Raw genomic sequence first — 144,179 nt, forward strand, 5'->3', positions numbered from 1 at the left:
CTTCACGGAACGCACAGTTTAACGATGACATTCTTATGCCCCCTAAAAAATAAATCGACGTCATTAACCAGATCACTGCGACTACCGGTGCACGTGCGTTCAAGTCACCCGAGAGGTGTTGCTGTTTCAAACTCAATCGGTCTGAGGACGTGAAAACGAGCTCTCACTACGCCGTCTCTTACAACGAGCATCTCGGGAGCGCTGCAGTGACCAAATAATTTCAAAATTAACGTCTTCAGTGCCGGCGACACCTTTTTCGGTACGTACTGGCCTTTTAATAAAAAGAAATTCAATCCTGCCTGCATTTTATACACTTGCTGGGCAAGAATTCAGAATTGCCAATCCTTGCCTAAGGGTCTCATTGGAGGGGCCGTAACTATTAGTCCACAACATTATCCAACATGTCTTCAATGATTGGGAAACCTGATATGGAAGAGAATAAGTGGTCAAAGATTAAGAAATTTAAAAAATGTTTTTTTTAATTGTCGTCAGAAGTTTCCATTGTTCGGTGTTTTCTTGAACTTAGCCCGATCATATCTCTTTACTGAAACGTTATATAATTTAAGATTCGGCAGATTGGTAGATAAGCATGCGAAGAACGTAATGCGGAATTTTCGTCGCTCTGTTACAATGCTTTTTTGAGATAAAGACCTTCAAATTAAAGAAAATAATGTTTCTTGAGCCAATTTTGAGGTTTTTTATAGAAGCATCTGCACTACACATAAAAATTAAAAATACCTGAGCAGAAGCAAAAACATGCATATAGTTAGTCAAAGAAATTTCAGCTACACTCTAAGGCAAAAGGGTGTTAAAAGGGTGTGTGGTTCGTCCTTTTGGGGACTAATGGGGCTGCCACAACCATTAATCCCTTTAAGGACTAACGGCACCGGGTCTAACAGTTAGTCCCCACAATAGACTAACATTTAGTCCTCACATTTACACCTTACCGGGCAACTGTTAGTACCCACAGATCACCTCAATGGACTAACATTTGGTCCTCACATTTACACCTTACCGGGCAACCGTTAGTCCTCGCAGTTGCACCTCGCAAGGACCAACGGTCGGTCCACTCAAACGCTCCATTCGGATGAACTTTTTATCCCAGGGATGATTTTCTACAGTTACTCTCCGCAAGACCTAATACTTTTTTCGCGTGTTTCTTTCCGCGGTGACCAACAAATGCCGCGGAAAAGAACACGCAAAAGAATATTTAGTCATGCGTATGTCACTGCTTTCGCATTCAATGCGACAACGAAAGACTAAAGTGAGACAATGAAACGTTTTATTTTTTCTATACATATGAAGTTTCTGCTTTCTTCCATTGAATTCCCTACAAAATGTCCAATACAGGTTCAGCCGCGTTGTCATATCTCGTACAGTCCTTTCTGTGAAGCTGCTCCAACGGAAGCGATAGATGGCAGGCGTTGTACGCGCCAGGGCACACAGCATTCTGCTCGTTGTGGGCAACGGCTGCATCCTGCAAAGCACAAAAATATTGCAAATATTTAGTCACGTGACAGCGAGGGTGAAGACGCACGAACTGTGCAAATACGTGCAATGTGAACGAAAACACGTCTAAAACATGGCATGCAAATAATTTCACCCCTGCGAAGCACAAAAATATTGCAAATATTCTGCGACACGTCACAGAAGGGATGAAGACGCACGTACATGACAAATATGTGCAAGGTGAAATCAGAATCAGAAATCGTTTTATTTAGTTATCGAATCAGTCACAAAATTTGTGTATACAGAAGCAGGTCCCATAGTCAGAGACTGAATCGGGACCTCCTACAGTAGTGAATATAGAAACAATTAATTGGTGCAGCAAACAGTGGTGCAGAAAACAGGTAATAAAATACATCGCAGGTAAAAAAGAAAAAGAGGAGTTCTACTGAAGAAAATCATTAGCAGAAAGTAGCAACAAAAACTGAAATTAGACAACATCAAAAATAGAGGCAATTCAACTCTCCTAAACAGTTTTCAGATAATTACCATGGTGAAAAATGTTAAAAAATAAACTACGAAAAAGAAAACTAAACAGATACATCTGATATCAGCAATGTAGGATGATGATGCGATGCTGCGTTAACATTAGGTTGTGAGAAGGCACGAAAGGGAGCGGGAGTAATAGAAGTGACCAAAACTATCTAGATAATGGAATGGATGAGAGGAAAGTTTTCATATCTTTTTTGAATATGCCGATTGATTCCGAGGTTTTTATTCCTGAAGGTATCGTATTACAGAAATAGATTCCAGTGAAGTGGGCTGTTTGTTTGCCATAGTTAGTATTAACTATAGGTAAGATAAAATTGTGATTTTGTGCAAACCTTGTCAAGTTTGTATTCTCTAGACTTGATGGTGGGATTATAAACAAAGGAAGCTGATTTACTATTTGCTTGAAAAATAGTATTCCTAGATTATATTTGAAAGTGTTCTCGATTGTTAGGATGTTGTTGGCATGCAGGAGTGCTTTAGCATCACTGCGATAATGACTGTGGGTAAGTATTCTAATAGAGTGATTTTGCATAGTTTGAAGGGAGACGAGATGACTGCTGTAGGTATTGCCCCAAGATGTACGTGTTACAGTAATTAATATGAGAATGAATAAAAGCGTAGTACAATGAAAGTAATGTGGGTTTGGAAAATATATCGCGGGATTTAATTAGAACACGTATGCCGTAAGCCATTTTTTTTTCGCAGGTATGCAACATACGAATGAAATTTCAAATGACGGTCCAGTTCAATTCCCAAGAAGCTCGCCTCATCGTCTGCTTCAATTGCGAATTGATTTAGAAATACTGGCGGGATATAATTATGTTCACGTTGGTGAGAGTGGAAAACAACGAATTTCGTTTTAGTGGGATTTATTTGTAATTTATTATGGATACACCAAGCAGCCAAGCCTGAAAGGTCATCATTTAGTTTCTGTGTCAGAGAATGGAGGCATTTATCAGTGTTAACAATTGTTGTGTCGTCTGCATACAGTAAGCATTCTGAACTGGTAAGGCAAGATAGCAAACCATTTATGTAAATAATGAAAAGAAGTGGGCCGAGAATAGAACCTTGAGGTGCTCCTATATTTGTTACTTTAAGTGTAGATTTATGACCTAGCAGACTGACAATTTGGCTTCTATTGAGTAGGTAGTTTTTTATTAATAATAGTGCAGGACCAGTTACGCCTATTGCTTGAAGCTGCATAAAAAGAATGTGGTGGTTGATAGTGTCGAATGCTTAAATAAAAACACACGCCTAACATATGGCATGTAAATAATTTCACCGTGATGTCATACGTCATCAAAGACCAGGGGCGTAGCCAGAAATTTTTTTCGGGGGGGGGGGTTCAACCATACTTTATGTATGTTCGTGCGTGCGTTTGTATGTGTGCGTGCCTATATACGCAAGCAAAACTGAAAAATTTCGGGGGGGGGGGTTGAACCCCCCCAACCCCCCCCTTGCCTACGCCCCTGTCAAAGACGCATTTCAAGCCACACAGCGCAACAAACACTTCAAGTGCGGCGGCCGCAGCCATCACGCCGAGGCGCCGCCAACCACCGTGCCCCAACGAGCCGGCGAGTTTTTTGCGAGCGGCGTCGTACAACTCGAGCAAGCCCGTCAGCCGCAACGCGAAGCCGACGCCACGAAAGGCGCCAGGCTGCTAGCGAGCGAGCGAAGGCGACGCCGACGATAACGGCGTCCAATTTCCACCAAATTCTTCGAGCGCGCACTAGTACAGTGCAGCGAGCGAAAGCGGGGTCGACGCCTCGAACGGCGGCGAACTGCTTACGAGCGAGCGTCGAGGAAGCCGAAGGTCACGGCGACCAATTTCCGCAGAGTTCCGAATCGCAGCTAATGTCGGCTAGCTGAAGCACCCGCCAACCCATGCCGGTGCATTTCAAGGGCGCGGCATACAATCGAGCTCGTTGCTACCGCACAGCGTTTCGGACGAGTCGCAAAACAGCGGCGAGGCCTCTGCCTAATATTGCTAATATCGCGAGCTTGCAGCTCATCACCACGGTGAATCATCGGTGAGCGAACATCCGGCCAGGCGACGACAACGGCGGCCAATATCCAGGCGGTCACAAAGCACAGGCGAGCTCACGCCCAAGCCGGCCCTCGCGGTACATTTCGTGCGCGCGATATACAACACGATCGAGTCCGTTACCGATAATCGCGATCAGTTTCGCGCACGCGATAGGTACGGCAGAATAAAAAGCGATCACTTACTTGTGAAAGAATCCAGCGCCGATTTGTGCCCCGAGTCAGATTGAAGTCCGATAGGCCTACAGTCTTCTCGGCCGCCATTCCTAGCCGGTGGCGACGCAGTGCCGTGACTGCGCCGGAGATATACAGCGCGGCGTCGCGACGTGTCGAGAGCAGCTCCAGACTTCGTGGGTGTGGCGAAACGTAAAAGCAGCACGACACACTCATCCACGCATACGTCTGTATCATAGGCAGCGAGCTGTAGGTCCTAGATCGGCGAACTCCGAGCGCGACTTAACCGGCAACACGCCAGCTCAAACACAAGATGGAAGACTGACCCGAGCGAGGAGGACGATTAGCTCCCTTGACAACGGTTTGCACACGGAACGTATCCGTGCACACGGCCTGCATCTCCCGCGCCGTTCATCCCTTTGCAGACTAACTGAATTGCACACGGCACGCATCCCTCTCCGCTTGCTCCTACGACGGTCTAACCGTTCATCTGCGGGCCTATTGGGCTCCGTTACTCCTCGTTCGGGGTAATTTTGCCTTAGAGTGTACCTAGCTTAAATATATTTTGTGCAATTCGTAACGAAAGTTGGCCAAAACAGCAGAGCGGATGAGCGCTCCACTCCACCTCTCCGTCATTATTGACTTCCTGTGCTTCGAAAAAATTTTTGGCGGCAACACTAATTGCGGATCTCTTCTTTCCACTCATCAGGCAATAATATATAAAATTTTGAAATAAATTTAAGAGGTCGACCAGCCATCGTTTGTTCGATCTTACGTGGAATCACCCTGTTACTGCATGTACAGATGGAAAAACATCGGTGGCTGTTACGCTCTGTGAAGGTGTGTTACCAGCGAAGCTTGATAAAATAATCTACGTCAGTCTCTTTTTAATTAATCGTGAGCTCTGTTTAAATCTAAACCTAATTCAGCGGCATCATGGTACTTTCGTTCCGTATTTATTCGAATGCAATGCGAGATTTTTCTCCAAATTTTTGCTCCTAAAGTCGCCCCTCGCGTCGCAATCGAGCAAACACCGTATTCAGGCTGCGGTGCGCGCTTGGCGGCGTTCACCATATTGCCATGTGTCTTATATTGTTGTGTTCAGGTTTCACTCGCAAAGACTGTTTGGAATGCTCCGGCAGACCACGATGCGATGTTCCAGAAGCGTCACGATTGTTTTAGATCTTTCCGTTAAGATTGCGTGCGGCACGCGAATAGTCTAGAGATTACATGGCCACCAGCGATAACGCTGGAACATTTGATAGAACATGTATAAAAGCCGACACGCTTTACCACTTGTCAGAATTATTGACAGAGGACGCTCTGACTCACTCGTTTCCCGGCCACAAGTTCGGCCAAAGAGTTTCATCTTCGACACGCCAACGGCTGCCTTCGTCAACGTAACAACACCGTGGCAATATACAGTGGAGTAGGTACATGCATGTACGCACACTGACCACAATTTCACGGTGGTCCCATTCTGCATGAATACGTAGTGCTAAACGTTCAAGCGATACGAGCAAACGAAACCGAAACTGGAACTGAAATGGGCTGCAAGATGCCGAACTCTTTGCGTAGTAACACAAATGTGCGGATGCCCCGCCTCCGTAGCCTTCGCTCCAATGCCAAGATAAGTTGTCGCCGAGTATAGAACCGTTTGAGTGGGACGACCGAGGGGGTTCAAAGTGAGGCGCCGACTGTGGACAGAACAGGGCGCTGTGATCGAGGCTCGGTGCACGCGCAGCGCACCTCACCTATCGAGGAACGCGGGACTCTACGGAACTTGCGAGTGGGCCGCAAGGGACTCGGCATCTCTGCCATACGTGGTCTTATTCCACAGGAACGTTTGGTGAGAGGCGCGTGCCTCGCAGCCCGCGCAACACAACCCTTCGGTTGTAGCGCCACCATAGTATTATCCACACCGCGCCTCACCCCGAAGCAGGCGCGGAAGCGCTGTTCGGCCCCTCAGAACGCTTCTAGTACACTCCACCCGCAGGATGGCTTGAGTTGGGTCCACCGTAAAAGCGGTTCATCTGTCAGTGATGAGGAAATCTGGAGCACCGTGTCGCAGAACGATGTTGCCTACACTGTAAACGAGAATGTACCAAGCTGGGAGGTTTTGGGGATTGATGCTCCCGCCTAAATCCGGTGACCTTTCCCCAACTCGAACACTTCGGAATGTACCGGAGTATATACGTTCAATCACCGCCGTTTTCCTCCCGCGTGCGATGGAGGGAGGAAAAGGGCGCCCATTCCATGATTATACTCCGGTGCTCATGCCGCAAATACTCCGGCGCATCGCTCAGCGGCTTTCACTGGCTGCTGGAGGAGTGACGTAGGCAGCCTCGCCGGGCGGCCGGTCCCCAGAAACCATTGATAAAGACCTTCCCTTTCGCCCGAACCGTGACGGGTCTCTGACCGACACTTGCCTTCCCACGGTAGAGGCTGGGTTATTGGGACCCCTGCGTATGTGTTCTGGGAACGGGATGATAAGCCCCTTTGCTGGACCGGACGGTGCAGCTAACAAGAAGGAGACAGGGAGAGAAGATGGCCGGCGCGGGGGGAGTCGGCAAACGAGGAGTGAAAAAAAAGAGAGTGAAGGATCCTTTTTTAGCTTTCTGACAGTTGTAAATATGTGAATAACCCTTTTGTATCATTCGGAAACCTAGCGTCATCGCGTTATTGAAATCGAACCCTTTTCTAACAACCAACATGGCACAGGCCAAGCCACCCGAATCGAAGTGCAGCGAGGATTGTGCGGAGCCTTCGACCGCGTTCAGAAAAAGGAAATCGTTCCGTGCACCTTGTGGACATTACAATCGACTACAAGCGTCACCGAAAGTTGTCATCGACGGCAGCAAGTTGCGGGAACCTTAATCGTGTGATGGTGCCGTGCAGCAAACGACACATTGTGATCTCGCGAGTGGCGAACAAGCGGACGGTCGTGGGTACGGCGCAAAACTGGTAAGTGAGCACTTTTAGATGCAAAGCAGCTTATTGTCGGGGCTATGTCACTCCCTCCCTCCGCCATGCGACGTGCACACTCCCACTGGGCATGCGCGTCCCCTCCTCACCTGCCTCCTCTCCTACGCTTCCACCTTTCGCACGCCTCGTTATCTCCTGCGCAACGCCACGATCAGCGCCAGTGAATCAGCGCCAGTGAATGCGCGTCCTCTCCCTCTCTCCTCTCCTACGCTCCCCCCTCTCGCGCGCCTCATTATCTCCTGCGCAACGCCGTGATGAGCGCCAGCGCATGCGCGTCCCCTCCCCTCTTTCCCCTCTCCTACGCTTCTCCCCTCTCGCGCGCCTCATTCTCTCCTTCGTAACGCCGCGATTAGCGCCAGCACATGCACGTCCCCCCCCCCCCCCCTCGTCGCCTACGCTCCCCCCTATCGCGCGCCTCATTCTGTCCTGCGACGAGTAGGCAGCAGCGACGCCTCCGTCATCTTGACGTGGCACGAGCGGCCGATGGCCGCCTCTGCTTCTGTGGCTCTAGACGCGGAGCGCTCGTGCTCTCCTTCCCTTGCTGAAGAATCCCACGACGACACCAATGGCATGGACTGCAGAGAGGCAGACGCACATGATCTTGCGACTTTGCCGGAGTCGAATACTTTGGACGCCGGCAGTTCCACGCAGCGGGAGCTGGATGGAGACTGGAAGACAGTGCTGATTCTACGCCAGAGGAAGGCACAGGCTCGAGAACGCAAGAAAAAAAATTACACCGTCTCCCGCTCATGCGAACGATCTCCCCGCTGCTTCGCATCCACACGTCGTTCCCTTTAGCGGGAGATGGCGTAATATTTTTAACTATCAGCGTCATCTCTGAAAAAAGTGCTAAAATAGGGTACTATTATCTTGACAACCAAACAGGTTACCGAGACTAGGCTAGCATTACACAATGGCAGTAAAAAATCGAGCAGAAATTTCGAAAACGGGTTGTTTGGACCACGTGTTTTGAAAAAAGATGGTTGATCCCTCCGTCATAGGAATCGGAATAACACGAAAGGAAAGCGTGCCCTTACCGAAGTAACTGAATGTTTACTGTACATTGATATAAGAGAGTTTGCACAATGTATATTGATGTCTGGCAGCTATAGCACCGTTTAACGTGTATGTGCCCACTTTGATGATTGGCGGTACATCTCCATCCCGGCAACTAACGTCCATGTTAAATGATTACACAAAACCTTGTGGTAGCTGTAGTATTTAACGGTGAAAGCGTAATCAGAGAACGAGGTGTGACAGCCAGAAGAGCGTCGCATATTGGACGCAGAACTTGGTCGCCAAGCCGCGGCACGTTAAAATGTGATTGAACACCACGGCCGATCTAGAGGGAAAACAAAAGCGCGTCGCGCCGCCCTGCAGCCGCGATTGTTCTCGGGGCGAGCGCGTGAGCGGGGACGACGGTGTAATAGCCAGGTTAGGCAGGCGCGCGTCACAGAGCTAGTTTTGGTTTGGATTAGCGTGATGCTATGAGCGAGGCCGACGCTTTTACGACGCTAGGGCTAAGGTCGCCACCTCGCGGTGTCTTAAGGCGTTGACAAAATCGAGCTTCTATTGAAAACGCGCCGAATTGGACGCACGTGTAACGCGTTGTAGGTGTTAATCGCGGAGGCCACAGTAATGACGAATTACTTTACCTTACCGCTCCCAGAGGGCAACACCACCGCGCCAAACAAGGAGAGTGGTAGATATAAAAGGCGCGTTTTAAACCCTCTAGAGTCTGCGACCGTGGCGCTGTGGATAGCGTGCCCGGCATCTGTTGTCATTTCCGTGACGGAAATACGTCACTGAAGTCTTGGTGGACCCCGGCATAAAACACTTTCGCGTTAAAAATATTGTCACGTGGTCGTGATATCCACGAAGGTCGCAGTCAGCACGTCAGAGATGAAACCCTTTACTTGGCCGAACGTGTGGCCGGGAAACTGAAAGTCAAACTGCAGCAATACACTGACAGCCGCGAACAGAGCGTCGACCGTCGATGAACTGACAAGCGGTGAAGCGCGTCGGTATTTATACATGTGCCGTCGAATATTCCAGCGTTATCGCTAGTTGTCGCCCAAGTTCTAGAATAAGCTCGAATGTTCGCGTCTTGCGCGCAATCTTAACAAACGATCTACAGTAATCGCTAAGCATCTCGAACAATGAGGCGCGGTTTACGCTGAGCGTTGCTGCCCGTGTTTGGGGGCAAAAACCGAATACAACAAAAGCGATAATAAGAAACGCACGTTGCAGTGCCCGCCTCTGAAAAGGCATCGTCCCGACGCTTAAAACCAAACACGGAGATAGGGGGGGGGTGGCCAATACATGCAACAATAAATAACAAGAATGAATCAAAAAAGTACAATAAACAATAAGCCCAAGCAAGAAAGTACAATATTAAAGCAAAATTGCAGTCCTCAGATTCGCTAACGCAAGTAATATGGCTTGAGGCGCACGACATGGACGACTTCAGGTTGCGCACGGCGCTGCTGAGAGTTCGTAATGCGGTCAGGGAAAACCTCGAAGTCGAGTGCGCCGAGGCGTCGAAGTACCCTGTACGGTCCGAAGTATCATCCAAGAAGCTTCTCACTGAGTCCCCGTCGGCGTATTGGCGCCATACCCATACACGGTCACCGGGTTGGTATTCCATGTGGCGTCGTCGAAGGTTGTAGCGGCGGCTGTCAGTCGTCTGCTGGTTCTTGATCCGTAGGCGGGCGAGCTGTCGTGCTTCTTCAGCGCGCTGTAGGTAGGTGGTCACGTCGATGTTTTCCTCGTCGGTCACGTTTCGTAACATGGCGTCGAGCGTCGTTGCCGGGCTCCGTCCGTAGACGAACTTGTATGGCGTCATCTGCGTCGTTTCTGGGACGGCCATGTTATACGCGAAGGTCACGTACGGAAGGATGGCGTCTCATATCTTGTGTTCGACGTTGAGGCCAGCATGTCGGCGATTGTCTTGTTTAGACGGTCGGTCAGGCCATTGGCGTGTGGGTGGTACGCGGTGGTCCGGCGGTGGCTTGTGTGGCTGTGTTCCAAGATCGCCTGAGTTAGGTCAGCAGCAAAGGCCGTACCTCTATCGGGGATAAGTACCTCTGGGGCGCCATGACGAAGGACGATATTCTTACCGAAAAACTTTGCTACCTCGGCGGCGCTGCCTTTGGGCAGGGCCCTTGTTTCGGCATACCGCGTGAGGTGGTCAGTAGCTACGACGATCCATTTATTTCCAGAAGTCGACGTTGGGAACGACCCCAGTTGGTCCGTCCCGATTTGCTGGAAGTGTCGGCGAGGAGGTTCGATTGGCTGAAGAAAGCCTGCTGGTCTTGTGGGCGGTGTCCTCCGTCGCTGACAGTCTCGGCATGTCCTTACGTAGCGAGCGACGTCGACGGCAAGGCGCGGCCAATAGTACCTCTCTTGTATTCTTGCGAGCGTGCGGGAAACGCCGAGGTGTCCAGCCGTCAGGTCATCGTGTAGGGCCTGGAGGACTTCTGGTCGTAATGCTGAGGGCACCACGAGAATGTAGTTGGCTCGAAGTGGCCAGAAGTTCTTCAGAATAACGCCATGTCGCAGGATAAACGACGCCAGTCTTCGCTTGAATACCTTCGGAACAACGGCGGTCTTGCCCCTGAGGTATTCCACAAGACCCCTGAGTTCTGGGGTCTTGTGGTCGACAGGGGCCTTGGCGACAAGACCCCTGTCGATCGGCAAAGTCGTCGACACTTATGGTTCCCGAGAAACAGTCATCCTCCAGGTCGTCCTGCGGCGGTGGGTCGACGGGGGCGCGAGACAGGCAGTCAGTGTCGGAGTGTTTGTTTCCGGACTTGTAAGCGACGGTTATGTCGAATTCTTGAAGTCTTAGGCTCCACCGTGCGAGGCGACCTAAAGGGTCTTTCAAGTTAGCTAGCCAACACAAGGCGTGGTGGTCGCTCACAGCCTTGAAGGGTCTGCCGTAGATGTAGGGGCGAAACTTGGATGCAGCCCAGATGATGGCAATGCACTCCTTTTCTGTTGTGGAATAGTTGGCTTCTGCCTTGGACAGCGACCGGCTAGCATAGCTGATAACCCTTTCCAATCCGTCAGTCCTCTGCACAAGGACGGCGCCGAGTGCTACGCTGCTTGCGTCGGTGTGGATTTCGGTATCGGCGTATTCGTCGAAATGTGCGAGTATTGGAGGCGTCTGCAGGCGCCGTTTCAGTTCTTGAAATGCCTCTACTTGCGCTGTTCCCCACTTGAATTCCACGTCGCTCTTCGTCAGGCTCGGCGATCCGTGAAAATTCCTTTAAGAAGCGTCTGTAATGGGCGCACAAGCCGAGAAATCGGCGTACGGTCTTCTTGTCGGTGGGTGGCGGGAAGGCAGTGATGACAGCTGTTTTCCGCGGGTCTGGGCGAACACCACCCCTGCTGATCACGTGATCCAAAAACAAGAGCACCTAGTACGCGAAGCGGCACTTTTCAGGCTTCAAGGTGAGCCCGGAGGTCTTGATCGCTTGAAGTACAGCGTAAAGGCGCCCGAGGTGTTCGTCGAAGCTTGAGGCAAACACAGCGAAGTCGTCCAAGTACACAAGGCACATCTGCCACTTTAAGCCTGCCAGCACTGTGTCCATCACACGTTGGAAAGTCGTAGGTGCCGAGCAAAGACCGAAGGGCATGACCTTGAACTCGAACAGGCCGTTCGGTGTTATAAAGGCAGCCTCTTCTCAGTCTCTCTTGTCGACTTCAATTTGCCAGTAGCCGGTCTTGAGGTCTATCGACAAAAAGTACTTCGCGTTGTGGAGTCGATCCAGGGCGTCGTCTATCCGTGGAAGAGGGTACACGCCCATCTTCGTGATTTTGCTCAAGCGACGATAATCGACGCAGAAACGTAGGGATCCATCCTTCTTCTTCACTAGCACCACGGGGGATGCCCACGGACTCTTCGACGGCTGGATGATGTCGTCGCGTAGCATTTTATCGACCTGTTTCTTCACGGCCTCCCGTTCCCGCGTCGAAACCCGGTAGGGACTCTAGCGGAGTGGTCGAGCATTTTATTCTGTTATGATGCGGTGCTTAGCAAGGGGCGTTTGTCGGACCGGCGATGACGACGAAAAAGAGTCCTTGTATTTCTGCAGAAGGCATCGAAGCTGCTGCTGTTGGCGAGCGGGAAGACTTGAGTTTACGTCGAAGGATGGCTCCGGTATTGGGGTATTCGTCGTAGCGTCGTCAGAATCTAAAAAAGGCAAACACATCGCTGACGGCCAAGATTTCTTCGACGTATGCAATTGTCGTGCCCCTGCTTAGGTGCCGGTATTCTTGACTGAAGTTCGTTAGCATCACGCTTCCTTTTCCTTGATGCAACCGAGCAATGCCCCTTGCGACGTAAATGTCACTGTCTAGTAGCAAACGCTGATCGCTCTAGATGACACCTTCGATGTCTTCAGCTTTTTCGGTGCTAACGGGAATTATGATGCTGGAGCCAGGCGCGATGGTAACTTGATCCTCGAGCACGTTCAGGGCATGGTGACATGGATTCGTATCCGGCGGTGTCGTTTTGTCCGACGATAGGGTTACCGACTTGGTTCTTAAGTCGATGACGGCGCCGTGATGGTTTAAGAAATCCATGCCAAGTATGACGTCCCTGGAGCAGTGTTGGAAGATTACGAAACTCGCAGGATACGTGCGATTATTGATTGTGACTCTTGCTGAGCAGACTCCCAAGCAGTCTTAACTTTCTTCAACTTCGTGGCGAAAGGCCCACTGATGACGCAATAGTCGGCTCCAGTGTCGACGAGAGCGGTGACGTTGTGACCGTCAGTGAGAACGTCGAGGTCGCTAGTTCGTCGTCTTGCGTTGCGGTTGGGTCGCGGCGTCGGGTCACGGCTGCTTCGGTTTGTTCCGCTGCTTCGACGTTGCGTCGTCAGGTCTTCCTCGGGCCGTGAAATTTCGACGTCAGGGCTTCGTTCGGCTTGCGGCGTGTTCTTTAGATTACGTTGCGGCGTTGTCGTAGGCGGCGGAGGATCTTCGGTAGTTCGTCCTACAGCAACCGCACCTCCATCGGTTGCTGCCCTTAGTTTTCCGGATATGGGCTAGGCGACCGGCCCCGGTTTGGGCCAGTGTATTGCCGACGGTGCGGTGACATGTAGCGGCCGGGCGACGGCGAGCGGGAAGGTCATCGTTCTTGCCACTGTGTTCCGGTGAGGTAGTCGTCGGTGTCGCGAGGCCGTTCACCTGGCTGCGGGTGCGGCGCGTTAACGGCGAATCCGCGTAGCCCCATCTGTCGGTACTGGCATCGGCGGTACGTGTGGCCGGCCTCCCCGCAGTGGCAGCAGAGGGGTTGGTTGTCAGGGGCGCGCCAAACGTCGGTCTTCCTCGGCGTGTATCGCTGGCCGGCTGGCGGGCGGTATGACGTCGGTGGTGGCGGCGGTGGTGCTTCGCGGCGGAACTGCTGGGGCGGCGCGGCGTCTTGACGTGGTTGAGGAGGGGGCGGGGGCGTTGCGTCGGGCTGCAGCAGCATAGCACATTGTTTGCAGCTGCGGCTGCGCTGACTCAGGGACGCCCAGGGACTGCTGGATTTACTGTCGGGCGATGTCTGCGATCGAGGCATCTTGAACCTGGCACGACGGGAACATTCGACGAAGTTCTTCGCGCACTACGGCCCTTAGGGTCTCGCGCAGATCGTCGGAGCCGATAGCTTGAGCCACTACGCTGTCTTGGATCGAGCGGCGGTTGTATTGCCGGGTGCGCATTTCCAACGTGCTCTCGATTGTTGTGGCCTCGGAGACAAATTCCTGGACTGTCTTGGGTGGGTTCTGCATGAGCCCTGCGAAGAGCTCTTGCCTTACTCCTCGCATGAGGAAACGGACCTTCTTCTCCTCGGTTATGTTAGGGTCGGTGTAGCGGAAGAGTCTGGCCATTTCTTCCGCGAAGATTGTCACTTTTTCGTTCGGAAGCTGGACTCTTGTCTCCAGTAAAGCGGCGGCCCTTTCTTTTCGCACGACGCTTGTGAACGCTGCGAGGAAGCTGGTCCGGAAGATGTCCCACGTTGTCAGCGTAGACTCCCTGTTCTCGAACCACGTCCTGGCGCTGTCTTCCACCGCGTAGTACACGTATCGTAACTTGTCGCTGAGGTCCCAGTTGTTGAAGGCCGCAGTCCTCTTGTACGACTCGAGCCACGTTTCTGGGTCCTCACATGATGATCCCCAAAAGATCGGCGGCTCCCTTGGCTGCTGCATAACGATCGCGGGCAGTGGCGCAGTGTCTGCCATCGTTGCCGCAGTCGCGGTCCTGGCCTTTGTGTTCCGAGTCTGTCGGGTAGAGGCCCGTATCCGGTGCTCGACCTTGCTGCCTACGGCTAGCTCGCTGGTCGTGGTTAGCATCGATGTCTTCACTGCGCTGTGGGCTGGGTTCACGGCTTGACGGGGGCGTCCGGAACATGAACGAACAGCACCTCCACCAGATGTCACGTAATCGTGACATCGACGAAGGCAGCAGTCAGCACGTCCGAGATGAAACTCGTTATTAGGCCGAAGTTGTGGCCGGAAAACTGAAAGTCAAGCTAAAGCAATACACTGACAGCGGCGAACAGAGCGTCGACCGTCGACCACCTGACAAGCGGTGAAGCGCGGCGGCATGTATACATGTGCCGTCGAATATTCCAGCGTTATCGCTGGTTGTCGCGCAAGTTCTAGAATAAGCTCGAGTGTTCGCGTCTTGCGCGCAATCTTAACAAAACGATCAACAATAATCGCGAAGTATCTCGAACATTGAGGCGCGGTTGAACGCTGTTGAACATTGAACGCTCAGCGCAATCCTTCCTTTTGACTCATCTCATACTAAACTAGTAAAAAGAGGGATTGCTTCATCTTACCTCCACTCGGCTCTGACAAAATCATGTTCTCATAGAGCCAGCCTTAGCTATAACCACCAGATTTCGCGTCTTCTTACGTCGGGTTTTCCTTCCGCTTTGCTCATTGCCGTTGTTTCCACCCGTTTTAGACAGATTGGTGCCTCACGCAGCGTTACAACACGACAGAGGCCCAACAAGTTTGTTGTCATGGCCTACATACACAAGATTTCACATAACCTTAAGAGGATAGGATCAAAGCATGGGGTAGACCTCATCTTCACGGCACCCCTTAAGCTTTCCCGTTTATGCAATCTTGCCGGTGAAAAAACAGAGAAAACAGTCTGCGGTAAGAAGCATAAGGAGCCATTTGTTCCCTGTGTTGCGGAAGTCGTACATAAGATACCATTCAGTTGTGGAAAATCTTACATAGGGGAAACGGGCCGCTGTCTTAACGACAGAATAAGGGAGCATGCAAACACGGTGAAAGCTCAGAATGATGGGGCGCACCTTCCTGCGCATTGCAGGAACTGCGGATGCAGAGCACTTTTCGAGTAGACTGACGTCATGAGCAGAGTAAAAGGCAGGCGAGACAGGGAGATCGTAGAGGCTGACCAGATAAATGCTGCCGTAGACACGTGCATCAGTGCACCTTCGGTGCATCTGAAAATGAAAGAAATTGAGTTCCTTCAAAGCGGATAAGTGTAAAAGCTGATCAAACGCAACCCTTCTGCGTTATCGTAGTTTGTAAACGCGATTTTTCCCAGGAACTTGTTATCGGGTGTGCGACAATCCGCAGTGACGCGCATGCGCATACGTTTTCGAGTTAGATGTCTTTCAAAATAAACGCAGTTGCATGTTGAGCGTCTGCATCTGTGTCTTCCTGTCCTTCCTTCCAAGCCTTCGCTCTCCCAATCCAGATATGTTGAACCAACTAGCCCAACAATTAATTATTTTGAAGACTTAATGAGTATCTGTGGCGCCAGTGTCCTTAGTTTTCGTATTTGTGGTATTATTTACAGTTCTCATGTACTACTTTTTTTCTAAATTATGCAGGAAGAATGCACGTGATCTGACTTCTGCTTTGTTTTTTGCTGGTTTTTTACAACTTTGTTTCTTCTTGTGTTGCTTTCCGAAATGCTGGATTATGAACCGAAAACTGCGGCTTATTGTGAAGAAACGAAATATTGAGAACTCAAATGTTCTCTTGAATTTCATCTGCTAGAGCTCTCTGGGCAAGAATACACAGTGACTCTGCAGTGTTTGCATGAGAACTCCTTCATGTAACGAACGCGTTACACGATCAGCATAGAGTAAAGAAACTGTAACAGCGGAGCAAAGAGAAAAGTAGTCCCGATATTCATCGCATTCATCGAATCACTGTTCATTCACTTGTGTTACGCGTCCTTCTCCTCGTCTGGTCTGTTGTTTTCGCCGGCGCTGTTCTACTACGATTATGAACCAACTAGCCCAAAAGTACATTTTGACTAGTCCCGATGCATGTCACTGAAATTCCGTCCGGACGGAGTAAGGAAATTCGTAAAATACTCCGGAGGTGCCACAAAAAACTCCGGATAGCCGGAGTGAAATAACAGCAAAAAATACTTCGAAGGTGCCACTCAGTCACTCCGGGCAGCCGGAGTAAAGAACAGTAAAAAAATACTGCGGAGGTGCCGCGAAAAAACTCCGGCCAGCCGGAGTCAAAGAACAGCGAAAATTACTCCGGAGGCGCCACGCAATAACTCCGACCAGCCGGAGCAAAAGCTTCACTCCAGAAGTCTGGACTAAAGAAAAACACCATCTCCCACTAAAGGGAACCATGTCCGGATGCGAAACAGCGGATGGGTCGACTTAAAGTTCCGTTCATCACGGGCACCTTGCCGATGTTAACGCGTCCTTGAAGTGGAGCACACCATGAATTCACTGTAGCTGCTCTTGCGCATTCTAAAAAGACAGGGCGCGCAAACAGGGACACAAGAAAGAAGTTAGGACACAACAAACGCCGACTAACAACTGAAGAGACGCACAATGGCGGAAAAGAACGAAGGCACGAAAACTTATCTGCGCATGCCCATGCAACAGGCGAACCTATCAATCCGGCACGCGTGGGGGTCTACGTGGAAGATAACTGTTAAGGCATTTGATTTCACCTTTATGCAAGTTAATCGACGGTTGGCTCACCCACTATTATCGATATGCCATGCTTCAATGATCAGGCGCGTTTCTTCATTTCTATGCCGGTACAACACTACGCATTCATCGAATCACTGTTCATTCATCGAATTGCTGTTGCTGTTATTCGTCCCGAACTCTTCTTGGAACACGCCATGCGGCTTCATCGCCACGCCACGCAGGAACATGTGGGTTCATCGCGCGTCTGCAGAATATCGTTCCCCGACGCCATCACGTGATTGCTGAGAGAGTGTAAGGGGGAGAGGCCACAGCGCCTTACCCAGCCCCTTACACAGGCTCGAACGCTCTAGCGCGTGCTACCACACGTGGTTCCCGAGCGGACGGTCGCCGATGGAAGGACGGACACAGCCTCGAGCAAAAGCTGCTTCGCGCCTAAAACTCCCAATGGGGGCGTCGCCAGAGGACAAGCATTTTACTCCCACCTGGGAGTTTGTTTTTTAGTGTACAAATAACTCGGCTACCTCCGCCGCACTACCTTTAGGCAGGGCCCTGGTTTCGGCGGAACGGTTTAGTCCGTAGCTACTTATTGCCGGACGTTGACGTCGGAAGTGGCCCTAGCAAGTCCATCATCCCGATCTGGTGGAACAGTCGGCGGAGGAAATCATGCTTGCCTTGTCGACGGTGTCTCGCGTCGCTCCCAATCTCGGCATATCCTCAATTAGCGAGCAACGTGGGCGGTAAGGCGTCGCCAGAATACTTTCTGTATCTTCGCGAGCGTACTGGAAAACCCGAGGTGTCCAGCCGTCGGTTCTTCGTGTAGGCCCTGGAGAACTTCTGACCACAGCGCCGAAGGTACAACGAGATCTTAGTTGGCTCGGGCCGGAGAGAAGTTCTTCCTTAGGAGGACGTCAGTTCGCAAGAAAGAAGTGCGGCCAGCTCTGCTACGCGAACACTGTCGAAACAGCGAAACCCCCCGAATAAAGAACCAGAAGGCAAACTGAAGCTTTGACCAACGCTTAGAGAACAGCCAACCGGCAGCTTCCGGTTTGGTGGCTCTGGCGGCGCAACAAGCTTCGGCCAGCTGACGAAAACGCGTAGTCTGCGTGGACCGGGGCGGCCGTTCGGAAAGGCTCGGTTGTTTACATCGCTGACTGTATGTTATCGAGATCTTTCGTTAACTATGTCGCGCATTCCCGTAGCGTAATTCTCTAGCTAGAGTGGATACTTCGGCGTGTTGGCACTTCTTTCTTTTCGTTTTCGACAGTGCAAGTATTCCGCGTTAAATCTCTGTTGCAAGTCAGCGCTGATTGTATCTTCCTTTTTCTGGTGCTCCCTCTTTTTCGCGCTGTTTTCTTTCCGATAATTTGTCACTTTCACTTTTTTGAAGTAAGGAGTTTCCACTCTGTAGCGCGGCCGTCGTTACTTGCAATTATTGAGTGGTAAAACCGTCGTGTGTGTACTGCGCACCACAATTTCAGTCCTGCTAAAGGAAGAAAAATGTTATTTATTTTACGCACGAAGTGCGTTGAAACAAGTTTTCCGATATTTTATGTATAGTTTGATGCACACAAACGGCACAATTTATTTACAGTCACGAGCGTTAAACCTTATCAAGACTGCTATAATTAATAGTAAAGAAATTATTTACAGCACAATTTTTAGAATCACGCAAATCAAGGCAAGCTCGGGAATGTCTTTGGGACGCATCCTTCGACGAGGCTAATTCCCGCTGGTGATTTCAACCTTAATTCTTATCATTGACCGTGTGAGAGAAAGTCTTCAGGATGTCTTCCTCACGAGAGTGCATAACACATACACGTGATGTGTCGGACGGTTTCTTGTCCTGACGAGGAATGGCGCGATCACACGCCGCTCGCTGGTCAGGGTCACGCGGGGCACACACGGAGTGGTCACCAACCGTCTCGGATTTCGCGGGACTGTCCCGCATTTTCATACAGCGTCCCGAGCCGTCCCTGTCGGGACAGCTATATGTCCCGGATTTATCCGCACCGTCCTGTTAAAAATCTTTATGTGATCCAACGCACGCCAGACAACGCACGTCACGCTCCAGAACACAAAGTTCACAGGAATAGCACGCACGAAGCAACGTTGCGGTGGCTATAGCGCTGGGTGCGAAGGGTTTTTAGCTACTTTTGCTGAACTGCGGCGTGAAGCGCGACAACTTTTACGAGTACATTCTCCAGCTAGAGGAAGTGTTCCGAGCAGCACGTAGCCAGCGGAAGTACCAGTTCTCTAAGAGTTCGAAACATTAAAGAAACAATGGATTTGCCTGGAAGATACCGCAATATTCCTTCCATGTGGACCAATCGAGAGCCTCTCTCTTCGTGACGTCACGCGAACAGTCTGCTGGCGTCACGAATAGTGCCAGAAAGACGGGAAACGCCAGGAGGGAATAACGCGATCGTTCAGTGTATTTTCAGAGGTTGCTTGGGGGCCATTTAACCGTGCTACCACATTTCCGTGGGAACGATCAGAATACGTTATCCACAGGAACTTCCCTTGGCTGCAAATATAGAATGCCGTCTTCACTTATAGATATACGTAGCAGTTATTCAATCTTCAATGAAATGATGCTCTAATAATATTCTGTATATTCTTCCCCTCAGATTATATAGTTGTCGTCGATGAGCGGTTGTCACCACTTAGTTGCACTGAAATTGTGCGACCATCCTATACCGTTTAGAGACGACCGCGGAAAAGCCAAGGTATATGTAAACTGGTAGCGTAACTTCCGTAGAAGCTCACGTGTCAAGCCGGTGGCTAGTTGTTGCAACAGTCGCCATCTATGTGAGGAGGGGACAAACAGAATTTAAAAAAAAGAAAAAGATGACGTCACAACCGGAAGCGGAAATTACGTCACGTTTTACCGCGATGGGCGCGAAATTATGAAATTTTTTGAGAGCGCGCCGCTTCTTACTTTTTTTGTATAGCTGCACGTTCTTTTTCTTATCACTATGACGGCTCCATAATGGAACCCTGCAAGATAACGGGAAGACGAAAAAGACAGATTTGATAAATAAGGTGTGTTTTATTGGAGAAATATTGCAGTTGAACAGGATATTACCCCAAAATATATAACACAGAAATCGGAAGTAGCATAACAATTCAACGTGCACACAAACCTTGCACACGTGTTGCTCTTGCATCCGTAGACAGCGCAGCGTTTCTTCGCGTAGCGTGGCGGACTCATCGTCCCGAAGGGCGACAGCACGCCGGCCGTGCGCTGGCAAAACACAGTCACTGAAACGGTTCCCGATGGGTGCGATGGGCTATATTACCTTCTGCCAAGTACCACGACTAGAAAACAGCGCTTATGCGAGGAAATCACCTACGGACGACAGGCGCAAACCTACTGCGCAAAAACGAGCGACGCCATTTGCATCTGAAAATGCGCAAAACCGTTGGCCCATGTTACCAGACTGCCTGCATGTGCCCGCTGTTTCTGAAAATAAACGAAAAAAATTGGCCACTCAACCACATACCCAAGACTAAAGTTTGATTAAAGTAATCTACTAATTTAATTCGTGAGAAATAAAATTAAAAGTAATGAAACTAAACGTTTAATTAATTTTTTGTTTTCATTATTTGTCCCCCCCCTCACCTAGTAGCGCTTTAATCGTCACGCGGGTGTTGATGTTTGTCGCAATAGGTTTCCGACCACTTTTCGTTCCGACTTTCGCGACCTATTTAGATTGACCTTGGAAAAGCTGTGTCCACATTCCAAAGACAAATACGTGGACGGACGATGCTCTCGCAACAAATTCCTTAGAATAAGGCAGACTTAATACATGTCTGCGCGTGCCTGCTAGCGCAGGCACGCACAGACAAAAAAAAGAAAACACGGATGCACCAAGAGCTGTACTGGATCAGATACACGAGATAAAGAGCCTCATTATTCAAAGAGTTCAATTTTGGGCGAGCTCCTATTTTGACAATAATATTGTCACGTGGTCGTGACGTCGACGAAGACAACAGTCAGGACGTCCGAGATGAAACTTTATTTGGCCGAACTTGTGACCGAGAAACTGAAAGTCAAACTACATCAATACACTGATAGCGGCGAACAGAGCGTCGACCGTCGATCAACTGAGCAGCGGTCAAGCGCGTCGGCTTTTATACAGGCGCTATCGAACTTTCCAGTGTAGCGACGCGTTCCGACTCAGTAATGGGTCGTCCTCTCGAGCGCCTTCCAGTGGGTCGTTCTCTTCTCTGAGAGCACGCCCCTCGTGCAGAGAGTCACCTCGCTTTGACTGTCGCTGCCGTGCGCCGTCGCTCAGTGCCCGTTAATAAACGTCTTGACAATTTGGTGGAGAGTGCTGTGCCCTTTAAACAACTACGGTCCGCATTCGATGCCCTTGGAGCTACGATCCCGTACTGTGCCTGCTACCATGACTCAAGACGCCGCCCAGCAAACGCCTCCTCTTGCACCGACGCCATGTCCGGGTGTCCCCCGCATCCGCGACCCTCCTATCTTCACCGGCGCGGATGGCACCGACGTCGAGGACTGGCTCGCAATGTACGAGCGTGTGAGCGTCCCCAATAAATGGGACGAGGCAGGCAAACTGAGCAATCTCGTTTTCTACCTCGCGGGTGTGGCAAGTCTATGGTACAACAACCACGCATCCGATTTCGCTACGTGGTCCGCTTTCAAGACCGCCATCATCGACGTGTTTGGCCGCCCTGCCGTTCGCAAGCTGCAAGCCGAACAGCGTTTACGTGAACGAGCCCAGCAGTCCGGCGAGTCTTTCACGAGCTACATTGAAGACGTGCTCGACTTGTGCAAGAAAGCCAACGCAACCATGACTGAAGCCGACAAGATCCGCAACGTCATGAAAGGCATCGACGACGATGCCTTCACCATGCTACTCGCCAAAAACCCACGCACTGTGGCAGAGATCATCACGCTGTGCCAAAGCTACGAGGAGCTACGCCGGCAGCGGCTTATGACGCGTCGACCTCCATCACGCGACGCCGATCTCGCTGGCTTGTCGGCCGTGTCGGACCACTCCGGCTTACTCGCCGAAATCAAGTCATTCGTGCGGGAGGAAACTGCCCGCCAGTTCTCCTTACTGGCCTTCTCTCACCCGCAGGATGTTGTACAGTCGTCGACCACACTGCTGCCTCCCCTACGCCGGGCTATTGAGCAAGAAACCGCGGAGGTTATGCCAGAATACCACCAGCCCCCTCCGGCGTCTGCGCTGCTCAGTTACGCACAAGTTGCAGCCAGGCCGCCCCCAGCGCTCCCTGTGGTGCCCCCGCTGACATACGCTGGAGCCGTCGCCAGGCCTCAGGCCTTCGAAGCGAGTGTGCCGGCTGCGTACGCCGACATCATCCATACGCCCCGACTGCAGCCCACCATGCAGTCGTCATATCAGCAGCCGCCCCGTCCCTCGCGTCCTGCCACGTGGATTAGGACCTAGCCCGGCAAACCGTTGGCGCACTGCCGACAACCGCCCGATCTGCTTTGCGTGCGGTTGCGCCGGTCACGTCGCCCGCTATTGCAGCCGCGTGCAGCCGCCTCGAGTCGGATCAGCCGTCACCAACCAGTCCAGCCGCCCGTATTATGACCCGCTGCTGCCTATGTCACCGACGTCACGCCCAGGTCCATCTACCCGTCGTTCACCTTCCCCACGACGCCGCTCACTGTCACCCATGCGGCCTCGTCCGGTCGCACGAGACCAGGAAAACAAGTCGTCGCAGTCCAAGAGGCAAGGGCTGCGACGCTATCGAACAGCCAAAGCCCTCAGCAAAGCCCATCAAACGTAGTAGACGTGTTTGTAGATGGTGTGCGCACATCAGCCCTTGTAGACACTGGAGCTGCCGTTTCCGTTATGGACGCTAAATTTAGCCGACTACTACGAAAAGTGACGACGCCACTTTCCGGGCTTTCCCTCCGTACAGCCAGCGCTCACAGTATTCACCCGACAGCGGTGTGCACAGCCCGTGTCATGATTCAGGACGCTCTGTACGCCGTCGAATTCATCATAATTTCCTCATGCTCTCACGACATCATCCTGGGATGGGATTTTCTCGCCCGTCACGCCGCCGTAATTCGTTGCGCACCAGCCGACATAGACCTCTCACAATTCTCAGATTTGACGCCGGCGGACAGTCCACCGGCTGCGACCAAGGTACTCGTCAAAGACGACACCACACTTCCTGCAAACTCGTGAACGGCTGTGTCAGTCTGCTGCACCGGTCTCGCCGACGCCGTTGCACTCCTCTCTCCATCTGACCGCGTATTCACTAGAAAAGGCTTATTGGTGCCATTTGCGACCGTGCAAGTCATTCAGGGCGACACCGATATTTTTGTTACGAACCCATCCCCGTACATTGTTAGGTTGGTGCGAGGAGAATGTCTCGGCAGAGCTGAAGCCCTCGAAGACGCACAAGTTATGGACGCACCGAGTGACACGCACTGCGCCAGCTCCCATTCGCTCAGTGCTCTTTCCACATCTGATTCGTCACCCGCTGATTTATTTGGTTCCTCGATTGCTGAACACCTTACGTCGGTCGAGCGTTCCCAGCTTCTATGCCTGTTGGAAGAATTTCGTTCTTCGTTCGATGTAGCGCAAACTTCTCTCGGCCGCACGTCTGCTGTCACGCATCGCATCGACACTGGCGCCCAACCACCACTGCGGCAACGTCCATATCGCGTGTCGCCAACAGAGCGTCGTGTAATTACCGAGCAAGTCGAAGACATGCTTCGCCGCGATGTTATTCGACCCTCAAACAGCCCGTGGGCGTCTCCTGTCGTTCTCGTTGCGAAGAAGGACGGCTCTGTGCGGTTCTGTGTGGACTACCGACGACTCAATAAGATCACCCGTAAGGACGTTTATCCCCTACCTCGAATGGACGATGCCATTGACAGCCTGCAAGGAGCAGAGTTCTTTTCATCGCTCGATTTGCGCTCAGGGTACTGGCAAGTCCCCATGGCGGATGACGCTCGACCGAAGACAGCGTTTGTCACACCCGACGGCTTGTACGAATTCAACGTCATGCCGTTTGGGCTGTGCAATGCGCCCGCGACCTTTGAGCGCATGATGGATACCGTTCTGCGCAACTTGAAATGGCACACGTGTCTATGCTACCTCGACGACGTCGTCGTTTTTGCCCCGGACTTCTCAACACACCTTCAACGCCTGCGGCAGGTTTTGACACGCTTGAGCGACGCCGGGCTACAACTGAATCTCAAGAAGTGCCGATTTGCAGCACGGCAGCTGACGATACTAGGATAAGTGGTGTCCAAGGACGGCATCCTCCCAGATCCAGCCAAGCTTCGGGCCGTGACAGAGTTCCCCAAACCTACGTCCGTAAAAGAACTGCGCAGTTTTGTAGGACTATGCTCCTACTTTCGGCGCTTCATCCGAAACTTCGCGACTATCATATCACTGCTGACGAAGCTCCTTGGAAGTAACGGGCCCCTCAATTCGTGGTCGTCAGAGTGCGACGACGCTTTCGGAAAGCTCCGTCGTTTGTTGACGTCTCCTCCCATTCTACGCCACTACGACCCTACGGCCCCTACAGAGGTACACACGGACGCCAGCGGTGTTGGCCTCGGCGCTGTCCTTGCACAGCGCAAACCTGGGTTCCCGGAATGTGTCGTCGCATATGCAAGTCGTACGCTTACTAAAGCCGAGACCAACTACACCGTCACGGAGAAAGAATGCCTGGCAATCATTTGGGCCCTTACAAAGTTCCGACCTTATTTGTAGGGTCGCTCATTTGATGTCGTCACCGACCATCATGCACTGTGCTGGTTGTCGTCATTGAAGGATCCCTCAGGCCGTCTTGCCCGTTGGGCACTTCGCCTGCAAGACTACGACATCCGCGTGCTGTACCGCAACGGACGTCAGCATGCTGACGCCCTGTCGCGCTCTCCCTTGCCTGACGACAATGCCCACAACTCAGCGTCTCACTTTGTCGTTTCTTCCATCGATATTCACACCATCGCTACCGAGCAGCGCAAGGATCAATGGATTGCCTCACTGATAGACTTGCTGACTGATCCATCGACCACACCATCCATACGCTTGTTGCGTCGTCAAGCCCCCCATTTCGCCGTTCGCGACGACCTGCTCCACCGACGCAATTACAACGGCGACGGCCGCCAGTGGCTACTAGTAATACCCCGCAGTCTGCGTTATGACATATGCGAGTCGTTCCACTCTGATCCGCAGTGTGCACACCCTGGGATATCGAAAACCTACCACCGCATTCGCCAACGTTACTTTTGGCGAGGGATGTACCGCTACGTGGAGAAGTTCGTTCGCTCCTGCATCGATTGTCAGCGCCGCAAAACTTCAACGCACCTGTCACCAGCAGGTCTGCAACCTCTACCTTACCCTGACCGACCGTTTGGGCGCGTTGGCATCGATTTATATGGGCCACTTCCCTTGACGTCCGCTGGTAACCGCTGGGCCATCGTCGCTGTAGACCACCTCACGCGATACGCTGAAACTGCTGCCCTCCCTGCGGCCACAGCGAGCGATGTGGCCTCCTTCCTGCTCCACCGATTCATGCTGCGTCACGGTCCACCCCAGGAGCTGCTCAGTGATCGAGGCCGTGTCTTCTTGTCGGAAGTCGTCGAAGCCATTCTCAAAGAGTGCAACGTTGTTCACCGCAAAACTACTGCTTACCACCCGCACACGAATGGCCTCACCGAACGCTTCAACCGCACGCTAGGCGACATGCTCTCGATGTACGTCGCCGCCGACCACACGAATTGGGATGTCATTCTGCCCTTCGTCACGTACGCCTACAATACCGCTCCTCAGAGCACTACTGGTTTCTCACCATTTTTCTTATTGTATGGCAGGCACCCGTCGCACACCATCGGCACAATCCTTCCCTACAAGCCGGATCGATCTGAATGTGCGCCTATTTCTACCACAGCCAGACTTGCTGAAGAGTGTCGCGAGCTCTCCAAGACCTTTACTACGCATAGCCAAGAGCAGCAGAAAAGCATTCGCGGTGACACCACCAGTTCTGCGCCCACGTTCCTTCCTGGAGCGTTCGTATGGCTCTCGGTCCCTACCACTGCACCTGGCCTCTCTTCCAAACTACTGCCCAAATACGAAGGTCCCTACCGTGTCGTCGAACGCACATCCCCGGTGAACTACCTGATCGAACCCATCGATCCATCTTCGGACATGCGCCGTCGAGGGCGCGACATTGTCAACGTGGCGCGCCTGAAGCCCTACCATGACCCGCTCATAGTGACAAGTTGCTAGGTCGCCAGGCGGCTCCCTTTTCGTAGCCGGGGTAATTGTAGCGACGCGTTCCGACTCAGTAATGGGTCGTCCTCTCGAGCGCCTTCCAGTGGGTCGTTCTCTTGTCTGAGAGCACGCCCCTCGTGCAGAGAGTCACCCCGATTTGACTGTCGCTGCCGTGCGCCGTCGCTGAGTGCCCGTTAATAAACGTCTTGACACCAGCAATATCGCTGTAGGCGGCGTTGTCTCTAGACAAAGCTGGAACATTCGCGTGCGGGACACAATCTTAACAAAGCGATCTACTACCATCGCCAAGCTTACCGAACACTGCTTCGCGGACAGCGTCGAGCGTTGATAACCATCCCTGCCGGTCAAATCCGAATACATCAAAACAAGACAAGAAGTGGGCGTGGCATTGCGCCCCTCTGAAAAAGCATCGTCCCGATGCTTGCGAAAGAACATAGAAGAGAAAAAAAACAAGTGCATACACAAATAACTTACAATAACAAAGGAAAAATTACAGTCCCTAGGTTCGCTAACGCGCAAAAAACGGCTTAAGGCGCACGACATGGACGACTTCAGGTCGTGCGCGGCGTCGCTGGGAGTTCGTAATGCCGTCCGGGATGACCTCGTAGTCAAGACCGCCGAGGCGTCGAAGAACCTTGTATGGCCCGAAGTATCACCGAAGGAGTTTTTCGCTAAGCCCACGTCGGCGTATCGGCGTCCAGACCCAAACACGGTCGCCGGGCTGGTATTCCACGAAGCGTCGCCGAAGATTGTAGCGACGGCTGTCGGTGTGCTGCTGGGTCTTCATGCGCAGGCGGGCGAGCTGTCGAGCTTCTTCGGCACGTTGTAAGTAAGCGACGGCATCGAGATTTTCTTCGTCGGTGACGTTGGGTAGCATGTCGTCGAGCGTTGTCGCCGGGCTCCTTCCGTAGACCAACTTGTACGGCGTCATCTGCGTCATTTCTTCGACGGCCGTGTTGTATGCGAAGGTCACATACGGAAGGATGGCATCCCACGTCTTGTGTTCGACGTCGACATACATGGCCTACATGTCGGCGATGGTCTTTTAGCCGCTCGGTGAGGCCATTTGTCTGTGGGTGGTACGCTGTGGTCCGGCGGTGGCTTGTTTGGCTGTATCTCAGTATTGCCTGAGTTAGGTCAGCAGTAAACGCCGTACCTCTGGTCGGTGATGAGGACCTCTGGGGCGCCATGACGCAGGAGGATGTTCTCAACGAAGAACTTCGCTACCTCGGCGGCACTGCCTCTGGGCAGGGCCCTTGTCTCGGCGTAGCGGGTGAGGTAGTCGGTAGGTACGATGATCCATTTGTTTTTGGTACTGGACGTCGCGAACGGCCCCAGTAAGTCCATCCCGATTTGCTGGAACGGCCGTCGAGGTGGCTCTATAGGCTGCAGAAGTCCGGCTGGCCTAGTGGGCGGTGTCTTGCGTCGCTGACAGTCACGGTAGGTCTTTACGTAACGAGTGACGTCGGCGGAAAGGCGCGGCCAGTAGTACTTCTCCTGTATTCTTGCTAGCGTGCGAGAAACACCAAGGTGTCCAGACGTCGGGTCGTCGTGCAGAGGCTGGAGGACCTCTGGCCGCAATGTCCAGGGTACCACGAGAAGGCAGTCGGCTCGAAGCGGTGAGAAGTTTTTCTTTAGGAGAACCCCGTGGTGTAAGAAAAACGACGTCAGTCCCCGCGTGAATACCTTCGGAACAACGGTGGTCCTGCCCTCGAGGTATTCCACAAGGCCCCTGAGTTCTAGATCCGCTCGCTGTTGTTTGGCGAAGTCGTCAGCACTTATGGTTCCCAAGAAGGAGTCGTCCTCCTTGTCGTCCTGCGGCGGTGGGTCGACGGGGGCGCGAGACAGGCAGTCAGCGTCGGAGTGTTTTCTTCCGGACTTGTAAGCGACGGTAATGTCGAATTCTTGAAGTCGTAGGCTCCATCGTGCGAGGCGACCTGAAGGGTCCTTCAAGTTAGCTAGCCAACACAATGCGTGGTGGTCGCTCACAAGTTTGAACGGCCTGCCGTAGAGGTAGGGCGAAACTTGGATGCAGCCCAGATGACCGCTAGGCACTCCTTTTCTGTTGTGGAATAGTTCGTTTCTGCCTTTGATAGCGACCGGCTAGCATACCTGATGACCCTTTCCTGCCCGTCAGTCTTCTGCACAAGGACGGCGCCGAGTCCTACGCTGCTTGCGTCGGTGTGAATTTCCGTATCGGCGTATTCGTCGAAATGCGCTAATATCGGAGGCATCTGAAGGCGTCGTTTCAATTCTTCAAATGCTTCGATTTACGCCGTTTCCCACTTTAATGGCACGTCTGTCTTCGTGGGGTGAGTTAGCGGTTCGGCGATTCGTGAAAATTCCTTGACGAAGCGCCTGTAGTAGGCGCACAAGCCGAGAAAACGGCGCACGGCTGTCGTGTCGGTGGGTGGCGGGAAGGCAGCGATGGCAGCTGTTTTCCGCGGGTCTGGGCGAACACCACCCTTGCTGATCACGTGACCCAAAAACAGTAGCTCCTCGTATGCAAAGCGGCACTTTTCAGGCTTCAAGGTGAGGCCAGAAGTCTTGACTGCTTGTAGTACAGCGTCAAGGCGCCGGAGGTGTTCGTCGAAGCTTGAGGCAAACACAATGACGTGGTCCAAGTACACAAGGCAAGTCTGCCACTTCAATCGAGCCAGCACGGTGTCCATAACGCGCCGGAACGTCGCAGGTGCCGAGCAAAGACCAAAGGGCATGACCTTGAACTCGAAGAGGCCGTCTGGTGATATAAAGGCAGTCTTCTCTCGGTCTCTCTCGTCGACTTTGATTTGCCAATAGCCGGTCTTGAGGTCCATCGACGAAAAGTACCTCGCGTTGTAGAGTCGATCCAGGGTGTCGTCTATCCGTGGGAGAGGGTAGACGTCCTTCTTCGTGCTTTTGTTCAGGCGGCGATAATCGACGCAGAAGCGTATGGTTCCGTCCTTCTTCACTATCACCACGGGTGACGCCCATGGACTCTTCGACGGCTGGATGATGTCGTCGCGTAGCATTTCGTCAACTTGTTTCTTTATGGATTCGCATTCTCGCGTCAAAACTCTATACGGGCTCTGCCGGAGTGGCCTGGCATTTTCCTCTGTTATGATGCGATGTTTTGCGACTGGCGTCTGGCGGATTCTTGACGATGACGAAAAGCAGTCCCTGTATTTCAAGAGCAGGGTTTTGAGCTGTTCTTGTTTATGCTTCGGAAGGCTAGGATGGACGTCGAAAGCTGGTTGAGGAGCTTCGTTCGCATTGTGGGCTCGGAAGAATCGGCGATGGCGAAAGCACTGGTGGCTGCCACAATTTCTTCGATGTAGGCGACTGTCGTGCCTTTGTTTACGTGCTTATACTCGTTGCTAAAATTTGTGAGCATCACTGTTGCTTTGCCTCCCCGCAACTCTGCTATTCCTCTTGCGACGCAAATCTCGCGGTTAATCAACTGGTGCCGGTCGCCTTCAACGACGCCTTCCAGGTCTGCTACTTTCTGAGGGCCCACGGAAATGACGACGCTGGAGCGAGGGGGAATGGTGACCTCGTCTTCCAGCACATTCAAGGTATGCTTCCCTGGCGGCGTGTACCGCGGTAATGCTTTTTCTGTAGATAGTGTTATCGCCTTGGATCTGAGGTCGATGACTGCACCATGAAGGCCTAAGAAGTCCATACCAAGGATGACATCTCGGGAGCAATGCTGAAGGACTACGAAGCTTGCGGGATAAATCCGGTTGTTGATGGAGACCCTCGCTGTGCAGATTCCTGCCGGCGTTACTAGGTGACCTCCAGCTGTCCGGATTTCGGGGCCTTCCCAGGCGGTCTTGACTTTCTTCAGCTTCGTCACGAACGGTCCACTGATGACAGAATAGTCGGCTCCAGTATCGACGAGAGCGGTGACGTTGTGGCTGTCGATGAGAACGTCGAGGTCACTCGTTCGTCGCCTACCGTTTCGATTTGGTCGCGGCGTCGGATCACGGCTACGTCGGTTTGTCCCGCTGCTTCGACGCTGCGTCGTCAGGTCTTCTTCGCGCCGTGAAGTTTCGACGTCAGGGCTTCGTTCGTCTTGCGGCGTGTTCTTTAGATTTCGTTGCGGCGTTGTCGTCGGCGGCGGAGGATCTTCGGTATTTCGCCGTTCAGCAACCGCACATTCATCGGTTGCTGCCCTTAGTTTTCCGGATACGGGCTGGGTGACCGGCCTCGCGTTGGGACAGTGTATGGTCGGCGTTGGGGGGCGACGTAGTGGCCTGGCGATGGCGATCGGGAAGGTCCTCGGGGGGTCCATTGCGCTCCTGCCAGATAGTCGGCGATGTCACATGGTCGTTCACCCTGCTCATCGTTCAATATCATCGTAAGTAGCCCGACGAAACAGCACGAACGCAGGCGCAAACTGACAACTTATCTGATTCAATACAGATCCACAGATTTGTATATCAACAAGCTGCGCAGGCGCACCGTCACAACAACCAATAGAGGTTATAAAACAAAGCTGTGGAACCAAGCGCGACAGAGATTTCATTTCAGCATTGTACAGCATTGTGCACACAAAAATGCGGGCTGTAAAAAGAACAACGAAAAATGTGTTCAGTGTGCCAACAACGTCATGTACGAGATTCCCGTCTCCTGCGGCAAAGTTCGCATCGGCCAGACGCTGCTTCAATGAACGACTCAGGCAACGCGCAAAAAAGTAACCACTAAAGGGAAAAGCCGTCTTCTTGGCTTCAATTGCGCAAAGATCCTTGGCCGAAGTAAGCAAAAAAATAAAAAGTTGCCACAACTTGACGCAAGTGGTGCGAAGCCTGAAGCCTTTCTTCTGCCTTTCTTTCTTCTCTTTCTTTTTCGTATCTGTTTTTTTGTACCTGTTGCGTTCCATTTCTTTCTCGGTCTCTCTAGCTATTTCTTTGTTTCTCTCCGTTCTTTCTCTCTGCGCATTTGTCGGTCGTTGCAACTTTCTTTCTTTCGGTATTGCCCTATCTCCTTCTGTTTTGCTATTTCGTTGCGCTATATACTGAAGATGGTACGAACGACTCGTCGTGTGGCAGAAGAATACAACTCTCGCGAAGGCTCATTTTGCATCGGTACAACCTATCCACGTGGTCTCAAGAAAGAAAGAAAAAAACAATCTCCTCATACACGTTACTTTCAGTACTGTCGATGCTGTTGTCACCATTTCTCGAAATCTTTTGCGCCTCTGGGGCTTGTGACGAGCAGATAATCACGCTCCTCCAACAAGTTCCGAGGCGCGGGAGCTGTGCTGAGAGGTGCGTGCGGGGTTGTAGACACGGACGGAAAGCGCAAAATAATTTATGTGAGTCTTTTACAGCTCAGCTATAATTCGAGCAAAAATATTTGTTGTACAAACAAGTTATCATAGACTGCGATGCACTGACAATGAGACGCGATGATCTCTTTGGTGCACCACGCGGACACGTTTCCCGTCATCACAGACTTATCGCTCGTGTCACCGTGTAGCGTTCGAGTGCAAGTACTAACAAACGCCGTCGTTCGTTAGAAGCTCGTCGAAAAGACCCGCAAGTCAATCCCGTGCGCGCAGACAAAAGCGGTTATTTCAATAATTACGAATAATGCAACCAAATGAATAAAACACACGGACTGCACGCTTGCGTAAGCCATGCCGTCTCAAAATGTCAAAATCGGTCGGTCGACGCTGCCATAACACTAAGTAGTGGGGGAGTACTCGCCGTATTCCAGGCTTGCGACGGCTGCCGTTGAGTGCGTTCAGCGCCGCCTTCTCGTTGTTGCGCAGCTGGATGTCCGCGTACTCCGAGCAGCTGCTCAGCGACCCCAGCTGCGCCATGGACGGGCATCATTAGCGCGTCTGCTCAACACTCGGGGCTCATCATGCACGCCAGAAGCTCGGTCGCACATTCTATCGCATCCAGGCTGCCAAACGAGAAACAAGTCCTGACTCGCTGCTGATCTTCACACTGCACATTTTAGCAGCGAGCGGCTGATACAGAACAGTCTTTGTCGCTCCAGTGACATGCGCAAGTGAGCGCTCACCGTGTCTCATTTGCTGCGACACTCCGGCTTTATCGTCAACATCGGTTGCATTCGTTTCAGGTATGCGAAAAGAGAGGCTGCGGATATCCCGATCTGCCGTGTGTGTTACATTGCTGAAGCAGTGATCGAGACGCTATCACAGCGCACTTGAGCGAATGAGCGCGCGCTATTATTCACGCCCAGATCATCATTTATTCACCTTTAAGGACCCTAAACAGGGCATTACATAAGGGAGGGGGGTGTTGGTTACAAGGTTGAAATGAGGCATGGTTCAGCAAATGCCTAGAAGAAAAACCAATCAGCGCTACACAAAGTACAAGGCACGCAAGAGAAAATATTTCATGATCATTGTTCGCTGAAAAAGAGGCGTATAACGCATTAATGGGAGGGAGGTAAAATTAAAATTAACAAAAACACAGCAGACGAAGAGAAGTCAAAACAAAGTGGACTTCATGATACAAGCCTTAGTGGTCACAAAACTTATTAAGTACAATATCTGTAGTATACAACTGCGAAATAGTGCAAAATAATACATGAATACAACAAATGCATAATTAAAATCATTTAACAAAGAGCGTATTTAAGGACTCCTTGAATTTTTGTGAATTTTTTTCAATGGCAATAGATTCTGGAAGCCAATTCCAATCCTCGATGGCTGCGGGAAGGAATGATTTATTAAACTTAAGGGTCAAACCGTGAAGGCGTTGGACGCTGTTAGAGTTGAACAGGCGGCGAGAAGTTCAAGCAGGTGGAATTAACGGTGTACCATGCAGGTGGGAAAAGTTGTGATATAGTTTATGGAACAGGGCGAGTCGGCCAATTTTGCGTCTTACTATTAAAGGAGGAAGTTCAAGAGATGATTTAATGTGGGCTACGCTGGTGTAGTTTGATGAATTGTAGTTTGATGAAATAAATCGGGCAGCACGATTTTGGACCCCCTCAAGAGATGTGATTAAGTATTCTTGGTAGGGGCTCCAAATGGCGGAAGCATATTCCTGTTTGCTTCTAACAAAAGTTTCGTATGCCATTTTCCTAATTTCTGGAGGGGACAGACGTAGGGTTCTTTTCAAATAACCTAAGGTCCTGGATGTGTCACGATATTTGAGATATGCTCCGACCACGACAGTTTACTGGTAATGAGGACGCCTAGGTATCGGTAAGAGGAATTATGTGCCACAGCTGTAGAATTAAGAGTGTATTGATATACAAGGATAGTTGTTTTGCGTGAAACAACCAGGCATTTGCACTTTGAAACACTAGGTTCCATGAGCCAGCGCGAACGCCATGATTCGGTTAGGTTTAAATCGCGTTGTAGTAAGGATTGGTCATTACTGTTCGAGATTCGACGGTAGGCAACGCATTCATCCGCAAAGAGGCGAATAGATGACGTTATTTCGGATGGCAAGTCGTTGGTGAAGATAAGAAAGAGAAGCGGACCAAGAACTGATCCCTGAGGAACACCGGATATTACGTATGTGGGTGCAGAAAGATTACCACCGATGAATGTGAACTGTGATCGTACTGTTAGAAAATGTTTGATCCATGATAAAGTAAGCGGGTCAATATTTAGACAACCGAGTTTAGACATGAGTCGACAATGAACCACGCGATCAAATCCCTTTGAAAAATCAATGTAAATGACGTCGGTCTGAAAAGAAGAGTCCAAGTTCAAGTTGAGGTCTGTAGTGAATTCGAACAATTGCGTTTCACATGATAGTCCGGGACGAAAGCCATGTTCCTTGCGGAAAAAGAAAGAATTATTATCGAGATGACTGGCAACGTGAGTATAAATTATGTGTTCCATTAGTTTGCATGCGACGCAAGCCAGCGATATAGGCCGATTATTTGATGGGCCAGAGCGGTTACCTTTTTTTGAAAACCGGGGGTACAGTCGCAGTCTTCCAATCCTCAGGAATTTGGCCTTCTAAGAGAGACTGCGCAACGATTATCTGCAAGATTCTACTCGTGACGTCCCTGGTACTTTTAAGAAATTTCGCAGGAATATTGTCAGGTCCCGGAGCACTAGAAGTTCCTATTTTATGATCACACGCGAGATTCCTTCGGCCGTAACAACGACCGGCGGCATTACACTAAAGTTTAGGTCGAGAGGCGTCGGTACATCATCAACAGGTTCGGAGGTGAAAACAGACGAGAAGTAGGTGTTCATAACATTTGCTCGTTGATGAAGTGGAACGTCAGAGCCATCTGGATATACAAGCGTAATGCTGTGGGACCGATTCTTTGGCTTTAAAATGCTCCAAAATTTTTTGGGATGAGTACTAATGATTTTTTCAGAGCCTCATGATGAAATTTGCGTTTTGAGCGCCTAAAAAGACTGGCATATTCGCGCAAACAATCTGAGTATTTCTTCCATTTAGAGGCTGATGACGATTTCTGAGCAACCCGATACAAACTTTTTTCTCACTTGATAGCTTTCTTAGCGAGTTAGAGTACCAAGGCTTCCCTGCGTCGCCTCGAATACATATTAGCGGGACATGTGTATCAATCAGATTTTGAACTTACTGCTTGAACAGCAACCAGTTATCGTTAACTGATCGTGAGGAAGCAGATCGATGAAAACATTCGTAGAAAGATTGTAATTTTGCGTTAACAGCAGAAAAGTTGGCCTTGCTGTAGCTCCTAATATATTTTCTTATTGGCTGTTTTTTTTTTGGAATGGGAATGGATAGGTTGAATGGTATGGCTTTGTGATCACTTAGTTCCATGCCAACGGACACCGATGAAACTAAGTCAGGATTTGAGACTACAACGAGATCGAGAATGTTACTGCCCCGAGTGGGAAAATCTATGGTCTGAGTAAAGTTGTACAAGAGTGCGAGCTGAAGGAAGTCTTTCGGTACCGAATCGTGAGGATGCAATTAAGTTATTCCACTCTATTTCAGGAAAGTTGAAATTTCTACAAAGTATATAATTGGCATTAGGGAAACGGGAAGACAAATTGAGTAGAACCGAGTGCAGTTCGCTAGTGAAGGAGTGCTCACTGTCTGGAGGGCGGTAACATGCTATAAGTATGTTCGTACAAGATTTGAGGGACAACTTAACGCAGATAATTTCTAGGTTGCAGTTTAATGTGAAGCAACATGAGGCTATATTTGAACGAACAAAGACCAATACACCACCGCCCTTGCGTGTGGTCATATCGTACCTATAAGTAACAAAGGGGGTGGTATGCTGCAAAAGTTCGTCGTTCTCAATGTCCGGGGTTAACCACGATTCAGTTAAGAGAGCAATGTCAGTATCGTTGTCCTGAAGAAGAGCCTCCACGATATCCTTTTTTAAGTGCCAACTGGCCCGACTACAATCTGTGTTGCACTATTATAAACTCATTGCATTATTTTAGGTTCACGACGGTCGAGACGAAAAAGTATGCAGGCGACCGACGACCAAATTTCACCGGCTCTTGTCACTTTACAAGGATTGCATTTTCTTGTCACCGTTGCGTCTGAACTGACAATTGTGCGTCGACCCTCATTCACTAAATCATTAGCGTCAATGTTATGTTTAGAAGCTGCGCGTACCTGGTCCTGCTACAGATCGGCACTTGACCCGTTCAATGAAAGGTCTGCCCCATTGCTCTCCATATGCCGCCATTACAATAACTCTGGCGCGAGCAGAACGGCCCCGTTGCTGCGGACCTGCCACCGCTGCACCAGAAAGCCCGGGAGCTCACCGCGCAGCTCTATCTCGCCCATGAGAAATACAGCGCTCGCTACCATTCAATGCAGTCGGCACGCCGTCCTGCAGTATTATAGATCCAAAAGAAAGGAAGCGGAAGATGGAAGCTCGCGATATGAGCAATTCGTACGCAGGGTGTGTGTGTGCTGGAGCCGACGTTTCGGCAAGTGGACTCGTCTTTTTCAAGGCTGCAACTGATTTCCTTAGCGCTTGTGTGTATATGCTTCGTACCCTCTCCTCCAATCCAAACAAAACAGGAGGAGAGGGCAACTGCGAAAGCAGAGATGGGGAGAGGCCAGCGTGACAAATTGGATGAGTGAAGAAGAAAAGGTATACCTTGAAAACAAAAGAAGGGTGGGGGTGCACGTTTCGCTTAATTATGGTTGTCAGAAGATAGCACCACTTACAATTCCTAGAAGAAGGACTTAACACTCATCGGTTTCCGTTGTGTATGTACCATATCACATGGGCGCCCCCTTTGCTGGCTGGGGTGTATCAGACTTGTGAATAAGGTATATGACTATATTTTCTGTTTCTTGGGGACCGGAAGTTTGACTGAAGTATGAAACGTTTGAGCTCGTCAATGTTGTGACCTGATACATTAAAATGTTGTGCCGCTGCTTTGGGTAATTTCTTCGCCGTGTCCGCGCGATGCCCGTTTAATGTAGCATTACCAGGCTGTCTTGTTTCGACAATGTATCGTTTGTGACAATATGAACACTGGATCATGTAGATAAAGTTTGAACTAGTGCAGGTAAAGGTATATTTTATATGATGCACATAATAATTCCTGCGCTTTTAACTATGACGTCATCTTGAAGGTGTGTGCAAAGTCTTACATCTTGGATACTTTCTAGTCTTACGCATTGGATGTAAGACTTGCAAACACCTTCAAAGTGTTTGCAAATCTGCAAGGGAAGAACGCGTACAAAAATAAAGTGATTGAAAGGAAGAGAAAGAAAGGAAGGGAATAGATAGATGGCGAGAGAACGGCTACAGAGAGAGAGAAGGAGAAAATAGAGAAAAGGGAAGAACGAGAGCAAAAGCAGTAGACAGAGAAACAGAGATAGCAAAAAGAGCAAAGCGTAGCCATGTACAACAACAGGTGGGAAAGAAAGAGCCGAGCCAAGCCATGACCAGCTAGGTGCCAACCAGCTCGGCTGTGACAACGCCTTGCCCGGCTAAGTTCAAGCTGTGCTAATTTTTTAGTGGAACCACTGTCATGGCGGTTCCCCCTTTGCTGAATTCTTCAATGTTTGTGGCTCTACGGACCAGTCCGCTTGCTTTCCCATCTCCTCGACCGTGCGTAGCTTCCTCTTTTTCAAATATATTGCTAACGTATTGCTGCACCGGCTGAGGAATTGCTCACCAGGTATTCTCTCGCAGGCTTATGTTTTTTCTGTCGCTGCTAATTCTATCCACCTATTAAAATAGTTGGCCAGGCGGCATACAAGTTGTTTGCCCGTTTCTGAGTCTTCGGGCTTACAAGTCCGAAACTTGTCGCGGAACACTTCGGCAGTCAGCCGGAATCGTCCTCACAAAGTTTTCTTCGCCATGCCGCAGTCGAGTGACTTGTGTTCTGGCATGTGGCCAAACACACCCAATGCCTCCCGTACTCAGGGCATCAGACTGAGGGCATTGGCGAATTGGCTCCTTTCCCAGCCTTGCCCCACGGCTATCCTCTCGAATCGGTGCAAATACGCATCGAGGCTTTCTCTTAGTTCACCGAAGGGCGCCTTAAGCGTCCTTGGGCAAGCAAGTTCCGGTCTGGGAGAAGGCGAGCCGGAAGACGCCGTCGGTGTAACGCTAATGTCGCTTACGTCATTCTACGCTATCGCATACGCCTGCGCTAAATGCAACTTCAACTCTAAAGTCTCCTTGTCGACCTTGCGGTTCGTGCGAGCTTCGCCCCATCGGTCAACTTCACGTTCGTACTCACGCTCGCGCTCCCGCTTAGCGCTCTCCCAAAACTTTACCATTTCCTCTTTTGGCATGCTTATGCCCCTGGCCAACGTCGCCAAGTTCTTCCAATGCATCCGTAACAAGCCCGACTGGGCCGAAATATGGTAAAATTCAGGCAGGCTCGCCACTTATTGTGTCGCGGATCTCGAGAGTGCTTGCAATGGATGGAATGAGAGACGCAAGAGACATCGGTGGCACATCAAACAACTTTATGCCCCCACACTGCAAACCAAGCAGAAACGTAAAATTTCCACAAATAAAAACAATTAACCAATTAAAACTATTAACGAACAAATGTCTAAAACATATTAAGAAACAATGTCTAAGCCAAATTTTTTCGTGAGCAAACAATCCATCAAATCTAAGTTAGGTGCAACTCTTTTAAGTCACCATGGCTTAGCACTCGCTGCCTTAAGCGAACCTTCTCACTGTTCGTACGATCGGCTCGATACCAAAGTCGACTCCCTGCCACGCCATCCACATTTTCGACGTTGTCGATGAGTGTGGTGAGTAGGGGGGAAAAAGCGCACTCGCAAGCCACTGCAGAAGAAAGACTGTGGGGTACGCGGCGCCGCTCCCGGAGAGCGCGAGGCAAAGGGTTTCGATTCTGGAGCAACAAGGCGCAGCGAGGCAGCAGGCCAGAAAAGCTTTCAGCGAACCTGCCGTGGCGGCACCGGCTCTTTGCGGTGCCCGTGCTGTTCTTGGTTGGGCCCTCCGATGAGTTCGGACGACTACCGGCTGCGCAAAGACACGACCGTGCCTGTGGTCAAAGTCGGGGCTTGTGGGCGAGCCGGCGGCAGCGCGGTCCGCTGGTTCTCTTTCCCTGAGGCCTGGGAACCTGCGAAAAGCTGAGCCAGTCTGCGGGGATTCTCGGTCGCCGCCAAACACGTGGTCTGTGTGTCCGCGCAGGTAGTGAAGCGGCTGTGACATCGACGGACCATGATCGCCACGGCGACCAATGAAGCATCGTAGCGCAGTGAGGCATATCGATGCGTCGAGCCACCATGGCGACAGTGACGTGTCAGTGACCACCGTCGAGCGGTGCGCGAATCAAGTGCACTTCGCTCAACGACAATGCCGCTAAAATCGCTGCCTGTACTATGTGAGCACTATAGAGCCGATTATTTCACCGCTGCATACAAGTGTAGCTATATATGCGTACCTGTTCGCGTTTGTTATATATACGTCCTGTCCGTGTGTACGCATCATCCCTGTTATGAGTGACAGTGGCGACGCGTTGTCCTTGAGAATGTACTGGCGATGCGTTCCCACACGACTCGGGACACTATGACTCTTCCCAGAAACAGGCTCTCCGCAGCGGGAAGCGCCCCGCAAAGCGAAGATAATCGTGCGAACCCGTTCCTGCACTGTGGAAACGGGGAGCAACTCGCCCGACATTCTGTTTTCCCGGCTGACCCCACGGGAGTGTCATTGACCTCAGGAACTTTGCTGCATCAACGAGTGCAATGACCCGTCTGCGACAGTGTAATTGGCTGGCGCCTTGGTGGGCAATGTCATGTGTGTGATTGGCTACAGTCAAGAAGGAGGAGCCATCCTGAGGTGCTAAAACGACGGTGCCGAGTGAGACAAGACGCTCTGATCCCCGGGTTAATGCCTCATCCACTTCCCTCGTCGCTGAACTCTTAGCTTTTCGCTGTGTAAATAGGTGTACAAAAATCCCCGTAAACCTGCTTGTTTTCGTGTTCCCAACTTTCGAGCATCAGTTCCTCAACTCGGAGACTCAGTCACGCTATCAAATGGAGTCTGGGTACGACGCAACCCTAACGTCGCAACATCCTTTATTGTATGAGCGCCTTGTCCCACACGAACCTCCACAATCAAGACCTACAGTCGTCGTCGCTCAGTGGCAACCGTCTCCATTTCCGACATCCGGTCGTCGTAAGACCGTCGCCGAGGAAGAGGTGCTGGGCCTAGCTACATTCTCGGTCACTGCTGCTCTATGAAGTCTCGTCCAATTTCGACACGGCGCCCCGGCGATTGTTCCGCAGGGTGATGGCGAAGGCGGAGCGTCGCAAGTGTTCCGGGAACCGCTGGAACGAGGCTGCTTTGAGTCCTATGAGCGACACCCGATTGTTCGCGTCACCCAATGAGCGACAAAGCTCATTGCTACGCGACATTCCTTTGGTACCACTGCCAGGGGGACTCGCTTCAACTCTTGGGTGGATGTGTCAGGCTGTTTGCCGGGCACCAGTATAAACCTAGCACCCTTTATTTCACGCAGCATGTGCACTGAACCCTCGTACAGTGAACTTACCAGGTCGGCAACCGACAGTTTCCCGCCGAGGCCCGAGAAGCGCCGCATGGTGTCCAGCGAGATGCACTGCCGTGTCATTAGGAGACCAGCACCTGCGGGAACGCATGCGTTTTACCATATAGCCTGTGCTCGAAAAGCTGCCGAGGTCTTAACGAAAGACGTAACAATTCCTCAGCACTGTGCTTGTCAAAACGCTAGGTTCTCAGCGCTAATTCATTCTTCTGCGTAGAAACGACGATTGAGCACTCACCTTTTGATGAGAAAATAAATCTGCAGCTTCTCTCACTGCAGCTCCTACCTAGCGTATGAATGGACCATCGCACCAAATGCGGGCGCTCGGGCGCGAAGACATTACGGGGCAGAGATTTCGACAGAGCGTTGTGCAGATGGCTCAGAAAAGTAAAACAAAATCTGCCAGACCCCACACACTGTGGGAATCTGTGTACTGCGAAGCAGCCAGCAAAGAACATGTATACATCGCCTTGCTTGTCTTTGAGGTAAATGAAGTCATTCATGTCATGACATCTCATATCCATCTTTTGTGGACGCATAACAGCCAGCGCCCCTGGCGGCCGCGGCGCGAAGCTGGCGCGTTTTCAATGGAACTAGCGAGTTTTTAACACGAAAGTGTTTTATGCCGGGGTCCACCAAGTACATCCGTCACGGATATGACGTTGATAAAATGGACGCCAACGGGTGAGAAAGAAAAAAAAACCAAGAAAAAGATACCCCGCTGGGAATCGAACACACGACGTTGTGGCCGCGACGGAAAGCGCCCGACTTCCTACCGACCGAGCTAACTCGGGAGATGCTAGACGCGGCGCGAACACGCCTTATATCTTTCACACATTCTCTTCCGCGGCGGGCGGAGCGCGGCGGTGCCGCCGTCTGTGAGATGTGAAAAGAAGTAATGCTTCACGATCGAAACTTACTCGCGCTTACTCCGAGATTGCATACGATATCGGAGGTCATGGTTAAAGCGTCTCGGTACCAGAGAGGTAGACTGGCCGCGCTGGCGTCGCAGAGGCACCATTGACGCAGTTACGTTCTTTGCCTTTGGCTTCGTGTTAGCGTGCGTCGGCTCATCGGAGTAGTGCAGCTTCCACGTGCACCAACGGGATTTCTCTGCCGCCGACTGCTTCAATTGCGAGAGCACCGACTAACAAAACTGCTGCTATATGCGTTGCAGAAAGGACGCGATTTCTACGGGCGAATGTCGTGCCTTGGTGGAGCGAGAGCAGCACCTGCGAGACAGAGGCCAGCGGGACGCACGCGTTTGCGGCTCAGGCTACGAACCTCTACCTCCTCTGTTGCTGAAGCGCAGTCTGTGTTTTGTATGCATGACCACATGCGTCGGCTACCCATTACTAGAAAGCGCACACCATGCTGTTTCTCTCCTTAATTGACGACGCTTTGAACAAGTGCATACCGGGTACCAGTGTTGATTATGAGCTTGTTGATATCATCCTTACGCGGGATTCGCGAATCGCTGTGTCCAAATATATGTTCACACCGTCAGCTACCACAACGATTTAATCATGATCATGGGCGTTGTCGTCGCGATAGAGACATGCTGTCAACATGGGTGCATCCACGTCAAACGGTGCTATAGTTGCCAAACAAGAAGACATTGTACAAGCTCTCATATATTACTACACAATAAGCACTACTTCTGTGAAGACACGTTTCACTTTCGTGTTATACCGATTCCTATGACGGAGGGATCAGCCATGTTTTTTCTCAAATAATTAAGTGTAGAGGGTGTATGTTGAAAAACGCAGACCACAGAGCGCTTCTGGGAATCTAAACGCACGAGACGACTGCAGCGATCATCTTGCAGTAAGCGTCAATTTTGTTCCCAGAGCAGTTAAAGATTGTACAACGCGAGTCTATGGAAACGGCGAAAAATGTGGCCTGTTTTTCGAGACAAAAACGGTCACTGTCGTAAAACTAAGCAAGTTATGTTATGGTCAGGAAATCACATGTAGTCCTGACATTCAGCTTTCGTTTGAAGCCATTCTCAACTTGCCGCAATTGGCATAACGTTTTTCCCTAACACATTTTTTGAAACGCGGTTCTTCAGATGCTTGTGGTAAATTCATAAACCCTTGCTTACCACCAGCCACAAGGCCTCGACTGTGGCCGAGCGAGCTAATCGCTCAAGTTCAGAGCGCGGCATCACCGCGCCATCATCGGTTCGATTCCTGGCGACGGATCAGCATTTTTTTTCAGCCCGTGACTTAAAGCCCAACCGCATGCACGCGATTTTCAAGCGACGGCGACAAGCGACAGCGACAAACGGGCTCCGTCGCGCTGTCGCGTCGCGACGGGAGCACCCACATGTTCGCGACACAGTGTCACGGTTGCTAGATTAAAAGCTATTGCGTCCACGCAGGTAAATTGCGCATAAAGAACTACACAGTAGATGAATGACAATATTCCAAATTTATTATTGTCTTGTGTGAGATAAGGAAGGCAGGAAAGCGTTTCGTGACTCTTTTTTCGCAATCATATGTTTAACCGCGACAGTGGTATCTGCTGTGATCTCCATGGGGCGCCCGGAAGCGTACGCTGCCTACGCTACTACGTGCACTTTGCAAACTGCGTTATGTTAGGGTTAGTCCAAGAGGCGCATCTCTACAACGTTTCCTCTTGCAGTCGTGCAACATTTAAGAAAAGCAGCAGGGACTCGCATCGCTGCCTCGCAAGGAGAAGGGCCACCTCACACGACGACGATGTTGACATTGCAGCAAGCAACTACCGAAACATCAAAACGAGCGGTCGATCAAAATTAACGACAAAATACGGCCGCTGCCTCGCTCTCCGCGTGAGATGAGGTTGTAAAGAAGGTAGGCTATAACTTGCATTCCTTGAAGTACGCGTCGATTGGAAGCATCAAGAGCAAATTGCAACCGAAGCGAGGTTCAGTGATGCTGCCATGTTGCCGGAAATCGTCACGCTCACTTCCGGGCGACACGGGATTATTTCTGGTTTTCCAGAAACCCGCGACGCGACAAGCGACGGCGGTGGATGGCCCTCCGCGACAGCAAATCATGTCGCTCGTCACTGTCGCCCGTCGCCGTCGCTCGAAAATCGCGTGCATGCGGTTGGCCCTTTAGTTCCACAGCTTCGTACAGGATGTCGCCGCCGAAACAAAAAAGAGCTTTCGTTTCGATTTCGGTGCTTCACTGCAATCTTCAGCTGCCGTTTCTTTTTGTTTTTATTTTATGACGTTTTTTAGTGCATGTTTAAACACTCTACGCGTATCAGATCGTTGATATCTACGTTTGTAATTCTTACTTTATTCTTTTATAAACGTCTAAGGAACAGAACGTCCGCTCAAGTTATGGTGAACAAAGCTCTTTCGAACTCCCGTACGCGTGTTGTGGTGGAAACTTATTTCTCCGTTCTCATGATTTCGTTACGATCTTCTCAGGTACCTACAATGGAGCAACGCAAAGGAAACGAACTAAGCTTAGAAAAGCGAGGCATATAGTAATGAAATGATAAAGTTAAGCGTTTTTGCAGTTGCTTTTTACCTTAGGGCTAACGCAAGTGTCTGTCGTAATCTTAACGAAAGAAAGGGTTCGAGGGGTTGTTTTCTTTGTTTGACACAACTAATGAAACCAACAGATAATTAAGCCAAGCAAAGAATAGAAAACCTCATTTGTAGTTTTTTTTTTCAACAGCAGTGCAATAATTTCGCCCTTCAAAGAAATCAAAATCGCTATCTCGACAGACATCAGCGGACGGCTCGTATACCCTTCTACATGCTGCGCTCTCAACGCGAGGAGACTGCAAAATTTCCTTTCCGGCCCGGAGTGGCTGTGTTCTATTACAGCAACATTTTGTAGAGTTACGCGAGACTGCACGATCTAGAAGGGTTAGCTGCCAGCCTTACTTCATTTGTTGTTATCGCACTCATTGCATCGCCCTGCGGTGGAGCTGGGATTTTTATTCATCTCTTGTCATATCTATTGTCCTACGTGAACAGAAAAAGACCAGCATGCCTTCTCCTTTAACATCAGAAAGCACTGTGCGCTGCATCGCATAGGTCCGTGTGATATGACGTACGTGTGTGGATCAAAGCTTTGGGGAAGTCCAGGGACTGGTGCTGCCAGTTACAAAACGAAAATCATGTGATTCAGCAGCTTTTCGCACGCATTCACAGCTCACCTCGACGTACCGTAGTAAGAGAGAGAAACAACATTTATTGAAAAAAAAAATGTGGTTAATTGCGGGTGGGGCCCTTCTTCCAAGGCTCCATTGGCTATAGCGGCTCGGCGGGCCCGACTTAGGGTTGCCAGTTGGCTTCCCAGAGTCCTTTCAGCGAGTCGCGCCTCCCACGACCACGTGTGTATTGGGTGCGTATGTCCTGTGTCGACTGTAGCCGGTCGCTCCGGACAGCGGTAGGTAATGTTTGTGAGTGTTGGAAAGCGCCGCACCACGGGCATGCGTTGGGATATCGTTCTGGGTACATGACGTGAAGCCTATGCAGATTCGGAAAGGTAATGGTCTGCAGGCGGCGCCAGTCCCACGCTTGGTGTCTGTCGAGGTTCTTGTGAGAAGGTGCCCCGATGCGGCGATCTAATCTTTGTTTGTCTAGGATGCCACGCCGTGTAACCCCGTCATCTGTGTCCTCTTCAGTGGCGGGTGACCCTAGGGCTCGGCCGCTGAGTACTGGAGCTTGGCAATGAACTAGTTCATTGCCATCCTAGCGCGTATGGTCCGGACACCAGACTATCCCGTTATAAAAGAGGAGTTCGCTTCCCAGTAGCTGGATGGCAGTTCTTGGTAATATGCCCTTGAGGTATATTCGACAAGCTGCCTGCGAGTCTGAGACCACGTAGGCAGAGATACCTTGTTGGTCTGCCATTCGAATGGCGAGAGCGATAGCAGTTGCCTCGGCTGCCGCGGAGGATGAAGTATGGTCGCGGAGTTGGCAAGTTTGCCCCGGTTGACTACAGCGAGAGCGTAGGCAGCAAGGGCAAGCTACCGCAGTAAGATGCCATTTTAAACATCTATAAATAAAAATGTGCACAGGATGTACTAGTTGCGCAAGGCTGGAACCGACAGCGGAGCTAGTGTTCGACCTAGCTTCTTCTAAGGTTTTGCTAGTAATAAGCTATTGATAGAGGTGCAAAGTTTTTGCTAGTATAGTACTACACTAACAGAATAGATGGAGCAAAAGGGGCGTCTTTTTGTCCCACAACAATGATCCTCATTTATTTTGCCTTCCTTTCCTTGCGTTATCGCCGCGCGCCCTGCACTTTCTGCTCACGAACGGGGTGTGCGCTATCAGCGTGACATAGCATTCTTGGCAGCCGCTCTGAGAACTGGCTAACCTCCCTGTCTTTCTGTTTTTTTTTCTCCTCCTCCTCCTCCATTCTTGGTAGGAAAGTGGCCAGCGCCGAGTTTTCAAGAAAGGAAACGCAAGCAAGCCAGATGACGATTATTGTTGTGGGACACGGAGGAAGGAAAGAACAGAGGAGAGGGCATGCCCAGCCGGCGCGCTGACAAAAAAGTGTGGAGGAAATGACGTCATGGCGGCCATATCTACAGGGCACAATGGCGGCGTTGCTATGGTTACGTGGCGCGACGTGTGGTGCAAGGTAGCTGGCTTAACGGCGGCGGCTTGAGCGCTTTCATGTATCGCGTACCGAACCGTGGCGGATATCCCTTTTTTTGTGCCGAGTTGTCCGCTACGCCGTGTTCAACCGGTGGTTATTGTACCGAGCAACGTTTACAAATCCTGTTGGTAGCCACGGGGCCTCAACAGTGCGTGGAACGAGCACATTTCCCCGGTGCGTGGCGGCCTTGTTCAGTAAGTTAAAGCAATTCCTCAAGCAATGATGAAAATACGTGTTTGTGCTCGTAAACTTCCGTTGGTTTGGCCATGGGTCTGTATGCCGGAATGTATGTAGTACGTACGTACGTACGTCAAGTACGAGCTCTGTCGGTCATCAACGATTCTTAGGTGCCGTGAGAAAACGCGGATTTTATTCGTACTCTATCGCCGCGTCAAGCTCGCATTGTGGCTGATAGCTCGAACAAAGAAAAACAAAGCATCAGCATAAAACTAAAGCGTTTAAAATAATGGTTGCGGCTTAGCTAGGCTAGGTTCGGTTATGCAAGCGAACGCTTGTGCACTTGGTTCTGCTTCTTTACCTTCGTAGCCGAAGCACAGTTTGACAACCGAACGATATGGCTAGTCGAACGTTCCGTACTGCGTGCACTCACTGCAGTCCTTTAGTCACTTACGGACGCCGTCGCCGCAGTCGACGCGAGAAACGCCAGGCCCCTAAAGCACCAACAGACGCTCGCACGTTCCTCTGCTAGCAGATGCGCGCGCTCCTTGCGTTCTCACCTCGGACGCTGAGGAAAGGCATTCGGAGGGTAGACAGACGAGCCGGCGAACGCGTAGGCTCGTGCGCAACTGCAGCGCATGAAATGATTTCGCCAGTGGTATCGCGCTGGCCCAGCGTGTTGAAATCCGTTCAGTTGGTTTCGGATCGCCACGGCACGAGCGCCGTGCGGCCCACGTGCTTTTCGAGCGGGAGAGAGCGACGTACCTTCCACTGCGCTGTGCGAATGTAAACAAGAGAGGAGGATCTGCCCGGTCAATATGGCCGACTTCCGGCTTCACCGAGAGTGACGTCAGGGCCCCTCCTCTGTTCTTTCCTTCCTCCGTGTTGTGGGACAAAAAGGCGCCCTTTTTAGATGCGAAGTATCTTAAGCCCGAACCGCACGTACGCTCCCAAACGCTCACGGGGCGCGCGTCATCGCGCGCAGCCCGGGCGTCTCCTGCGAGTTATGGCGGTTTCCACCCACACACTACGCGCGAAGGCGCACGCGAAGCGCGCGCTTCCTCATACGTGCAAGACATCGTTTCGTACAAAATTACTGATAGTTCATCAGAATACTTACAAAACCTCCTTCTATTACCTTTTTTATTGTTAGATGCATGCAAAAGTAAATAAGAACTAAAATTTTTCACATGATGTGTATCATCATCCGTCGGTCAAGCCGGTGCTGGTAACAGCCATGCCACAGTGGCGTATTTGCAAGGCTCCAGGCGCTTCCGAGCGCGCGCCGTCTCAAGGTCGATATCAGTCGCCGCGAACACTCGCGTACCGCGCGCGTTTTGCCGCGCTTGCTTCGTCTGCGCATGCGCGGCCTCCGGAGCGCGTACAGCCAACGTACAGCGCGCGCTCGGCCAGCGTACGTGTGGTTCGGGCTTTATGGCGGAGTTCAATCCTGTGGTGGTGGTGGTGGTGGTGTGCGGCGTGACCACCCTTACTGCGCATGCGCATACCCTCTCCCTTTCCCTTACCCCTCCCTCTCTCCACTTCCCCTTTCCACTCCCCCATTCCCTCTCCCCTTTCCCTCTCTCTACTTTCCCTCTCCCCTCCCCACTCCACTTCTCCTTTCCCCCTTTCCACTCTTCCTCTGAAACGCGGGCTAGACATGCCGAAATTCTCTCCTGCACAACGCCGCGATGAGCACCAGCGCATGCGCGTCCCCTCCCCCTCTCTCTCCTCTCCTAAGCTGCCCACTCTCGCACGCCTGCCGACTGCGCTCCCCGCTCGCCCTGTGAGAATTAACGGCCAGGCCAGGAAGACAAGACGCGCGTAGCGTTCCTCTTCGCGTTCCACGACGCTAGGTCGGTAGCATGCCCAAAGAACGCCAACGGAACGCGATCGTGCAACTGCTCCGGCTTCGCATCGCCTCATGGTCCCCTTTAGCGGGAAATGGTGTAATTTTACTCGATCTTTTTTGTGGGTGTAGGATATGCCTAGACTTGGATATTTATTCTTCTCAGGTTTCGGTCGGTGCCCCACACTACGCACTTGTTACGTGGTTCTGAAGGGGACATGTCGCGTCACTAGTAGTTACGTGATAGGATTTTAGTCACCTAGAGGGAAAGTAGAACTTTAAACTCCAGTGCAGACACGCTGAGGTTGCCCCGCGCCACCCGGTTGTTCCGAAGTTTTTGGCGGAAACATGTCACATAAGTAGTTACGTGACGTTACGGGATTTTGCCCGCATGACTAATTAGATGATCTTACATGATTTTTAGTCACTAGTTGTTACTGGTTGTAACGTGGTTATAGTCACGTAAGTAGATGTTGTGCGATGTTCCGTGATTTTAGTCAGGCGACAATTGCAGGCCTGGCGTACAAAAAATTGCAGTCACAGGAAACAACAACCCATCATCGAAATCACATATATTTTACGATCAGGAGAAATTCACTTTCGTTGCTCGAAAGAGCAAGCGAAGTTGCACTCATGCAGCTTTTTATGACGTTTAAAAATTTCTTGGGCTTCTACGATTTTTGTATGCTTCATTTGCTCTATTGTTTTTTCTTTCCAGGTGAAAAGCGCGTATATGTTGCTGTAAGCTTGAAAGTATAGCCAGTTGTAAGTTCAGTGCTGTCTTCCGATATCGTCCTCGTTCCTTACGCTGTCAAACATGGAATTATGATCTACAGCGCATTTTTGCAAACAGAAAGGAGCTGTTTTCAATTCTGCATTTCGTTCCTGCTATTTGGAAGGTGGGGACACTTGGAAGGAGCGTTGCAAGGAGCGTTTGTCTGTAGTATCCTTACCTATCGTATCACGTGCCAGCCGCCGCGCGCTGTGGCTGAATCTGTTGATCGGCCGTGCTGACTGTTCGCGCATAATCGCGGGTTCGAATACCAATGCGTTGTTTTCTTCTTTTTTTTGTCTCTTTCAGAAGTGCTTATGTTTGCCGCGGTGGTACAGCGGCTGCGGTGCTCGGCTGCTGACCCAAAGGGCACAGGTTTGACGGCGGCTCCAGTATTTTGTCGAATGAGACAAAAATGCTCGAGGCTCGTGTACTTCGTTTTAGATGCACGTTAACGAAGCCGAAGCGGTCGAAATCTCCGCAGCCCTCTTTTCACGGCACACATCATAAACATATTGTGGTTCTGACACATAGAACTCCAGCAAATATTATTACTAGTGCAACACTACTGAAGATTTAGTTGCTTGTTTTGTCGTTGGAGCATTGCACCCGAGATATTTGCTGCAGTTTCGGTTTTGCTTCTGGAAATGGAGCAAGTGAAGTTCTCATGTTTTATTATTTATAACCAGGCAACTCATTATTAATAACGAAGAAAAGGAACCACCGGGCACCATTTTAGTTAACCTCAACCATAAGAAGGCAATACACAATGAAACCAAGGCAAGCATGAGGGCAGCCATTGATAATATAATGAAGCGTTTTAAAGAAGTACTCTACTATTAGAGAAAGACGCAGAAACGTAACCAGTAATTGCAGAACCAACGCAAGGCTTGTATTGTCGAATCGTCGCCTTATTTATACGCAGGGTTGGGCGAAGATACTTTGAAATTGTATCGCGATACGATACAATATACTCAGACAAGAAGTGTTTGAGATACAGATAAAAGATACTGCAACACTGATTGTATCCGATACGATACATTTCAATTGTATCTTAAGATACTTCGATACATTCTCAAATTTGTTAATATATATATATATATATATATATATATATATATATATATATATATATATATATATATATATATATATATATATATATATATATATATAACGCTGCATTAAACGCCATGCACATATATCTTCGCTTGCAAATTTACTAACTGCGACCAATTGTGTTTCATTTGAATGAAAACTCTGTTATTATCTCAAAAGTTTTGTACTTCTTGTTCAAGGTATATCTGTTTCATTCTGAAACAACTTACTGGCGTTGTTTTAACTGCTTAACATGACAGCTGTTTACAAATTTTGCTGATAGAGGTTCTTGCTTTTAGCTTTTTGTAATTGATGAGAGCTAGTCGATGATCTGCTTGCTGACCAGCAAGCGGGTTGTCAACTAACCATATGAACTTCAATAAGAAGCCTCCGCACGATGGTGCAAATACGGTTGTCGAGTTCTACCTTGCCGGTAAACATATTACGGTTTTCGCAGTAACGGATCACCGGACAGGTGTATGTCACCAAGAACATGCGCAGCCCAGAAACGTTGAAGACGTATTGTACAGTTGTGAAAAGCGCTGCAGGACACCGCCGCTATTCACACTATTGCCACTTATAGATCCGATTACCTGATGATCAGCAACAGTAAAGGAATTCAGGGAAGCCTAAACAACGAAATGAAATATATCTAAGTGAAATATAAAAAGGGTTCCGTATCCAACACAGCGAATAAGTATAGAACCACCATACAGGCGGCACCCCTAAGAGCTCATAATAATTGTTGCATTTTACGTCCAAAACCACGATATGATTCTGAAAGACGCTATATGGAGGGCTCCGGAAATTTGGCCACTTGGGCTTCTAAAACCTACATATAAGCACACGGGCCTCTACCACTTTCCCTTCATCGAAACCCGGCTACCGCGACTTTCGGGACAGCATTCAAGCGCCATAACCACTGGACCACCGCGGCAGGTAACCCATATTAGCTACGATGATTAAATTCAGTGCCTATGGAACATGGCGTAAAACGACTCTTTGGAACGCTTATGAGAAAAAAGGAGCATTTGGTATAGCAGTATTTCTCGAATATCTTCGCGAACGTACTTAAGATGGCACCTAATAGTTTATGTTATTATAATGAAAACTCAATTTTGCTATTTCACTCAGAAGTTAGCAGAATTATCGTTACTGTATACTCCAGGAGCGCGCTGATTACTGTATATCTGTTCACAACATAACCTTCACGTAACAGTAAATTCAAGTGGAATGTAAGTATGTAACCTAATATTCCACATCAAGAAGAACAGCAGCAGAAATGACGCAGACAGTCGAAAGTAAGAATAAAGCATAGAGTTTACCATGGCAGCACGTTAAAGGCATATTGCAGTAAGCAGACAAGACAGTATAGAGGCATAGCCAATGTATGGGATGGAAAAGAAGGACACCTAAGAAAGAACTTCCGCTAACAATCAAATTATGATTTTAAGAACTCTTTGAATCTGCCGCCAGTTTATGCGCGCTGCCTGCGTGACGTATTCAAGCGTACATAAGGCGAACTGCTTGACGCATGTTTCATTTCACTTGTGAACAAGGCTCCCGTGTGGGAGCCGAAACGTCTTTGCTGTGTGTTTTAACTTTCATTTTGGTCGGCGCAGTGCCTCGAGGTTTTTACCTTCACCATGTATCATCCCGACCAGACGGGCTTCCGTCAAACATAAAACTTCAACTCTTTGAATAAGAGAAAAGCAGGCGTACGCCAAGATAGCATCTGTTAGGTGAATGCTTATTCTGTTAAATCCAGCATCGGTACCATGGGTGCTATAGCTGTTAGAATTTTACTTGCATATAAGTCAATCTCATTGCGTGTAAGTCAAACTTACATCCACGAGATCCTTCAAATCACCGATGGGTGAAAGTCACGAGAGGCAAAGCAACCCGCCATTCTTGCATTCTTCAGACTTCGTAACGAAGCACCATACAAGAGGAACTTCGATAATGATTTTACAGCGGCAGGAGCATGTGTGCGAAAGACTCACCACGCATTGTAGTACGCGGCACAGGAGAGTGGCTAAGTGCCAAGTGTCATGGAGCTGACAAAATTAAAAAAAAAACGATTAAACAAAAATTCGGCTGGGCGCAGACGTTCGCGAGCTTGTCTGTTGAGACGACGCGAGCGCCACCTCGTAACTCTGCTCAACCAATATATAGGGACGCTCAGAGCTTATCACCTATCCTCGCTCGAAAACTCTTGCGGAAAGATAAAACAACGTCACTGCCTTTATTTTTGTCTGGTGACTTAGAGGCAGCAGTATCAGCTTGAGAAGCGGAGCTCAGCCAACGTTTATTGCTTCGCACGGTGGTGGTGCGATCGCAGTATCTTGTATCTTAAGATACACGATACATTCTTCAATGTATCGGAAATACAGATACAGATACTTGTTTTGCAAGACGTATCGCGACACAGATACAAGATACCCAAAGAGTATCTAAGATAGTATCGAAGATACATGTATCTTCGATACTGCCCAGCACTGTTCCTACGGGAGCAGCGTTCTCTGCTTCTGCAATTAGTGCTACTGTTTTGCATTACATTTACATCCACTCCAAAAAAGAGCCACCCTGGCTAATTACGGACAGATGCACAGAGACAGTAAGGCTTTAGCAGGTCCATATGCATAATCTCATGCCACGACATTGTTTGATTGCAATAAGTCTCAAGCGACTTGACGGCTTAGACCAAGTACGAGGCTTGCTAGACCGGACGGTACGGGCCGTGGTACTTCGGAAGAAGTTTCGTAGACCGACCGGGGCCACCTAGGAGTCCAGAGCGCAGGCCCGAATCCAGGGGGTATGCCGCAGGGGCATAACCCTTAGCTCCCCTCACAAAAGTTTGATGGAGGGGGTTTTTACCGGCATGAATGATGAGCATAGGTGTTTTTCTCAAACTGTCAAGGCCTTCAGCAAGTCGCAAGCGCACCCTCCCCCCCCACTCCCTTCTGCTGAGTGGCGCAGGTCGCCGGCAACGGTGGCGGGGCCGGTGTGCGCCGAACAGACGGCGAAACGGTAGGCAAGCAGACGCGGAAACACGACAAAGCGCGGCCGCGAGCCGTTGCGATAGAAACGACAGAGTGATCTTCCACCGGCTACTTTGCTGCTGGCTTGCGTTTCCTTTATTGAATTCTCGGCGTTCGCCATTTTCCTACGAAGAGTGCTGTCTCACGCTGATAACGTACATGCCATTCGTGACCTGGGAGAGCTGGGCGCGCGGTAATAATGCAATCGAGAGGCATAAAAGATATCAGGACTATTTACGTGAGGCGAAACGACAGCCTTTTATCACGTTCCTAAGTGTACGCTGCTTTCCTGATCAGCATAGGTAATTTTATCGGGAATATCAGCCGATGACACAATGGCTTTGTTGCCGCAGCGCCACTTCACTCCGTTGAAAGAGTAATCACTTAGAGGGAACCTCAGGCATGGACACAGGCGTGTTGTCTTTACTCCTGAATTTCCCGGAACAGGTACCCATGTAAGCAGCAATGTACAATAGAGCAAATGAAAAGAGCGAGGAAGAAGACTTCAAAACTAAAAAGCGCTTTTCGCATTACAGTTCTGCTTAACGATTCAATTAGCCAAGTATTCGATGCTCACTAGATTGCCCTCCGCACTGTTAGCGAGCCAAGCCCTATAAGCCCAATATTGATTCATCAAACTATACGGACAGATCGAGCTCCCTTGCTTGTTCGCCTCAGGTTTATGACTAACGTGTCGCTGATGCAATATATATATTGTAAGGGAAGAGAACAGGGACAACGCCCGTACACTAGGCCGGCTGGTCTTATTCTGCCCTTCGTCCTTTTCTTCCTCGTGCTTGACCAGCACGAGGGCCCAAGCTAGGCTGCCGCTCATCGTCATGACACTCGGTCATGACTGCGAAAGAGCGAAGCCACCGACAATGTCTCTGGTGGCCGATGCTGGCTGTGTCGCTGTGGTCATTCGCTACAGTGCTGAGGCTTGGCTTGGAGTTTTGCAGATGACGCTTCTGGTGTGCGGCATTGACTGCATCTCGGTGGTGTGTCCCGGCAACACCGTGGTCCCGGCCACGCTGCGATTTCGTTCGGCGATCTGCCAGAAGAGTATCAGGAGGACGAGACTGGCGACATTGTTGTGGTCAGTTTCGGCCACGCAGGGGTTTTTTGCGGACAGCTGCCATAGATAGATTTGGGGGCGGCCTTTGGCTGTGTCGTGGCGAAAGCGGCAGACGCGGCACCGCCAAAGAAGCTTGCCGGAACAGCATCCGAGTAGACACACCGGGTGATTTGGCTGGGGGTTCTACAGCAGGCTTCTGGATAAATGATAGTACTTCAATGGGCTCTGGGATTATAGACAAGGCAACATTCTTGAGTTTGTGCCGGAGAACCTTGTCACTCAGCATGAGGTGACCGAGTGCGCATTCAGTCAAGGAATGCTCTCGAAGCAGCAGAAGCGGCTCCGGTGGGTCTGTGAGCGCAGCGATGTCACTTGTGTGTGTCATGGGCTCTTCCGGTACCTTCGCGAAAGGCGGACCAGACACCAGACATTATATATATATATATATATAAATGAAGTGCTAACAAAGGACCCGGAAGTAAAAAGTTCAAAAAAATCAAGCACTTAGGAAAAATTGTTCTGTAAAGGACTGACGTTCCGGCCGCGGGACCGGCCTTCGTCGAAGTGATGCGAACAAGCGACGGTACCGCAATATAAAATGCGCAGTAACGTATCATAGCGCTGTTAATGGCTGACAAGCGATTGTTAAAAGCACGTGGGGAAACAGTGCGCGTGGTAGGAGAAGAAAAAACGAGAATACACGCGTGCGCACTTGCGCAAGACAAAACGAATAAAAGAGTAAAAAATGATTAAGAATGAGTAAAAAATGATGAAGCCACATAACGTGTGTGTCACCGGTACCAACATATACCGGTACCAACAACCGGTACCAACAATAGCACGTCATAGGTACAACTGCGAGCAAGTTATCGATAAACATAAACGCGGGTGTAACATGGCACGAAGGCGCGATGGAAGGAACAACCAAAGGCTTACGTACTGTCGACCGCAAAAGTTTGCGGGATGTGCAACGCGTGGCGGAGCGACGGAAAACTGCATTTCTGCGTCACCTAGCTACCGTGATGCGGCGGGTGTTGAGGCTATCGGCCTCGGCGATTAGCGACGGCGCGTTTAGACAACGTGCCGTTGCCAGATCTAATCGCGGAGGCTGCGGCCGATAGCCTCAACACCCGCCGCATCACGGTAGGTGACGCAGCAATGCAGTTTTTCGTCGCTCCGCCACGCGCTGCACATCCCGCAAACTTTTGCGGTCGACAGTACCTGTTTTTTCGTCCTACAGTACGCCGCTGTTTTCGCGGCCGGCATATCGGCGGCTGGCCTCCGGGACAGCCTTGCGCTCTCGGACGGAATTCGCGAGGCCGCCCCCATCCTGAACCTTCCATTATCGGACGGAATCTGTGCTGCCCCTACTCTGGATCCAGACCTGCTAGCAACAGCTTGCTGGACCTGACTATAATCAAGCGCCACCTGCAGCACCACCAATGCGCAGCTGCGACATCAACGTCATCTCGCCCGGAACGGATAAGACCCAGCATTGATCGGCATCACGGCAGTGGGCACGGAGGCGCGATGGAAGGAACAACCAAAGGCTTACGTATCTGTTTTTTCGTCCTATAGGTTAGTTACCTCTCTAGACTGCCTTGTCGAACTTTCAGATCGGATGGACCCTGTATATTGTGCTTCCGTGCCCTGAAGCCGTTATATTGCCTTTTTGTTCTTTGTTACTACTTCTTTGTGGGGATGTAGAAACCAACCCGGGCCCCGATAATTTGGCAGAATTGGTAAAGACGATAAAGGATTTGAACGAGCGCACAAAGAGAATGGGATCGGCACAAACAACAATATTGAACACAGTATCTGTGTTAAAGGAAGGACAACGGTCTGTTTCAGAATCAATGAATGAAATAAAGGACAGGCTAGTGAAAGTTGAAAACCAAACCTCCGTTTTCGAGCATTGGCAACAAGAAATGAAAGAACTGCGCACCACTATAGAGCGCCTCGAAAAAGACACCGGTATTCTTCATTCGCGTCTTGATGACGCAGAAGATCGATCTAGGCGAAATAATCTTGTTTTTTATGGACGTCCGGACACCGCAGATGAAACTACTTCCGAATCAGAAAAAAAGATAATCAGTCTCTTGACTAATACTCTTAAAATTGACGTCACAGGTTCTGATATATGCCGAGCCCACAGAATAGGGCCCGACGACTCAACGAAAGCTCGACGACTTATAGCAAAGTTTGAAAGCTTTAAAACCAGGGAGCTGGTTTCTTCAAAACGAGGTTTGCTAAAGAGCACAGACATAGCAATGAGCGAAGATTTCTGCCAAACAACGCGGAACATAAGAAAAAAATTAATAGAATATGGTAAATCGAAGTCCACGTCATTCAAACTGCGATATAAAACACTGATTTTCGATGGCAAATCCTACGGGTACGACGAAACCAAGGACTGCGTTTTTGAAATACGTAGAGGAGAGCACACACGTGAGCCCGAACGTAGCCGAACTCTTCGCTCAGGTCGTAGGGTATTGCCAAGTTAGGGCCATCCGAGGGGAGGTGTCATAAACGAGTACAAGTGTTCGGTACTATTTACTAACATTCGTAGTTATTTTCCCAAGAAAGATGAATTCTGTGCTATTATTGATGACTATAACGCTGACATTATTGTGCTGACGGAAACATGGCTAAATAGCAAAATAACGAACTCCGAACTCTTTGAGTGTGAAAACCATTATACTGTTTACCGAAGTGATTGAACCGGCAGAATTGGTGGTGGCGTCTTGCTCGCTGTTAAAGAATCAATTAATTGTTCTCTTGTGCCAATCAACACGAATTTAGAACTTATCTGGTGTTGCCTTACAATAAGTTTTAAGAAAATAATATTGGGTGTCTGCTACAGATCCCCATCAAGTGACTTATCTTTTTGCGATGACCTTCACGATAGTTTAAATCTAATCACCATGCGTTTCCCTGGAGTTCAAATTATACTCTTAGGTGATTTTAATATTCGCAACATCGTCCGGTCTCACTCGCTCCCCTTTTCTAACCCCACAACGGGCGAAGCCAATCGGTTCGTTTCAGTTTGCTCTGATTTCGGCTTATCCCAGATAGTCAAACTTCCAACGCGTGTAACACAAAAGAAATCGTCACTCCTCGATCTCATTCTAACATCATCAACTGATAATATTTCTACAGCATCACACATGCCCGGGCTGAGCGATCACGACGTCTTGCTCTTCACGATTACAACGCCTCATCAAAAGATCAAGCGAGAGCGGAAAAAGTTTCGAGATTATAAAAAAGCTAAATACGAAGCCATCAACAATGAACTCTGCTTGTTTCTGGACACTTTTTTACCTAATTATCTAGAACGCTCCGTCGAAACTAACTGGGTCATTTCTAAAAATAAAATCGGTGAGCTAACCACCAAATACGTTCCCCTTCGGACTGTCTACGCTAACAATAAATCGCCATGGTATAGCACATATTTGAATCGATTATCCAATAAGAAAAAACGCCTATACCGCACAGCAAAGCTTTACGCAACACCCTCTCACTGGCTAGCATACAAAAACGCTGCAGGTTCGTATCTCAGAGCCCTAAAATCAGCCAGATCCTCCTTCCTTAATTGCACGCTTCCACACTTACTGAAGGCTAACCCAAAACGCTTTTGGGAAATTGTTCGGGGAAATGCTCATAAAAATAGAATATCACTGCTGACAAGTTCTGGGGACCCTGTAGCTGAGCATTTGTGTTCTACTCTGCTCAACGTAACTTTCACCTCGTCATTCTCAGCACCTAGCCTTCCTGATTTGATGCCTCAGATAAGTCCTACTGACTACCATTTAATGGATCCTATTGCTTTCAGCTCCACCGGTATCAAAGCCATCATTCACAAGCTAAAATCTAAAGCGTCATTTGGTGTAGACGAAATCAATACTATATTCTTAAAAAACACTGCCGAATACTGCTCAATCATACTAGAGCACATTTACTCACAATCGTACAATTCTATCACCTTACCGTACGACTGGAAAACCGGTAGAGTAATTCCTATTCACAAATCAGGACCGTCCCACGACCCACAGAATTACAGACTGATTTCCCTTACATCAGTGCCTTGCAAAGTTATAGAACATATAATTTACACACATCTGGTTAATTTTAAACACTATCATTCTAAACAACTATCAAAGAACTGCGAGTGTTACTAACATGAAAGACATCCTACACCTTCCACCGCTATCACGCCGCAGGAAACTCTCTCGTCTCTGTCTTTTCCATAAAATCTATTACCACAACTCATATTTACATTCCATATTCATTCAACCGCCGTCGTACATTTCATCACGCATCGATCACCGTCAAAAAGTAAACATTCCGCACAGCAACAGCGTCGGTTTTTCACATTCATTTCTCCCCTCAACGACCAGAGATTGGAACACTCTACCTGCATCACTCACAGGCATAGCTAACACCAATAAGTTCAAAATCGCACTACAGAGGTTCTTTTCAAGTTAGCATCGCTCAGTGCTTGTTTTACAGCTTTGATTGTTCTGTATGTTCTCGCTACGCTGCTCGAAATTTAGTTCTTTACGAATTGCTACTTTTTTTGCGCATTATGTTTTCCATTGTAACTCTCTTAGCAGTGTAGTCAACGACCTCATCTTCTAACACTTTTGTGCCAATTAAATTAAGTGTCTCGGCTCATGTGTTATTCACCAGGCGTACTTTTAAGTGCGAATGCACTTTATAAGCGACCCTGAATCCGCCGTCCCATAGCAACGGCGCGAGGAAAGGAGAGGAGCGTCTGTAGCAACGGCGCAGCGACGTCACACCCCACGTGACTGCGCGCGCTCCGCCTCCTCACCGCGGTTCGCGCGGGCGCGCGCCGGCTCCGCACCGCTCTTCTAGGTGGCATTGGGTGCAGTGCTTCGCCGCTCCTTCTCTCGCCGTTCGCTCTCTCTTCTCCCTGCGCCCCACTCTCCCGTCCGCTGGCTGGGCGCCTCTCGAAATGTGTGCTCGAGACGCCGCTGTGAAACGCCAACGGCGACCACAAGGCTGAGATTATGGCCGTCAGGTACAATGACAACACAAACAGGTGCTGATGAATGTGTAAATAAATGGTTACGGTACAAATCCTCGTCTCGTCATTAATTTACGCCATTAAAATTACTGCGCCGTGTACTCTCGGCGCTAGAAATGCATTCGCATTTCCTCACGATTCCCTTCGGGGAGGTGGGGGCATTTTTTTACTTTTGCCTTTGTTATTGTAACCGAAATTTGTTAAAAGTGCCATCGTGATAGTTTTATTTCTCTTTTGTACCTATAACCAAGTAGTCATTATGTGTTAACCTTTGCCCCTCCCCTCTTCAATGTACATTTGTACGCTGAGGGTATTTGAAATAAATAAAACAAATAAATAAATAAATAAAACATCTTGTCATGATCCGACAAAGCTCAAACAGGGAACTAATCTATCTGCGTGAAAGCATAGCGGCAATAATAGCGGCGGTAGTCGAGAGTATTTAGGAAGCTAAATGGGTAAAAATGAAAGTTTGCCAGCGCTTTCATTCATACCACAAGTGACGGCTTTAAACTTATAGATTAAATACGATTCTCGAAGCTCTCTTTCGTGGTGGGAACGGAAACCAGATTGAAGGATTGTAGCTGTAATATTATCAAATGAGTGGCCGTTGTTATTATGAGTGCCGTTGTTATGAGTGCCGTTGTTATTATGAATAAAACGGATTATATAAGCGAAGCCCATAGACAGCTTAACAATCCGACTTTTTATAAGCACTTAGACTATGATCCCACTGAAGAGTTTAAAGCAGTTGTCCAAGATACCGTCAACGATCTCGTAAAAGATAATCAATTAGGCGACAAGGCAGTACGCTCCCTCGTCCCGCTCAGTCCCGTCCCTGGCAGGTTCTACTTGCTGCCCAAAATACATAAAGAATACTGTCCTGGACGCCCCATTGTTTCGGGCATTGGCACTGTTACGGAGCAACTTTCCCGCTACGTTGATGTAATAATCAGTAGCCTTCCATGTAAATTCTCGTACTATCTCAAAGACACAAATCATTTTTTGTTGGACATTGATGAACTCGTGATACCCGATAATTCCGTGCTCGTGACATTAGATGTGGTTTCACTGTATACCAATATACCCCATAGCGATGGCATCAAGGCAGTAATTCAAGCGTACGAAGAACTGTCTGATGAAAAGCCTATTGGAAGTGATACATTAGCTACCTTATTGAAATTAATCTTACAGCTTAATAATTTTGAATTTGATGGCTCCCACTACCTTCAAGTAAGTGGAACAGCAATGGGCACTCGCACTGGAACTAATTACGCTAGCCTTTTCATGTCTGTTCTGGAAAATGACTCTTTAAGAAATCGTGCGTTAAAGCCTCTTTATTATAAGCGATTTATAGATGACATTTTTTTGATCTGGCCTCATGGTGAAAATGAACTTTTATCTCTTATAGCTGATTTCAACATTGTTCACCAATCTATTTCGTTTTCGCATGAATACTCTCGTTCTACCGTTAACTTTCTGGACGTCACAGTTTGCATGTCTGACAAAAAACTAACCACTAGGCTTTACAGAAAACCTACAGACAGGCACCGTTATCTTCACTTTAAAAGTTCACATGTAAAACATTGGAAAACCAGTATACAGTACAGTCAGGCGCTCCGCTTTAAGAGAATTTGCTCTGAGCAGCTCAGACTTTATGCAAACTGCGTACAACTCCGCGAATCTTTGATCCAGCAGCAATACCCACCCCGCATTGTTGAGGATGCCGTCAAAACAGCCGATGCGCTGAATCGCAAGGATTTGTTTAGCGTGTAGCGAAGCGATCGAACCTGGTAATGGGTCGTCCTCTCGAACACCTCCTAGTGGGTCGCCCTCTTCGGCTCTTTTCGAAGAGAACGCAACTCGCGCTGAGAGTCGGCCCCGCCTTGACTGTCGCTGTTGAGTATCGTCGCCGCTAATAAACTCTTTATAATTTGGTGGAGAGTGCTGAGCCTTCACAACAACTTCGGCCCTCATTCGATGCCCCCGGCTCTTCGATCCCTTACCCTGCCGCCTACCATGTCTCAAGACGCCTCCCAGCAAACGACCCCGCCAGCACCGACATGTCCCGGTGTCCCTCGTATTCGCGACCCTCCACTCTTCACTGGCGCCGATGGTACTGACGTGGAGGACTGGCTCGCCATTTACGAGCGCGTGAGTGTCCCCAATAATGGGACGAGGCCGGAAAATTGACTAACCTGGTTTTCTACGTCGCGGGTGTGGCGGGCCTGTGGTACAACAACCACGCATCCGATTTTACGACGTGGTCCGACTTCAAGACCGCAATTATCAACGTGTTCGGCCGACCTGCCGTTCCTAAGCTCCAGGCCGAACAGCGCTTACGTGAACGCGCTCAGCAGACCAGTGAATCATTCACCAGTTACATTGAAGACGTCCTCGACTTCTGTAAGAAAGCCGACGCCACCATGTCCGATTCTGACAAGATCAGGCACATCATGAAAGGCATCGACGACGACGCCTTCACCATGCTGCTCGCCAAGAACCCCAGCACAGTAGCAGAGGTCATAACGCTCTGCCAAAGCTATGAGGAGCTGCGCCGGCAGCGATCGATGACCCGTCGCTCTCCATCACGCGACGCCGAGCTTGCTGGCTTGTCGACCATACCCGACCACTCCGCGTTGCTCGCAGAGATCAAGACCTTCGTACGCGAGGAAATCGCGCGCCAGTTCTCTCTGCTGGACTTTGCTCGCCCTCGGTACGCTCAACAGCCGTCGACCACCCTTCTGCCTCCCCTCCGTCGAGCAATTGAGCAGGAAATCGCGGAGGTCATGCCCGAGTACCACCAGCACCATCCGTCTCCTGCCACCTTCGAGTTACGCCCAAGTTGTCGCAAAACCGGCCCATCAATCGCTACGGCTGCCCCACACATTTACACCGAAGCCTCCACTCGACCTCACTCTTTCGAAGCTGATGTACCGATAGCCTACGCCGACGTCACGCACAGGCCACGACTGCAGCCCACCATGCAGTCCTATCAGTTGCCGCCCCGTCAATCCCGTCCTGCACCATGGGCGGGCCCTGCCCCCAGCGAACCGATGGCGCACACCAGACAACCGCCCCATATGCTTCGCATGCGGTTACGCCGGCCACGTGGCGCGCTATCGCAATCGCGTGCAGCCGCCTAGAGACGTGTACGCCTGCCTCCATCCAGTCGAACAGGCCGTTATTTCGACGCACCTACGCCTCCGTCGCCGCCGTCTCGCCCAGCTGCACCTACACCGCCGTTCCCCGTCACCACGACGCCGCTCGTCTGTCACCGATGCGGCCATGTTCGGTCCCACCCGACCAGGAAAACTAGTCGTCGCGGTCCCACGAGGCAAGGGCTGCGACGCTATCGAACTGCGAAGCCCTCAGCGAAGACCATCGAACGTGATAGACGTTTTTGTGGACGGTGTTCGCGCATCTGCCCCTTATGGATACTGGAGCCGCCGTATCTGTTATGGACGCTAAACTAAGCCGCCTGCTACGAATGTGACGACGCCGCTTTCCGGGCTTCTACGTCTACGCCCCCGTTCCTCCCTGGAGCGCTCGTTTGGCTCTCTGTCCCTACCACTGTCAACTGGCCTCTCTTCCAAACTACTGCCCAATACGCAGCCCCTACCGTATCGTCGAACGCACATCCCCGGTCAACTACCTGATCGAACCCATAGAACCATCTTCGACATGCGCCGTCGAGGGCGCGACATTGTCAACGTGGAGCGCCTGAAGCCCTACACGTACCCCCTCATAGTGACAAGTTGCTAGGTCGCGAGGCGGCTCCCTTTTCGTACCCGGGGTAAATGTAGCAAAGCGATCGAACCTGGTAATGGGTCGTCCTCTCGAACACCTCCTAGTGGGTCGCCCTCTTCGGCTCTTTTCGAAGAGAACGCAACTCGCGCTGAGAGTCGGCCCCGCCTTGACTGTCGCTGTGTGATTATCGTCGCCGCTAATAAACCTCTTTATAAGCGCTAAAACGCAACCATCCGCTCAGGCACAAAAGTAATCTAGTTCTAACACACTCAGCATCGGTGCCAAACGTTTCCTCAATTCTCAAAAAACTTTTCAACATACTAGCGCAGAGTGCTCATCTTCAGTAATATTTCCATTGCCACCTCGGGTAGTCTTCAGACGCCTCTCGCAATCTGCATGACATCCTAACTTCATCTAAAACAAGGGTTCCCGATAATGTCGGTTGTCGACCTTGCAAAAAACCACGATGCAAGGTTTGCGCGCATACGACGACGTCCCACATTGCTAAAAGCACTGCTTCTGATTTCTTCTACAAAATTAAAGGAAATTTTACGTGTGACACTCACAATTGCATCTATTTGCACGAATGTTCCGTCTGCAAATTACAGTACATTGGACAAACCGAAACGCCCTTCAGATATCGGTTCAACAACCACAAGTGTCATGCTGCCACCATTCCTAACCTTCCGCTATCAAAACACGTGCACATTCCGGGCCACTCATTTGATAATATTACAGCTACAATCCTTCAATCTGGTTTCCGTTCCCACCACGAAAGAGAGCTTCGAGAATCGTATTTAATCTATAAGTTTAAAGCCGTCACTTGTGGTATGAATGAAAGCGCAGGCAAACTTTCATTTTTACCCATTTAGCTTCCTAAACACTCTCGACTACCGCCGCTATTATTGACGCTATGCTTTCACGCAGATAGATTAGTTCCCTGTTTGAGCTTTGTCGGATCATGACAAGATGTTACACCCGCGTTTATGTTTATCAATAACTTGCTCGCAGTTGTACCTATGACGTGCTATTGATGTTTGTACCGGCGACACACACGTTATGTGGCTTCATCATTTTTTACTCATTGTTAATCATTTTTTACTCTTTTATTCGTTTTGTCTTGCGCAAGTGCGCACGCGTCTATTCTCGTTTTTTCTTGTTCTATCATGCGCACTGTTTCCCAACGTGCTTTTAACAATCCCTTGTCAGCCATTAACAGCACTATGATACGTTACTGCGCATTTTATATTGCGGTACCGTCGCATGTTCGCATCACTTCGTAGAAGGCCGGTCCCGCGGCCGAAACGTCAGTCATTTACAGAACCATTTTTCCTACGTGCGTAATTTTTTTGAACTATATATATATATATACATATATATATATATATATATATATATATATATATATATATATATATATATATATGTATATATATATCATCAGCCTGTCTACGCCCACTGCAGGGCAAAGGCCTCTCCCATGTTCCACCGATCAACCCGGTCCTGTGCTTTCTGTTTGCACGTTATACCTACAAACTTCTTCATCTCATCTACCCACCTAATTTTCTGTCTCCCGCTCACGCGTTTGCCATCTCTTGAATCCAGTCGGTTACCCTTAATGACAACCGGTTATCCTGCCGACGTGCTACGGGCCGTCCCATATCCATTTCTTCGTCTTGATTTCAACTACGATATCCTTAACCTCCGTTTGTTCCCTGACCCCACGCTGCTCTCTTCCTGTCCTCTTAAGTCACCTTAACTATCATTCGCCCTTTCCATCGCTCGCTGTCGTCATCGAACCCGCTTGGTAAGTCTCCAGTTTCTGCTCCGTAGGTAAGTAACATGCTAGGTGCAGCAGTTACATACCTTCTTCTGGAGGGATAGTGGTAGGGCTACCATTCATGATTTGATATGCTTGCCGAATGAGCCCACCTCATCCTTTTCTTCTAGTTATTTCACTCTCATGGGTCGGCTCCGCGGTTACTGCCTGGCCTAAGTAGACGTACTCCTTTACAACTTTAGTGTCTCGCCCCCCAACGCAAAGTGCTGTTCTCTGCCAAGATTGTTCCACATTACTTTAGTTTTATGCATATGAATTTTCAGACCTACTCTTCTGCTTTCCTTATCCAGTTCAGTAATCATGAGCTGTAATTCGTCCTCCCGCGTTACTCATCAACGCAATGTCATCAGCGAATCGCAGGTTACTGAGATCTCTCCATTAACTCTTATCCCTAATTCTTCCCATCAAGGCCCTCAAAACCTCCTGTAAACACGCGTTGAATAGCATTGGAGAGATCGTGTCTCCCTGCCGTACGCCCTTCTTTATTGGGATTCTGTCGCTTTCTTTGAGGAGGACTAAGGTGGCTGTGGATCCGCTGTAGATTTCTTCTATTATCTTTGCATAGGCTTCGTCGATGCTCTGATTCCGCAGTGCCTGCATGACTGCTGATGTCTCAACCGAATCAAATGCCTTCTCGTAATCTATGAAGGCTATGTATAGGGGTTCCTTGTATTCCGCGCTTTTCTCTATCACCTGATTGATAGTATGAATATGGTCTATTGTTGAGAAGCCTGTAAGAAATCCTGCCTGGTCCTTCGGTTGATTGAACTCTAATGTCTTAATAATTCTGTTAGCAATTACTTTTGTAAATAGTTTGTAGACAACGGACAGTAAGCTGATGGGCCTGTAATTTTTCAGGTCCTTGACGTCGCCTTTCTTATGGATCAAGATGATGTTGGCATTCTTGCAAGATTCTGGTATCCTCGCCGTCAAGAGACACTTCGTATACAGGGTGGCCAGTTTTTCTAACATAATCTCTCCACCGTCTTTCAACAGGTCTGATGTTACCTGATCCTCACCAGCGGCTTTGCCTCTTTGCATTCCCTTTAGGGCTTTCTTTACTTCTCCTGTCAATACTGGTGGGATGTCAGATTCCTCTGGGATATTACTGCTTCTTACGTTATCATCCTGAATGTCTCGGCTGCTGTACAGATCTTTGTAGAACTCTTCCGCTACCTCAACTATTCTATCCCTATTGGTTGTGACCTTGCCTTCCTTGTCCCTTAATGCATACATCTGATTTTTGCCTATGCACAATTTTGTCGTCATAGCTTGATGCTTCTTCCGTTCTTTAGGCATGCTCAATTCTCTCCATATTATACTTTCTTATGACGGCTACATTACGCCTATTGATTACTTCGAAAGCTCCTCCAGCTCTATTTTGTCTGTTGCATTTGAGGCTTGCATTGCTTGACGTTTCTTAATGACGTTTTTCGTCTCTTGGGATAGCTTACCAGTGTCCCGTCTAACGACTCTACCCTCGACTTCCACAGCACACTCCTTAAGGATACTAGTCAGATTATCAGTCATTGCGTCAACGCTAAGGTCGGTTTCCTCGTTTAAAGTCGCGTACCTATCTGAAGTGAAACTCTGAATTCCTGTACTTTCCCACTCAGAGCTATATCATTAATCGGCTTCTTGCGTATCAGTTTCTACCGTTCCTTCCTCAAGTCTAGTTGAATTCTAGATCTTACCTTTCTATGGTCACTGCATCGGATCTTGTTAACTACTTCCACATCCTGTACAATGTCCGGGGGGAGACACATTATGAAGTCTATTTCATTTTTAGTTTCGCCATTAGGACTCCTCCACGTCCACTTACGAGTAGCTCGTTTTCTGTAGAAGGTATTCAGGATCCGTAAATTGTTCTGTTCTGCGAAGTCTACTAGTAACTCCCCTGTGGCGTTTCTTGAGCCGATGCCACATTCCCCAGCTGCATGATCTCCAGCCTGCTTCTTGCCTACCTTTGCATAAGTCGCCAATCAGTACAGTATGCTGTGTCTTTACGTTACTCAATTGCTGATTCTACGCCTTCGTAGAATAGTTCAAACCAGTTGATCATCATGGCTGGATGTAGGCGCGTATGCCTGTACCACCTTCATCTTGTAGCTCTTATTAAACTTAATTACGATACATATCACCTTCTCATTAATGCTATAGTATTCTTCTATATTGCCAGCTATATTTTATGAATAAGGAACCCCACTCCTAGTTCTCTTCTGTCAGGTAGCCACGATAGCATAGGACGTGTCCGTTCTTCAGCCACTGTATAAGCCTCCTGTCGCCTCCTAACCTGACTGAGCCCCTATTACGTCCCGTTAAACAACCCTCTAATTCCTCGAATAGTATATCCCTTCAGTCACGGATTATGATGCACTGTATGCAAATGCATCAAATTGCCATGGCACGATTTCAAGGCACTCAGTATAACATTCCAAGAAATAAAATAAGGAATGTGTTGTTTTGTGTGAGTTACAGTAATTAATGCGAAATAGCGGGTAATTAATATCTAGTTATTCTGCAATCAGTCAGCTTCAATCCTTGCATAAAAGGAATCAACTATTAGGCCCAAAATGCATGCACAGTTTGTTTTTTGGTTGTATGCTTTTCGAGCGAAGAAAAAAAATGCTCTTGACGTTGGTCCTGGAACGTCGCACGTCGAACGATCGTCGACATGGTAGTGGTCTGTAGCAAAGTGGATCATCTGCAGCATCATACAGCATATTGAAGTTCAATAAGCGCTAGGTTGTCCCCTCAGGAAGCCTGCACGAATGTGCACACTAAGTTTCATGTCATTTGAAGAAACACGCGGTGTGTGATGCGACTTCGAAGTTGATGTGTACAATTGGTACACACCGTGAGGTAAAACTGTAATGACGCAAAGAAGACGGGGACGAAGCGAAGACACGAACAGACAGACAACGGGCGCCGTTCGTGGTCCTTCGCTTCGTCCCCGTCTCTTTGCGTCATTACAGTTTTACCTCAAGTTATGAACCAACTAGCTCAGCAACAAGCCCTGTTGTACACACCGTGACTGAAAGGCATATATATATATATATATATATATATATATATATATATATATATATATATATATATATATATATATATATATATATATATATATATAAAAGCTTCTTGTCTACTGCTTCGACAAGGTCCTATACAGCTGCGAGGAGAGACCTTTTCCAATTGCGTTTAACCTCCATGCTTTCAGTGTCAGTATAGTTGCTCATATTAAAGGATATGGTGCAGTTTATTTCATTTCCAGCTTCTTAAAAACTCAGCGTTGCCCGTCTTTCTGTATGCCTCAGGCTTTTGAAACGCACATCGAGCGCCTAACAGATTTCTTCGAGAACCAAGTTTTCCTGTTTTATTGCAAGCAAATGATCACGCTTTTGCACCGTTTTGAATGAACGATTCTCCGCAGATAGAACGTGAAGGTAGGATATCTATTGTCTTACGGTCCATTAGTTGTCAGGCTAGGGCATAGATTTTTCCTACGGCATCGGAAGGTGTTTCGACCCAAGCAAGGCTTGTCGAACGTGCTGTCCATGAAGTACCACTCTGGCATAGAAAAGTAACCCTGACTTTCTTTCAATGGCCTGTGTCCGTTGCCCAATGTGAGCATCGATCTTTGCGTGAAGGAGCATCCTTGCAATTCTGTTCCCGAATTTAAGCATCCTTTCACCATCTTCCTCTTTTTGTTCCATTATTCAACACCATTCCATTATGTTTGTTTCAGAAATAAACAGTAAAATTGGAGAATTTACGCAAGGAAAAGTCGTGTACAAATTTCAAAACTTCATTTTCATGCTTAAGCTGGTTTCTGCAATGATGCCGTAACATTCAAATAAACTTCTCCATAAAATCAGTCTTACCACCAGCTCTGCTCCAGATTACGACAGCCGCATGTATGTTTGCATTTCGGAGCATCTCAAAAAGTTACCTATATATATATATATATATATATATATATATATATATATATATATATATATATATATATATATATATATATATATATATATATATATATATATATATATATATATATATATATATATATATATATATATATATATATATATATATATATATATCCATTGATGGAAGAGGAAGCTAGACACTCTGTGAGGCGTTCGTAGGGCCGGATGGAAGGGTGTGATCAATCGTCACGTAGTGCGACAACTGTTAGGCAGCGGAGACGACATGTTAACCTTATTTAAGATGGCGGGCGATGCTCAAGAATGTACCTCAAGCCAATGCCAACTGGTCAAAGACAGGAAAAGCACCTCAATGGTCTCGACGGTGCATTACCCTTACGCGCCTATAGTCTCGACGGTGGCGCCGTGGAGCTATTTCGACGAGGCCGTTCATCGATTGACAACGTCAGACGATCTGGTGTCATCAGTAGAGCAGCAGAAATGCAGGAAACGACTAGCAGTTGCGCTCTTTCTCATGTGAAAGGTGCTTATGACAACGTTTCCCATCAAGCTGTATTAGACACGCTTCTGTTAATTGAACTTGGAGGGCGAATATTTCGTTGGATCCGAAGTTACCTGACACGAAGGTCCTTTTTTGTAGATAGTGAAGATGGCCCGACCTCCGACCACTACACGTGCCGTGGCGTCCCACAAGGCGGTGTTTTAAGCCCGGTGCTATTCAACCTTGCTCTGCTTGGCCTGGCGGAGGCGCTCCCGGAACAGTCAGTGTTTCACTATACGCTGATGACATCTGCGTCTGGGCATCATCAGTGACACGCCTGCAGGTTGGTGCAAGGCCACAGAGGGCAGCGTCACAAGCATCTGACTACCTTCGCACGCAAGGCTTAACAATCTCAACAGAGAAATGTGCGATGGTGGCCTTCACGCGAAAAGGAATGACCAGTTACCCGATATGTATTAATGGCCAGTCTATCTCCTACAAGCGAAGTCACCGTTTTTGGGTGTCATTGTTGACCGAGACCTCTTCTGGAGCCCTCACGTCTCGTACTTGAAAGCGAAACTCGTATCTATTATCCACGTCCTGAAATTCATCGCCAGAAAAAGATGGGGTCCATCAATGAGTCCCATGCTACAGCTATACCAAGCACTTTTTATTGAACTACTGCGCTAAAGCTCTCCCCTGCTTTCTAAAACTTCCATGTCGAATATGCGAGTACTTCAGAGCGTGCAAGCACAGACACTACGTGTTTGCCTCGGTCTACCACGAAGCACCTCAACAGCCAGAACAGTTATATTGGCTCGGGACCATCCGGTTACGACCTACGTCACAACCGACGCGCTGAGAGCGCATGTTCGACATATTTCACGGATGGTGTCGAGCCATCTGCCCTACCTGCCAGAACAACGACCACAGGCGTCGTTCTCCACACGTCGTCAGCTCTCACCGCACTTTGCTACCATCGGGTTTCACACCCTCGGCGCGTTCGCCATCCGCCTTGTGGTGCTTACGTCAACCCGAAGTGCGCCTTTCCGTTCCAGAAAGAAAGTTATGATTCCAGAATCATAAACAAGAAAGACCATTCTACCTTGGCCTTGAAACAAGCACTCTGGACTGTTTGCATACTTTTTATGCTGACAGAATTCACGTATTCACGGATGGCTCTACCACCCAGGCCAGCTCCACCGGCGCCACCGTCATCCCATCACGACACATCAACCTCGCTTACAAACCTTGTCACGTGAGCACATCGACTGGTTCGGAGCTTGTTGCCTTGCGAGGTGCCGTCGATTATATCAAGCAACAACCGGCTGAGCGATGGGCAATATTCTGCGACTCAAAGGCGGCTCTACAATGTGTTTCGTCGGCACTTCGTCGCGGATCGTACGAACAACTTGTTTGGGAGATACGAGAAATGCTGCACTATGCGATTGAAAGAGGACACACCGTTGTGTTTCAGTGGATGCCAAGTCATTGCGGTTTCTCCGGCAACGACCTCGCCGATGAAACTGCCAGAAAGCACATGTAGAGACGAACCTTGTTTCCTATACCGTTATCTAGGATTGATGCGGCTCGATACCTAAATAAGCTGGCGCAGAACATGGACACTGCAACCCATCTCTCTCTCTCGTCTATATATATATATATATATATATATATATTTATACATATATATATATAGATATATATATATATTTATACTATATATAATATATATTGTAAAGGCGATTATTGACGGCTGGTTGACGGCGACGATGCACGACAGTCACGACGAAGCGCAGACTCTCACGAGCACGAGCACGAGGGGCGTGCTCTCCGAGAAGAAGCGAAGAGGGCGACCCACTAGAAGGCGCTGAAGAGGACGGCCCATTACAACGTTCCAATGCTTCTCTACAATTACCCCGGGTACGAAAAGGGAGCCGTCTGGCGACCTAGCAGCTGGTCACTATGAGCGGGTCATGGTAGGGCTTGAGGCGCTCCACGTTGACGATGTCGCGCCCCCGACGGCGCATGTCGGAAGATGGGTCGATGGGTTCAATCAGGTAGTTGACCGGGGATGTGCATTCGACGACACGGTAGGGCCTTCGTATTTGGGCAGCAGTTTCGAAGAGAGGCCAGTTGCAGTGGTAGGTACCGAGAGCCACACGAGTGCTCCAGGTAGGAACGTGGGTGCAGAAGTGTTGGTCTCACCGCGGATGCTTTTCTGCCGCTCTTGGTCTTGCGTAGTAAGGTCTTCGCAGCTCGCGACACTCCTCAGCAAGTCTGGCTGTGGCAGAAATAGGCGCACACTCAGATCGATCCGGCTTGTATGGAAGGATTGTGGTCGATTGTGTGCGACGGGTGCCTGCCGTACAATAGGAAAAAGTGGTGAGAAACCAGTGGTGCTTTGAGGGGCGGTATTGTAGGCGTAGGTGACGAAAGGTAGAATGGAATCCCAATTTGTGTGATCGGCGGACGACATACATCGAGAGCATGTCTCCGAGCGTGCGGTTAAAGCGTTCCGTGAGCCCATTCGTCTGCGGGTGGTAAGCAGTAGTTTTGCGGTGAACAACGTTGCACTCTTGAGGATGGCTTCGACGACTTCCGACAGGAAGACACGGCCTCGATCGCTGAGCAGCTCCTGGGTGGACCGTGGCGGCAGCATGAACCGGCGGAGCAGAAAGGAGGCTACATCGCGCGCTGTAGCCGCTGGGAGGGCGGCAGTTTCGGCGTATCGCGTAAGGTGGTCTACAGCGACGATGGCCCAGCGGTTACCAGCCGAAGTCAGAGGGAGTGGTCCATACAATCGATGCCAACGCGCCAAAATGGCCGGTCAGGGCAAGGTAAAGGTTGCAGACCTGCTGGTGACTGGTGCGTTGAAGTTTTGCGGCGCTGACAATCGATACAGGAGCGAACGAACTTCTGCACTAGCGGTACATGCCTCGCCAAAAGTACCGTTGGCGAATGCGGTGGTATGTTTTCAATACCCCAGAGTGCGCACACTGCGGATCAGCGTGGAACGATTCGCATATTTCAGAACGCAGACTGCGGGTATTACTAGTAGCCACTGGCGGCCGTCGGCGTTGTAATTGCGTCGGTGGAGGAGGTCGTCGCGAATGGCGAAATGGTGGGCCTGACGACGCAACGCGCGAGTGGATGGTGTTGCCGAAGGATCAGTGAGCAAGTCTAGCAGTGAAGCGATCCATTGATCCTTGCGCTGTTCGGTAGCGACAGTGTGAACGTCGATGGAACAAACGGCATTGTGAGACATTGAGCTGTGGGTATTGTCGTCAGGCAAGGGGGAGCGCGAGAGTGCGTCGGCGTCAGCATGCTGGCGTCCGTTGCGGTACAGCACGCGGATATCGTAGTCCTGCAGGCGAAGTGCCCAGCGGGCGAGGCGGCCTGATGGATCCTTCAATGATGACAACCAGCAGAGTGCATGGTGGTCGGTGATGACATCAAATGGGCGACCATACAAATAAGGTCGGAACTTCGTAAGGGCCCAGATGATCGCCAGGCATTCCTTTTCGGTGACGGTGTAATTGGTCTCGGCTTTGGTGAGCGTACGACTTGCATATGCCACGACATATTCAGGGAACCCTGGTTTGCGCTGCGCAAGGACAGCGCCAAGGCCAACACCGCTGGCGTCTGTGTGCACCTCTGTAGGGGCCGTAGGGTCGTAGTGGCGTAGTATGGGAGGCGACGTCAACAGACGACGGAGCTTCGCGAAAGCGTCGTCGCACTCTGACGACCATGAATTGAGGGACCCATTACTTCCGAGGAGCTTCGTCAGCGGCGATATGACGGTCGCGAAGTTTCGAATGAAGCGCCGAAAGTAGGAACACAGTCCTACGAAACTGCGCAGTTCTTTGACGGACGTAGGTTTGGGGAACTCGGTCACGGCCCGAAGCTTGGCTGGATCGGGAAGAATACCGTCCTTGGACACGACGTAACCGAGTATTGTCAGCTGCCGTGCTGCAAATCGGCACTTCTTTAGATTCAGTTGTAGACCGGCGTCGCTCAAACGCATCAAAACATGCCGCAGGCGTTGAAGATGCGTGGAGAAGTCCGGAGCGAAAACAACGACGTCGTCGAGGTAGCACAAGCATGTGTGCCATTTCAGGTTGCGCAGAACGGTATCCATCATGCGCTCAAAGGTGGCGGGCGCATTACACAAACGAAACAGCATGACGTTGAATTCGTACAAGCCGTCGGGCGTGACAAAGGCGGTCTTCGGTCGAGCGTCATCAGCCATGGGTACTTGCCAGTACCCTGAGCGCAAATCGAGAGATGAAAAGAACTCTGCTCCTTGCAGGCTGTCAATCGCGTCGTCTATTCGCGGTAGTGGATACACGTCCTTACGAGTGATCTTGTTGAGTCGTCGGTAGTCCACACAGAACCGCACAGAACCGTCCTTCTTCGCAACAAGAACGACAGGAGACGCCCAGGGGCTGTTAGAGGGTCGAATAACATCTCGTCGAAGCATGTCGTCGACTTGCTCGTTGATTACACGGCGTTCTGTGGGAGATACGCGATATGGACGTTGCCGCAGTGGCGGCTGGGCGCCAGTGTCGATGCGATGCGTAACGGCGGAAGTGCGGCCGAGAGAAGTTTGAGCGACATCGAAAGAAGAGCGAAATTCGTCCAATAGGCCCAGAAGCTGGGAGCACTGGACCGGTGTAAGGTCGTCAGCAATAGAGGAACCAAAGACATCAGCGGGTGATGAACCTGACGTCGAAAGAGCGCCGAGCGTACTGGAACTGTGGCAGTGCATTTCATCTGGTTCGTCCATAACTTGTGCGTCTTCGAGGGGTTCCACGCTGCCGAGACATTCCCCTCGGACCAACGTAACACTGTACGGAGATGGGTTGATAACAAAAATTGACGTACTGCCCTGAGTGACTTGCACGGTCGCGAAAGGCACCAGCATGCCTTTCCTCGTGCAAACACGGTCAGATGGCGAGAGAAGTGCAACGGTGTCGGAGAGACTGGCGCAGTACACTGACACCGCCGTCGACGAGTTTGCAGGCACCTTGGTGTCGCCTTTGACAAGTACCTTGCCCGCAGCCGATGGACTGTCTGCCGGCGCCAATTCAGAGAATCGTGAGAGCTCTATATCGGCTGGTGCGCAATGAATGACGGCGTCATGGCGGGAGAGAAAATCCCATCCTAGGATGACGTCGTGAGAGCAGGCAGGAATTATGATCAATTCGACGGCGTACAGATCATCCTGAATAATGACGCGAGCTGTGCACACCGCTGTTGGGTGAATACTTTGGGCGCTGGCTGTACGGAGGGAGCGCCCGGAAAGCGGCGTCGTCACTTTTCGCAGTAGTCGGCTAAACTTGGCGTCCATAACGGATACGGCGGCTCCAGTGTCGATAAGGGCAGATGCGCGAACACTGTTCACAAATACGTCAATCACGTTCGAGGGGCTTCGCTGAGGGCTTTCGCAGTTCGATAGCGTCGCAGCCCTTGCCTCGGGGACTGCGACGACTAGTTTTCCTGGTCGCGTGAGCCCGAACGTGGCCGCATCGGCGACAGTGAGCGACGTCGTGGAGACGGTGAGCGGCGGGTAGATGGTGCGGGGCGGGACGTCGGTGACATAGGCGGCGCTTGGTCATAATAAGGGCTGCTTGATGAGCTGGTCAGGGTTGATGCGACCCGAGGCGGCTGCACGCGATTGCAGTAACGTGCGACGTGACCGGCGCAACCGCACGCAAAGCAAATGGGGCGGTTGTCGGAAGTGCGCCAGCGGTTCGCGGGTCCCATCCATGTCGCAGAACGGGATGGACGAGGCGGCTGCTGATATTAGTGCGTTGTGGGCAGCAATCGGGGCCTGGGGACGACGTCGACGTATGTAGGCGGCACAGCCGCGTCGAAGGCCTGTGGCCCGACGACGGGCCACAGGCCTTCGCGGGCCAGTCACAGGAATCGCTGGGGGCGGCCTGGCTACAGCTTGCGCGTAGCTTAGTGGTGCAGGCACTAGAGGCGGCTGGTGGTATTCGGGAATGACCTCCGCGATTTCTTGCTGAATCGCTCGGCGGAGAGGAGGCAGAAGTGTAGTTGGCGGCTGGTCAACATGCTGCGGCGGAGTGAAAGCCAGTAGAGAGACCTGGGGGGCAATTTCCTCACGCACGAACGACTTGATTTCGGCGAGCAAGGTGGAGTGGTCAGGAATTTCCGACAATCCTGCGAGATCAGCATCGCGTGATGGCGCTCGACGGGTCATCAAGCGCTGCCGGCGCAGCTCGTCGTAGCTTTGGCACAGTGTAATGACCTCTGCCACTGTGCGAGGGTTTTTGGCCAACAGCATGGTGAAGGCATCGTCGTCGATGCCTTTCAGAACATTCCTGATTCTGTCAGACTCCGACATGTTCGCGTCGGCTTTCTTGCACAGGTCAAGGATGTCCTCGATGTAGCTCGTGAACGATTCCCCTGCCTGCTGAGCTCGTTCACGTAAGCGCTGTTCGGCTTGAAGCTTACGAACGGCAGGACGGCCAAACACGTTGACGATGGCGGTCTTGAAATCGGACCACGTCGGGAAATCGGATGCATGGTTGTTGTACCACATGCCTGCCACACCCGCGAGGTAGAAAACCAAGTTGGTCAGCTTGCCTGCTTCGTCCCATTTATTGGGGACACTCACACGTTCGTAGATCGCGAGCCAGTCCTCGACGTCGGTGCCATCCGCGCCGGTGAAGACAGGAGGGTCGCGGATACGGGGGACACCGGGACAAGCGGTCGGGGCAGGGGGCGGCGTTTGCAGAGCAGCGTCTTGCGGCATGGTAGATGGCACGGTACGGGATCGGAGCTCCAGGGGCATCGAATGGAGACCGAAGTTGTGGTGACGGTACAGCACTCTCCACCACTTTGTAAAGGCGTTTATTGACGGCTGGTTTGACGGCGACGATGCACGACAGTCACGACGAAGCGCAGACTGTCACGAGCACGAGCACGAGAAGCGTGCTCTCCGAGAAGAAGCGAAGAGGGCGACCCACTAGAAGGCGCTGAAGAGGACGGCCCATTACAACGTTCCAATGCTTCTCTACAATATATATATTGTGCGAATTCCGGCGCGACGTGTAGAAAGGCGCTCTTTACGCAGCTCATCAAAGCTTTGGCATAGTTCAATGACTTGCGTTACTGTCTGAGGGCACTTGGCTACTAGCATATGGAACGCATCGTCATCTATGCCTTGCAGGATGTGCCTTATTTTGTCAGATTCTGCCATTGACACATTCACCCGCTTACAGAGGTCGATGACGTCCTCAGTATAGCTTGTGAAGGTCTCACCGTTTTTTTTGGGCTCTGGCACGCAGGCGGTGTTCGGCGCGAAGCTTTCGCACGCCTGGCCTACCGAAGAACGAAGTGAGTTTCTCTTTGAAAGCCGACCAGGTGGTGAAATCGGCTTCATGGTTGAAGTACCATAGCTTGGCCACATCAGTCAGGTAAAAGCTGACGTGCATCAACTTTCCATTTTCATCCCATTTGTTCGGACCGCTCACGCGCTCAAACTCTACCAGCCAGTCTTCGACATCCATTTCGTCTGTGCCGCTGAACATCGGAGGGTGACGTTGACGAAACACCCCAGCACACATGACCAACGTGGGTGTAGGTGGGGCTGGAGAGGGAACGGTGTCCTCGGTCATTGCGGAGGCAGATGGTAAAGTGCTGTTGCGGAGCTCCAGGACGAGGAGGGAACTACCCAGCAACTCCACCAAAAGCAACAGGTGGGTTCTTCTAAAGAGGTTCGACACGGCGCCTGGCACAAGGGTCACGAATGCGAGACAGCGTCAGCACAGACAACAGACCGAGCGCGCAACACACGAACGCAACGGGTATGAGCCAATTTGTGGTCGTATCCCTACGAGCGCGTTGATCGGGAAAGGAAAGGAACGTCGGTGCTGTCGCTGCTCATCGACTCCACAGTCTGCAACGCCGGACATGGCCGAGAGCGAGGATACAGCGGATGCAGGTTCATGAGGTCGGTTGTGGGCGCTATAATCGCAACCGAGCTGTTCGGCGTTCACTGATTTGTTGTGTCGTTGGAGTTCTTTGCGGACGATCTGCCATACTGTTGCCGTAAGTTCAAACTGAAAAGTGTAGCTGTCTTCGACGCTCGTAATCATTGCCACGTTAGCTAACCGGCCGAACTTTGGCGTGATACGGCGTAGCTTCAAGGTCTCAAATGTGCGGCAATGCTTGGTGACGTCAGCGACCAAAGCGAGACTGTCCTTGCCGATGAAGTAGTTGTGCACATCCTCGGCAACGCCTCTCAGAAGGTGGCCAACTTTGTCCTCTTCGGACATTTGATGATTCACCGACTTGCACAACTTGAGGATCACCTCTATGTACGTAGTGCAGGTCTTATCTAGCATTTGAGCACGCTGAAGCAATGTCTGCTCTGCCCGCTTTCTTTTCGTGGTCGAATCTCCGAAGCATTCTATGATTACAGAAGCGAAGGGATCTCAGTTCATTAGACATTTTTCGCGGTTTTCGAACAACAACAGCGCATTGTCTGTGAGGAAGGTAGACATACTCTAGCTGAGCCGTGGGATTGCAGCTGTTCCAATCGCTCACACGCTTGTAGTGGGTGAGCCATTCCTCCACGTTCTCGCCGGGTTTTCTTGAGAAAGGCCATGGCTACATCTGACACATCCATGCGCCGGTTGTCCGTGACGGAGGAGTCGAAGATGACTGTGGGTCGCCGTTGTTGGACATCGGGATCGCCGGTAGTGTTGGAGGCTATCGAACAAGGGGTCGGCTTCGGCTTACACCTAGCGGTAGCGGCTCCGTCGTCTTGGTCGTACTACCCAGCACTGCCACCAGAAAACTGTTACGGTTAAGGTTTAAGGTTTAAGTATGGTTATTTACAGGAGAGGTTGATGGCGTCGGCAGACTGCACCAACTCACGTCTTCTTCCTGTCCTCCTTGCCTGGCTTATACCCGCATATATATATATATATATATATATATATATATATATATATATATATATATATATATATAGTGTGAGTGTGTGCGTGAGTAGTGAAGTTCGAATGGCGTACACTTTTCTACGTGCACTGCGAAGTTATTTCCTTTCCGCCGGCCTTGTCCAGAGCTTGGATCCAAGATGCTACGCGCCAGATCCTAGGTACGCGGTGATTGTGTTAGGAAGAGTCCCCCGAACTTCACTACTGCTCACGCAAATATTTTTTCGCCGAATGGCGAGGAAGACGTGGACAGGCGCAAACTTCAGCTGAACTCTTAGCAAGCATATATATATATATATATATATATATATATATATATATATATATATATATATATATATATATATATATATATATATATATATATTGTTAAGCGGTTTATTGGACGGCACTCGGCGACAATGCACCATGGCGACAGTCAAGGCAGAAGCACGGGCTCCGAGCGCGAGCGGCGTTTAGAAGAGGACGACCCACTAGGAGCCGCTGGAGAGCGCAACCGTTAAGCAGTACCAATTGCTTCACCACAATTACCCCGGGTACGAAAAGGGAGCCGTCCGGCGACCTAACAGCTCGTTACTATGAGTGGGTCATAGTAGGCCTTTAGGCGCTCCACGTTGACTATGTCGCGCCCTCGACGGCGCATGTCCGAAGCTGGTTCGATGGGTTCAATCAGGTAGTTGACCGGGGATGTGCGCTCGACGACCCGGTAGGGGCCTTCGTATTTCGGCAGTAGTTTTGAAGAGAGGCCGGTTGCAGTGGTAGGGACCGAGAGCCATACGAGCGCTCCGGGGAGGCAACGTGGACTCAGAAGTGGTGGTGCCACCGCGAAGGCTCTTCTGCCGCTCTTGTTCGTGCGTTGTAAAGGCCTTTGCAAGCTCGCGACACTCTTCAGCAAGCCTGGCTGTGTCAGAAATAGGCGCACAATTAGATGGATCCGGCTTGCAGGGTAGTATCGTGTCAATGGTGTGCAACGGGTGCCTTCCGTACAACAGGAAGAAGGGTGAAAAACCAGTAGTGTTCTGAGGGGCGGTATTATAGGCGTAGGTGACGAAGGGCAGAATGGCATCCCAATTTGTGTGATCGGCGGCGACGTACATTGAGAGCATGTCGCCGAGCGTGCGGTTGAAGCGTTCGGTTAGGCCATTCGTCTGCGAGTGGTAAGCAGTAGTTTTGCGATGAACAGCATGGCACTCTTTGAGAATGGCTTCGACGACTTCCGACAAGAAGACACGGCCTCGATCGCTGAGAAGCTCCTGGGGTGGACCGTGACGCAGCATGAATCGGTGTAGCAGGAAGGAGGCAACATCACGCGCTGTAGCCGCTGGGAGGGCAGCGGTTTCGGCGTATCGCGTTAGATGGTCAACGGCGACGATGGCCCAACGGTTACCAGCCGACGTCAGAGGAAGTGGGCCATACAAATCGATGCCCACGCGCCCAAACGGACGGTTAGGGCAAGGTAATGGTTGTAGACCGACTGGTGACACGTGCGTTGAAAGTTTTCGGCGTTGGCAATCGAGGCAGGAGCGGACGAACTTCTGCACGTAGCGGTACATCTCTCGCCAGAAGTATTGTTGTCGAATGCGGTGGTAAGTTTTGAATACCCCAAAGTGCGCGCATTGCGGATCAGAGTGGAAGGACTCGCATATTTCAGCACGCAGACTTCGGGGTATAACTAGTAGCCACTGGCGGCCGTCGGCGTTGTAATCGCGTCGGTGCAGTAGGTCGTCACGAATGGCGAAATGGTGGGCTTGACGACGCAACGCGCGAGTGGTTGGTGTTGTCGACGGATCAGTGAGCAAGTCTATTAGCGAAGCGATCCATTTATCCTTGCGCTGCTCGGTAGCGATGGTGTGAACATCGATAGAAGAAACAGCAGTGTGAGACACTGAGCAGGAGGCATTGTCGTCAGGCAAGGGGGAGCGCGAGAGGGCGTCGGCGTCAGCATGCTGACGTCCGTTGCGGTACAGCACGCGGATGTCGTAGTCTTGCAGGCGAAGTGCCCAACGGGCGAGACGGCCCGAGGGATCCTTCAATGACGACAGCCAGCATAGTGCGTGGTGATCGGTGACGACATCAAATGGGCGACCATACAAATAAGGTCGGAATTTTGTAAGGGCCCAGATGATCACCAGGCACTCTTTTTCGTGACAGTGTAATTGGTCTCGGCTCTAGTAAGCGTACGACTTGCGTAGGCGACGACATATTCGGGGAACCCTGGTTTGCGTTGCGCAAGAACAGCACCGAGGCCTACACCGCTGGCGTCCGTGTGTACCTCTGTTGGGGCCGTAGGGTCGTAGTGGCGTAGTATGGGAGGAGACGTCAACAAACGACGGAGCTTTGCGAACGCGTCGTCGCATTCGGACGACCACGAATCGGCACTTCTGCAAATCGGCACTTCAAATCGGCACTTCTTCAGGTTCAATTGGAGGCCGGCGTTGGTCAAACGCGTCAAAACATGCCGCAGACGTTGAAGATGCGTGGAGAAGTCCGGAGCGAAAACGACGACGTCGTCCAGGTAACACAAGCACGTGTGCCATTTCAAGTTGCGCAGAACGGTGTCCATCATGCGCTCGAAGGTCGCGGGCGCATTGCACAGACCAAACGGCATGACGTTGAACTCGTCCAAGCCGTCGGGCGTGACAAAGGCTGTCTTCGGTCGAGCGTCATCAGCCATGGGTACTTGCCAGTACCCTGAGCGCAAATCGAGACATGAAAAGTATTCTGCTCCTTGGAGGCTGTCAATCGCGTCGTCGATTCGCGGCAGTGGATAAATATCCTTCCGAGTGATCTTGTTGAGCCTTCGGTAGTCCACACAGAAGCGCACAGAACCGTCCTTCTTGGCAACGAGAACAACAGGAGACGCCCACGGGCTGTCCGAGGGTCGAATAACGTCGCGTCGAAGCATATCGTCCACTTGCTCATTAATTATCCGACGTTCTGTGGGAGACACGCGATATGGACGTTGCCGCAGTGGTGGTTGGGCGCCAGTGTCGATGCGATGCGTAACAGCGGACGTGCGGCCGAGAGAAGTTTCCCCGACATCGAAAGAAGAACGAAATTCTTCCAACAGGCACAGAAGCTGGGAACGCTGGACCGACGTAAGGTTGTCAGCAATGGAGGGACCAAATACATCCGCGGGTGAGGAATCAGACGTGGAAACGGCACTGATGGTACGGGAACTGGTGCAGTGCGAGTCATCGGGTGCGTCCAGAACTTGTGCGTCTTCGAGGGGCTCCACTCTGCCGAGACATTCCCCTCGCACCAACGTAACAATGTGCGGGGATGGGTTGGTAACAAAAATAGCGGTGCTACCCTGAGTGACTTGCACGGTCGCGAAAGGTACCAGCAACCCTTTCCTAGTGCAAACGCGGTCAGATGGCGAAAGGAGTGCAATTGTGTCGCAGAGACCGGCGCAGTAAACTGGCACAGCCGTCGACGAGTTTGGAGGAACTTTGGTATCGTCTTTGACGAGGGTCTTGGTGAATGCCGATGGACTGTCTGCCGGCGTCAAATGTGAGAACGGTGAGAGTTCGAGGGCGGCTGGTGCGCAGTGAATTATGGCGTCGTGGCGGGAGAGAAAATCCCATCCCAGGAGGACGTCGTGGGAGCATGCAGCAATTATGATGAACTCGATGTCGTACTGAACGTCCTAAATGACGACGCGAGAAGTGCATACTGCTGTAGGCCTAATACTCTGGGAGCTGGCGGTACGTAGGGACATCCCAGAAAGTGGCGTCGTCACTTTTCGAAGTAAGCGGCTAAGTTATGCGTCCATAACGGATACGGCGCCTCCAGTGTCGACAAGGGCAGACGCGCGAACACCGTCCACAAACACGTGTATGACATTCGATGGACTTCGCTGAGGGCTTTTACAGTTCGATAGCGTCGCAGCCCTTGCCTCGTAGACTGCGACGACTAGTAGTTTTCCTGCTCTCGTGCGACAGAACGTGGCCGCATTGGTGACAGTGAGCGACGGCGTGGAGACGGAGAGCGGCGAGTGGATGGAGCTGGGCGTGACGTCGGCGACATAGGCGGGTCGTAGAATGCACGGCTGGACTGGCTGGTGGTAGTTGACGCGACTCGAGGCGGCTGCACGCGATGGCAGTAACGGGCCACGTGACCGGCATAACCGCATGCAAAGCAGATGGGCCGATTGTCGGATGTGCGCCATCGGTTCGCCGGCGCAGGTCCCGCCCACGTCGCAGGATGCGATTGACGGGGCGGCTGCTGAAATGACTGCAAGGTGGGTTGCAGTCGGGGCCTAGGGATGACGGCAGCATACGGAGCCGGCACGCCCGCTTCGAAGGACGGAGGTCTAGCGGCGGCCTCGGCGTAACTCAACGGTGCAGCCGCAGGGATTGCCTGGTGCGTCCTGGCGACAACCTGTGGCGCAGGAGCCGGAGGTTGCTGGTGGTATTCAGGCATCATCTCCGCGATTTCCTGCTCAATCGCTCGGCGGATGGGAGGAAGAAGGGTCGTCGACGACTGTTGAACGTGCGGCGGGTGGGCGAAGGCCAGGAGAGAGAACTGGCGTGCGATTTCCTCGCGCACGATTGCCTTCATTTCTGCAAGCAGCGTGGCCTGGTCAGGTATGGCCGCCAAGCCAGCAAGCTCTTCGTCGCGTGATGGAGAGCGACGGGTCATCGAACGTTGCCGGCGGAGCTCCTCGTAGCTCTGGCACAGTGTTATGACCTCGGCCACGGTGGAAGGGTTTTTAGCGAGCAACATGGTGAAGGCATCGTCGTCAATGCCCTTCATAATGTTCAGGATCTTGTCAGACTCGGGCATGGTGCCGTTGGCTTTCTTACACAAGTCTAGGACGTCTTCGATATAACTGGTGAAAGATTCACCGGCCTGCTGAGCTCGTTCGCATAAGCGCTGTTCTGCTTGCAGCTTACGAACTGCAGGGCGGCCAAAAACGTTGATGACGGCCGTCTTGAAATCCGACCAAGTAGCAAAATCGGACGCGTGGTTGTTGTACCACAAGCTTGCTACTCCCGCGAGGTAGAAGACCAAGTTGCTCAACTTGCCTGCTTCGTCCCATTTGTTGGGTACGCTCACGCGCTCGTAAATTGCGAGCCAGTCCTCCACGTCGGTGCCATCGGCGCCAGTGAAGATAGGTGGATCGCGGATGCGTGGGACACCGGGACATGTGGTCGGTGTGGGAGGCGGCGTTTGCTGAGCGGCGTCTTGAGGCATGGTAGATGGCAGAGTACGGAAACGAAGCTCCAGGGGCATTGAATGGGAGCACAGCACTCTCCACCAGTTTGTTAAGCGGTTTATTGGACGGCACTCGGCGACAATGCACTATGGCGACAGTCAAGGCAGAAGCACGGGCTCCGAGCGCGAGCGGCGTTTAGAAGAGGACGACCCACTAGGAGCCGCTGGAGAGCGCAACCGTTAAGCAGTACCAATTGCTTCGCCACAATATATATATATATATATATATATATATATATATATATATATATATATATATATATATATATATATATATATATATATATATATTGTGATGAAGAAGTGCGCCCTGAAGAGCTACACAGGAGCGGCTCGTGCTGAACGTTGTTGCTGTTTGCGCTGGCTAGGCTTACCATTCTATACTCTGTAATATTACAGTCTCTCTTGTCCACGCCGTGTCTCAGCTCTTTATTATAATTGGTGGAGGTTGCTAGGTCTTCTGACAATCCTGGAGTTGCGCAACCGGACCCTACCTGCCGCGATGACCATCGAAACTCACACAAGCCCGCTACCTGCTCCGCAGGCCACCCCATGCTGCGGCGCGGTCCGTCAGCGGGACCCTCCAATATTCAGCGGCACTGATGACCACGACGTCGACGACTGGCTGCCTACCTATGAACGCGTGAGTGTCCTCAACATATGGGACGACGTCATGAAACTGGCCACTGTCGGTTTTACCTCGCTGGCATTGCTCACTTCTGGCTTCGGAACCACCAATCCGACGTTCCCACCTGGACCGCGTTCAAGGCTAAGATCAGCGAAGTCTTCGGCCATCCTGCTGTCCGCAATCTTCGCGCGGAACAGGGCCTGCAATCGCGCTCTCAACAACCTGGCGAGATCTTTACCAGCTATACTAAGGACGTCATCGACATGTGCCAACGCGTCGATGCGACCATGGCCGAGGCGGACAGTATCAAGCACGCCTTGAAGGGCATAGACGAGGACGCATTCCAGATGCTGATTTCGAAGGGCCCGGGTACTGTCGCCCAAGTCATCGAGCTGTGCCAAAGCTATGACGAGCTCCGCCGGCAACACCTCGTCACCCGCCGCCCTGTCGAACATCAGGAATCGTTGTCTGGCTTGACTCCCTCGCAAGATCCCGTACTTCTCTCGCAGATTCAAGCTTTTGTGCGCGATGAAGTTACTCGCCAGCTCTCACTCATGCCCAACCTGCCGGAGCGAAGTACGCCGCTCAATCCCGCACTACAACGCCTCATACAAGACCAAGTGTCTGAGGTTCTTCCACCAGAGTTGCCGCCACCAGTCACCGCACAGTTGACGTACGCCGAAGCAGCAGCACGACCACGACCACAGACGTTCCGCATGCCGCCTCCGTTCTCTACTCCTGCTTACACCACGATGTCACCTCGACCTCCGGTCCATCGAGTCGCCAATTGGCGCACAGCCGACAATCGGCCAATCTGCTTTTCATGCGGTCTACCCGGACACGTTTCACGCCTGTGCCGCCGCCGACCACTACATTCACGGGACGACCCACGCGCACTTGACTACAGGCACACGTTCTCCTACGCTTCAGACCGCGAGTTGCCCCTTCCACGACCAAGCCTTCGACCAGCTTTTGACCGTCGTTCTCCTTCTCCTCGTCGTCGCTCGCTCTCCCCGTAGTGTCTACGTCCATCTGCAACCGACACGGAAAACTAAATGGCGCAGTTCCCGAGGCAAGAACTGCGTCATCGTCGCAAAGTACAAGCCCTCTTCTTCCGCCGCATAATGTTATTATTGCCGTTCTCGAAGGTTTATCTGTTCTTGCTCTCATCGATACGGGTGCCGCTCAATTCGAAAAGTGACGACCCCATTCTACGGTCCGTTTCTTCGCACTGCCACAACACAGCCCGTCCAGCCTGTTGCGGCGTGTACTGCCAGACTCCTCATTGAAGGAGTACCCTACACAGTCGAGTTTGCCGCGCTTCCGCACTGTTCTCACGATATTATTTTAGGCTGGGTTTTTTCCGTCCCGTCACCAAGCCGTCATCGATTGCGCCCATGCAGAAGTCGCCTTCTCCACTCTTGACGGTGTTCTACTTGCCGACTATCACCTTTCCTGCGCGAAGTTGGTCATCACCGACGACACCCAGATCACTTCGCGCGCTACTGTCTTGGCACCTGCGTCATGTTCCGCTGCCTCCGAAGGTATCGCGCTCTTCACGCCTTCCGCTGATTTCGTTCATCGCCACCTCTCACCGCTCCCAACCGCTCTGCTTACCATTCAAGGGGGTGCAACCGACGTACCTGTGGGCAATCCATTCCCATTCCCCATTACACTGCTTCGAGGTGAATGTATCGGCACAATGGAGCATTGCGAAACCATCACGTACGTTCCTGATGGTTGATCAGAGGTCAACGCCCTCTTCTGTAGCCCCTTGACTGGGGACATCCGTCGGTGACGTTTTCAACCATGTCATCGACGAAGATCTAAACCCGCAGCAGCGCCGTGACCTTTTATGCCTCCTTGACAAATTTCGCCCAGCTTTCGACAACCACAGCACTTGTCTAGGCCGAACATCAACTGTATGCCACCGGATCGACACAGGTAATCACCCACCACTACGGCAGCGACCGTACCGTGTGTCGTCGACTGAATGACGCGTCATTGATGAACAAGTAGGTGACATGTTAAAGCGCGGCGTCGTTCAACCGTCAGAAAGTCCGTGGGCATCACCAGTTGTTTTAGTTAAGAAGGATGACACGATACGCTTTTGCGTAGATTATCGTCGTTGTTGGGACCTAGAAAAGAAGAGAAAGAGGAAGCGGAGAAGCGACCCACTACGCGCGTGCTTTTTCTTCTTCTTCAGATTCTATGTCGCCAATAAAGCGATCGTAGTTCATTCTACTACGCATTGAGTATTTATTGCCGTGTGCCACAAGATTGGCTATGTCGTGCCGTAACATATGGTGCCGAAAACCCGGGATCTGCGGCTAATCGGCGACACGGACGGCAGCATCGACAAGAACGATTTCTCCGAGGAATAATCGTCGGTGCTTGGTAAGCCTCGTCGGTGGCCGCGACCAGCTACGTCAACGAGTGGACGCAAGCCCAAGGTTTCCTGTGAGTACACTGCAGCAATGGATTGTTTGAAGCAGAAGAGATCATCGGCACGAGCTCAGAGTACCAAGATAATCAACGAGGCGACAGCTATTTTGGAAAGCGACAGCGTAGATAGAGCGACAGTCATCGCATTGAAGGAGCGGCTGACATCCAGCAATGACAAGCTGAAGATGATATCGGACGAAATGGAAGACCACATTCCAACAGAGGAGCTCGCGTCTGAATACGCCGCAGCAGCAGAATACGAAGACCAAGCAGTAGCGACACTTGCACGTCTACAGTGCCGAATCGAACACATCAACAACGCGCAGAGAGCCGTCGACGCTGGAAATTCAGCAAGTACCGTCCATGCTCCTACGAATGTCAGCAATGCACATATCGGACCCCGCCTACCTCGACTGGAGATCAAGCCGTTTAACGGAAACATACGGGAGTGGACGGCTTTCTGGGAGCAGTTAGAGGGCACCGTGCATTCAAATGCGACAGTGGACGGCTTTCTGGGAGCAGTTAGAAGGCACCGTGCATTCAAATGCGACACTAAGCGAGACGGACAAGTTCCATTACCTTCGGAATCACCTGAGAGGAGAAGCTGCTGCAGCAATCGCTGGATTTGCGACTACAAGCGCATGCTACGGAAATGCAGTTCAGCTACTAAAAGACAGATATGGGGATAAACGGCAAATAGAGCAACATCACCTACGAGCCTTGAGAGACATTCGATACGTGAGACTGGCGTCTGACGTACAACAGCTGCGCAATCTATACGACCAAGTCCAGATGAACATGCGTGGTCTCGACGCTCTCGGGGTGCCGACAAGCAGCTTTTCTGCGATGCTCTATGACATTCTACTGAAAGCACTGCCGCAAGAGATCGTCATTTCTTTTCACCGCCAGCGCCGTATAAGTGAAGTCATGCTCCGAACATCGGTTGCTAGAAACGAAGAAACAGTGTCATCGTGTCAGGAGCTCGAGAGCTTGCTACAGTTTACCCGCATCGAAATCGAAAGCCGAGAGCGATCAGGGACAAAAGAATCGTCAGAACGCACTCACAATCGCAAGCATATTCCATCGGCATCTGTGCTGCATACCGCGCATACGGAAAAGCAGAAATATGGTGAGTGCTTCTTCTGCAAATCCCTGAGACATGAAACGGAGGTTTGCGACTGTTCTCTAACGCTCGAAGAGAAGAAAGATAGACTAGGCAAAAACATGAGGTGGTATAAATGCACTATACCGGGGCATCTAGGCAGAGATTGTCGAAGACGCATACAGTGCCTTTCTTGTAAAAAAAAGGCACGCAACAACTATGTGCAACCCAAACGCCAATGAAAAGAGTACTAGGAAAGTGAACACAACGACAGCATGCGTTAACGAAACGCAGTCAGATCAGAACGAAAGATCAACTGCCGTAACGAGCTGCCAACTTGACGAAGGTGTACATCTTCAACCCTTTCGTTCTTGGGTGGGAAGAGAAGATAAGGCTTGCTACATAACAGGAATCTTAGACAGCGGCAGCCAGCGTTCATTTATAAAGGAAGAACTCGCTACACGTTTGCAGCTGAAAGTAATCGGAGAAACGAAGCTGGCAATCAACACGTTTGCGTCTGAAGTACCTTCCCAACCACGACGAAGTAAAATAGTCGAAGTGCACGTGAGAAGTCAGTTTGGAGACAAAGAACAGGTCATCGAAGCTATCATGATACCAGTGATCTTTCAAGATGTCGCAATGACAAATACTGACTGTTCCTTTGGCAAGAACCTTCGTGAACTGAAGATGGTATTAGCGGACGAGCTTACCATTCCTATGGCGCAAGCCGAGCCGGGAATAAGTCTGCTTATTGGATCAGACCAAATATGGAAGATCATAACCGGTGAAGTCATCAGAAGCCAAGAAATTGAAGGACTAGTGGCTATTAACACTATATTGGGTTGGACACTACAAGGACCTGTGAAGAAAAGGATCTTTGTTCAAAGCACATACAGAGTGATGGTATGTGTATTAAAAACAGATATACGTTCACAATCGGAGATTAATGATGATCTGCAGTCCTTTTGGACTTTGGATGTTATGGGCATCTCCCCAGAGGAAGAACAGCTAACTTCTTCAACCACGTTGTCCAGGTTCCTAGAGAATATTGTCGTGAAGGATCGACGGTACGAAGTTGCAGTGCCGTGCAAAGAACCTGACATAGAATTAATTGAAGACAACTACCTCGTCGCACGTAACCGCCTTCAGAGCCTTGTACGACGACTATCAACCAAAAAAGGCCTGCTGGAGCGGTACGACCATGCCATTCGACAGTACGCTGACTCGGGACACGCGGAAGTAGTCTCCAAAAGGAAACCCAATGAGGAGCGTACATATTACAGCGAGAAGTTATCCGAGAAGTTATCCGTGAGGACTCTCTCACTACGAAGCTGAGGGCGGTATTTGATGTCTCGTCGCATGCAAGAGACCAAAAATCGCTGAATGATTGCCTACAGACCGGGCCGAACTTGAATCCTCAGCTGCTACAAGTCCTTATGCGATTTCGCTGGTACAAAGTACCAATGACTGCAGACATAGAAAAAGCGTTTCTGCAGGTTGGTGTTAGACCACAAGACAGAGATCTCTTCAGGTTCTTGTGGTTTGCTGAGAAGCCGACGTTACCATTCAGGGAAGACGACATACAGGTCTGGCGAATGACAAGAGTACCTTTCGGATCGACGTCAAGTTCATTGATGCTTACAGCGACCATTCAACATCACCTCAAAACAGGTGTAGACAACGAGCAGCATGGAGTGGCCCAACTACTTGCGAAGTCATTCTATGTAGACGATTTGCTGATTGGGGCGAATAACTTACAAGCAGCTGTAGAGCTTTACGCCACCACAAAGGCAATAATGAATGACGCTTGAATGCCACTCAGAAAATGGACAAGTTGTCAAGAGCTGCAGGACATATTCGACTCAAACGAACCAGCTACACCTAACCGCAGCGGACAAACGTCAACCACTACAAACGTCCTCGGAATGGCATGGAACATGGAGACCGACAGCCTTACTTACAGCTCTCAAAATATCTTGTCATTCCTGGAGAAGGCTCAAGATACAAAGCGCTTTCTTCTGCAAACAGTGTCGAGAGTTTATGACCCACTGGGACTAGTTGCTCCTTTCGTTGTACGAGGAAAGATGTTATTTCAGCAGCTGTGGGTCCGTAAAGTCGACTGGGATGAAGAGCTGCCAGATGATATAGCACGACAGTGGATGAGCTGGAGAAGTGATTTGGTTCACCTTCCCAAGGTCAATGTTCCCCGACGTTTGACGTCAGAGGCAGCTGATATTCGTGGCATTCAAATACACGTCTTTGTGGACTCAAGCACGAAAGCTTATGGAGCGTGCGCGTATGTTCGCGCTGAGCTAGATAACGGCGACATCAGCACAAGTCTCATTGCTGCGAAATCTAGAATCGCCCCATTGAAGCCTCTCTCTTTACCACGCCTCGAGCTAATTGGAGCGCTAATAGGCAGCAGATTGCTAAAATATATAGAAGAAGCGTATACTCCTTTTTTGACAAACCACTTTCTTTTATGTGGACAGACTCTACAATTGTCCTGAATTGGGTTCGAGCAGATTCATGCAAGCAAGAAGTCTTCGTTAAAAACCGCATCGCTGAAATCAAAGCAATGACTCAAATACGGGATTGCAGCTGGCAGCATTGCCCAGGTGACGAAAATCCTGCGGATTTGCTAACAAGGGGTGAATCGCTAGACGCCTTCATACAAAAGAACGTTTGGTGGCAAGGACCGAGTTGGCTGCGGCTGAGCCCTTCTGAATGGCCACTCAGGAAGCTTTTAGCTGCTGAAGAGGATCAGGAAGCAGTCAACTCGACACATATAGCCCTTCAAATAGGTGACAAATCGCATTAGCGGAGAGCGCCAATCTTTGACGTAACAAGACACAGTTCTCTTATCAAACTGCTGAGAGTCACGGCGTGGGTACGGCGCTTCATACACAACGCTAATAAAAGTTGCCCGAGGTATGGATCTCTGAAGACAGAAGAAATATTGGCAGCTGAGCGTTACTGGATACACCAACCTTACTTAAGGCCGTTACTAGAGTACGCCTCGGTGGTATGGTCGCCCTACACTGCAGTTGACATTAATAAGCTTGAGGCCATACAAAAGAAAGCAATACGGTTCATTTTTCGCAGATATGACCGCGATTTTTCTCCTTCTGCTCACGCATGCGCTTTGTCGTTTGAACCTTTGGCTAGAGTGTACTAGAACAGGGGAGTGCTCGGAACGGCCGCAGAACCAATGTACAGAAATTGAAGCCCAAACAGGGTCAATCCGCCTGTGGCGCTGCGATCGGTAGTCTGCAATATGTCGTCATTTAAGAGTTGCGTGCGGCTCCGCTAAAGTGGTGCAGGGGTAGAATGCCCGCTTCCCACTCAAAAGTCCCGGGTTCGAATCGCAGCTGTGGACGGTCGCTTTTTATTTTTAGTGTCGCCTCTTATAGCTGTATTGGTTTTCCTTTGTTTCTTAAAACTAGCTTCTGTTGCTACGTGTTGCTACAAAAAGTAACGTAAAATGTGAAATCTCGTTTCGAGTCTCGTATTCGCGAAAATCTCGGAGGCCATACTTTACGTTTTTGTTCAATCCCGGGCGGTGGCGCTGCAAATAACTGCGCTTCACTGTCAAATGTGTTCTATTTTACTTCACATTTCGCGTTACTTTTTGAAGGAACACGTAACAACTGAAGCTAGTTTTAAGAAACAAAGGAAAACCAACACAGCTATAAATGGTGACTTTAAGAATAAAACCTACAATCTACAGCTACGATTCGAACCCAGACCTTTTGAGCGGGAAGCGGGCATTCTACCCCTACACCACTTCGGCGGAGCTGCGCGCAACTCTTAAACGACGACACATTGCAGACTACCGATCGCAGCGCTGCAAGCGGATTGACCCTGTTTGGGCTTCACTTTTGGAAGCTCGTTCCGGGCACTCCCCTGTTCTAGTACACTCTACTTTGGCTCATCGACGCATGCTTTGAGCGTATCGCACTGCTTCATCAGATTGTACACGGCCACAGTCGCATCCAAGCGCCGATACATTTCATTCATTCCACTAGGCGTGCCACGCGCCGATCCCACCCACTTAATATTATTCCTTTTCAGCCATTTGTAAATTGCTTTAAGTACTCTTTTTTTCCAAGCGTTGTGGAAATTTGGAACAGCTTAGATGGCTTCTTGCGGGAAAGGCCAAATGAACAGTTTGTGGAAGAATTGCCGAACCACAGTTTGTGATGCTTTAATGATGCCTTATTGTACGCCGAGTATCATGCATTGTAACTCGTGTCCCCTCTTCTGCTTTGTATGATTCAATGTTTTGTATGCTTGTAGTTTTATTTACTTATGTACCCACTCCTGCTATGTCTCGTTCTATCGAGATAGCAGTATTTGTAAATAAATAAATAAATAAAGCTCAAAGTGAAGCCTTTGGTGATGAAATGTTTGCGCTTCTTAAGAAGAAGGTTCTGCCTAAAAGTTCAAAGGTGAATGACTTGCGACCGTTTCTAGATGAAGAAAACCTGCTTCGAATTGGTGGGAGGCTACAAAACCTAAATGAAAGCCTTGGTACAGAACACACACTGGTGCTACCTGGCGGTCATTACTTCACGTTTCTTGAAGTTCGAGATTCCCATGTTCGCACAATGCATGGAGGTATAACCGCCACGCTAAACCACCTGACAGAGCGCTTCTGGGTTATAAGAGCTCGCCGAACAGTGAAGACGGTGATTAACCGTTGTGCGTTATGTGCTCGCTATAGAGCAAAGGCAAGCTCGCCGCCACAAGCTCCACTTCCGACCTGCAGGATTGAGAGATCCAAGGCATTCGACACTACAGGAGTGGATTTCGCAGGACCAGTCTTTGCCAAAAAAGCTGGACAATGCGACCAAAAAATGTACATTGTAATTTTTACTTGTGCATCAACGCGGGCGATACACTTGGAGTTGGTGAGCGACATGACTGCAAAAGGCTTCCTGCTAGCATTCCGAAGATTTATTGCTAGGAGAGGATCGCCCAGCGTCATTTACTCAGACAACGCTCGATCATTCAAAAAAGCGTCCAAGGAACTCAGGGAGGTAATGGACCGAATCAAAGAGACCGACTTCCAGTCGTTCATCACGACACAGCGGATTAAATGGAAATTCATCGTAGATGCGGCGCCGTGGTGGGGCGGTTGGTGGGAAAGACTGATTAGATCAGTGAAGACGTCTCTACGAAAAGTCCTTGGACGAAACAGTCTTTTTGCTGAAGAACACGGTACGCTACTTACCGAGGTCGAAGCTGTGGTTAATTCCCGACCGCTTACTTACGCCTGCCTCGAAGCTGGTGAGCCATCCGCGATTACGCCAGCACACTTTCTTATAGGCCAACAATTTACCACTTTGCCGGATGGTGATTCAACAGAAGATTCGGTGAACCACAGCGGTGCGAAGGAATATTCACGGCGTTTACAACACCGCCAAAGTTTGTTGGATCATTTTTGGAGACGTTGGAAGCACGAGTATATTCTCACTCTACCATCTGCACATCGTTCTCCTGAATCTTCTTCCCGCAACCTACCAGTTGGAGACATCGTTATTGTGCACACACCCAACAAAGCGAAGTTTATGTGGCCTCTGGCAAAAGTTGAAGAAGTTTACCTCGGCAATGACGGAATTGTTCGCGCTTGCTTGTTACGCCTGGGTAACGGAAAAGTTTTGAAAAGACCCGCGCAGAAGATATACTACCTGGAGATCGGCGCTACCAAAACTGAGGCCCCGGAAGATGTTGGGACCTAGAAAAGAAGAGAAAGAGGAAGCGGAGAAGCGACCCACTACGCACGTGCTTTTTCTTCTTCTTCAGATTCTATGTCGCCATTAAAGCGATCGTAGTTCATTCTACTACGCATTGAGTATTTATTGCCGTGTGCCACACGATTGGCTATGTCGTGCCATAACAGTCGTCTAAACAAGATAACACGAAAGGATTTTTATCCTTTGCCCTGGATAGACGACGGCCTAGATTGTTTACAAGGTGCAGAGTTCTTTTCCTGCCTCGATCTCCGCTCTGGTTATTGGCAAGTACCTAAGGATACAGATGATCGGCCAAAAACCGCATTTATCACGCCGGATTGCTTATACGAATTTAATGTGATGCCTTTCGTCCTTTGCAATGCGCCCGCGACATATGAGCGCATGATGGATACTATTCTACGAGGCCTCAAATGGAACACATGCTTGTGCTACTTGGATGATGTGGTGGTATTTTGCGCCTGACTTCCCCACGCACCTTCGTCGCTTGGAGCAGGTTTTACGATGTCTCACTGAAGCTGGCCTCCAACTAAACTTTAGGAAATGTCACTCTGGGGCACGCAAGCTGACCATTCTCGGACATGTCGTATCGAAAGATGGCGTACTCCCTGATCCCGCTAAGCTACGTGCCGTTAAAGAGTTCCGGAGGCCTGTGTCTTCAAAAGAGTTGCGCAGTTTCATCGGCCTTTGCTCATACTTCCGCCGATTCATTCGCAATTTTGCCTCGATTATGGCACCTTTGACAGACCTGCTTCAAGGAGACCCCAATCTATCCGCGTGGTCCCCGTCTTGCGATCATGCGTTTGCGACACTACGCCTGCTACTCACCACACCACCCATACTGCGCCATTTTGATCCAAGTGCTCCCACAGAAATCCACACGGATGCTAGCGGTGTCGGTCTTGCAGCAGTCCTTGCCCAACGAAAGCCCGGCTACCAAGACTATGTTGTTGCGTACGCGAGTTGCACACTAACAAGAGCTGAAGGAAATTATTCAGTAACTGAAAAAGAATGCCTAGCGATCATCTGGGCCATTACAAAAATTTCGGCCTTACCTGTACGGTCAACCCTTCGATATCGTTACCGATCATCACGCACTTTGCCGGTTGTCCTCCCTCAAAGATCCCTCCGGCCGCTTGGCAAGATGGGCTTTGCGGCTCCAAGAGTACGACATCCGGGTTATCTACCGCTAACGCCAGAAGCATGCCGATGCCGACGCTGTTTAGCGTTCGCCTGTTTCCGCTGACATTGCGAGTGTCTCCATTCTGGACAACTTATGTTCGCCATTAGAATCCATCGACATGGCTTTGGAGCAACGCAAAGATACGGGGATTGCGTCTTTGATGGATTGTCTCTCTCATGCGCTCGCACGCCCACCATCTCGAGCCGACAAGCTTCTCACTTCGCCATCCGTTATGGAATCCTTTATCGCCGCAACCACCAATGTGACGGCCGCAAATCGCTACTTGTCATACCCAGCCAACTCCGCGCCAGCATGTGCTGCTTTCCATGTCGATTCACAGTGCGCACACGCTGGTCTGTTTGAAACATATGCCAGACTACGTCTTCGGTTTTATTGGCGCGGCATGCACACATTCATACAAAAGTACATTCGATCTTGCACAGAGTGTCAACGCCGCAAGCCCGATCCTTGCCGCTCTTCTGGACCAATGCAGCCGTTGCCGTGCCCAATGCGACCATTTGACCGGGTTGGAATGGACCTTTACGGTCCTCTACCATACTTATCCGCCGGAAATCGCTGGGTATTGTGGCGATAGACCACCACCTCACGAGATATGCAGAAACAGCCGATCTGCCAGCCGCGACGGCACGTGACGTTGCGTCTTTCCTGCTTCAACGCTTTGTTCTACGTCATGGCGCTCCTCGTGAACTCCTGAGCGACCGAGGCCGCGTCTTTCTCGCGGATGTTATTCAAGAACTTGTCGCTGAATGTCATGTGATTCAACGCTGTACTACCGCATATCAGCCGCAAACCAACGGCCTGACCGAGCGCTTCAACCGAACTCTTGGCGACATGCTTTCTATGTATGTCGCCTCTAACCACACCAACTGGGAACTTATTCTTCCCTACGTAACGTACGCCTACAATACGGCACCCCAGGCGAGGACGGGCTTTTTTCCCTTCTTTTTACTCTATGGCCCAGAACCATCGTCTCCGATCGGCACCATTCTTCCCTACTGACCCGACTCATCAGAGGGCAGACCAGTTTCCGAAGCTGCTCGATATGCAGAAGAATGTCGGCAACGAGCCCGCTCCCTTACCACTCAAGGACAGGGGCTACAGAAATTTCGACACGACGACGGACGACCCCACAATCAGTTTTCTCCCAACTCTCTTGTTTGGCTCTGGGTGCCTCCCACTTCTGCGCCAGGTAACTCCTCGAAGTTTGTCAGCCGGTACCATGGACCCTACCGCGTGCTACAGCAAACTTCTCCCGTTAACTACCTCATCGGACCCCTCACGCCCACTACGGACCTGCGTCGCCGAAGCCGCGAAACTGTTCACGTGGATCGCCTCAAACCATACCACGAACCCCTTGTTATTACGACACCTCACAACGCCTCATGGGCTCCGTCTTCAGCGAAGGGGAAAATGTGATGAAGAAGAAGTGCACCCTGAAGAGCTAGCTACACAGTCGTATCCTCAGCGCTACACAGGAGCGGCTCGTGCTGAACGTTGCTGTTGTTTGCGCTGGCTAGGCTTACCATTCTATACTCTGTCATATTACATTCTCTTGTCCACGCCGTGTCTCAGCTCTTTATTATAATATATAAATTGTGGCGAAGCAATTGGTACTGCTTAACGGTTGCGCTCTCCAGCGGCTCCTAGTGGGTCGTCCTCTTCAAAACGCCGCTCGCGCTCTCGGAGCCCGTGCTTTTACCTTGACTGTCGCCATGGTGCATTGTCGCCGAGTGCCGTCCAATAAACAGCTTAACAAATTGGTGGAGGTGCTGGGTATCGATCCCAGTACCTCTCGCGAGGGATGTACCGCTACGTGCAGAAGTTCGTCCGCTCCTGCCTCGATTGCCAACGCCGAAAACCTTCAACGCACGTGTCACCAGTCGGTCTACAACCATTACCTTGCCCTAACCGTCCGTTTGGGCGCGTGGGCATCGATTTGTATGGACCACTTCCTCTGACGTCGGCTGGTAACCGTTGGGCTATCGTCGCCGTTGACCATCTAACGCGATACGCCGAAACCGCTGCCCTCCCAGCGGCTACAGCGCGTGATGTTGCCTCCTTCCTGCTACACCGATTCATGCTGCGTCACGGTCCACCCCAGGAGCTTCTCAGCGATCGAGGCCGTGTCTTCTTGTCGGAAGTCGTCGAAGCCATTCTCAAAGAGTGCCATGCTGTTCATCGCAAAACTACTGCTTACCACCCGCAGACGAATGGCCTAACCGAACGCTTCAACCGCACGCTCGGCGACATGCTCTCAATGTACGTCGCCGCCGATCACACAAATTGGGATGCCATTCTGCCCTTCGTCACCTACGCCTATAATACCGCCCCTCAGAGCACTACTGGTTTTTCACCCTTCTTCCTGTTGTACGGAAGGCACCCGTTGCACACCATCGACACGATACTACCCTACAAGCCGGATCCATCTGATTGTGCGCCTATTTCTGACACAGCCAGGCTTGCTGAAGAGTGTCGCGAGCTTGCAAAGGCCTTTACAACGCACGAACAAGAGCGGCAGAAGAACCTTCGTGGTGGCACCGCCACTTGTGAGTCCACGTTCCTGCCCGGAGCGCTCGTATGGCTCTCGGTCCCTACCACTGCAACCGGCCTCTCTTCAAAACTACTGCCGAAATACGAAGGCCCCTACCGGGTCGTCGAGCGCACATCCCCGGTCAACTACCTGATCGAACCCATCGAACCAGCTTCGGACATGCGCCGTCGAGGGCGCGACATAGTCAACGTGGAGCGCCTCAAGGCCTACTATGACCCACTCATAGTAACGAGCTGTTAGGTCGCCGGACGGCTCCCTTTTCGTACCCGGGGTAATTGTGGCGAAGCAATTGGTACTGCTTAACGGTTGCGCTCTCCAGCGGCTCCTAGTGGGTCGTCCTCTTCAAAACGCCGCTCGCGCTCTCGGAGCCCGTGCTTTTGCCTTGACTGTCGCCATAGTGCATTGTCGCCGAGTGCCGTCCAATAAACAGCTTAACAAAATATATATATATATATATATATATATATATATATATATATATATATATATATATATATATATATGTGTGTGTGTGTGTGTGTTGTGTGTGAGCGAGCGAAAGCGAAGAGAGAGAGTGACAGAACTGACGAAAAACCGGATATCTAATGCCACAGGATTGGCACCCTCGAACATCACGAGTAGCTTCCTGCTCGGTCAGCTGCCTCCCTTTCGCACCCACAACGCGTCTGCGATGTTGTACGCCGGGGCAAGCAGGCGGCAGCAGTCATAGGAGCGCCTGTTTTTTTTTTTCGCTTGTGTGGCTTTTTTCATCGCCTCAACTCTGATCCTCTGGCACACTGTTACGGCTGTCACGCGCTGCGCCTGTCATAACGTGTGGCGCTAAGCAATACTAATTCTTGGTGTTTAACGTCCCAAAATCACGGCATGATTTTCAGGGACGCCGTAGTGGGGTGCTTCGGAAATGTTTAATCAACTGGGCTTCTTTAACGTGTACATAAATGTGACGCTAACAGGAGTATCTAGACTGAGAACCGCCTTCAACTTGGGCAGCTTTTCATACACGTCTATGTACGGCCTCACACCAGTGGGCGTCTGCAGCGATGTATTAACTGCAATGCCAGCTGCCGAAAAGTGGGCGTCCCGATCGTCCTCTCCTTTCTGCTCTACTGCATTATACGGAGCGAGTCTTCCCTGGGTACTCGGATTAGTTCTCTCGGTAAGGTCCTTTGTCTGGGTATGGAACGCGAATTCGTAGTGGTGCTGGGCACATTCTTGTGAAGGTTCCTTCCTAGTTTCAGGCTGCAAAATGTTTCTCACATCAGAAATGTTGTTCAGATCAGATAGATGTTCATCGGATATCAATGCCTTCGGCAAGCGATGTCTTCGCTTTTCTCTGCTGTGAGGGTTCGCTGTTCTCTGCTGTGTCTTGTGACCCGGCCGTTTGTGAGCAAGTCAAATGCATTTTGTATTCTACATTAGGAGTGATACAGATTAAAGAAGTGGTTTTCAGAGATTGTACGAATAGTTACTATATTATGCTGTATTAACGATCATTGTTGTCAGCGCAAAAACGCCAACATTCGCTTTTCTGAAACTCTTTGAGCTGATCAAAGTGGACGATTGGGCCAGTAGGTGATTCATGATCGACCTTGTGCTTGCTGAAGTGCAAAGTTGAAAGAAACTGCGCCTACAGCACATGAATGGAGAGCTTCACGAGAGCTTCCAGGCCATTAGAGTAACCTCCTGGTGTATCTGCGCCAACAGGATTTAAGACAATCACCTCCAGCATTCAAGTCGGTTGACTGTGGAAAAAAAAAGAAAAAGAAAGAAAGAAGAAGAAGAAATGCGATAGGTTAGATAGGTGCCTTTTTTGTCCGGGATAGACGGCAGATCTAGAGGTTATTGCACAACGTGTCGGTCATATGTGTTCTACTATACGTTCATTCCTAACAAAAAAACTAACCAAGTGCACATTTTCCAATGTACAAGGTCATCTTTCAAAGACGGTATCATTTTTGCACACCCGCTTCAACGGCTCCAAGCTTGCGGTGGCAGCCACATTTCGATAAGAACAAAATGAAAACAAACACTATCTTTAACTTCATTTTTACTGTCATTCCTACCGTTCTCAAACTTATGCAGTTCTAATTTGAGGTAACGCAAGGAGCAAACGAGCAACACCTAAGTGGTACACCAAAGGAAATTCGGTTATTATGCAAGCACAATATCCTGTTCGTACCCAAACATAATGGTTCCCGCTAGCTCAAAAAGAAACTCGCAAAGCAGCATGCTGCTCCAAAAGCTCACCGGTACGGCCCAGCGCAAGAAACTAAACAAATAAAAAAACACGATTCTCTTGATGCATCGCGGCTGCGTCTATAAAGGCTCTGATATACTCCAGCGTAACGTCGACGAGCGCGGGCGCGCGTCACCGCGACGTTACGTCAGCAAAAAACAGCCCTCTATAGTCCGGCGTCGGCTGACCACCGACGCGGTCGACGGCTGCTGGCGCGCTCGGGCGTCGCTCGGCGCCGAATAGATCCTGCTGCATTTCGCGCCAGCCGCGCTGGACTCGCATGTACAGAAATCTGCTTCGCGGGCTGTTTCGTCGGTTCCCGACAGGTGGCGCGGACGTTACTGGCTTTACTGCGCATGCGCTCCTCTAGATGCGATCGCACCGGCGCGTTGGAGCCGGCTCGACTGTAGCGGAGACCGATTTGCGCCTGGCGTAGCGTCGCCGACTCGGCGTGACGAAACGCAACGTCCTCGCGGGCGGTCGCGTCGGACGCTGGAGTATAACAGAGCCTTAACGGCCAGACATTTGGCACGGTACGTCTAGAAAAACTGCCGGTTCATTGCCAGTCGTCGCCGTCGAGATAACACCGACACACAGCGCTCTCTTTTCTGCGCACTGAGGTGAAGCGACAGTCTCGGGGTGTGTGTACCGTTTCTTTTGATTCTCTTTTATTTAGTGCGGCGTCACTGCATACGTCTTGGCGGGACATTTGAAATCTTTAAGGTCGATACGCCACGTGGTGTCGTTCACGCGAACTAGACCGCTGGTGTCCAGAAAATCTGCATATGAGTTCACTATACAGGGTGTCCCAGCTATCACGCAGCACGATTTAAAAAAAGAGGACCGGCGTTACGTGAAGCAAACCTACTCAATATTGTTCCTAGTACACTGGAGTAGCCACTGCTATTTTTTTAGTTAATGGTTTTTAATTAATTAGTCATAATTATATTTGTAACTCGACAAGTACTCACCTAATTGCCAAAATGTCAATGAGTCGTATGTAGGCATGTTCAAAGGGCATCTAACTGCGCTACTTTCAACAACGTGCTAATTGCGCGCTCATTTTTTCCGCTTGATCAAAAAAGCCTGCGAAATATGAAAATTGACACGTGACTAGACTGTTGTGCGCGTCGGGAACCAGCGCCCTCAAACAGGTTCCCTATGAGGTAGAGAGTATCAAGGAAAAAATGCAGAAAGAAAAAAAAAACGCATCGCGCTATCTGCCACTCCCCGGCCTAAGAAATGCACCGCTTAGTTTTACAGAGTCAGGCCGTAATCAGAACATCTGCCGCGTTATCAATGAGAACAGTCGGCCATGAGATATGGATGATTGCGGCGTACTATCGAACGGAATGAATCCCAGAGAAATAGCACGCATATCGTTGGCGCCCGACCTGTACCCTTGCCAAAATGCGGAACGCTGTCTCCCGCAACGGACAACAGGCAAAGCGGTTGTTTGCAGTAAGCTTATTTAAGGGCGCTGTTTCCTTTGCGGGTGAGAGCGTAGTCACGTGTTATTTTTCATATTTCGCGGGTTTTCTTTATCAGCCGGAAATAATGAGCACGTAGTACGTTGTTAAAAATGCGCAGTTAGATGTCTTTTGAACATGCCTACATACGCCTCATTGACATTTTGACAATTAGGTGAGCACTTGTCGAGTTATATAGTTATGACTAATTATTTAAACCTCATTAACGAAAGAAATAGCGGTGGCCACTCCAGTGTACTAGGAACAATATGCAGTACGTTTGGTTCGCGTAGCGCCGTTGCTCTTTTTTTTAAATCCTGCTGCGTGATAGCTGGGACACCCTGTATATCGCATGTTTCTCATGGATGCATGCATTTTAACATGAAAGTGTTTTATTCCGGAGTCCACCAAGTACTTCCGTTACCGGATATGACGCTCATAAAATGGACGCGAATGGGTGAGAAAGAAAAAAAACCAAGAAAATGATCCGCCGCTGGGAATCGAACCAATGACGTTGCGGGCGCGACGGTAAGCGCCCGATGCAAAACCAAAGCTACCTGGAAGATGCTGGACGCAGCACGAACGCGCCTTTATCTTTCACACATTGTCTCTCGCACGGTGCTCTTCGCTCGCCGTGTAGGTAGGCGGGGAGGAGCGGGGCGGTGCCGCCGTCTGTGAGAGATGAAAAGAAGTAATGCGTCACGATGTACACTTACTAGCACTTACTGCGAGATTGGTTAAAGCTTCTCGGTACCAGCGAGGGACACTACATGGCCACGCTGGCGTCACCGAGGCGCCCTAGACGCAGTTACGTTCTTTGCTTTTCGCTTCGTGTCAGCGTGCGCCGGCTCATGGGGTAGTGCAGCTTCCACATGCACCAACGGGATTTCTCCGCCGCCGATTACTTCGACTGCGAAAGCATCGACTAACAAAACTGCTACAATACGCGTTGCAGAAAGGACACGATTTCGACGGGCGAATGTCGTGCCTTGATTGAGCGAGACAGATGCCAGAGGGACGCACGCGTTTGCGGCTCAAGCTAAAACCTCTACAAACTAGGCGTCAACATGGGTGCATCCATGCCAATCGGTGCTGTAGCTGCCAAACACGAATAGAGATTGTACAAGCTCTCATATATCACTACACGATAAGCACTACTTCTGTGTAGACACGTTTCACTTTCGTGTTATACCGATTCCTATGACGGAGGGATCATCCATGTTTTTTGGTATATACCATGCTAATGAGCCGTATATTCTGGTATATACGATTCGTAACCTGCCATATGTGTTCGTCACTCATTCATGTCATGAACTGACAATTTTGGTATATATACAGTTAAAAAAACGGCTGCAAGCGCACCAAGACAGTGTAATGCAAATCATGCAGTACGTGACATGCATGTCATGATGTGCTTGTCAGAACGTTATACAGCCACGTCGCGCAATAGCAATATCAGTGTAAAATATATGGACAGTCTCGGCTGAATTTCGCCGTCGCCGTCGTCATGCACCGTATATGTATAACTATGTATATATATATAAAAGCCCCAAAGAAAAATAATTCAGAAAAATGCTTCCGAAGCGCGGAATCGAACCAGGGACCTCTTCCTCCGCAGCGAGTGGCGCTAGCCACTACGCCACGAAACGCAGATCCTCCACGTAGGAAACGGCGAGCGTTATATACACACCCTTTACCGCTGGACGGACTCAGAGACGGCTGCGCTTATAAGCGTTTCTTCATTACGAGCGAGATGGCGTTAAAAGCGCGACAGGCGCATTTAAATGCCGTCGGCGAGCTCGCTCGCTTCTTCTTATACTTGCGCAGGGAGAACCTTGTCCTTCCGCTGTCTGCTCGCGCGGTTTCTTGTGCTGAGGGGAAGAGGGATGTTTCACGCTTTCACCGTGATGTCCGCGCTCATGTTACGCTGACTAACACTCCTTGGTTTAAATCAACATATATGTTGATTTAAACCACATATCAACATATATAAATCATAATCAACATATATAAATCACAACGAAACTGTGACTTTTTTCTGTCATCGTCGCAGCGTCACGCACGTTCGGCCGTAGCTGGTTATGGGCTTGAACGTCTGCAGCGGGAGATTTCGAGGACGATGGCAGTTCCTGCTGGCAAGATGCGCACAGTGTCGAAGTCGAAAAGGCGGGTTCGTGGACATCGCTGGCGATGCCTCCGCAATTGGGGGTCGTACAGCGGGAGTCACGATGTCCGTGTCTATGGCAGGCTCCACGGCGTGCGGCGAGGTAGCCGTCGTGGAGCCTTACGTGTCAGAAATGTCGTGGGCCGTGGTGGTCGGGGAACACCTGCAGATGGCCGGCAAGTCTAAAGGACCGTGGGCCGAGGCTGTCGAAAAACTAGACCTCTCAGTGGAGTGGCCGATGGCAGCAGGAACCTCCTGTAGCTCGTCGGGCCGGTAGTCAGGCGCGGGAATCGATGCGCAGGTGGCCGGACGTGAGGTCGGAGGAGTCGTAGCCGGGGAAGTGAAGTTTTTTTCAAGGGAAGGCTGCGGGCCGGTTGGTCCCGCTCCCTGCGACGGCGGGGAAATCTGGAACTCGCGGCTCCCTGGAAGCGGGCGATACGTTTGTCCGTAGCAGGCGAGCACTGCAGCGCAGAGGTTGTCGTAGGGCCGCGGGCTGGAGGACGACTCGGCGGCTAGATGACACAGCTGAGCCGGGAGGGCGTTCAGCAGGACAGCGTGCATCATCGGCTGTGCCTTGATGCCATTCACCGCGAGAATGGCATCGAGCCGCATAAACCACGCTCGGGGGTAGGCCGGGCGAAACGGCGGAACTGGAGGGTAGAGTTGCGGAAGCATGGCAGCGGGCCGCTCGGCGAAGGACGTTGTTGTCCGGGTCACCAATTGTAGCGAGAGAGAGTAGACGTGACGGCGGCCAACGTGGCCGTGTCGTTCTCGCTACTTCATTAAAAGGCCATGGTAGAAGCAGAGCGGCAGCCGCTGCCGGCGTCCAGCCGCCAGCAGCTCTCAGCATGAGCTGCCCGAGAGGCGCAGCGCGGTGGCTAGAAAAAAATGACGATGATGATGAATCGCGATGATGATGACGCTAGAACCCTCACAGATTTAACCGAAGCTTCCGCAAAAACGCCAGGGCTGGAACCTGCTTTTGATTTCAACTGACGTCTTCCCCATCGCAAGCAAGAACAGATAAAATCGCTGCTCCAACGATACAAGGACTGCTTCTCGTCGTCATCACGAATTCGACAAAGTCCGGTGGCGAAACACCGAATTATACCGGAGGAAAGTGCGGGGCCCCTCCGTCAGAGCCCCTACAGAGCTTCGACTCGACAGCGCGACGCCATAAAGAGACAAGTCGACGAGAGGCTACGCGACAACATCATCCGGCCGTCCAAGAGTCTGTGGGCGTCACCCGTGGTATTAGTGAAGAAGAAGGACAGGACACTGCGCTTCTGCATTGATTATCGGCACCTTAACAAAATCACGAAGAAGGACGTGTACCCCCACCCACGGATAGACGACACCCTGGATCGACTTCACAACGCGACGTACCTTTCGTCGATGGACCTCAAGACCGGCTATTGGTAGATCAAAGTAGACGAAAGAGACCGAGAAACGACCGCTTTTATAACAGCCGACGGCCTCTTTGAGTTCAAGGTCATGCCTTTCGGTCTTTGCTCGGCACCTGCAACGTTCCAGCGCGTCATGGACACCGTGCTGGCCGGATTGAAGCGCCAGACGTGCCTTGTGTATTTGGACGACGTGGTCGTTCTTCCTCGACCTTCGACGAGCATCTCCGGCGGCTTGAGGCAGTACTTCAAGCAATCAAGACCTCTGGACTGACCCTGAAGCCAGAAAAGTGCTCATTCGCGTACGACGAGCTCTTCTTTCTGGGTCATGTGACCAGCAAGTCTGGACTGCGCCCAGATTCGCGAAAAACAACCGCCATCGCCGACTTCGCGCCACCCACTGACAAGAAAGCCGTGCGCCCATTTGTCGGCTTATGCGCCTATTACAGACGCTTTGTCAAAAACTTTTCACGGATCGCCAAGCCACTGACGCTTCTCACGAAGACTAACGTGGAATTCTGGTGGGAAACGGCGCAAGTGCAAGCATTTCAAGAACTTGAGCGACGCCTGCAGACGCCACCCATACTTGCGCATTTCGACGATTGAGCAAGCAGCGTAGGACTCGGTGCCGTCCTTGTGCAAAATGCTGACGGGCTTGAAAGGGTTATCAGTTATGCTAGCCGGTCACTAACCAAGGCAGAAGGCAACTATTCCACCACAGGAAAAGAATGACTTGCCATCATTTGGGCTACGTCAAAGTTTCGCCCCTACCTCTATGGCAGGCCCTTCAAAGTTGTCAGGTACCATCACGCCTTATGTTGGCTAGTTAACTTGAAGGACCCTTCAGGTCGTCTCGCACGATGGAGTCTGAGGCTTCAACAATTCGACATTACCGTCGTGTACAAACCCGGACGAAAACACTCTGATGCCGACTGACTGTCTTGTGCCCCCGTCGACGCGCCGCCGCAAGACGACGACGACGACTGCTTTGTCGGAACTATAAGTGCCGACGACTTCGCCGAAAGGCAACGAGCCGACGCGGAATTTGGGGGCCTTATGGAGTACCTCGAGTGCAAGACCGCCGTTGTTCCGAAGGTATTAAAGGGAGGATTGCCGTCGTTTTTCTTACGGAACGGCGTTCTCCTGAACAAGAACTTCTCGCCACTTCGAACCGACTACCTTCTTGTCGTGGCCTCGTCATTGCGACCAAAAGTCCTCCAGGCCCTACACATCGACCCGACGGCTGGACACCTCGGTGTTTCCCGCACGCGCGCCAGAATAAAGGAAAAATACTACTGACCACGCCTTGCTGCCGACGTCGCCCACTGCGTTAAGACTTGCCGAGATTGCCAGAGACGGAAGACACTGCCGACTAGGCCAGCGGGACTTCTGCAGCCAATCGAACCACCTCACCGGCCGTTCCAGCAAATCGGGACGGACCTACTGGGGCCGTTCCCGACGTCGACTTCCGGCAACAAGTGGATCGTCGTAGCAATTGACTACCTCACCCGCTACGCCGAGACAAAGGCCTTGCCCAAAGGCAGTGCCGCCGAGGTAGCCAAGTTCTTCGTGGAGAACATCGTCTTGCGTCATGGCGCCCCAGAGGTCCTCATGAGAGACAGAGGTCTTTACTGCGGACCAAACTCAGGCGATCTGCGGACCTAACTCAGACGAACCACCGCCTACCACCTGTAGACCAATGGCCTCACCGAGCGTCTGAATAAGACCATCGCCGACATGCTGGCCATGTACGTCGACGTTGAGCACAAGACGTGGGACGCCGTCCTTCCGTACGTGACCTTCGCTTACAACACGGCCGTCCAAGAAACGACGCAGATGACGCTGTACAAGTTGGTCTATGGAAGGAGCCCGGCGACGACGCTGGACGCCATGCTACCCAACGTCACCGACGAAGAAAATCTCGACTCCGCCGCTTACTTACAACGTGCCGAAGAAGCTCAACAGCTCGCCCGCCTGCACATCAAGACTCAGCAGCACACCGACAGCTGTCGCTACGATCTTCGACGACGCTTCGTGGACTACCAGCCCGGCGACCGTGTCTGGGTCTGGACGCCAATACGACGACGCGACTAAGCGAGAAGCTTCGACGATACTTCGGACCGTACAGGGTACTTCGACGTCTCGACGCACTCGACTACGATGTTATCTCCGACGGCATCACGAACTTTCAGAGGCGCCGAGGTCGTGCATGTGGTGCGTCTTAAACCGTACTATGCTCGTTAACGCACCTGAGGACTCTAATGTTTGCTTGCTTTCTTAGTTTTCTTTAGTACTGCATGTATTCATGTTCTGTTTTTAAGCATCGGGACGATGCTTTTTCAGAGGGGGCATTTCCACTCGTCTTATTTTTCATGAGTTGAAGCTTCAACCACAAAGACTTTCTTTATTGTGAGGTATGAAAAGAAAAGAAAAAAGACTGTGGGCAACCCCCTGCGCAGGCTGCGCCGCGATGTGTAAGAGGCTTCGCGATTGTTTTAGAACGTTACGTTAAGATTGCGCGCCGCACGCGAATGTTCCAGCTTTGTCGAGAGATAACGCCGCCACCAGTGATATCGCTGGAAAGTTGGATAGCGCCTGTATAGGCCTGACTGGCTGCCCAGGCGGCGTAGCGAAAACGGTGCTAAAAAGCGCCCCCTCCGATAAGTTCTTTGGTTTCGAGTAGTCAGACTGGCGGCCGCATGCAGCACTAAGCTCAGATGCGCAATGGAGCCGCCGCTGTCGGTTGTGCTGCGCTTTGGATCTCGGCCAATTTCTGGCGTGGCTGAGTTCTTCAGGCCAAGCAATCTGCGTAAACGCAAGAAGCTCGTCAACGCCAAGTATGTTTACTACGTGCAGGAGATTGAAGGAACCATGTCGGCGCGCTGCAACTCGCAAGTGCAGCGAATCTCATACGACGTTGAACTCGACTTAAGTTTTACGAGGCATGCTCGCGCAATTAACGACAGTGCATAAACGAAAAGATTGCTGTTAAGAAAGCCGAGATGATTTGCATTACACGACGAAACGGAATCAAGAAAGGTCCAGTGACGAAGGCTAGCCGTCGGCGGCCCGAAGGAGTGCATTCGCGCCGTGTGCCGTTTTCTGCCGCATTCAGTCGCAAACAAACTTTTTCCCCATGCACGGTCGTAATTTTCAACATTTGCTTCTAGGGAAGTCGTCAAATTCTGTCAGCGTGCGGTGGCGGTCGAGAAGCGACGGCGCGCAGTGTTTACAGCCGGCCGCTGGAAGCAGCCGGCTCTAAAGCTGCCGGAAAAATCGTAGGCACATACGCAAGGTGACTCATGGCATCGTTTTTCTCATTTCCCACGAAATGCCGGCTGCATATCCTCGTGATCACCGTCGGCAGCCACGGCGTGCCGCCTGGACTGCACACAGGGAATATATACATATATGAACGCGTGCACGTGCGTACGAAAAGTAATCAGCACGTTACGTCGCAAACCACGTTTTGCTCGCGTACTCACTTCACGCGTCGTACGGCACGTATCCAGCGGTTCCGTCGCTCCACTTCGTACGGCTCTCAGGGGAACCAGTAAAACCGCACATTAGGATCCTTACCCCCATGTTCGAGGCAATTAACCACGCAACATTAACGGCGGCGAGTCGGCGACCGCGCTTCGGGACCGCGCGCTGCTCAGAGCCGTCGCCCGGACCACCTGCTTTCGGCACGGCTTGTTGAAGCAGGGATCGCTTGTCAAGCATGTCAGACTCTGCAGGCATAGCGGACAAGTTCCTGCGTACCTTTTAAGCACTTTTTGAGCCTGAAAACTAGGCGCAAAATTAAGTAAAACCTCAAAGCAACTGAGAACTGCGTAACTCGCCGGTCGGCGTCCATTTTTGACTACCCAAGCAACTTCGGCGCACGCCACCAGGCTCCGCCACAGTACTCAAAACTCCAACGCGTCAGCCCTATAAAAGCCGACGTGCTTGACCGCTTGTCAGTTGATCGATGGTCGATGCTCTGTTGACCGCTGTCGGTGTATTGCTGTAGCTTGACTTTCAATTACCCGGCCACAAGTTCGGTCAAATAAAGTTTCATCTCACACGTGCTGGCTGCTGCCTTCGTCGACGTCACGACCAGGTGACAATATTTACGTGTGTCAGTTACTAAACTGCTCGTGAGATAAAGATCAGGCTGTACATAGAGCATTCGCCACTTTCGTGCGGGTGTATCAATAGGAACCAACGCGCAGGGATAATTGATCCGATCCCGGAGCACCTGCAGTGCGGGCTGACCAGCTCTCAGCTCGAGACTCAGGAACGCCTCATCTCCCGGGCTAGAGCTAATGTTCGGCCTTACTAATGTTTGAAGTTTGAAAAACAGCGCGTAGACGAAGACTTGCTCTATTTTCGGAAAAAGGCGTAATTCCATTGCCATTCCATTCCTCCAAGCGTTGTCTCCATTCCATTCCGGGGTCGCGAAAATGTGAAATGATTCCAGAATTACGAAATTTATAGCGCGGAACATCTACACAGGGGACAAAGGAACACGACGAGCACAAGCGCTAACTTCCAACTAACGTTTAATATCTGCGCTCGCAAATATATACAGTGAAAGAAAGAAAATAAAAGAAGAAACAGCTACAGCCACTCATCTGATTAGCACCACACGTGTTCGTTGCATTGCACTTTTACCAGCTGCCATCAAGATATCCCATTTCTCTTTGGGATAAGAGAAGGGATGGTGCGCTGACACACTCGTAATCACCGCAGTTCATTGCTGCGGCTTCTATTATTTCGCGCGTGCACCGGTCTTTGTCTCTAAACAACACTGCCGTATTGTCAAAGTACGGTATGCACCCACACTCCTGGCAATGTTGCCCCAGGTGCCCTTGTGTGTGGGTGCATACCGTACTTCGGACCGTACAGGGTACTGTACGGTACAGGGTACTGTACGGTACAGGGTACTGTACGCCAATTTCCCACCCTGTGGGAAATTGGCGGCATGGGACCGCCAGACCTAAAAATAAGGTCACCCTCTCTTTTTTTTTTCTTTTATTTTTTTTTTTTTCAACAAAGAGGAATTTTATATGAATATAGGCTAGCAGCTCGCTCCTTCAGGAAACGCAGCCGCTGCACTAAGAGAAGTGCCCTATCTATGATCTGTGGCTCAGGGGCTGATTCAGGTACATAATGGGGGGGGGGGGGGGTATAAAGGCTGAAGCCAACGCTCAGCAGTGCATTTTGGTGGGTCATGCATATTTACAACAGCCCAGAGGGGATTATGGCGGTGCCTAAGAAGCCTTCGTTGGAAATGTGCATAGGGAAGCAGGAAAGGGTAGAGCAATGAGAGGTAGAGAGCAGGGACAAGATTCTCTTTACCCCTTTTGGACAGTGGCAGGCAAAGCAACCTGACAAAGGGGGCAAACTCGACAAGCAAGCCTGACAAAGGAGGTGGACGACAGGCACTGAAGGGAAGGGGCGGGGGCTGGCTTGGGGGGGGGGGGGGGGCGATCGCCGCTACCGCCCCCCCTCTGGGATCTGCCACTGCTATGGCTTCAACGGAAGTTTTGCAATAAGAGCACAACACCTACAAAGGTATGAGCCGTCTGCTGATCCCCACTAAAGATACCGCGGCGCACGCGACCACGCCCGCTGGTACAAAGTACGCACTTCCTGTCGGACTCACGCAGCCAGCCCCCCCCCCCCCCCTTCCCAACGCGCCGGCTCCTATCCATGTGCCCATCGCGCGAATGAGACGGTCGGCTCGTTTCATCTCTGCTTAAGCCCCGTTCGTCGGCAGCGCTCGCGCACTTTCACTCGCACATGGAGCATGCGACGCGCGGGGTGATGTAATCGCGATTTGGACTTGATAAGGAAGATCATGGCGAAGGCAAAAAATTCGCGTCGGAGTGTCTATATAATTGCTATCGCAAAAAAAAGCAATATAGCTGCGGGCTAAGATCGCATGAAAGCACGGCAACAGCCTGAATTACGGCACATCCGATTATGGTGGAAACATTACTGTTTTCCGACATCGCGCGCCGAATCGAGCATGTGGGACCCGTGCCGGTGTCGCGAATTTCGGTCGCCGCTATGCCATGGCTCTGAAAAGTTTTGTAATTCGGCTTTGTAGCAAACACCTACGTGGTGTGGCTGGTAATTGCCAGCTGCAGCCCCAAAAAATTTCAGTCGACTGCCTAAAACTTGTTTCAGCAGTGCCCTCATCGGAAAAAAAAGAAATAAAAAAGCTTTCACTTGCTGTGAATGGGCCCGTTAGTTACGCTAGCTCTCGCCTGGAAATTTATTATATTCTTCACGGAGTCCTAAATAGCATCTTTGAAGCGAGTGAGCTCTCCGATAACAGCCAACAAGCTTCTTTTTTCTCGCCGATCGGGATGGCTTGCCAGGTACAAGCCTTGTCGAAGACATCCGCTTCGTGCGCGATCGCGATCGCTTGCAAAATAACTCAAGCTCGTTACATCTACTGCTACCGCTTGTACAACTAATCATGCTTGTTACTTGACACGCGGCGATAACAAAAACACCATATCGGGCGCTAACGCACAGCGCGCGCGAGAAAGATTACAGAACTACACCGCGTACTCCCAGAACATCCTGACAACATTGCGCGATACGATGTGTCGTGGTTCGCGGTTCCCGCATGCCACGCATTAGCCGGATTCTCTCCCACTTCACCGCTCCGAAGGCGATGACAGCATCAAGGTGCGCCACTTCCCCGCAGCCGCAGCGGCCGTTTGATTTGAAAAATGCGTTCACAAAATACCGAGCAAGCGCTACCGCGACTTTCGTCGCCTTTCAATAAAGATACTGTGGATTTTCCCTGATGGGAGCACAATTTCCCTGAGTTTTCCCTGAGAATTTCCAGACTACCCAAAATCCCTGAGAATTCCCGGTTTTCCCGGTCGGTAGACACCCTGGGCTCAGAAAGGCAACGATGTCAACGGACGAATCTCTTGCCTTGGTAGAGCGAGACAGAGGCGAGCGGGACGTGGAAGGCCATCGCGCGTTCACGGCTCAAGATGCGAACCTCTTCGTCGCGTGCTGCTGAAGCGCAGTGTGGTAGTGTATGCATGAGCACCGGCGTAGATTAGCCTATTGCTTGGGAGCGCACACCTTGCCGTTTCTCTCCTCACTTGACGACGCTTTGAAGGAGTGCATATGGAGTACCAAAGTTTATTCTGTTCTTGTTGGTGCCATTTTTTTGCGGGATTAACGATATACTCTGCCCAGGTATATGTTAGCAACTTCATCTACCACAACGGTTAAATCACGATCATGGGCGTTAGTCGTCGCGATGGAAATGCGTCACTAGGCGGCAACGTGGGTGCATCCATGTCAAACGGTGCTACAGCTGCCAAACACCAACAGAAATTGTGTGAGCTCTCATACATCATTTTACAACAGACAATCACGTGTACTCCCATGAAGAGACGGTTCACTTTCATGTTATACCGATTCCTAGGACGGAGCGATCAGCCATGTTCTTTTTATCTTCCTCTCTTTCTTTCTCTTTATCTCTGTATTGTTTTCTGTCTTTTTTCTGCCTCTATTTATTTTTCTGTGTATGTCTACTTCTTTCTTAAGAAAATTTCTTTCTGGGCTAGTTGGCTATAAGCTAATGCTAAACTACAGAGTGTAAATGCTGTACGGGACATAGAAGAACACACGCATGTGCAAACAGGACAAACGCTAAGTCGTAACTATCTTTATTGCGAAAAAAAAAATTCCTTCATATACACATTGTACAGCCGGCATGCGCCAGCACACTGCTTATCGTAACCACACACACACACAAAAATATGTCACCACAATGCAGATTAGAACATCCAATCTAAAAATGCCTTTTCGCTGTCACTTCCGTTCTTTCTGACATGATACGCTTCCGTAAGTTATCTGGCCACCGTATTGCCACTGGTTCCCAAAATTCGAATACTAGTAAACATTTTTGGCTCACAGGCACAGGACCTAAACGTAAGTGAAATGATGCGTTATTGAAAACAGAGAGCTCGTGTTCCAACCAGCTTATCTGGTATAGACCTTCGCACAAGTGAGCGGAACCTCGTACACAGCGCATACGGCGTCAGCCCAGCCAGCTTATGTGGCGCCGAGAAAAAATAGGCGCATTGTACCTTTCAGCCAAAGTTGTGCGAGAATTTGTGCGCATATGGGACCGCTTCCGGCCTTTTGGTTCCACGAACGCGCATAGCTTTATTCTTGCCCTTAAGTTTCTGAAGGAGGGTCACCGCAGCCAAAATCGAGCAGGGAAACACGGCAGCCTGCAGGCGCTCAATCTGGCGACGAGAGCTTTCCTGAACCGAGTGAATGCAACGCTTCACCAGCAGCGATTCAAGGCATCCAATCGCTCGTTTCAGTATCTTGCTGTGTGCACATTCAAACGCTTAAAGCTCCTTCACTCTTAAAAAAAATGGAGTGACCCTCTCTCCTTTAAGGGAGAAACGGCGATGTCCCCAATGTTCGTCTTCAAATGGAGAAACCGTTCCTCCCTTTTCAATGGAGAAACCGTCAAAATCAAGATGGCTGTCGCCAAGCCAGCGAAGCGAGCAATAGATTTAGGCCTAGCGAGCGCATCGATTCTCGACTGATAAAGAGTATGCGGCACTGGCAATCACAAAAAACGGTCCCGCTGAGCTTAATATCGAACGATATGACAATAAAATCAAGGAGACAAACCTGTAGTGATGAAAACCTCGCGAAACGGAACGACGGAACTCGTACGTTTCGCTCGGCCAGCGAGACGGCGTTCACTTTAAAAGAGACGGATACTGCAAAGGGGCTCTCACCCGGAGACTGTACGTTAGGCTTGCTGTCTTTATTTGTCGAAGCGTCACACGGTGTAGCGACGTTATCCACGCGTTTGTGCCTCCAAAATGTACATTCTGCAGCATCAAAACCACGATCAAAACAATCCCGGCGCAGCAGAGCATAGTTTTGATAGATAGATGTTCAACTTCATATAAGTAGGTGGAGCTGTGAGAGCGCCGCGGCCGTGAAGTAGGTGGTAGCTGGCGCCATCTAGAGGGATTAAACAATACTAAAAAAAAGTTGTTTCTGTCTGAGGCGGCGTACGTTGATACTGCACACGGCATTTCGGGAAGGTAGGCCCATTCAAGGATTACTCAAGGACACCGGAAAGTTGATACAGCTTTCATTACTACGCACACGTTTACTAGGCAGATACATAGTACACACAATGAATTCAATACATACACAATTCATTCGCATGTATAAAACCATTCACTACAGGCGCATACGTACAGACGCTTACACATACCCCTCTATGAAGCGCTGGCCCTTATATAGTCACTGAATTACAGTGGACCATGGTGGCACAAAGGTGCGTCATTTTTATTCAACTCTTTACGATTCCATGGCTGCGTCACAATATACGCCGACATTATTAAATAGTAGCTATGGCTTAGCCAAGCTCACCAGTTAATCTAAAGCCGCATAATAATGAACGATATTTACAGAGTTGAATAAGTTAGTGCGAAAACGACCACATTGAGAGCCGTTCATACCATTCCGATGACATTTTGAAGCAGCGCCATCTTCCGATAGCGGCCACAGATGAAATTTCACTCTCTGATTTCTTTATTTTCATTAGTTACTGTGGGAGGGCGCAAGATTAGCAACATGCCGTTCAGACTCCGTCGCCTTCGTCGCGTCGACTTCGTTGAGTGGTTTGGCGTTGACATCGGTTCACATTCTATTTATGCGTTGAACACAAGTATGACGATGGGCCATGGATTCGTTCAACTGCTAGCCCTTCAGTGACAATGCTTCTGATGCGGTACGGCCGTCTCATTTGTGTATACGTACATTACAACGCGGGTCGTGCGAAGAAACAAGACAAGATGGCCTCACACCGGACGGTGGTCTTTCGAGAGCGATGTCAGTGGCTCTTGGCGCCGCGGCAGCTCGATTACTTGAGTAGAGAAACTGGCGCTACACCGCGCGAATTATGGAAAAGAACGCTACCCACACTACGTGTTCTGTAATATTTCAGTACGCTGTACCTACATGCTGCTCTGCCACTGTTACGTCACGGTATTCGCCTGGCGTGTGAAATTGCGGTCATTGTGCGACAACTGTGTAGTTGTCGTTGTGGCGGTGGTTAGTCTTGCGTTGGATTTGGAATACTCTTTTCACAAAGGTGAGTGAGAGTGTTAGTGATTACCTACTGTGCACAGCTGTCATTAGAAGCGCATTTTGTGTTGAGTTTCGCACGCCAAAGCAAAATACTGAGAACGAGAGATACATACTGCACGCGTGCATAAGTCCGTCCTAATTCTCAGTGATGGCATGCGTATTCCAAAACGCATGTAATTGAAAATTTTGGCTTAATTGACAGAAGTCATTGACTTATTTTTCAGATATGTGCAATTATGATGCAGGTTAACGTTAAAATGCGGCCACGGCGGCCACATTTCAATGGGGGCGAAAGGCAAAGAACACCCATGTGCTTATGTTCGGGTGCACGTTAAAGAACCCCAGTTGATTGAAATTAATCCGTAGTCCCACACTACGGCGTGCCTCATAATCATACGGTGGTTTCGACACGTCAAACTCCAGCAAATATACGTTATCGCACTTTCACGCATGCGCTGTCCAGTGGTATCACGTTTGCTAAAATGTAAAAATTAACTTTTATGCTTCTTTATATTGCTTGTTGTATTGATAAGTGCTGTGTAAAACTAAAAACGCGTGCTCTTGCCAAGTATGTTAACGCCGAAAAAAATTGAATTATTGGTGTACAGTCTAAGGTGTTCATATAAAACAAGACTGTTTTGTGAAGCGGGACTTACTGTATTTATGACAAGCAGATCGTGCGCAAACGTATACAAACAACACGAGACACACGAAAGTATGCGGCGCATCGCGCACACGCCGAGCCTATAAAAAAAAGGAAAAAAAAACGCCACACACGTTACTAAACACAAAGAACAAAAACAATGAACGTCACTCGTGTGTTGCTCGCATCAATCCTAGGTACAAGTAATTGCACGCGACTGGCCGAGATCGGTAGCACTGGATAATCTGGTCTGAGGCTGCCGAGCGTGCGCGAAAAAGCGTCCGCTCTCCGCAGCACGGAATCACGATGTAACTCGCCGTGCGCATGCGCTCGCGCGCAAGTCACGTGGTTGAGGAGAAACGTTTCTCCCTTGGCGCTTGCCGCAAGAGGGCGCGACGAGTGAATCGTCCGCAAAGGAGCAAGTCGCGGCTCCGAAGGAGGAACGGAGCCCGTTGCTCCATTCTCGCTCCCTTTTTTTTTTTTAGAGTGTTACGAGCACGCGAGAGTATTTCCAGCGCACGTGTTACTCCCAAAAGCATATTAACGTCTAAAAACTGCAAGGTGTCAGCCTTACGAGTTGATAGCTAAACGATAGGTCTTTTCCATCTTGTCTAAACAAGTAGAAAATTTCCTCCACCACACTACTGCTCGACTTTCTCGTGTAAAATCACGAGAAAGTCGTCTACATAACTAAAAACTCGTAGTACCTTCTCGATGCCCAAAGGATATCCAAGTCATAGTGAATAGGACCTCCTTTAAAAAATGAAGAAGCTGCATTCGCAAGACTTAGTAGGAGGCTTTATCGGCTAAGGCTAGGTTTCAAACTTGGTTTAGGCACGGCTGTTTTTCAGCTTCCTGTGGCTCTTGGATCGACCACCTCTTTATCTCCACGTCAGCCGCTTTCTTGTTCAAGTGGGCTGAGTCGGATCTCGTTCTTTCCCTGCAGCGCGTCGAGCCTCGCGATTGGTAGCATCTTACTGAGATGTAAAGTTCTGCCTAGGACGATCCATGGATACAGACAGCCTGGGCACGATCAGGCGCAGCTCTTTTACAACGATCCCGAGGACATATGCATGCGCAGTAGGTCTATTTATAACGTACGTAAACGGTCATTTCGGTAGCTTCGACGCGGCTCCTCCGCAGCTGTTGCCGTGGCGCATGCGCGGCATGGCATGAAGTGACATGAGCTGTCGCGGTAGCTAGGTGGCGGTTTCTCCGTTGCTACTCCTTCGGCGCACGCGCGGCTTGACATGACGTCACTCCAGCGGACGCGTTAGCCAGGCGAGGCCCAGTGGTGCGCAGCTGTGGCGGCAATGGTTGCTAGGCAACGACGCGGCGAGGTTTCTTGTGGGGAACAGCCGTTCTTATGCTGTGCTTAACAGCTTCGCCGCTTAAAATATTACAAAGAAGTGGAGCAACACATGAACCCATACCTTTCGCTGGACCTCGTTGTCAAAAGAGACATAGGTACAAGCAGGGTTGCCAGGTTTCGCTACTTTTCTAGGCCGGCAGAAAAAAAAGCGTCACGGCTACTTGGACATTTTATGGCTACCTTTATGTTTTCTCGACTGCAGCCAAATAATGCGTATCCGGCGCCTCAGTTGCTGTCGTTCGAGTATCTAGTGCCAAAAATGGTGGCCAAGGTGTTACCTGGTCCCTAGATTAAATTTGGTACTTGGTGCGCCAAATCTGGCTCTTTCCGCGTTCGCGTGATGGTCATCTGGCCGGTCTGTTCTAGAGGCTGACGAACGCTAGAAAGAATTTCCAAAACGCCCTGCCGATTCAGACCGAAAACAGTATTCCGGGGACGGCTGCTTACGTTAGAATGGAGCACTGGCCAATGCGCGAAGGAAAGAAAGTCAGGTACGCCAAGTGTCGCTTGCCCCCATATCCGCGACAGGGGAAGGGCTCCGGTTCATCATCTCTGCTTTTGTCTGCGCAGTATATCATGAATCACCAAGTTGCCCTATCTGACACTCCTATCTAAGTGATCGCTACCAGTCTCGTTGAGTTAATGTTCACCCAGGCACGCAGAAGACGGCAGTGGCCCTACATGTATTTTCAGATATTCTACATATAACATGGTGTAATATTTAGCGTTTTCGCTTAACTGAAGACTGGTGAGAGGTCCCTCACCGGTGGGTCGCAGGCGGCCTTTGTTGCTGTCTTCATCGACCAGGCCTGCTGCAGAGAGCGCCTCGACAGCTTCCCGGCAGAGTCCTGCGCATGAGCGAGGGCTAGCTGTCACACTCATACGTTTCTTCATTAAAATCTCTGCGAGAGTGCTATCAGTTTTGTGAAGAAAAACGAAGCAACACTGCAGAGGATGCTTAGAACTTTATAAGATTGTGGAGGCGACTACCTAGTTCTACCCATAGCGATGTGCAATGAAGCTCTGAGCCCACGCAGCGACCTACAGGCACCGTGCGGTGAAGATATTACAGAGTTTGAGAATTGGGGCCCCAAGGAGTTTCGGAACCCAAGAAGCTTGCGAGCCGCCAGGGCGCATGCGCAGAACCCAAGCCGCTCTTAGGCTCTTGCGCTCGCGTTGTCCCAAGGCCCGAAAACCAGAAACTAGCTTCGGTCCCCAAGGCGTCTCGGGTCCCCAGCGAGACGAATTAGACGCAACGCGCGCCACGGCGCAGTATGGCCCGTGTCTGGAATAATTTTAATTTTGCCACGTGTGGCGCCCCGAGCGTCTGTCCCAACGCAGCCTTGCGTTTGACCGAATTCTCAAACTGTGCTGTTCTTCCGAACGCAAGAGCAGCCTCCCCAACGCAGCTTGGGGACCCAGTGTCTTGGGTCCCCAATTCTCAAACTCTATTAAAGTGCGACAGCAGCGCAAGAACCCACAAATTAGCGAGCTGAACCAGCACCATTGGGCCCGGCCCCGACTGCAAGTGAACGTGACTCGCACGTCTACCACCGTCTAGACTTCACACCAAAGTTTGCACCTTTATGGGACTTTTACTTTGTCAATAACCAGAGCCCTTTAATACTTCTCATAGTCACGAAACTGCCGCCTCGGGTTCATGCGGAACCAGCGGCCGCCGTCGTAGGCGCAGCTATGCATCAGAGGGCGTGTGAATGCTGCTGCTACTGTGGTTGTGCGGGGGACAGCCCCGGTGTTCTAGCTTTCCAAACTTCCACGATGGTCGCTTTTCTTTCACGTAGTACTTTTACCACACAACATGCGTAAATGAGTGCCTGAGTGCGTCGTAAGTTTTGAAATGAGCACCTAGACGAAAAGAGTTACCGCTCAAAACGTGCAGCTCGAGGTGGTTTCAGCCTAAAAGACACAAGTATTCTGGATTTGAAGCGCCATAATCATCATATCCCAGGGGGCCTAGCCAGAAATATTTTCGGGGGGGGGGGGTGTTGTTCAACCATACTTTATGTATGTTTGTGCGTGCGTATATATGTGTGCGTGTATATATACGCAAGCAAAATTGAAAATTTTCGGTGGGGGGGGGGGGTTGCCCCCCCAACACCTCTTGGCTTCGCCTCTGTCATATGATCATGAGGTACGGAGGACTGGAAAAATCCAGATCCATTTTTGATCATCTAAGGCTTATAACCAAATTAAAGTACACTGTTATTCTTTTTTACAAACGTAATTACAAAAGCTATTTACAAAAGTAATTGCTAACAGAATTAATGCGACATTAGAGTTCAATCAACCAAGGGACCAGGCAGGATTTCGTACAGGCTTCTCAATAGACCATATTCATACTATCAATCGGTGATAGAGAAATGCGCGGAATACCACCAACCCCTATACATAGCCTTCATAGATTACGAGAAGGCATTTTATTCGGTGGAGACATCAGCAGTCATGCAGGCACTGCGGAATCAGGGCATCGACGAAGCCTATATAAACATAATGGAAGAAATCTACAGCGCATCCAGAGCCACTATAGTCCTCCATAAAGAAAGCGACAGAATCCCTATAAAGAAGGGCGTACGGCAGGGAGACACGATCTCTCCAATGCTATTCACCGCGTGTTTACAGGAGGTTTTCAGGGTCCTAGATTGGGAAGAATTAGGAATAAGAGTTAATGGAGAGTATCTCAGCAACCTGCGATTCGCTGATGACATTGCATTGATGAGTAACGCGGGAGACTTATTACAGCTCATGATTACTGAACTGGATACGGAAAGTAGTAGAGTAGGTCTGAAAACTAATATGCATAAAACTAAAGTAATGTGGAACAATCTTGGCAGAGAACAGCGCTTTGCGATAGGTGGCGAGACACCGGAAGTTCTAAAGGAGTACGTCTACTTAGGACAGGTAGTAACTGCGGAGCCGAACCATGAGAGTGAAATAACAAGAAAAATAAGGATGGGATGGGGCTCATTCGGTAAGCATTATCAAATCATGAATGGTAGTCTACCACTATCTCTCAAGAGGAAGGTATATAACAGCTGCATCTTACCGGTACTTACCTACAGAGCAGAAACCTGGAGACTTACAAAGAGGGTTCAACTTAAATTGAGGACGACGCAGCGAGCGATAGAAAGGAAAATGATAGGTGCAACCTTAAAGGGACTGTCTACCGTCATTCATCGCTTTTCTGTTTTGTACCGCAATCGAAAGCATACCGTCTGAAGTGTCCAACCTTGTAGCGGTTTCTCTGGAAAGTGAGTAGAAAATTTTAAAACATATTTTTTCGATCTGCGTTCGGTCTTCTTCCATTGGTGTGAATACGCCCCACAACACTGGTTGGTGGACGCGATGACGATTGTAGTGCCGGTAAAACATAAAACCGAAAGCACATGTTATTTCTGTAGGATTTCTTTATTTTAGCTGAACACTAATGCAATGAATGTAACAGTCGTTTTAAGCGCGCCATCGGTTAAATGCAGCTTTATTATACGATCACAGAACACTCGTTTTGCTATGATAGCAGTCTATGCGTTGATTTTAGCACTGATGCCGCAATCCAAGCCAAGTCGACCCGGAAAAAACAAAACAGCGCTTTTGGCGCTGTCGGCGCTGTAGCAGACCGTATCAAGAGACGAGACATGCCGTTGGGAAACCTAAGCGAATTAGAAAATAGAATTTTGGAACGCATGAGGGAACAAAACTTAGACCCCTACGTCGACGCACCGGACCGCGATGATTCTTCGAGTAGCGCCAGCACAAGCGATGACGCAGACTTTGACAGGCCTCCGTCACCGCAAGCTGGGCGCCTTGTAAATGTCGACTGGTAAGTAGGCACTTAACGACTGGGTTCTAATTCATGCAAACCTGTCACGCAGGTGTCGTTGCAAACGCTGTACTGCAATGCATGCCCACAGCAACAGAGTGCGTATGCTGTTGGGACGTCCCCGTTATACGTAGTGACAAGCTCTGCGTCAGGTTGGAGGACGACTTCAGTAAACTTTGTCTCGACACCATCGTCCTAAGGGTGGCCTACATCGATGTGAACGTCAATGACGAGGATGCCGGTATTGAAATGTACAGTATACGTACATTGCCGCATGAAACATTCTGAAGTATCGTACCTTGCTTTTCGTGACGTGCATCCGAACAGAAGGAACAGCTGTACTCTTGAGCCGCTTTCGAATCCTTCTCTTGTGTACACAAGGCCCTTGGTAGTCCGAAGCGAGAAAGTGATTGGAACACACTCGGCTGTAAGAGGACAAACTGTACCCGAGGGCATCTTCCCACACACGTTTCTGTAACGGTCTTGCAGGCAAACGATGTAACGAAACTCCTGTACTGATGTAGCGATGATAAATGCATACCTTCACAGGGCAGCACGCGCGAGACATCCTATAACGACTGTGCAGCGTAACGGTACAACCAGCGCGGGGTGTTGAAGCAGACGAACTCGAAAGCGGCGGCGTCGGCAGCGCCGCCAGGCGTCTTTTTGGACGCGTGAGATAAAAAAAACAGCAAAAGTTACTTTTTGACGCAATCGAAAGCTGTTTCAAGAGCGGAAAATACACTCTCAAGTTCTACATGTTTGTTTTTAAGCAAAATAAGTCCACCTGCGTGGATAGTCTGTCACACCTATATATTGCGGGAATTACGACCACTTTGCTGTTGGGTGACGCTAGCAGTCATTCTTTCACGGTTTTCGACATCAGATTAAAATTATAATTCTTTTTTTATGGGACGAAAGCGCGCGCGTTGCCGCCGATGTGACGAACGATCTTTTCATTTTCACCACAATCAAAAAAATTTTTCCGAGCGGTAGACAGTCCCTTTAAGAGACAGGAAGAGAGCAGAGTGGGTGAGGGAAGAAACGGGGGTTAAGGATATCATAGTTGAAATAAAGAAGAAATGGATATGGGCCGGGCACGTAGCACGTCGGCAGGATAACCGGTGGTCATTAAGGGTAACTGACTGGATTCCAAGAGATGGCAAACGCGTGAAGGGGAGACAGAAAATTAGGTGGGTAGATGAGATTAAGAAGTTTGCAGGTATTACGTGGCAGCAGAAAGCACAGGATCGGGTTGATTGGCGGAACATGGGAGAGGCCTTTGCCCTGCAGTGGGCGTAGACAGGCTGATGATGATGATGATGATCCCCGTGATGCAGTGGCCACTGTCGCTGAGCGTTTAAAGAAATCCATTGTGAAGTCCGAGTATGGTTGCAGAAAGCGATAGGAAGAAACGTGTCGTCGGTATACCGTACATTCATTGCGTATCTCACAGGCTAAAGACAGTAGGAAGTAGATATGGCGTTAATGTTGTTTTCATGGCTGCCAATAAGCTAGGTAAGATTTGTGCCGCTGTGCAGAGGAAGAATGAGCGAGTAGAAGACAAGAAGCGAACCGATATTTGTTTCGTTATATATGAGGATGATGTTATTTTTTCTGCTTTTTCTCACCCCGAGCGAAATGTGGCCGCCGTGGCCTGGTGAGCGCCCTTAGTCTCAACGTTTTAATAGGTTCCACTTTTTAATATTTGCCTAAGATGAAATGGTGCGCACTCACAACAATACCCCAGTGGTGCTACTTATAAACTTGTACAATATCTGCTGTCGTTTGGCAGATATAGCACCGTTTGATGTGGACGCATCGCACTCACGTTGACGCCTATAGTTGCACATCTCCGTACCGACAAGTAACGCCCATGATCATGGTTTTACCCTTGCGGTGGCTGAAGTTCTTAACATATACGTGGACACCGCATATAGGGAATCCCGCGCAAAGATGGCACCAACAAGCACATAATAAACACTGATACTCGATATGCACTCCTCCAAAGCGTCGTGAAATGCGAAGAGAAACGCTACGCGCGTCATGTTTTCCCTATAGCTTGGCCGTTACTTCCCACAGGCCGAGCGGGGCATAGAGTTTCCTACAATACTTACTAGAGGGAACTCTGGCGCTAGTGTCTATGGGAGCTACAACGCATGGCGCTTCAACCAGCATGGGAATGATGGGTAGTACACGGATTTGTCTAAACTTCGTTCTTTCGGCTCCGTTTGGCTCCGCGTCGCCTGCATCCCCTTTGTCGCAAAATAAAGTTCAGCAAAAGTCAGCAGTTCCACTTCGCTACTTTAATCCTTTAGGCTCACCAATTCAAATCTGGTCACGGAGTTCACTACAATCCATTGTTTATCCGAAAGAAAACCAAAACACAACAATAAACGGAGCCACAATTGCGTTCGAAGCCCGCAAGCACGAAGACTAGGCAAATCCGTGTACTACCCATCATTCCCATGGTTGCTGAACGATCGGAGCGCCAGAGTCCCCTCTAGTTAATTTTAGGAAACTCTATGGAGCGGGGAACGCGGTGCGACAGCCAGGCGAGGCTTGGTATGGATGGATGGATGCTATGAGCGAGGCTTGGGCTAAAGCCGTCACATAACGGTGTGCTAAAACGTTGACGAAATTAAACTTGTAGTGAAAACGCGCCGAACGGGATGGTCGTAACAACGGCGCGTTTTTTTTGTTGTTTTTTTTTCCGAACCTCGTGGCACAGATGTCACCGCCCCGTTTTAAGGGGGACGCTCATAGCATCCACCTATCCATCCAAGAGCATAGTCAGAGGAAAGTGTGAAAGATAAAAGGCGCGTTCATGTAGCCTCCGTCGTGTGTTTGGCGGTAGCTCAGTGGGCTAAACGCCCATCAGCCATCAACGCGGACCGAAAGGTCATGGGTTCGACTCCCGTCAAGGGAACTTTTTTCTTTGCCATCTGATGGTGTTCATTTTCCTGACGTATTTCCGTGAGGGATATACGTCATGAAAGTCTTGGTGGACCCCGGCATAAAAGACATCTGGGCTGTTCCACCCACATTCACAGTGAACAACTGATTCACGACATGTTGGCACGTAATTCATGGTAATTCACTGCTCTGAATTATCACGCGCTGACGAGCACACGACAATTCATTCGAAGTGGCGCGGCGAAGATGCAGGATTTGAGATAAACCCTGAATATTGAAGTGAAGCCATTGCCAGGTGTCGTACCACGATGGCATCACTAAGATCGTCCCCGTTATCCTTACTAGCGCATCGTCATTCAGCATGTCACAGTGCCCTTGATGTCACAGGGCGTTGAACTCCCCGTTCAGTCTTCGTACGCTGTTCGTCCTCGTAATAAGACAACTTCCACTTAACGGAGGCAATTAATCCTTGGCCAAAAAACTTACGCCTACTAAGCTATCAAGTGAAGGGCACATCTCGAGCTTGAGATTTTACGTTAGTGCTTTGAAGTGGCCTGTTTGAGTGCTCAGGCTTATCTTGTACTCCGACTGCCAAAAATGAGACGCGATCGATGACGTGCTTCCCAAGGCAGTTATGTTCGGTCCATGAATGAACTAAACTTCTTGCGGTGAGTAGCGCCCGTGTGTCTATATTGCGTGCTTGCGTTGCTTGCGCTCCGAAAACCACTCATTTAACAAGAGCCATAGCTTGGTGTGCATTTTTGGCAATACGCTCTCATTCAAGGCATCCAAACTTGCATTTGTCGTAACAATATGGATCGGTCTTCGAGATAACATTTAGGGCTTAAAAAAGGCGTTTCGTGAAGCATTCCAAAGCCTCTTGTAATATTGTATAGGGGTGTTGTCCCTGCCTTTCCTAGTTGCACTATTGTAGTATTAGAATCGTACATGTCTGCTCCCACTGTGAAACGAGAGCGGAGCTGTATAACGACGCATCTCCGCCGCCGATCAATGCGCCTCTCGCGGCAGCAAGCGCAGTATTAACGGGATTCCCTCACGCGCTCGCCCTGCACACTCCACGCCCGCGGTATTCTCGCGGGCTGTTCGTTTTGTGTCGGTTGTCTGTTCATAGGAAGGCCGAACTCTAGGAATAATTGCTGTGTTGTTTGGTGCAGTAACGCCAACAGCAATTCTCCAGGTACGCGATTTAGCCGGTGTCCAGGCAAAATTGAGCAACCTTCACACCTTGGAGGCGCTGGATCTGCAATCCGTACCGAAATGCAGGACTACTGAATGGTGTCTGTGTGACCATACGCTTTGCACGCTCACCTAGCTTCTCTTCGGGGCATGTAATTACCCTTTGAGATAAAAAAAGAAATGTACCAGCCTAAGTGCACTGAATGTACATCTCAGAGCAGACTCATTGCCAATAGGAAGCGCGGAAAGGTAATACTTCCCACCTTTGTCGCAGTAATTCTGCAGAAACGTCCATTCCCTCAAGCATTTCTGTATATTAGTGTGCGCGTGCTGACAACTCGGCCACTCCCAGACGTGGCACTGCGACATACTGCTTGTGTATACTCAGCTGCTTGCCTGATAGCCGACGTAAAATTGAGCAAATAATCAGTTTCAATATATATCTGCGTCTCCTAGAATTAAACTTTACAAGCGAAAAAAGAAATTTCAGTCAACACAGTCCACAAACCTTTCCTTAGAACAGTCCTGCCTTCTGAATGAGCACTGTAATTGTGATAATGGCACTCGCTGTCTCGTTCCCAATCAAACAAGCTCAGCGCTATGTGAGTAGAAGCAGAAGCTCAGGCTGCCGCGTCGTTGGCCTCTGCCCGGAGCACATCAGTTAGAGGGCACTCAATGCTGCCGAAAAACCTGAGCACGTGTTCGACGTCGATGCTTTTTGCCCGAACTGTGAAGGCAGAAGTTGGCCTCCAGATTATTTGTAATGAAGAAGCTTGTGAGTGCGCAGACAAGTGGGCAAGTTGTAGTAAAAGCTCGCTCCCATTTTTCATGTTTTGTGACTGCCAGATTTGAGTACTTCAGGCAGACCTTTTTAGTTAAAGGAAGGCCCCATGACCGCGGTTTGCTCGTTTTCGATGCGCAAGTCACCTCATTCAGGTACAATAGAGCTGCCGCGGCGTGTTTATACTTTCCCACGACTCCGGCACGGCAGTCGCAGTTGGCCGCACGGATGCCCCTGCGTTCATCGATCTGAATTCATTCATTCATTCATTTTTATTTCCTTAAAGACTCCCGAAAGGGTATTACATAAGGGGTGGGTAAATATACAATCAGTTGCGTTGTCACAATGATCAATGCGAAGTTACATTTGAAATGCTATGCATGAAACTTGATGGGCAGGTGATTGTGGCGACATCGTGGGAAAGGCCGTTCCAGTCTTTAGCTGCTCTGAGAAAAAAAGAAGCAGAAAACGTCTTAGTGCGGGCACGTGGGCGAAAAACTTGTAGTGCGTGGCCGGTGCGATGAGATATGTGAGCTGCGGGGATAATGTAAGGAGGGCGATGAAGGGGCGAGTGAAAAAACTTGTGATATAATGAGACAACATTATATGTACATTATATTAATATTATATGTACTGTAACTAAAAAAAAGCAAGATTGGAAACATACGTCAACTTTCACGGATCTTCTCTGCGCGTTTATTCGCGCCTGTGGTGTGCACTTCCCCGTGATCGGCGATATCCGCAGAGCAACACCTCTTCCACGACGCAGCGAACATGCACCGCTTCGAGAAGCTCTCTGCCCTTCTTTAGATTAGCTCCTCGGAAGAACGCATTTATAGTACGTAGCTCTCTGAACCCAAATGTAATAATAACTGGCCCGCTTTGCAATGCCATGGCTAGCAAAACGCACAAGTTCGGCTGCACTGGTTGAAAATAGGCGCAGTGAACACAGTGCAATCGCTGGTGTCGTCTGTTTCAAGTTGCCGCCGAGTTTGCTGTCGCGTTTGCCTGAGGGTGACCAGCTGTGATCGTTTAGTAAGCGTAGCGGCACGCTCTAAACGCGCGCTGTTTCGCTGCTCGTCGCCTCCGTTGCCGTCTTCCCCCAGCTCATGCATGCATATTATGTTGCCGCGTTCGTTTATTCGTTTATTAGTACCTCAAGGGTCCCGAGGGACATTACATGAGGGGTGGGCAAATAAACATGATAGATAAAAAGAAAGCATAAAAGCAAAAACAGCACCAAAAGTAACAAAAAAAAATAGAAATACAGCAGTAGATCACATTTACAAGGATAAAATATGGCTTTTTACTGCAGTCCTAAATTGGGCAAACTGAGATGACATGGCGATGTGGGCGGGAAGGTCGTTCCAGTCTTGCGCAGTCTGCAGGAAAAATGACTTCTGGAAGGTTTTTGTTTTAGAACGTACGGGATCGACGGCGTTGGGGTGTGAATGGCGCAATGTCCCATGTGCAGGTCTGATGAATGCATTGCCTGGTGGCAAGGAATGGAAGCACTTATGATACAGGCACAAACGTGAAACTTTACGGCGAGTGGCAAGATGAGGAAGGCTAAGTTGAGATTTGACTGCTGACACACTTATGTTAGTCGAGTAATTCGCGATAATGAATCTGGAAGCACGGTTCTGGATGGATTCGCCTGAGGGTGCACTATCTCTAGCGGAAAGAATCATACGCTGTAACATTAAGGGTCTGTGGCAGCCGCTAACAAATTAACGTCTTTTGAAAGCCAACGGAAACGAAAACGCGTCGAGCGAAGCAGCAAAATACGGCGCAGTGGCTTGCCGCCGCTTGCGTCGTCTGCTCCCATATCCCGTCAAGTTTGCTGCCGTGGCCGCTGTGGCGCTGGAGGCAGCGCGCGACTGTGGCGGCTCCTAACGTATGCACGGTGCCTATAGGCCGGGCCTCCGGTGTGATCCGCGGACGGGACCTCGCCTTTAAGAGCCGGCCCCATCGCGCTCGCTTTCGTTGGTCACACACGACAGTGAAGGTTTCCGCTCTCTTTACTTTTATGAAAACAGTGTGCCCATTACGTGTGTTTAAGAGAATGCACGCACTAATGTGTATGCCCTTTGTAATGGGTGCCATGCTTTAAACCAGCCGCGATTACGTGCGTGACACTTTCTCCAAGTTGCGATGCACCCACTGCGTGTTCGAAAGGGAATATGCGTAGTAATGTTGTTGTATCCTGTACATAGTTCCTGCAGTTTCGGTTTCGGCGTTTAGGTTGGCAACACTGTGTCCTTGTGCTTGTATATATTTGTGGGACGTCTAATAAAACGGCGAGTATGCAAACGCTACCCGTGAGTGCGAGTCACGTCACTCCTTCACTACAAATATGCGTGCGTTTTGCGATGGGTGGCCGGCTTTAAGCCAACAACTCGTTATGCAATTCACATGGTTCGAGGCCCGATGGCGATATACGCTTGTACACCGTTTTACTGCGATGCTACATCTCGTACTGTGACACCTGTATACAGGATGCGTATGTTTGTGGCTAATTTCGGTGCAGTTCCAAGCAATGGAGTGGCTCTGTGGTAGAACACCTGCTTGCCATGCTGAATGTCTGGGTTCTGACTCGAACATAAGATTTTAGATGCGAAGTATCTTAAGGCGGAGCTCAATCCGGTGGTGGTGGTCGTGGTGGTGGGGTGGTGTGCGGCGTGACCACCCTTACTGCGCATGCGCATACCCTCACCGCACATCTCCTCTCCACTCACCCTCTCCCATTCCCTCTCCACTTTCACTCTCCACTTTCCCTCTCCACTTACCCTCTCCCCTCCCCCTTTCCACTCTTCCTCTGAAACGCGGGCTAGACATGCCGAAATTCTCTCCTGCGCAACGCCGCGATGAGCTCGAGCGCATGCGCGTCCCCTTTCCTTCTCTCCCCTCTTCTACGCTGCCTCCCTCTCGCCCGCCTGTCGACCGCGTTCCCCGCTCGCCCTGTGAGAATTAACGGCCAGGCTAGATGGAAGATACGACGCGCGTAGCGTCCCTCTTCGCTTTCCACGACGCGAGGTCGGTAGCATGCCCAACGAACGCCAACGGAACGCGATCGTGCAAGTGCTCCGGCTTCGCATCGCCTCATGGTCCCCTTTAGCGGGAGATGGTGCAATTTTTTTTTATTATTTTACTTGCATCTTTCTTGGTTTTTCGGTCACGGACAAGATCATGATTTTTCGCTCACAACCAACGACCCTGACCCCGGAATTTCTGCGGAAGGAGCTCCTTAACGCTCTCGCGTTAAATCCCACTTACCGTGGGAATCAATGTTATGCGAAGCATGCGCGGGATGGTGGCATAATTTTTCATGTTGAGCAAAACGTTACGGAATGACGCTAGAGAAATGTGAAAGTGGTATAAACACACTCTAATGCTGACGAGTCGCATATGTATGATTTAACCAGTTGTTTACAATTGCCTAACGATGCCAACAGCAACATGGGTGTTACCATCACCGGACGCGGTAAGCCGATATGTAGTGCTTATATTCTTCAATACTGGATAGCGCGAATCCGAACAGCACAAAGAAGAAACATAAATGCACAGGACAGGCATTACTCGCAACTAAGCTTCATTCAGCAAAGTTCCCCTAGATATACACACAGCCAAGTGACACACGCAGGCGCACTGCACGTACGTTACAGTCACAGTTGCAGTTGTTACAGTAGCGTTACAGTTGTTATGCCTATACTTATCTGTTAAGACGGGAACGCGCGAAAGTTTCACGAACCCGTGTGTATGTGTAGAAGGGGTTCTTGACAGTTCTTCAACAAGGTCGTCATCCCCGTGATCAGTGAGCACCAGCAGCTGGACCAGACTTGTAATCGGATCCGTTCGTGATCGCGGCTACGAGGGGTCTAAGTGTAGTGAAGTGCGAGGTATAGCACAACTGGTGGAAATCCTGGATGGCATTTACGATGAAATGATCTATGACGCCTCCTGTCCTGCACGTGGCAGCGAGGTCTTTTGATGACCTGTCCACATTCAAGCCGTCTTTCACGCAGTATAAACACCAGGCGTTGTTGGGTCTTGATAAATCAATGTTGAAGTCACCGGTAATGATGACAGGCCTGGTTCTCTCGGCAGATTTATTGTAGGAAGCAATGACCCCGGTTTTTGCGTAATTGACGTGGTCCAGGTTGCGGACCACGTGAACGAGTGCATGGTAGTTGAGCGTCTTCCAGGGGTGTTCTGTCTTCAGCTTCCTCACTTTCCTTGTGTCCGCCACGGTGGTGTAGCGGTTACGGTGCTCGGCTGCCGACACGAAAGTCGTGGGTTCGATCCCGGCCGCGGTGGTCGCATTTCGATGGATGCAAAATGTTAGATGCCCATGTACTGTGCGATCTCGGTGCACTTAAAAGAATACCAGATGGTCAAAATTAAAACCTCAACAATTATTATTACTATCACTTTCCTTGCGTGTCATTGTGTATGTTCGCGTTTACTGTGTTGGTTGAGACTTTGTATCACCTGTGGCACATACCCGCACAACGTGAACTCTGGTGTGCGGGTATGTGCCACACGTGACTGAGAGAAAGGGTTTTATGACATAGGCGACAGATATTTTGCGTTATTCATGTCATGACCAGTGCATTGTGTTCACCATACACCGATCCCCTGCTATGCCAATTTTGGTATATTAGAAGTTATCGAGACGACCAGGAGAGCGGCCAGACGTAGGCGGCTAGGTAGATAGAAACGCCCAAAGTGCCTGAGGTTCGCTAAGAAATCCTTCGCAGTTAAAAACGGACATGCGCCACATAAAGCGGGTGTTCGTCAAGCAGCTCCTATCATAGCATAGTCATGGTAGATTGTACTAGAACAAGGGAGTGCTCGGAACGGCCGCAGCACCAATGTACAGAAAGTGAAGCCCAAACAGGGTCAATCTGCTTGTGGCGCTTCGATCGGTAGTCAGCAACCTGTCGTCATTTAAGAGTTGCGCGTGGCTCCGCCGAAGTGGTGCAGGGGTGGAATGCCCGCTTCGCACTCAAAAGGCCCGGTTTCGATTTGCCACTGTAGATGGTGGGTTTTTATTCTTAGTGTGACCATTTATAGCTGTGTTGGTTTTCACTAGCTTCTGTTGCTATGTTGCTACAAGAAGTAATGTAAAATGTGAAATATCGTTTCCAGTCTCGTTTTCACAAGTATCTCGGAGGCCATACTTTACGTTTCTGTTAAATCACGGGTGGTGGCGATGCAAATATCTTCGCTCACTGTCAAATCTCTTCAATTTTACTAAACATTTTGAATTACTTTTTCAAGCAATACGTAGCAACTGAAGCGAGTTTTAAGAAACAAAGGAAAACCAATACAGCTATAAAAGGTGACACAAAGAATAAAAACCCACAATCTACAGCTGCGATTCGAACCCGGACCTTTTGAGTGGGTAACGGGCGCTCTACCCCCGCGCCACTTCGGCGGAGCCGCGTGTAACTCATAAACGACGACACATTGCAGACTGCTGATCGCAGCGCCACATACGGATTGGGCCTGTTTGAGCTTCACTTCTCGAAGCTCGTTCCGAGCACTCCCCTGTTCCAGTACACTCTAGTCCTGGGTAGTATATTATAGCAAAAGGGTGAGAAAGGGAAGTGAGGTGAAGATGAGTGACGTAAAGGAGTAAATGAGGAGGGCAGCACAGAAATCTGGTATGCAGCTCCTAGCACAGCATAGCAAGGGGGTGGGAAAAGAAATTGAGAAAAGGGAGAGATGTGCGGGTGAGGAGGAAGCATAAGGGAGGGTAAAGCATGGCCTAGCCGTGTATAGCATGCTTTAACAAGGGGATAGGAAATGGAAGTAAGGGTAAGTAGGACTTATGCGAGGGTGACGAACAGGAGAAGCAATGTTAAGGTCAGGGGCAGTGGAAGGAGGACAGCAGAGATAAAAGAAAGAACCCAATCCCCAGGTGTTGGCGGTTGTTGAAGCAATGTTTGAGTACGGGCTAGTTGCTATTCTATTTCCGTTCATTGGTCTATTTGTCTCGTGTCTTCCCCTGCGCTGCAATCACTTCTGAGGTGGCGTTTGGTTGGCAAGCCAAAATTGGGAAATAGCCTACAGTAGCATAGAAAGAAAGAATGCGAGAAATGGAAAGCGAGAGTGATAGAAAGCCAAAAAGAGAAAGGACAATAGAAAGGGCGAATAGGAGAAATACATAACGAGAGAAACAGAAATACTACAAGACCGCAGCCCAGTCGTGCTCTCGACGCCTTCTATTCGGCAGAGCTACCTGACCAACCTTACGAACGAAGGAGACGCTCACAGTGATGATGATTATACACAGGGGGAGAGGACGAATGCCGTGAATATTGTGCTCACACTAATTTCCTCCTCGCGCAGAAGCGGCCGACCTGGCCGCTTTTTATGGCGGTGGTGTACATCGCATGAATGGTTTTAAGCGGGAAACAACGACAACCTCTGTGCGGCGGCAAAGGCCGTTGGAAGGCATGACAGTGTCGCTTACCCGATAGTTCACAGGAAAAGTTTGCTCGACAATAGCGTAGGGGCCGATAAAAGGTGACTGAAACTTATCACACAGGCCAGAAACTTGCATTGGGGCCCACAGCATTACTTCGCCTCCGGATTGAACGACGCAGTGAAAGTCATCGATCGTAGCGAGTCTTCCGATCCTGTTGATTTGCCTGGGTATTCAGGTGGGCGCGGTGGCGACAAGTGGCAAGGCGGGAGATTAAGTGCGTAGTAGATGACGCCGACGAGTTCACGGGGGCATCAAAAAAAGAGACGTCGAGGGGAGATGTCGGTTGACGGCCGTCGATAAGAACGAAGGGTGAGTAGACCGTGGTGCGCTGCGTAGCGGTATTTCACACAAACGGCACGAATGGCAGGATGGTGTCCTAGTTGGTGTGGTCGGCGTTGATCTACATGGACATCATATCGGATGTGACATACTTCGACGACAACGCTCTGTTAGGCCATTAGTCTGGTGGTGGTAGCTGGAAGTCGTCTTATGCGTGGTGTTGCATGCATGGAGAACTTCCTCGAGTAGTTTCGACACAAACGCCCTGCCCTGGTCACTGAAAAGGACGCGCAGCGCACCACGTCGCAAAAAAATGTCGCCCGCATCTTCCCACGGGGGAACTCGAGTAAATGCGTCGCAGAGTGGTGGGGGTGTCGCGTGAATGTTGCGTAATTGGGTTTCGCAGAAGCGTCGCGCGGCCCGAGTGATGGATCCGCTGCTCGACGTTCACGAACGGTTGCTGCTTCTCGACCAGGACGTTCAGGATCCACAGCCCGTCGTTGCCGTCTCGCAGCAGCTTCTCGTGCACAAAGTTCCGGGTCCGCATCTCGCTTCAAACGCTTGCGTTCAGCGTAGTATGCTCGTCTCTGCGCAGCCTTGTCTTCTGCGTTGCTTGCTGTTGTTGACGCCGACGACAGTGAGGGTGGGGTAACGTTGCCTCCAACGAGTGGTGGGACGCTGATTGAAGGCAATGTTTCTTCCATCGCATCTACTCGAGTCAAGCAAAGCGTCAAGTGAAGCGAAAGCCAAGTAAAGACGCCCTTGACTGAATTCCGAACGCGCGCTCCGCCGCTTATATACACACCGCCCGCGTTCGATCGAGAGGAGGGAGGGACGGAGAGGAGGGAGAGGAGAGGCCTGCTGCCGGCACGAGACGAGCCGAGCATGCGAAAGAGGGAGAGGAGAGGCTTGCTGCCGGCACGATACTAGTCGAGCATGCGCAGTGGGGGTGTGGACGGCGGCGGACGCCGCAGGTGCGACTATGAAATGCGCCGCATTTAAAATTGCTTCCAAGAAGAAAATGGCAATGTCCTCCGCTGATCCTGAAGGGAGCGCAGCTGTTTCGGCATACCTTGTCAAGTGGTCGACTGCAGTGACAATCCATCGCTTGCCGCTGGCTTATATTGATTCTTAGAATTCGATCCAAATGACTTCAAATGGAGCGTCAGGACATGGAAGAAGTTGTAGCAGTCCGGCCGGAGATGAAGTAGGTCGTTAGCGGCGCTGGCAGAGCGAGCATGAAGCAACGTATCGTGTCCAGTCCAGGCAAAACCCTAGAGAAGTACGGACTGCTGGGCGAGTTGGTAACTCATCTTAAAGCTGTGGTGCGCAAAAGAACGAAAACACGAAGGTTTCGTCTGCCTTCCTTCGTGTTTTCGTTCTTTTGCGCACCACAGCTTTAAGAAAAGCAAAACCCTAGTAGCACAAATTGTTGCGGCAATGCTTACGCAGTATCTGCTATGTTGCGCAACGTTGCACAACCTTCGACAATATTGCGGCAACATGAGTGTATGTTATATGAAATCGTAAAACATTTGCAAATGTGCTAAGAACGTTGTGAGACAACTTTGTGGCGCCAATGTTGCCTCGATAATGCACCGATGTTACGACTTTTTTTTTTCGTTGTTTCCCAAGTGCGCTTAGTTATTAATAGGTAGGAATAATGTTAATTAATAAAACAGCTCTGCTTTTTTGCAAGGTTACAACCAACGGCTTTGCGAGGTGATTTCCAAGCGGACCTGGGATGATGGTTTCTCCCAACACGGTGCGCGCGGCGCGTAATGCCCCATGCACCCGCCCGCCCCCGTGTTCTCCCATTTATTACTCTGCGCGCTACCCTCACGTGGAGCAATAAGGCCTCCGATATTTGGTGCGTGAAGCGTGCGTCATGCTTCGAACGCCTCAGAGGCCATTTATAAATTACAAACTAGATATAACAGCGTGTCCTTTACGTAAAATAATAATTAAACTTCGGACTGTACGCTTTCCTGAAAGAATAATTTCTTAGAAAGGAAAGGAAACATTGGAAGCTCCATCGTCGCCGTCATTAGCTACGGAGCGGACGGGCAGGCTTGGTGGGCTGTCCTTGTTGTGCCGCTCCGGATGTGTTGCTCTATAGGGAGCGAGGCCCACCACTGAAACGCCGGCGCCACCGTCGGCGTGACGGGCTCGGGAGGATCACGTGGTCTCAGCGGCCGCGTCGGCTTTGTGAAACGTTGCCGCGTGCTTTGAAAACGGCTTTCAAGTTCCACCTGCGCTGCGGCCTGTTCAAATGCGGAGGTTTTCCATGATTTTCAACACAACTGAACCCATTTTAATAGGAGTGGCTGCCTCCGAAGGCGACGAATATGCAGCTCTACTTTCGGTGCCACAGTGCTGCACTTACGCAACGGAGCCCGGTGTCAGCCTGCACTGGTACCCGCGGAACAAGAAACTGCGTAAAGCGTCAGTTGCGAAGCTCAAAAACCGGCAAGCAGCCGCTGGCTACAAGTCGTGTGCGCAACAACCACTTCCGCGACAAAGACCTTCACTCTAAAAAAAGATCGAGTAAAAAGGGCGTCTTTTTGTCCCACAACAATAATCGTCATCTGGCTTGCTTGCGTTTCCTTTCTTGAAAACTCGGCGCTGGCCACTTTCCTACCAAGAATGCTCTGTCACGCTGATAGCGCGCATGTCGTTCGCGACCAGAAAGTGCCGGGCGCGCGGCGATAGTGCAAGGAAAGGAAGGCAAAATAAATGACGATTATTGTTGTGGGACAAAAAGACGCCCTTTTTACTCGATCTTTTCTTAGAGTGTTCGCTGCTGCGTCGGGGCTGCGATGCTCGTCGAGTAGCAGAAAGCGCGCACTATAAGACGATCGTTCGCGCGAGCTTCCCGCCGGCTAATGGCGCTTATTTCCCGCAGGATGGAAAAGACGCTACCATTTATCTGGTGCCATACCGTCACAGAACCTTCCCGTGCGACCTCTTGATCGTCGGCCCCGTGCTCAGCGTCCAAATTGTTTAGATAGGCTGGATTTAAAAAAAATTACAGCATATCCACGGGTGAATGATGAAGAGCTTGGGCGAAGCTCCTGAAGCAATCATGGTCTCAGGATCGGCTTCTCGTTGAGCCCGTTTCGCAGCGGCGTCCTTGGCACGCACCGTCACGGGATCCGCCTGGCTGCCGCCAAGCGAGCGCCCGCCGCTGGGCATCGTCCATGCTCCACCAACGATCCGACATGTACGGCGACGATCCAGGAGAATGAGAGAGGCGCTCGCTCCCCGCGCATCCCCGCGCAGCCCGCGCAGCAGCCAATCGGAGAGGATGGATGGATGGATGGATGCTATGAGCGTCCCCTTTATAACGGGGCGGTGACAAGTATGCCACCAGGCTCGACAAAAAAAAAACCTTTTACTCTTCTTTTCCTTAGTGTTGGCCTAGTTGGCCTAGTGTCTTTACTTCAATTAAAGTTATCTTACTCCAGAAAAAAAAAAACTTTTCAGCTCCATTCTCTGCCGTTTACGGCAGAATGTCCTTATTTTTTTTTTCAATGTTTATTTTTCCAATGTTTGGAGGCGCCACTTTTGACGAACGTCGGAACTGACCTGAAACAGCTTGATGTATTTCTTCACAGATGGTTCACAGATGGTTTCTTCACAGATTTCTTCACAGAGAGTTGCCATTTAGGCGGTGAATCGAGCAACGAAGGTGCTTTCTCGAGTGACGTCCAGCCTAATGGAGCATCTCCAACGTCTGTGCTACCCTCATGATAAAAGAGGTTCGTCCTTAGTGGCACCTCCGTCGGTATGGAGTAATCATTCCCCATTACTTGACTATCATGGTCACTCGGCGCGCAGCAGTGATTTTTCTGATAGTTCTGTTGGTAGAGCAAGTGCTTTTGTGTGTGCTTAAATTTTGGGTGCAAGAAAGCTGTTCGGCATAGTATATTTTGATGAGAGTGACGACGTGTCTGTAGTGACTTCGAGTTGGATTATCGGAAACAAAGAAGGCAAACGGCCACCATTCAAAGGTGCTCGTAAAGTGACGGCTGCCATAAAACAGAGACGTCATCGAGACGTCATCTCGAGACGTCATCGCGTGACTGGGAAGTCTACAAGTGCCGGGTGTTATGGACGTGTCGTAAGGAGCTGTTGTAGCATTTTAATTCTTTTGTTTATTAAATATTTACACAACAATGCAGTACTGCAGAACTAAAACATTAATTTGTTTTTAATGCTTTACTAGGCTGCCTGTTCAAAAGCTCAACAAAAAATATGGCAGCTTCACGCTAGTGGTGGTGCCAAGCCTGAAGGAAGAGTGAAGCTGAGCGCCCTTCCTTTTATTTATTTATTTTTTATTATTTGCTTTTATTAGATGCGAAGCATCTTATGACGGAGGTAAAACCGGTGGTGTGCGGCGTGACCACTCTAGCTGCGTACGCGCAAACCCTCTCCACACACCTCCCCTCCCCTCTCCACTTCCCCTCTCTCCCTTTCCTCTTTAATCTCCCTTTCCCCCTCCCCCTCTCCACATCTCCTTCTGATACGCGGGCTGGACATTCGGAAACGCTGCTCCGCATCGCCTCATAATCCCCTTTAGCGGGAGATGGTGTGACTTTTCTGTATCCGTTCCTTCCTGTTTCTTTCTCTGCCGCAGTGTGTCTTTTCTCGCTTCTTCTTTCTCTTTGCTTCTATTTCTCCTTCTGTCTTGCTGTCTGCTTTTTCTATCTATTTTTTTGTGTCTGTTTTATTTCTTTCTTCCCTTTATTTCTCTCTTCCTTTCTGTCGCTTTCTTTCTCTCACTCTATTTCTCTCTCTCTCGCTTTCAGGCGTTCGTTTTCGTTTTACGCTCGCATCTGCTGTACTCGGTAGTGGTGCTTGCCCAATTCATGTGGTGCAAAGCCGCCCGAGGTATTTTGTCAGTGTAGGACAGATTATGGCTGGCTTAAACAGCTCTGTGGTTAAAAAAGTAAATTCTTTGTTTTCTTTAAAAATGATTCATGGTGATTCATTATGTGCAAGTCTACACTTCATCAAAAGAACTATTTTGATACTTATATTTAGGACTTAACTCATGAATTTCTGACTACTGCATTCTAAAGAGGCCTTCACAGCTGGCATAAAAAACATTGTTGATCCCTCCATCATAAAATTCGAAATAACACGGAAGTAACACTTTGATGATTGGTGGCACATATCCATCCCGACGACTAACGTCCATGTTAAATGATTAAACAAACCCTTGTGGTAGCTGTAGTAGGTAACGGTGAAAGCGTAATGAAAGAACCAGGTGTGATAGCCAGAAGAGCGCCGCATATTGGACGCAGGACTTGGTCGCCATCCCGCGGCATGTTAAAATGTGACTGAACACCACGGCCGGCCTAGAAGGAAACGCAAGGCGCGTCGCGCCGCCCCGAGACCGGCCGCGATTTTACAGCGAAAGCTGTTATGAGATCATTTCACCGGCCGTTTTTGGCGCCGTAGTTGTCCGCCGCCGCCGCCGGTGTCCGTAACCACTATCGCTCGAAATAAAAAAAAAAACGAAATAAGAAAAAAATTCCTGGATGGAACGAGGTTCGAACCTGGGCCCTCTGCGTGGGAGCCCAGTATTCAACCTCTGAGCCATGCCGGTGCTTGAAACTGCTTTGCAAAATGGTCCTATACAGGCTTCATGTCGGGAGGGAACCACATTAGTATATGCAATATAGCGTGGTAGAAGAGTAAAATAAGCACCAAGCGTCGCCCAACGCGAATTCTGTAATCAGGCGTCACATAATGCGAATTGCGCAACGAGTAGGTTGTTGAATGCTTCCAACCTTCCAAGTGCTCTGCCATAATTCTTCGTCGTCATCAGGCACAGCATCAACAAAGTCCTCATAATGCCTTACATGCGTTTAGCAGGTACGACGGCTCTCCGTACAATGAAGAAAAATGGCACAGTACCTGCTGCCCTACTTCTCAAGATTACAGTGATTTAGAGCGTAGTGGGTTCCTCGCAAGTGCACTTGTATTGGTTGCCAAGGAAGCCCATAACCGCATGATCCATTTCCTCGGGGCCTCAGTAAAATTGCAATGATTTAGAGCGTAGTGGGTTCCTCGCAAGTGCACTTGTATTGGTTGCCAAGGGAGCTCATAAGCGCATGATCCATTTCCTCGGGGTCTCAGTGAAATTACAATGATTTATAGCGTAGTGGGTTCCTCGCAAGTGCACTTGTATTGGTTGCCAAGGAAGCCCATAAGCGCATGATCCATTTCCTCGGGGTCTCAGTAAAGTTCTTCGCCCCCCCACCCCCCGTCTCTCTCCCACGTCAACGTATGTTATACAGCATGACGGGAGAGGGAAATGGCGACCGGGCGTCACCCAATGCAAATTACATAACTGGTGGCCCGTTTAAAGCTTCCAACCCATTACAAAGGGCTGAGCCATAATTCTTCATCGTCATCAGTCACCGCGTCAACAAAGTGCACATAATGCCTTACAGACGTGTAGCTGGTGCCTGACGAATGACGAATAATGGCTTAGTAGGTGCTTCCCAACTTCACAAAAATTGTGATTTATGGCGTAGTGGGTACCATTCAAGTTTACTTGTATTGTAGCGAACGCCGCTCTTCCAGCTTTCGCCGTGACTGTGCTGCGGTTTCAGCGCAGGCCTGGCGTTTTTCTCGGGGCGAGCGCGTGAGCGGAGAACACGGTGTTACAGCCAGGTGAGACAGGCGCGTGTCGCAGAGCTATTTTTGGTTTTGGATTAGCGTGATGCTGTGAGCGACGCCGACACTTTTACGACGCTTGGGCTAAAGTCGCCACCTCGCGGACGTGTAACGCGTTGCAGGTGCTAATCGCGGAGGCCACAGTAATGACGAATTACTTTAGCGCTCCCAGAGGGCAACACCACCCCGCTGACCGGGAGAGTGGTAGATATAAAAGGCGCGTTTCTAAAGCCTCCAGAGTCTGTGACCGTGGCGCAGCCGATAGCGTGCCCGGCAACTGTTGTTGGGGACCGAGCGGTCGTGGGTTCGATGCCCGTTGACGCAACTCTTTTTCTTTGCTATCTGATCATGTAAAATTTTTCGACGTATACGTCACTAAAGTCTTGGTGGACCCCGGCATAAAACACTTTCGTGTTAAAAAATTGGCCGCGTATCTGCGTGCTTCGCTGCAAATGTCGTCTAAAGACGATAGAAGAGGCGTTGCGTGAGATATGGACGCCATCTGGCAATACGTCGGGAAACATGAGTGCTGTGTTGCGGGTTGGTAGTCCCGGCGCAGCAGCAGGCGAAGACCGGCGGTGACCAACGCGACCGGCGGGGACGCCAGCCAGCCCGAACAAGCTTCGTGTTCCACTAAACATAGCGAGAAGTTTGTTGCCTGCGCTAAAGACGTTATTTATTCCGTCCCGCTGTCATGTTCCCGTGTGTACATTGGCCAGACCGGCCGGTGTGTGAATCAAAGGTTGCGCGAACATAAGTACAATGTCACGAAAGTTATTTCCGGACACCTTGCCATTCACTGCCAAAGATGTCGCTGTTTTCCCATTTTCGATAAAACTAGTATTCTCAACAGGGCAAGAGATCGATTGACTAGAGAAATTATTGAAGCGTACGAAATAGATAAAATGAATGATACATGTGTCAGCATGCCATCCTTGTCTCTAACAGATAAGGAAAAGAGATATCTGGATGCGTCACTCTAGGTTGGTGGAAACTGGTTGTGATTGCGGCAGAACATGCGCGTTTGGGTCCTGCTTCTGTTTCTTGTTTTGTGTGCACCTGCTCGCGTGTGTCTATATAAGCGTCACGTGCATATGAAAAATAAACATTCCAGTTGAAAGTCAGCGCTGTGTGTGTGTTTGCGTGTTCCTTCTCCGTCCGCGTCCAGTCGCGCTGTAGAAACTAAGCCGAACACGCGGTTTGGCGCGAAGCGCTGAAGCAGAAGAAACGTCCGCACTCAACGAGTACTCTCCACACACTTTTATGTACACGTCGCCTGGGTAAAACAGGAATGCCAGAGCAGCGCCCCATGGCATTCGTACAGTGCAATACAGAACCGAAACCGAAACACAACGATGAGCTCGTGCAGAGTGCACGGAGGAAGGCAAGTTTCAGCGCAGTCGCATTTTCAGCGCAGCTTAAGAAACTAGGGTCTTTAGAATTACGTATGAATGCATTTCTTATTAAAGGAACACACCACCTAATACTTACCTAGTGATGTTGCGCCTCAGATATGCGTAATATTTACTTTCTGATCGACAACGTTCACAAGTATGAACAGCCGTACCAGTTCAAGCTGGGTGGGCGGTAAGCAAGTGGTTCAACTTTGGCCGGGTGGCTGAATCGAGTGACGTGCCGACAAACAGAAAGACAGACAGACCAAATTTTCTCCGTTTAAGTATCCCAAGAAAGACTATCGTCTTTAAAATTTGCTCAGCTATGAATAGACCTTTCTCTATATTGGCAGTTCTCGCCTTAAATTTTCTGTGCTGCAATATATTCCTCTGGGCACTGCTTAGCATCTCATACCTTTTGACATTGTGATTTGTGATTCATGTTCACTTCTCTTAGGCAGCTACGAAGCAGCCCCTCAAAATGAACAGCAGGCGGCGATGACTTCCAACCTGGCATCCGGGGCTGAAGAAAAAGCACCAAATAGGAAGAGAAGGAGGCCACAGCGTCTTCACCAGTCACATGAAAGCGCCGATGACTCACGTTACACGGCGATTGATCAGCACCCTTCTGTGCAGCGCAATCCGCAATATGTATCAGGCCCACCCCCTCCCAAGTTGCCCGAGAAAGCTTCAGTTTTGCTGCCTGCACCAGCGGCCACACATGCACCAAGCACCACATTCACTTCAATTCTTTCAGAGGACTCCAGATCAGCACTTCACACACGGGGCAAGATCCATCTAGCTTGTAAGTGAACATTCAATGCTCTGGACCATAATTTACAGTTCTTTTGTGTCAGTCTCACTCGGAGTCCAGGCTTTATCACACATCCCATTATGTGTGGTGTGATGTATGCGTCAGTCAGCATGTTGCCACCCACTATACACAATTTCAGTCAGCACGTGACCTCAGTTGAAAAGTGTATTTTTTTCATGTGTCCATTTCTATGTGCTGTAGTAGTTATTTTTTTTTGCATTTTTTCAGCAATGCGTGAAAAGGTTTTGAACGCCCTGAAAGAAATCAAAGCTGAACGGGGTGCCCAAATCAAACGTATCCAGCGCCTTGAAAGTGCCATGGAGCTTTAGCAAAAACCATCTCTAGGGCTCAGCTTGAACTCCTCCGTGCTGGATTTGCTTCCCCTTACAATACAGTGAAGTCTGTAGGAGCTTGAGTAGCTACACCGAGATAACTGCAGCAGAACAGGACGGGGTGGGGCCGAAGCAGATTTCATCCTTTTCATACATGATGAAGAAGGACTGTTCATTTTCATGCTTGCTATTTTTCATTTCGACCAATAGCATGCATGTCATTTCTGCAGATAATAATATCTAAGGCATTGGTCAGAGCCCTGTTTCAGGTAAGTTAAGATATGTGCAGTCAAGGTGGTGATGCGGGCTTGTTGCTTTGAATCACTTATAATCATATTCGTAGCGCAAAAAACAATACGCATACACAAGTAAGCAACACATACACAGGACGGGCGCTAGACCATCAACTTGTTCCCATGACGGCTTTGCTTGGGCATCCCGCACGCTGCGGCGGCCAGCCTAAAGCGAGTCTCTTCTCGCGTTTCTTTCTTTTCTGCTTTTTTTAGGGGCGAAGCTCCTTATGCCGTGGGTCTGTCAATCCTCCGTTTGTCGCGTTGTAGTAGCCACCTCTAGCTCGTGAGAAGCGCGTGTTCTGGTATGCAGTAGAAGAAGAAGACGACGTTGACGAGTGAGACTCTCGTGCGTGTTCGCCTGTGTGGCGTTCTTTCTTCTTTACTACGTCTCGTGTTTTCAACGACACCCGAAGACAACATTTCAGAAGTAACGCGCCATGAGGCTCCCTCTTGGCACGCTTTCTCTTTAGCCTGGAGTCGCCAGATGGAAGACAAGGCTGCGGAACGGAGGGCACGGAAGGCGGCGGCAGCGTGCGCTCGCAGAAAGAATCCTGAGGTGAGAGCCCGCGAGGCCGAAGCTGCACGTCGACTCCGTGAAGCATATTCCGCCGTTCGAGCCCGCGAAGCCGAAGCTGCTCGATAAGCTGCACGTCGACGCCGTGAAGCAGATGCCGCCGTTCGAGCCCGCGAAGCCGAAGCTGCTCGACAAGCTGCAGGGCTGCGGCGAGAAGACCCCGCCGTTCGAGCCCGCGAAGCCGAAGCTGCTCGACAAGCTGCACGGCTGCGGCGCGAAGACCCCGCAGTTCGAGCCCGCGAGGCCGAAGATGCATGGCTGCGGCGCGAATCGGATCTTCAAAATGAGAAGGACCGTGGAGCGGCGAGAAAGCGCGCGTACCGGCAGGCAGAGCCCGAGGCTGTGCGAGCACGTGAAGTGGCTGCAAAACGCATCAGGCGGGCTCTGCCCGAAGGCGCCGACGCGCGCTTCCAGCGGGACTTCCTTGATAAGAGTTTCGGCCATAGTTGCGGTGTGTGCAACAGATTGCGGTTCTCAAACAATCTAGTCACAATATTTTCCATCAAGAAGGACCACGCTCGCGCCAATGCCATCGCCGTGCTGCAGCGCGAGTTCGCTTCGCCCCACTCATCATCATTCACCACTTGGATATGCTGTGATTTTTTTTTTCCTTCGCGCGCGCAGACGTCGCGACGCTTTTTCAAACCTCGCTTGTATTCCGACACGTCTAATTGATTTCCTCGCTCTCGCCGACGGGCAGGCGGGCTGTAGCCCGAAGGTCTAAGGGCATTTTATCTCGTTTCCTCCCGTTCACAGCGGCCGCTGAAAAAGAATCGCGTTTTTTTTTAACACGAAAGTGTTTTATGTCGGGGTCCACCACGGCTCCACTGACGCACTTCCGTCACGGATATGACGTTTCTAAAATATAAAGACTAATATAAGGCAAAGAAAAAACTAGAAGAAAAAGTTCCACACCGGGAGTCGAACTCAAGACCCCTCGATCCCTAGCGCGCAGCGCGAAACGACTCCGCCAGAGACGACACATTCTTCGTCTTACTAACGGCGTGCTATTTATATACACCATTTGCCGGTGGCTGTACTCAGAGATCGCAGTACATCAGCTTGTTTTCGTTATCACTAGCGAGATGGCGCGAAGGGCTCGAACGGCGGAACGGCGCGCGTCGCCTCACGCGTTGAGGTGAGCGGGCGCCTCTACAGGGCGTGGTCGCTCCTGCGCGCGCGGTTATCTTGTACGACTTGCGCTGTCACCGCAAGTTTGCGCTGAAGTTAGAGAGAGCACGAAGGTCGCTTCGCTCACTGCAGCGGCCGCTTTTGCGAAAGGAGCGGGCTGCTCACAAACAAATAAGTTACAACTGTGACAGTTCGCGCTCATCCTTTGTATACTTGTGCGTTAGTTTCGTGCGTCCTCCTTTGTATTTGACCAGCGCGCTTTAACTGTCGAGCTGTGACAGTTGTTAGTTCGCGCTCATCCTGTGTATGTTCATTCCGTGCGTCCTTTCTGCTTGAGCAGCGCGTTGCAAGTTTCGAGCTGCTTGCCGTTCTTCACGTGACATTACAACTTGTTGCTATAGCATTCATTCCTTCGCCCTCGGGGCGAAACAATCCACAACAAACGCTCAACTACGCCTGCGAAGACACGTTTTACTTTCGTGTTATACCGATTCCTATGACAGAGGGATCAGCCATGTTTTTTTTCTTTTGCGTCGCGTTTTCTCCGCACGGGATTTTCTTCCGTGCGTTGAGGCAGGCCGCCTTGGCCAGTTCGTTATCTAAAAGCGTATACTGAGTGTGCTACACGCCGCGCCAAACGGCTGCATCAAGGGCTTGCCGGCTTTTCCTTTTACTTTAATTTTGGTTTGATGGAAAAACGACGTGAGCAAAGTAACGACAGTACCAATGCGAAGTATCAATATCAATGCGACATAAGCGAAGTAACGACAGTATCAATGCAAATAGATCGCGTCAGCGCTTAAAACCCAGACGCGATAGACCGCGCCGCGCCGCGAGAAGCAGCCGACCGGAACTATTAGTTTCCAGCAGCAGCCGTGAACACCGCCAAGTTACGCGGAAAGGAAACCACACAACATTGAAGCGAGGTGACGTAAGGCACTGGGCGGGCACCTCGAACGGCGCTCCCGTTCGAGGTGCCCGAGAGGGAGTTGAGAGGGTAAACACTGCGATCGCTATACCTCCGGTCCTTCTTTAGCTTGTCGAAAAATTCATTCGGCTATAT

General features: G+C 50.2%; 1 long non-coding RNA gene across 1 annotated transcript; it reads right to left on the bottom strand.

Moving 5' to 3' along the window:
• Positions 1 to 32,092: 32,092 nt before the first annotated feature.
• Positions 32,093 to 117,228, bottom strand: LOC125758171 (uncharacterized). The gene is made up of 3 exons (XR_007415931.1): positions 117,146 to 117,228; positions 40,349 to 40,440; positions 32,093 to 32,200 (listed from the first exon to the last, which is right to left on the bottom strand). It is a non-coding gene; the product is annotated as an uncharacterized LOC125758171 (long non-coding RNA).
• Positions 117,229 to 144,179: the final 26,951 nt, after the last annotated feature.

Source organism: Rhipicephalus sanguineus, chromosome 4 (genome assembly GCF_013339695.2).
Source record: "Rhipicephalus sanguineus isolate Rsan-2018 chromosome 4, BIME_Rsan_1.4, whole genome shotgun sequence".
Taxonomy (NCBI): domain Eukaryota; kingdom Metazoa; phylum Arthropoda; class Arachnida; order Ixodida; family Ixodidae; genus Rhipicephalus; species Rhipicephalus sanguineus.